At 40.7% G+C, this 144,179-nt stretch overlaps 3 protein-coding genes across 12 annotated transcripts; 1 reads left to right on the top strand and 2 right to left on the bottom strand.

Annotated features, from left to right (window-relative positions):
- Positions 1-7,255: 7,255 nt before the first annotated feature.
- DYNLT3 (dynein light chain Tctex-type 3) lies at positions 7,256-14,550 on the bottom strand. Its single transcript, XM_042035376.1, has 5 exons — positions 14,447-14,550; positions 13,413-13,454; positions 11,469-11,592; positions 10,444-10,521; positions 7,256-9,464 (listed from the first exon to the last, which is right to left on the bottom strand). The coding sequence occupies exons 1-5, from the start codon at positions 14,474-14,476 to the stop codon at positions 9,388-9,390; spliced, it is 351 nt and encodes a 116-aa protein (XP_041891310.1). The 5' UTR covers positions 14,477-14,550; the 3' UTR covers positions 7,256-9,387.
- Positions 14,551-29,452: 14,902 nt separating this feature from the next.
- On the top strand, positions 29,453-113,639 carry SYTL5 (synaptotagmin like 5). Of its 8 annotated transcripts, XM_042035291.1 has the most exons (20): positions 29,985-30,068; positions 30,338-30,459; positions 32,867-32,984; positions 55,990-56,488; positions 65,620-65,835; positions 75,446-75,558; positions 76,826-76,958; positions 78,792-78,917; positions 81,336-81,492; positions 82,813-82,942; positions 84,747-84,853; positions 88,685-88,777; positions 92,582-92,647; positions 93,597-93,775; positions 94,671-94,773; positions 96,921-97,082; positions 100,230-100,338; positions 101,941-102,076; positions 102,964-103,172; positions 103,785-113,639. In XM_042035291.1, exons 4-20 carry the CDS (start codon positions 56,370-56,372, stop codon positions 103,925-103,927), a joined length of 2,301 nt encoding a protein of 766 aa, XP_041891225.1. In that variant the 5' UTR covers positions 29,985-30,068; positions 30,338-30,459; positions 32,867-32,984; positions 55,990-56,369; the 3' UTR covers positions 103,928-113,639. The 8 variants fall into 8 exon arrangements, with proteins under 8 accessions (XP_041891202.1, XP_041891214.1, XP_041891192.1 ...); XM_042035321.1 differs by lacking the exon at positions 65,620-65,835; XM_042035332.1 differs by lacking the exon at positions 92,582-92,647.
- Positions 113,640-114,220: 581 nt separating this feature from the next.
- On the bottom strand, positions 114,221-135,433 carry SRPX (sushi repeat containing protein X-linked). Of its 3 annotated transcripts, XM_042035346.1 has the most exons (10): positions 135,321-135,433; positions 131,905-131,964; positions 126,094-126,285; positions 125,308-125,484; positions 122,180-122,306; positions 120,221-120,342; positions 119,383-119,562; positions 118,824-118,957; positions 117,391-117,512; positions 114,221-115,261 (listed from the first exon to the last, which is right to left on the bottom strand). In XM_042035346.1, the coding sequence occupies exons 1-10, from the start codon at positions 135,388-135,390 to the stop codon at positions 115,081-115,083; spliced, it is 1,365 nt and encodes a 454-aa protein (XP_041891280.1). In that variant the 5' UTR covers positions 135,391-135,433; the 3' UTR covers positions 114,221-115,080. The 3 variants fall into 3 exon arrangements, with proteins under 3 accessions (XP_041891280.1, XP_041891288.1, XP_041891295.1); XM_042035354.1 differs by lacking the exon at positions 131,905-131,964; XM_042035361.1 differs by lacking the exons at positions 131,905-131,964; positions 135,321-135,433 and adding an exon at positions 131,702-131,865.
- Between the last annotated feature and the right edge of the window lie 8,746 nt (positions 135,434-144,179).

The following is a 144,179-nucleotide window of genomic DNA, read 5'->3' as shown; positions in this document are numbered from 1 at the left end:
ATAGCCTGCAAAAAGACAATATCCTATTAAAGCCCTTTATGCACTGCTGCCCTCTGTAAGTGCTTTATGCTCTAAAACCTCCATGGGGTGGGGTGGTTAACTGTGAGCAAGCAGGGTACAGGTAGCAGTGACGGATTAGAGAGGAGATCTTTGTAGCAACATTTGGGGAGAGATCTTGGAGGGAGATTATCACAGAATCATACAGTGGGTTGGGTTGGAGGGGGACCTTGAAGATCATCTCATTCCAGCAACCTGCCATGGACAGGGACACCCTGCCCTAGACCAGTTTGCTCAGAGCCCCATCCAACCTGGCATTGAACACTTCCTGGGATGGGGCAGCCACAACTTCTCTGACAACTTGTCCTGGTGTCTTACCACCCTCACAGTAAAGAGTTTCTTCCTAATATCCAATCTAAACCTACTCTCTGTCAGTTTGAACCCATTCCCCCTTGTTCTGTCACTCCGGGCTCTTGTAAAGGGTCTTGCTGCATCTTTCTTATCAACTCCCCTCAGGTACCGAAAGGCCACAACTAGATTACCCCAAAGCCTTCTCCTCTCCAGCCTGAACAATCCCAATTCTCTCAGCCTTTCCTCATAGCAGAGGTGCTCCATCCCCCTGATCATCTTGGTGGCCTCCTCTAGACCCTCTCCAAGGTCCTTCCCGTGCTGGGACCCCAGAGCTGGACTCAGCACTGCAGGTGGGGTCTCACCTGAGCAGAGCAGAGGGGCTGAATCCCCTCCCTCACCTTCTGCCCACACTGCTGTAGATGCAGCCCAGGGTATGGCTGACATGATGACAGACACTATATGAGTCTTAGCTTGTGAGACTGGGTAAAAAAATCCACCATCCCCCAACTGTTCACACTGCATAAAAAATCTGCATTTCTCAGACTTAGTCAGAGGGTGATAGATATAGGCAACTGACTACCAGGAAAATGTACCAGGCACACTTGCGTTTATGTAAGCAACAGAAACCAGCCCCAAACCCAAGAAAATTATGAAAGCCATCATGTTACTTTCAAGTCATTTGCAAAGACTAATCTGTAACCTACTAAGATGTCACTTCCCCTTCAGAAGTAACAGATGTTCCCTCCTTATTTAGGTAATGTCCACAGCCCTTTAATTTCTTTCAAGCTGTTGAGTCTTCCCCTACCAAATGATGAAAACACTCTTCATTGCCAGCTAACAGGGACAGCTTTTGCTTTTGTAACTACATAAGGAATGGTACAGCAGAGAAAATACTGGCAGGGCAAGCTGGCAACCAGCTGCCTTACATGCCAAATAGGTATTTACTCCTGCCAAGGAAAGTGTCTATGGGAAAGGTCGCCCAGGACTTTGTGTACCTTGTAAATGTCACACAAGCTACAAAGGGAACCTCTCGCCTCATTGTCCTGTTCTCCACCCAACTCAAGAATGCATTCATATTTTAAAAAGCTAATAGAAAAGATTTCTTGTGAATAGAACTACCAAACTTTCTTTTCTTCCATCCATACCTGAAAAAGTATTTTACATTATTGTTGATTCTTCCGTTTTCATCTTAAACTTTCTTCTCTCTGACTTCTACCTCAGTGTGACTCTCAATGCTGCGGGTAAATTTTCTAAGCAGGAAAGTCCCTACCCCTCAGTTGTTGTTGCTCCCAACACTCAGCACCAACATGCTCAGCAATGACCTTCCTCAGAGGCCTTCATCTCTGTCCTCATCTTGAGACAACTGCTGGGCTCAAATTCCTTTCTAGGACTGCTAGGTTTGGAGTGCCTGATATTACTTCTTTGTGTTCCTAGGACTGGCTGTGTCCATCCATTTCAGTTTTCTCTCCACAGTCAAACTGAATGGTTTTGAGACTGTAGTTGGGATTTTCTTTTATGTTTGAATAATATCCAGTGTAGCTGGACATAGTTCCAAACTTAGTGCCTCTGGATGATACAGTAATAATACTATGGGAAGAACAATACTACTGGTACTGCTATTGTGGACAACCAGGAACACACATTCCAGTGGCTACTGTTTGAGCAATGCTTAAGATCAGTTTCCAAGCTAGGCTTATTTGTTTAATCTATTTTCCTAAAGAAATGAGACAGGAGCTGTGGGAACAAACAGATTACTGAAAAAGGGAGAGATGGAGACCAGATTTTGTAAATTCAACTGCATTTCAGGGCTGGCTCTTTGAGTTGGAATCTGGAAAACAGAAAGTAAATTGGAAGGTCAGTTCTTTCTTCAGTTTCTTTTTCAGTTTTTGGTGTTTTCCATGCCCCTTCACACTGCTTCTCTTCTTTGCTTTTCTCACTTTCAGGTTCAGCTTATAAAGAAGAAAACATTGTACAAGTTTTTATGAGACTGTACAGCCCCTTGACCAGCTGCAGCAGGTGGATGAAGGAGGTTGGAAATATGTAACACCAACTTTATATTTAATTCACCAACCTCTCTTCAATATCAATAGATATCATTACTGTTGTGGTCTAATACATGAATGTCAGTCCTGTGTCTCTTCTAAAGGGAAGGCATTTTTAATAGCAGCAACACTGCTATTAAAAGTATGTAATATCTGTAGTTAAGCATGTGTACAAAAGCTTACTTTTACTGGGCCCAACAGGTAATACCAAAACAGTCCAAGTCAGAAGATGGGCAGGTGACTGTTGCACCCAGCTCACAGCTGCAGCTGTGGCCCCGAGTCTTTAAATTCCCAGCAGGGAAGAAAAAAGAGCATCTGTGGGGTATCTGCGAGCCAGCAAAGACAGGCAGTTGGCAGCCTCCTGTTTCCTGGAGGCTGTGAGAATTTCACAGAAAATATGGGTTTCAAGAGGAATGGCACAACCATAACTGCCCCTGGCTGTTGTGTAACAAATTTCTGTTACATGCTATAGCTACGACTCCTAAGCCTGCAGCTGGCTGGGGCATTTCCTCCTTGGCTACCCCCACCCCAGCCCACTGCTCTCCTGCTGTAGCTGTGCCTGGAACCAGCAGCAGCAGAACTGCCAGAGAGGTCTGGGTTTGCTTCATGTGGAGCAACCCATGGAGAGCAAACTGGAAAGCATGCGTTTTCCAGTTGTTATGCAAATGAAACCTAAACTTTGCACAGACACACACGGACGGCCCTAAGGCAACTGCATAAGTTGCTTATGATGTCAAAGCAATGCTACAAAGAGGTGAGCTTGGAAGGTCTCATCTCTGATCCCTAAGCCTCAGCTGATCCAGATATAAACCTTAAATTAAAGCTACTCAATTCCTTCCTTTCCAAAACCAGCTTTTGCAAAGCTTTTCCCTACAAAAAATCATTTCAACTATCATTCAGAGGACCTGCAATGAGTACCATGAAATAGGCAACTATAATTTGCTCACAACATCACCAGTCCACCCAGCTACAACTGTGCCTACTGTTTAAGATTCATTTCCTAAAATATTTAACTCAAGCATGAACACTATACAGCTATTACAGCATTGATCTGTGAGGTTCTTACATAGTCTTGAAGATATTTTAGATGAAAAAATGACCTCACTTGAAACCCTGCAGCAGATTCTTGTGAGATTTGGCCAGACCACTTTCAACAGCTGCTGTAGAAGCTCACACAGCAAGAAAAAAGCCCCCAGAGTTATTGACAGAGGTTGGATAAAGCCATGACAGCTTCAAGCAGAGTGCTGTGAGCACCGGTAGAGGCAGCCACAGCCTTGCTGTTGCCTCACCCTCTCACTTCTGATGGCTAATACCTAAATGCTGAATTTTATTATCTCTGGTCAGGATATTTGTTTGTATGAACGCTGTTGGAGTCCTTGTCTTGATACCTAGACATGGGTGAAGTGGAAATAAGCAACAAGAGATGAAATTCTAAATGAACAAAATTGTCTCAATGACTCCAAATTTTTAGGGAAATGGATAAATAAAAAGAGATGAACATACTTAGATATATATGTGTGTGTGTATGTGAGATCATATTACTTTTTGTCAAATAAGGATTTAATTTCATTCATCACCCTTCCCCCAACCTCTAATTTTACCCAGCTGGTCATGAATAAACACTGAGTAACGGATGCCTCAAAAATTGCAGTAAACTACAAAATCCCAGAGCAGGGCATGTTTAATTTCTTCCTAAGGTGGTTAAGCATATATGGATGTTTTGCAGTTAGCATGATAATGTTTCATACTCTAGGAGGTGCTGTTCAGAAATTATTTTAATTATATGCTATATAGGCCCATGGGAACCTGCTGACTAGAAAGATGTTTGAACATGTTGCATCTGAGCCAGTTAAGTCCATCTCATCACCTCCCCCTCTGGATGAGGGATTTTAATGGCTTTGATTCTGAACTCTATGGTCTCAATGCTGTGAAGCCTCAAAAGCATAGATTACAAACTCTGTCATTAATTTAAAAATATAATAAAAATTAAAATTTTAAAATGCTGGTGCCACTACAAATCTTCCCTTTCCCTTTTGCTTCAAGCACTTGTGCTTTGTGACCCTGACTGCTCCTCTGCATGAGGCTGACTGTAAGTGCCTGACACAAACCATAATAACCAGTGAGGCGTTTCTGTGACTGATTCCCCTTTTCAAATCATTCTAGGTTAGTTGTGGGATGGGAGTTTCAGGGTGTTTGCATGTCCTCTAGCATGCAATGGGGATACTGCACAGCTGCAACACGTGTATCAGACAACGAGGCCGGTGGAAAAGAAATATATATGGATGGATTATTGATAGATGCTTCAGAGATGTTTATTTCTCCAGCTGCATGGCCGGGGCTCTGCTGAGGAACTGCGGCAATCACGGGACCCGAGGGTCCTTGCCCGTGCAGGGGAACACAAAACAACCAACAGGGAACGAGGCTGACCAGGGGCAGGGAAAGCCCGTGCCTCCCCCCAGGGCCCCTCTCCCAGGACCACATGGCAGGGCGGAGGGACCCTGACATTTCACCCGTTTATTTTTAACAAAAAGAGATTTAAAACTTAACATTGAAAACAACTGGATAAACATGAGAGAACAAGGACAGTTTCAAAACAAAACAAGCCACCCTCTTGAGTCTTTTAATGTCCAAATGGATATTTTCTGAGCATGCTTTGTGGGGAACTGAGGCAGGAGAGGGTTTCTTCAATTTGTACCTGTTGGAACTCTAAACAACAATAATTAAATTCTTCCCTCCCTCTCTTCATTCCTCCCTCGACATCAGAGAGGAGTTGTAGGGAAAGGGAATTGTATAGGGAAGCCATGGGATGAAAAACTGGTTAGGGATAAATTGGGGATGGGGTAAACTTAGGAAAGGGTTCATATTGGGTATAGGGTAAAAGGGAAAGGTGGGATTAGGAAAGGGAGGCTGTACGGGGTGCTTATAATGGGGATATTGTCTAACATGACTACGATTTTTAGCATATATACTGCCTTTCACAGAAGCACCACGAGGCCCAGTGACCTCTGCTGCTTGTAACCCTTTCTTTCCTCACACTATCTTAAACTCTACTACTTCTCCATCTCCTAAGCTTGGGATATATTTTTCAGGGTTATTCCTTTTAATGGCAGTTCTATGAACGAATAAATCTTCCCCTGTATCATCTCGTGTTATAAATCCATAGTTGTTTTTGACATTGTACCATTTCACAGTTCCTGTGATTTTCATTGCTAGAACTTCCTCTATCACGTGCTTGCATGTTTGTCGTGACTGCTCATGACCCTGTTTCTTTTTAGAAAACTTTAATGTACAAATAAAGCTGCTGCCACATATGTATCCTGTGTCTGAAAACAGATGCTTGGTGGAACATGTGAGCTAAAACCTCCAGTTACTCAATGGTGATTTAGATTCATTGAAGTATAAAAAAATCTCCTTTTGTTTGGCTGCAGCCGTCTGTGAGGAAGAAACCTTTCCATACACTACCAATGTCCACAGACACTCACCTGGCATAGACCCAGCAGGCAGAGCAGCTCACAGGCAACAGTATCAGGTATAAATGTGACTGCCCAGCTTTGGAGCCACTGTACAACTGGGCTTATTGCTGCATTTACAGGATATTGCATCTGAGCTCAGATACTCCCAGAGAGACAAACTGGTGCTGGTTTTGAGCTGGGAATGTCCTGCAGCACACAGGCAGAGCTTCCTGAGTCAGAATATTCTGATGGGGGTGTAGACTGGCTCTGTACTTGTATCACAGCATGACGGTGCTAAAAAACACCTCTCCAAATTAAATGGGAACAAAATGACCTGGTCAGACTGCACAGGAGGCAGCAAGGCACATCCCAATAATCAGGTAAGAATTGCTCATTACAGGAACTGCTCTCGAATTAGAACAAACCCTGTCTGCCTCTATATGGCAGCCACTGTACTGATGCATACAGGCTACCAGGAGCTAATGTTCTCTTTTATACTGTATTTAAAATATCAGTGTGCTGACATTCACATCCAACCCCACATTGCCTTGCTGTGGGCTGGGATTTCAGTGGCTTCTGTGAAGTGCTTTAGATTGCCTGAATCTGAGTTGAACACATCAGACTTCGTACTGGTGGCACAGATCGAGTGTAATGGTATCACAGCCATCAGAAAGGTAATGAGTCACTGGCAGACACCCGGCAGGCAATGAGAAGGAAAGTAACAAATCTGCTCCCTAACTTTCACACTTCCTCTGTTTACATTACCAAAACCTATGTGGGAAGAACAGCAGGTGTCTTTCATCATGAAATCATACGTGGGAACACACAGCTCCATACACGTGGGCTGCACCTTAATGCAAACCCTTCTGTCCCGTTAAAAAGACCCCCATTGTTAACCATAACTCATATCCCTGATTGCCACAACAAAGAAAACTTGTATTTATAGAAAATACCAGTGAAATGTTGTGGGCTCTCATAGTCTGCAATTCATAATTTTTATCCTTGAAATTAACTATTTGGAAAAGCAGATAATAATGTTCAGCATTTGTTAGGAGAGCTAAAAGTAGCTCTTTGTACCTACAGAGTGGGGGAAAGATGGAAAACTAATTAAGTTTACTAGGATGTGATGCAGAATGAAAATACTTTTCCCAGTTTCATAATAATTTTTCTGTAGTAAAAAAGCTTTAACATGCATCATCAAGACACAGTAGGGGGAAGAAGTCTGAGAAATGAGTAGACCAGAGGTGCAAGAAATTAGGGCAAGCCTGGGAACAAGGTTTTGACAAGATCTTGTCTCTAAAGTGCAGCTTCAATGTATTTCCCAAGTTCTCACTGTTACACACAAGTGAAGGGAAGTAAGAGGAATATTTTTCTCAGTTACTTTTTATATTGATCAAGAACACAAAGCAAAAATACAACTAAGGCAAAACTTTATTTTTTTGGTAGAAAGAAAAATGAAACAGTCATATAATTAAGCAGTATTTTCTAGGGTTCTTCTGCAGGAGGACCTTCACCAAGCCTCATTAAACTGATAGTCTCACTCAGTGCATCTGGCTTTCAAGTAAAGCAAAAATACTAAATGAGATTACAAGTGGCTATGTGGAATATTTCTTCTGATCATTGCACCTCAATACCTATAAAAGGAGCACAACAGCCACCACTGTTTTTACTCACCCACTTCTTTAACCATACTGATCAGACCAAACCTTTTCCAGTTGCTACCCCACATATTTTTTTCACATTGCACAGTCCCAAATATGGTAAAACTAATGTATTTTTGTCAGTTCCACGATTTGGTTCTTGGATGCTCGTACCTAATTCAGAAATTTCTGTTCTAACCCAAACAATGCTTAATTATTAATCTACATTTGAAGGTCAGTACAACATACACATACATCTTAACACTTGCCTTTGGCAAATGCAGTATTACAGTATTCATTTTACTCGCACTTCGGTAAAAGCAGAATTTTATTTGTCTGCAGAGCAAGGTATTTTGAACAGTATTGTAAACTACACATACACAGGGGTCCTTCTGTAGTGTCACGCTAGCTATACATATACACAATTTAAGCAGCAAAATATTCTTTAGCTTGCTCTTTGCACAGGACACTTGTTTCATACCCTAATAGTCAGTTATCTGAAAAACAACCAAAACCAAACAAAACTGCGTAATAGTGCTTCAATATTCATTTCTTAAAATTCAAAACAGCCCTACAGTAGCTGTTAGGTAGTTACCAGCCTCTTTCAAAGACATACAGTATAAACAAAAAACTCTATCCTTAAGCAGCATCTGAGAAAACAACTTAATGCAGCTGCCACTTAGTGGCAGCAATCATTTAGGCATTTTTGGTATTGATACATCTCTTTATCATATAATTTGTGCATTTATCAACAAAAATGTAGGCCCCAATCCAGCAAATACTTGCAGGTGTGCAAATGCTTTTCTTCCACGTGGAATACTTCAAGTTAAGACTCATCAGATGAGCAAAGTTAAGAACTTGCATAAATCTTTAAAGGAGGGGAATTCTTAGTGCTCAAAACTTTACTTCACAGGACTAAAATCCAATTCTAGACCTAGAGAACGTAGGAAAAACTCTTAGAAAGAACAGATATGTTACTTTGATAAATGCTTTCAAAGCTAACAAGAGCCTCTAGAAATGTGTGTGCCTTCTCACTGATCACTTTAATCCTACTTGGAGTGTGGGTGCAGTCATACTGCCCTAGCTCCTGGCTACTGCATAAGGAATCAATAAAGTGCTTGTCACAAATTCTGTAATCATGGAATAAAATCAAATTTAAGTACCTTCAGAATGTTTTCAGGTCTATAAATGATGAATTAAGGGCTGGTGTCAGATCCCCAGCATGTTTCCCTGAATTGCTAACAAATATTACGCTCTTCATTTGAAGACAAATTAGAATTCTGCTAGGACAGGGTATATTTCACCTCTGTCCCAGCAAAGTTCTCCTCTGCCTCCAGGGGAAAAGCTTACCTGGATTTAGTGTCCATGTAAACATCCATGCTTCGCCAAAAAGTGATGCTCATGCAATTTCACAAGCACCAGCATTCAAAGGGAGAGTTTGCTTTGTTTAATGAAGCATGGAGAACCAGTATTGTTTACAGTATATCCACTCTGAATTGTGTTCATAATTTGTTCCCAAAGGCACCATAATCCTGAGAGGTCTTGCTTGCCTTTTGATATTTCCTTTGATTTGATGTGTTTTGTTCCTCTGGAATAAAATATCTTTGATATTAGCTTTGACATAAATTCTACTGATCTTTGTGGCACCTTCTCATTAACATACTTCTAAATATTTAAATTACTAAAACTTTCTCTTTAGATAGATACATATATATATATTAAATTTCTTTTGCTAGCTTTCACATAACTAATCTATGAGAACTGGCTTAGACTGTATGCTCTCTGTAGAGAACTTCTGTATGCTCCTCATACAGAAACAAATAAGAGTTTGAAATATTTAGCCATATGTTACGATGATTTTTTTTTTAAAGGCTTCGGTGTTGCTTCTATTTCTCTTCCAGTCAGCTACAGGATAATAGCAACAGCAAATACATTGACAATGCAGTTCATGGTTCTGTTTTCCCATCTCACTGTGCAGGTTCCTGGAAGAGATTATTACAAAATTAAAATAGAATTCCATTGTCTTTACTACAGTCACGTTATTGCAGTGTAAATTATGCCAGATTAGTATAAATATTTAAATTGTAATTTAAGGGAAATATGTCATCTTGGCTATAAAGAGACTAAACTCCTCCGAACATTTTCATTAACTTATACATTGTTTGCTACCCAACATGAGCCTTGAATGCTTAAGATAGTTAACAGGACAACACCATTCCAGTATCTTTCTTTAAAAGCTGGACTTGCAAAAATCCTTGAAATTCCCATACTGAAATTGTCATGACAGTCAGACAAGAAATCAGACAAGGAAACATGAAGATTAAACTGTGTTTGTTTACTTAACTTCATATCATGATTTTTTTTTAAGCTTGGTTGACTTTTTGAAGCTCTCTGTTTTAAACCTTGCACCCTCCTCTAAAAAGATCATTCTGAATCTGTGACAGACAACAAATTATTGTAATATTGTTTCCCTGTAATATTCTCAACCTGTGAAAAAGTCCATTTAGAACTAATTGTGAAGCAATACAATGCATCCAAAGCCTGGCTGACAGTTAAGCAGCTGAAACACATACTCTAAGTCAAACTATTTCTACTTTTCGCTAAGTTCTTTTTTCCTCCAAAGTAGCTGTCCCCTCACAGCAGGCAGATATGTTTAGGGCTACCCACATGTATTTACTATGAGCAACGTTTTCTGCCGCTTCAGCTGAGAGAATTAAATGTTTTGACTCTTGTTTCAGAGTGAAAGGCTTTCCTATTCCCACTTCTTGCAATTTACAAAGCAACTGCTCTTAATGCAGGCACTGACTGGTAACATTTCTATTGGGATTGTAAACAAGCATCTCATCCTGAAAGATACTGTTTCCACAGCCACTCCTGAAAATGTTCAACCCAACTACTACAGCTGAGCAAGAAGTAATGTTTCTCTTACCACAAATTTTCTGTTCAGACACAGAAACTTACCATCAGTTGTGGTATCCCAGAAGCATGAACTTGCTGTGTGGAGACCAGCTCCACTCCTCTGCATCACTGCACAGGTAACTGCAAGACACAGTCATAAAACCAGGGAATTAATTATTAAAGCAGAAGAGGTGAATCACTCAGCATTTACAAACTCAAGCCAGTATTACATTTTCAAAAGGCTGGCACGTGGCATTCAGGTAAGACAAAACCTTTTTTGACAATCCCTTTGCCCCCAGTATTTTCCTTAAGAACTTGTTACTTATTTCATCATTATTTTCACTCACATGAAGACAACAGCTTCAACAAAACACTTGCTAATAGGATTATGGGTTTTAATCTTTTAAACTACTTAGATATGGCTTGGCCCATCAGAATGGGATTGCAGGTGCTGTCCTCACAGGTACAGCAGAAGTCATACTTGATGAGAGTTGTTTCCCAAAAATACTTATTGACCCCTCTCTGAAATCACACCCCAGTAATGTGCAGCTTTTCTAGATGGACCTGCAATGGTCACAAAAGTACTGACAACCTGAGTCCAAGACTTTCAAAACAGAACAGAGTGTAAACACTTGCCATTACATCAGCACCCCACAAAAGGGCCAAAGTGGCTTAAACTTTTTTATTTACCTTTTTCCTTCCACAGGTATACACATAAATATAACGGGACATGACCTTGCATACAGGACTAAAGTCTTCCAGAGGTTTGTATTTATAGGAGGCTTAATCTGACTGAAAATTTATTTAAGGTAGCAATTTTTTCCTGAACTGACACTAAAAGGTTGACACAATTGTCTTGGGGTTGCTCAACAATCAGGAAAGACCATGTAACATGTAATCTGTGTTAAGTGTTGCCAGGATGCTCACCCCAGGTAAAACTGCCACAGCTTTACCGCAGGTATTACTAAAAATCTGTGTAACAGAAGAGTTCAGGTACCTGCTCTGCTTTGTTTATAGGGTTCCCCTGAACCTTTTGGCAATTATTTATTGTGACTGCCTGTGGTACAAGTACAGCTGCTTGTACTTACCAATGTACTTATAGGTTTTCCCAAGTTTCACCAGATGTGTCAACGACTGTTCTACTATAGCAGCAGTCCATTGGTTGACTTTGTTGTGATTATAATCTGCCTTGCCTAAAACACTTTCTATGCACTAAAACAGAGGAGAAAAGATATTACAGTAAACATACTTCAAAATGTAGAGTCTTAAAATGTTTTGCACAATCTGAGGAATTTTTTTCTGACAATTAGGTTACTTTAAATCACTCAAGCTCATCAAGTATCAGTTGCTGAATGGGAAGTCAAATGACCCTTCTTGAAAATTTATTTTTAGTACATATTTATCACAATATCACAGGAATAAAAATGAGGCTCTGACTAAACATTTCTTGCAGGAAAGGCCTCACCCATATGTTTTGGATACAAGTGAATGGATCTATTTACCAGTGAAAATCCTAACGCTGTTCCTAATGACTGCCTGCTCCAGCTTGGCTTTCAGAAGCTGCTGTAATGGGGATGACACTACTCAAATCACTAATCAGCTTGGGCTGGCCAACCTTTCAGCAAGATTCCAAAACCTTTAGAGCAACAGTGACAGCAGTGAAATGCACATCCCTGCTTAAAAGATGGGAAAGGTATGAGAGATACTCAAGGATCGTATCTTGCAGCACAAGAAACATCTGAGCTGCTTGAAAATTGGATGATCTCTCACAGCTACAGATTGGCCAGTCTTGCTTAAACTTAAAATGATTGAATAAAAATCCTTCTCTCAAACTGTAACTCTTAAATTGCATTCTCTGCTCCTAAGAAATTCAGAATTATGTGCTGATGGATACTTCTTAAAGTTGAGGAATTCGCTTAAGAAACACAACCCTGGAAAAGGTGAGGGAAATAAAACTGTGTTCTCCTCTGATTCAGTGAGATGTATCCCATGCACTAATCCTCCATTAACAGGCTGTGTAAGAGAGCTGTGTCCCAGATTTTGAAAAGCTCAGTTAATTCTGACCACATTGTACAAAGTTGGCCAAAGGAGTCAGCGGAAACAAACATTCACAAAACACAACAGAAGGCAGAAGAGGGACAAGAACTCTCAGGGATTTTGGTCCTTCCAGAAATGTACCCAGTGCTGGAGCTCCTTGGCCCTGGTTAAGCTTCCAATAAGAGGCAGAAACACTTGGCTTTACTCCCAGTGCCTGAAGACTGTGTCACACCGTATTTGGCTTTACAAGGCAGGAACAGTTACATAAAGGGCTGAATTGTTGTTTATCTGACATCCAAGAGCTTGCTGTTGTGTACTGGAGCAGCTTCAAAAGTGCAGGTGGGAGAGGACCTGCAGAGCCCCTCTAGAAACTCCTGTCTCAAAACACCACTTCCCCACAAAACCTCAGAGCATCTGTAAGCCCCAGGCTCCTCATTAGTCACTCTCTAGTAAGTAGGTATTTAATTTAGACTATCAGGCTGCTCATTCCAGCCTGTTCTTTCTCTGTAAAAATGTTTTTTAAAAGCTAGAACAAGGAGCTCATAGAGTGCAACCTCCCACACATGCCAAGGCTAACTCCCAAGTCCGATAACACTGTTCAAAGCCTTGTCCAGTCAAGTTTTAAAGATCTCTAAGGATGGAGACTCCACAAGCTCTCCCTGCAGCCTCTCCAGAGATTGGATTCTGTCTAGCTGGATATAGGGGAAAAGACAAATCAGAGTGAATTTCCCTTGCAGCTTGTGACTGTCACCCAACTCTTTCCACTGTAATGCAAATCTGGCTCTCCTCTCATCTACCTTCTCCTCTTTAGGCAGTTGAAGACAGCAATCAGATGAACCTTAAAGCAGCTCCAAGTTAATCACTGTCTTTATATAAATACTAATTCTATATCATTTTATATTTATCTGGGATGGTCAAGGAAAATAACTGCTTTCACTACAGGGCAAGGTATGGTAAAGAATTTCTTTAAAATATAGCTGTTAGTTAAAACATACCTCTTTAACTATGTTGTGGGCCTCATCAGCATTGAAGATCATCTGCAACAGAAGTTAATTATTGTCATTTTTTGTCAGAAAAGTAAACAAAATAGTTTTACTCTAAGGAACTGATTAGGGTCTGGTTATTTGCATTGTAGTCTGTTAGTATAATTTTTAAATCTTACTTTTTTCCCCCAGTTCCATACATATATTATTTAGTATTGCTTTTCTAGTATGCTTGAGTGGGACCAAAAAGCTCAGACCTCAGTGAACTTCGACACAGGTTCACTTTACATTTTCCGTAAAGATCAAATTCCACCATGTCTATGCTTGTCGTGGGAATATTCTCCAGGAAAAACTAAATAACAAATCTTCTCCTCTGGGTCTTAACCTGCGTTTTTACTGGAGTCACAAACTTGCTAACCCACAGGTTACCTCTTGCTTCCCGAGGGTAAAACACGGTTTTGCAAACCTAATATCAAAAAGACTGGTACGCACAGTTATTACCATACCCAAACACCTTTCTCAAGCACAGAAAAAGCTTGCAGGTTTTAATGCCTCCTATTTTCTACTCTATCCTGCTCATGGGCACTTGGCTTGGCTCCCAAAGGAATCACAGCACGTTCCCTTGTGCCACCCGCCACTTCACAGCCACGAATTCCAAACACTTGGGCAGGGGCAGAAACCTCAAGGGCATTAATGTTTGTTTGGGGTTTTGGTTTATCTTTAAATGAAAACTGGTGGCCAGAGCCCTGAAGCGGCGGCCGGGGAGGGATCGGCTCCTCCGCTCGAACCGGCAGGACCAGCCCGCGGCTCTGACCGGGCCCGGCACTTCTCGGGGCTCTCCCAAGGAAATGGGATTTTTCCCCAGGAAAAATGGCCGCGGTCTGACAGCCCCGCGGCAGCGTCCCGCACCGCGGCTCCTTCCCAGAGGGAACATCCACCCGCAGCCCCGGGCAGGCCGGCGGGCCGCGGGCCCGGCCCCTCCGGCGCGGGGGGCTGGGGCGGGCGGAGGGTCCCGGGCACCGCGCCGGGCAAGGCGGCGGCCCTACCTCGTCGTTGTGGGGGTGAAAATCCTCCATGGCCCCGGCACGGGCGGTGGTGGTTCCGGCAGCGGCGGCAGCGGCGGCGAGTCCTGCGCGGCTCCGCCTCCGCCGGGCGGGCAGGGCCGGGCCGGGCCGGGCCGGGCGGGGCTCCCGCCGGAGGCCGGACCCGCCCGCACCGCGGGGACCGGGAGCGGAACAGGCCCTGCCGAGCCGGGAAGGGAAGGAGTGGAAAGGTCCCCAGCACAGCAAGGACAGGGACATGTTGGAGAGAGGCCAGAGGTGCCACCAAGTTGGTCAGAGGGATGGAGGAAAAGCTGGGAGAATTGGGGCTGTTCAGCCTCCAGAAGAGAAGGCTTTGGGGTGACCTAATTGCGGCCTTCCAGGAGCTGAAGGGAGCCTACAGGACAGATGGGGCAAGGCTATTTACAAGAGCACGTGGTGACAGGCCAAGGGGGAATGGCTTCAAACTGAAAGAGAGTAGGTTTAGGTTAGATATTAGGAAGAAATTCTTAACTGTGAGGCTGGTGAGGCACTGGCACAGGTTGCCCGGAGAAATCGTGGCTGCCCCATCCCTGGCAGTGTCCAAGGCCAGGTTGGACGGGGCTTGAAGCAACCTGGGCTAGTGGAAGGTGTCCCTGCCCATGGCGGGGTGGCTGGAACAAGATGGTGTTTAATGTCCCTTCCAAGCCAAACCATTTTCTGATTCTGTGACTCTCTGAGCGAGTGCTCCTCCCCTGACCCCTCCGCCGGGGGCAAGGGATATCGGGGCTTCCGCTCCTGCGGCTCTCGGCATTGCCGGACAGCCTGGCACAGGCACTGCGGGTGAGAACAGTCCCTGAAAAGAGCGGAGAACTTTTCTCTGTTGTGTTACTGCTGTGGGGAAGCCCTTTGCTGGGCTTCAGAGCTCGCCCAGGAGCGGCTTCTCCAGAGGAGCCCTCACACCCCTCTGCGTTCGTGCGTTCCCCTTCCTCTCCCTCTGCTTGGAATGAATTTGTGTCAGTTTCCGACACAAAGTTACCATTATGCACCAGTAATGTTGCCACCAAAGTTACAAAAATGGCACCGTTTAATTTCAAGTTCTTTAAATTCTCCTTCATTATAAAGAATTGATCTTGAGTTTTATTTCACTCAATACACATACACACACACACACACACATATATAAATATAAATACATCAGATCTTTGCTGTCTCTCTGAAGTTGCCTGGGAAACAGGAAAGGCACCTCGTACAAAACTGCAGAATTTTCAAAGGGCGGGGTTGTTGTTTCTGTGTGGGTTCTTTAAATTATTATTATTATTATTTTTATGGGGGGGGGGGTCTTGCAATATTGTGTAGGTTTCTCTCCTGTGATCCGTCCTGCATTTTCTCCTGATTTCTCCTTTATTTCCAAACCAGATTAAACATGACAGAGAAGACCAAGGCTTCTAGTTTCAGTATCAGTGGAATATGTTTGGACATGCAGACACCTATTTTAGAAAAGAGTCTCTTGTTCAGTCTTAATTGTACATTCTTTGGAAAGAATGTGTTTGAAAAACATGAAAGTACAGGGGGAAGTAAAACTAAGCATTTTTTTATTGTCCTGTTCTCAACATAGCTTTCATGTCCAGTATTTGCTAATGGCCATGGAAGGAGAAAACTGAAGACTAAACCTCTTCAAAAGCATATCTTTATGAACAAGTGCAGATGGATGTGGTCATAGGAAAACACATGAAAGAAAGTCTCCTGCAGTATAAAAGGTTTGGGGTTTTTTTTCTGTGATCTCTGCAGTATTTTTGTGAGCTAAGCTAGGGATGAAACTGCATGCTGGTTTTTAAAGAAATAAAAGCTAGTGGAAACATTTGTTGTATATGCATTGGCATCCTATAGACAAAGCTAACAGTGCTTAAATAACTTATCCTTGCATCCTGTGGCTTTTTTTGTCCTTTATATCTTTCAGAGATCTCACATCTTTACATTTGTATCTTTAGATGCAGTACAGTATCAAATGAAAATAGTTCCTAGGCTGTTTTTCTGTTCTGTTTAGAAATATTCAAAGAAAAATAAATTTTTGAAATATTGTCAATAATTACATCACTGAATTACATGGAAAAGAAAGAGGCTTCCTGAATGACTGATTCAGGTGTGTGTGTAGGTTCTAATGCAAAAAAATTGCTTATCCTTCCTCTCCAGCTACCCTTGGTAGATAAGAGAATAGCAGGAGGTCCAAGGAAATGCTGAGTCCATGAGGCTCAGCTCAGCATCCAGAGAGCCACTAGAAAAATAACAAAATGACAAAACTAAATTAACCCAGGAAGTTTTACAAATAAACACTCAGCATACCCATGAGCATCCAACACAGATGTGTCAAGAGTATATGTCAAATAACCTGATTTTATTCTTTGGTAGGACAGGTGGTTTAAAGGATGAAGAGGAAATGCAGAATAGGTGTGTTATTTTGTAGTAAATTTGTCTTTTTATGCCCCCCCACATAAGAATGTATAATCTGGTGAAAAACTAAACAATCATTCCTAATAAAGGTTTATGAAAGTAGAAGGAATAAATGCAAGAAGATGAGTGGGTTTTTGCTCTAAGGACTAATTAGTATTAGTCACAATAAGTTGAATAATGGAATAAAAAGAGTGCCTATAAAAGTTTGTTATTGACAGCATGTTGAAAGAAGTTGCAAGCACGCTGAATGACAGGATCAAAACTAAAAATACTGAATAGCTTGGAGAAAACAACAACAAGAGATTCCATAAAAATTATAAAGTACTGTCTGTAAAACCTGGACGTCAAATGCACAAGTACAAAATGGGGTCTAATTGTCTAGGCAGCAGTGCTGCAGAGAAAAATATGTAATTACAACAAATAGGAACCCAAGTATGACGTTATAAATAACTAATTAAATTGAAGGGTACCCTGAAAGGCACAGAAAGCAGTCATTTTGTTCTGCTTGGTGTTGATCAGGAATTGAATGTAACTCTCAGCCCAGTGTGATGGTGGGACAGAGAGAAGAGTAATTCTTCCTGAAGGCAGCACCAAAAGGAAGCTTAGAAAATGTGATTAGTGGAGGAACTGCATTTATTTTATCACCCTTGTCCAGACTTCTTTATAGACGTCTCTGACTGCACAGTGATTTACTGGAAAATGTAATTAATGAGCCAATGCATGATGAAAGGTAGGACCAGAAATAATGCCTTTAATTAGAATTCAAGGAGATTTATGTAAAATATTAAGAAAAAAAAATCAAAGGATAAGAATAAGCACTGAAGCACACCTGCTTTTGAAATCACCTTCTCTGGATCAATAACACATTGTTAACATCTGCCAAGCATCTAGGTAACCTTTAGAGAGGAGGAAGTATTAAATAATTCTAGAGCTAATTTTAGACAGATTTATTCAACTTTCACAACTATTGAGTGGTTACTTTCCTTTCTTTCCTAATAAAGTCACTATTTTTATCTAATATCAATAACATAAATCACCATTATTTTCCTTTTTTTTTCTGAGGATGACTAATTCTATGACTGATTTCACAAGAGCAATACTAAATTGTAATAAGAAGCCAGCACACTTCTTTTCAGGAGGCGTTACCTGATAACGTTGCTTAATTCTTTATTACACTACTGCAAATTTCAGACTGGAAAACGTAAATGGGTTGGCAGTATAATCAGTTCTGAGAATTTTGATAGGAGATGTGGAAAGTGCTGAAAGTGATGGCTCAGAAATACAACCCTAAATGTGAAAAAACTGAAGGCTTTCATCTTTCAAATGCAGAACAGGAGCTTTTAACAAGAAAGAGAACAAACAGTGAGGTTGAAATTACTTGTTGATTAAAAAGCAAATATTTGAAGAGGATTTGGTGCTCTGGAGAGGTGGCAGGCTGTGCAGATCCTACACTGCCTGAGCACAGCCAGGAAAAACTGTGAATACTAAAGCAGCTAAAATAGTCTACCTCCTGTCTTGATTTATCCTTTACATTGCTGTAAACATTTTAAACCTCCACATCCACATTAAACTGTGGAATACAGAATCAGTAGAATTCTGTTTAATTTTTCTGACTTAGTTCCTAAGCTACACGTGGCTGGGTGCTGGAGGAAGGATCACAGTGTGCTGCTCTTGTTCTTGCTCTCTTCCCACACACTCACTGCTCAGTACCACAGGGATTGAAACGGGGTCAGATGGACTCTTGGGATAATCACTAAGGCACCTCTTTTGCTGGCCAGATCAGGGATGCTTGACCCCAGCAGAAGTTTTAATTATTTGATTATCTGAGATTTGGGAGTTTTTTTCTGAGAGTTGTTTTAATATTACTGCAGTGACTTGCTAGAAGTTCTTTGAAGAGCTGAATGGCCACTAAACAACGGTTTAAAAAAATTCTTTGTTCTAACACTGCAAGTCAGAAGCATTATTGATCCATAACATGGCTACTCAAACAGGAACCACTGAGCTGGAGGGGGAGCAGAGCATTGCCTCCTTCACTTCCTAAGCTTTGAAACCTGCTTTAGCAAGAAATGGACAGAGCAGTGTCTTGCCTTTGTGTCCAGGAAACTGTACAAACATACAGGGATGTAAAATATGTACAAATCTTGGGAAAAAAACCTGATTAACATTTTAAATTTCTACTTCATGGGAAATGCTGACATTTCAGAGCTTAGAGTTTCAGCAGAAATTTGAATGAAATGACGTTTGTGGGAACTGCTCACCTGCTCACCGAAGGCAAGATGTTTGTTGTGGCTTTCATGACAGGACAAAACAAACCATGATAAAAACAACTTGCACACTTTCACACTGCATGCACACATTCAAGTTAGAGCCACCTGCCAGCAGCAAGCAAATATTGCAATGAAGAACAAAAAGTTTTTGGTGAAGGTAGGACAAGATGTATAAAGAAATTGTCTAAAGAACTGATTGCTACTGTACATGGCAGTGATTAATCAGTGCAATGAACTACCTCAGGAGAGGTTGTTACTTTTCCTTAAGGATGTTCTCAGGATTTTCATGTTCATATAAGCTTCCAGCATCTCCAAAATTAAAGCTGGGGAGAAAAAAAAAGGGAAAGGATATGAAGAAGAGCTGTCCTGGGAACCAGCTCTTCATTATTTACCTTGGCACCAAACAGAAGAAAAGTTAGTGAAGTATCTAATTAATCTTTCCAGTTTTTAAATATAGATGTTAGCTTCAAATAAAGAGATAGAGGGTCTTAGGCTTGTTGATACAATCAGTGGTGGTCCTTGAGGACAGTTCCCTCTGTTGCTTTTATGAAATAGGCGAACTCTTGCCTATGGAGAGAACAAGATACTTACGGCTTAACACAGGGATCTGATTTCCCACTTTGTTTCCTTCTGTGCTGACAGTGAGGTCCCAAATAATGGTACAAACCTTCTGTACTGAGTTTACATGGTGATGTGTTGGCTGTGGCTGGGGGGCTGCAGGGGTGATCTCTGTGACAAGACACCAGGAGCTGTCTCCATGTCAGGCACAGCTGGTTCCAGCTTCCTTAAAAATGGATCCAGCACTGCTCAAGGCTGGGCCCATGAGCCAAGCTCTGCCTCAGCCCAGCACACAGACAGACCACAGCCCCCTCTGCACATCACAGCTGAAAGCAGCACTTTTCTCCAAGCTGCTGGCTGTCAGCATCACTTTATTCAGCAATACTCAGCAATTAGAGACACAAAAAGGCAGCAGGATGGCAGGTATTACTTGAAGGCCTTTGAATATCAACTTTCTTAGAGCAGGAGAGGAAGATGCATTGTTTATTATTTGCTCCACTTCAGTCGTTTTCCTCATTATGTGATAAATACAGAGCAGGAACAGCAGGAACAGCTCAGGAGCAGAATGCTGAAGGAAAAGCCTAACACATATAACAGGACTAGGTATTCTCCATCCTATAGTTTGGGGTTTTTTCAGAAAGACATGTCTTTGTTCCGGGAAGATAAAACCAGTCAAAAGCAAGGGACATTGTATTTTGGATATATCGCTAGCTTTTTACATCTGTGACAAAGGCATTATAGTGTACAACATTTTTTGGACCAATTATAGCTGTTACTTGGAATTCAAAAATTCAATGTATAATTGCATGTGTGAGTGGAAAATACTTAATTTCCCAAGTAGATAAAATGAGCACTATAGAATATATTTTACTTTTCCAAAGCCACTAGCAAAGCAATGTGCAAAGTAATTTAGTGGTAATTTCTAGTGATCCAAATTTAAAAATAAATGCCTTAAAGCAAATAAATTCCATGAATTTATACACTTTTTTTTTTTTTTTTTTTTAACCAGAAATTGGCTGATTTCAACTGAGAATGGCTCCAGATCTATTTGTTCAAAATGTATTGAATTACTTCCTCCTACAAAACAAAATTTACCACAGATGGTTCAGGAACAATGTGTGATCTCTCTATTGCAATATCAATTTATTTGGTTTACTTAAATACAAGGGTAACCTCCCAAGTCAGAGAACCAGAAGTAAGTTAAGTCTTAGATAAGGCTATTTATATGACTACGAAGGCTCAGAAATTTGAGTGATTTCTGAGACAACTGTTTTATTTGTCAAGATTTCTGTAAATAGTCATGTGTGGTAAAGAAAATGACCTTCAATGACCTTATTGCGCAAACATCAAAATGTACCAAGGCTGCCTATTCACATATTTGTAACTCTTCATTTGCTTCTGGAAAATAAGATTAGATAATATGTTAAAATACATGGAAATGGTGTTATTTTAAATGTTATTCAAGCAGACATCATAATGCTGTTGTAAGATTATAAATTTTAAGAGCTTGTGCCCAAATACTCCCCCAACATGTGTTTGAAGATGACAGATTTCATGATGTATAAACATTTAAGCGAAAATAAGAGCTGTTTTTAAAAGGTTTTGTTTAAAAACACCCAGCCTGTGAATGCTGTTATAGTGTGCTGTGCATAAAAACATCTTAATTTCAGTCTTAACCTCAGTCTTTTATAATTTACAAATGCTTCAGTGTCAGCATTAAAAGCAGGCACACTGTTGTCCCTTTCTGGAATGCAAGACCTTAATTGCATGAAAGTTAAATAAAACTTGTGGCTCTTTACTATGACCAGTGCACTTATCTTTCACAGTATTATTTGCTTTACTGAGGTGAAAATAAGTGTTACAGGACTGGGATACACTCCTGATGTTTTCTTGCTGTGACCAATACAAATGCCACACCATTAGATGTTGAATTCTCTTTTTTTTTTTTTTTTTTATTTTGTGGTTTGGAAAAACCCCCAAACACATGTTATTTTTAAGGTGGAGCAAACACCACAAGACAGCTGAGCTGATGGGAAAGCTCAGTGCCAACAGACAGAGTGGTCCAGCCCCCATTCCCTGCCCTGTGCTGCTGGGGAGGGGAGGAGGTAGAGAAATTAGGAGTGAATTTAAGCCTGGCTAAAAGAGATCAATGGGAGGAAGATGTCTTTAAGATCTGATTTTAGTTCTCATTATCCAACTCTGATTTGGTTGGAAATAAATTCATTTCCCCAATTAGAGCCTGTTTTGCTTTTGACAGCAACGGGTGAGTGATCTCCCTCTGTCCTCATCTTGACTCACAAGTCTTTCGTTATATTTTCTCTCCCTGTCCAGCTGAGGAGGGGAGTGACAGAGAGATTTTCATGGGTACCTGGCATCCCCTACAAGTGTTCAAGGCAACACACTTGGACTGTAGTTATAAGTCACTTAACCCATGTTGGAGAAGCACTTGATTCAAGATCATAGAATCAAAGAATTTTAGAATGGTTTTGGTTGGGACGGGACCTTGGAGACCATTCAGTTCCAACCCCCTGTTGGGGACAGAGACACCTTCAGCTAGACCAGGTTGCTCAGAGCCCCTTGTGAGTTTATGGCTTTTCTCTTAGCAATAATCACCTCATAAGAGTGCAACTGTGAACAAGCGCATTTAGCAAAACATCATGCAAATGAAAGAAAAACAAATTAGAGACTTTTTCCATCTCATTGAGCTTTCTAAAGGGTGAAGAATTAGTTTATAAAAGAAATGGAAGTACTTTTTGCTGTGCAGATATAAGTTTGTCACCCTAGTTATTTTTCCAAACCCTGTTTTAAATGCAGAACGCAGCTTCTCAGTTCCCAAGCAGTGTTCCTTGTCAAGGACAAGTTGAACCAATTTGTTTGAGCTAATATATCCTTCCAGTTTCTGACCAGAATGAGAAGCATAAAGAATAAAGCCTGCCTTAAATGTTTCTTGCTGGTGTTAACAAGCACCTTTGCTTGCAGCAGGATAATTCCATAGAAAGACAAATTTGAGGATCAACGAGTTGGTACACCATGTTAATCCAGTAAAACCCTGCAGTTTTATAGACTCATTTTCTGGTTGGCTTATACCAAAGTATTGCAGTGAGTCAGGATGATGCAGTGAATATCTTGGTGAAATATCTTGGCTTTAGAGTAGTTCAGTGACAGCAGAGGAAAAAGAAGAGTTTTGCCTGAAAACCCAGAAATGTTTGCAATCCACATATTATTGACAGGCTCTAAGGGTCTGTGTCTGCGTTTTCAGCAATGTAACTCTTGTAGAATTTTAGGGAGGTTTTATTAGAAGAAATGCCATAACTCTTCACAGGTCCAGCAGAAATGTTGAGTTTAAGTGTAAAAAAGTAATTAAGGAGATAGGAGAAGACTGTTTCTCTTCCTTCTCTATTGTGTGGAATTTTAAGGGTGTTCTGGGGTTCTTTACTCTGCACCTTCTAAAAAGTCCTAAATCTTGTCAACTGACACAAGATAACTAACATTTAGGTGCCTTGAACTATATTCTTGATGAACCTTACAAATTTTATATATAGGAAATCAACTGGTTTCATCAAACATTTCTGAAGTTTGTAGAGGCCATTAAAATTATTTCAATAAAACATTTGTGAAAAATACAATTATTTTACTGATTAATTTGCTAATTAGTAAAATTGTAGCTAGTTATTTTGAAGTAAAATGGTAATTCTAAAAAAGTACTTAGGGTGAAATTATATGTTTGAGTGCCAGTCTGTGCTTTGCAGGAACATCATAAATGTTCAAGTTCATTCAATGGTTCCTTCTGTGTTGCCTGGAGAAATATTTTTCAACATGAAACACCAGGTACCTGGATATTAACTGAACCCTTCTTTATGCAGCATTTCATTCTACAGCTCTGGCTCACTTTGCATAGTTCTTTCTTGTGCAGATAATGGCATAGCTGACACCAAAATAATTGTCTAAATAAATAGTACCCAGAGTAATGGGGTTTGTAAGAGCGTTCCCTTAGCTTGTATGAGTCCATTCTAGGCAGTAGTACAAATATTGGCTTCATACAGCACAGTGAGGCACCAATTAGTGCCTTCTCTTCTTTTTCTTTTAAGTGTACTAAAGAAAAGCAGGAGAAAGCAAATGGATTCCTCATTTTGTGATGTGAGAGAGGGAAGAACAAATATGTTGCTGCATTTGATATTTCTCTGAGTCTGCTTTTAACTTCTTTAAAAGGAACAGGAGATGCTGTAATTACTCTGAAAAGCTTTTTGTAAATACCTGCTTTTCTAAATCTTTTCAGTGTCTGTAACAGAAACGGCCTTGTTTCAGAATAGCTAATGTCATCAGTTCTCTGTTTTTCTTGTCTAAGTCTGTGACGTGATTTTTCTGTTGGTATAGTTACTAACATTAAGAAAAACCTCTTCAAAGTGTTATCCTCTTGTACAAGAGGCTTCATTCTTCTTCTATAACATTTACTGCATCTTGGTTTTGACAATGCTTATTTAGTATGGAGAGGAAGAGAAGGCTGAGGTGACAGTGACTAACTGGGATGAAGCTTGAAAAATATCACTTTCCTCTCAGAGGGAAGCCTGGCTTTGTAATAAGAAAACCTCTTCTTGTCATGTAAGTAAAAACAGTGGATCAAGTAAGCTCAGGGACAAGAACCTCTGACTTTCAGCCCAATGCCATTGTTACAAAGTCCAGGTCCTAAGAAAAGCAGGTGGGTCTTGTTGCAGTGGGGATACTGCAACACGCATATATCAAACCAGGAGTCCCCTGGAAAGGAAATATATATGGACAGACAGATTCTTGATAGCTGTTTCAGAGATGTTTATTTCTCCAGCCGCATGGCCGGGGCTCTGCCCAGGAACTGTTCCAGTCACGGGACCAAGGGTCCTTCTGCCCGCGCAGGGAACACAAACCAACCAATGGGAACGAGGCTGAGCAGGGGCAGGGAAACCCCGTGTCTGTGCCCTCAGGGCCCCTCTCCCAGGGCTACACGGCGGGGGAGGGACCCCAACACCTCACCCGTTTTATTTTAATAAAAGGAGAATGAAAACAACTGGATAAACATAACAAGAACAGTTTCAAAACAAAACAAGCCACCCTCCTGAGTCTTTAAATGTCCAAACAGATTCTCTGGAACATCTTAGGGCTGACAGAAGGGAGACAGAATTCTCTGAGCATGCTTTGTGGGGAAACTGAGGCAGGAGAGGGTTTAACTTCTTCCCTCCCCCTTTTCATCCCCCACTCGGCATTGGAAAGGGATTTTTGGGGAAACAATTGGCAAAAGCATGGTTTTGTGAGGGAAACCATGGATGAAAAAATGGATTGGGAATACACTGGGGGTAATAGGACATAGGGTAAAAGGGAAAGGTGGGATTAGGAAAGGGAGACTGTAGGGGGGACTTACAATGGAGATACTGTCTAACATGACTACGATTTTTTGCATATATACTGCCTTTTACAGGAACACCATCAGGCCCAGTGACCTGCGATGCTTGTAACCCTTTTCTACCTCGTATAATTTTGAATTGCACCACCTCTCCATCTCCCAAGCTTGGGATGTATTTTTCAGGGTTATTCTTTTTAATAGCAGTTCTATGCACGAATATGTCTTGCTGGTTGTCACACCTTGTTATAAAACCATAATTTTGCTTAACATTATACCATTTTACTATCCCTAAGGTCTTAGTTACTATGATCTTTTTCCGAGTGGCTGCTGTTTTCTGTCTCGCTGCGTCTTTGCTCTCTCCTTCGGTCGCTCCCGTGTTGGAATTGTAGGGGCTGCTGGTGCCTGCGCGCTCTTCCCGGGGTCGCGTTCGGGGCTGCGTGGGCCGGGCCGGGCCGCGCCGCTCAGTTCTCCGCGCGTCGCCTCCTCTGGTCGCAGCTTCGCTGCCGCTGCCGGGCGCTGCACCCACGTCTCGGCCGGGCCGCCGGGCGACGACTCCCCTGCGCCCTGCTCCAGCGCGTGTTTCGGTTCGGCGCGGCTCCGTCTCGGTCGGGCATTCCCGGGGCTCGCTCCACCACACGCTGCACGCGGCCGGGCAGGCACCGCCGGGTCCCGCCGCGCCTCGCTCCGCCACCGACACTGCGGCTCGCTTGGCTCCGCCCGCACGCGGGAACTGCCTCGCTGCTGCTCGCAGAGCACTCGGCGCACGTGGCCTGGGCCGCACGGTCCCTGAGCCAGGCTTCCCTTCACCAGGACACAGCTGACATTGCTCAACAGTCTCGGTAACTAAATAATATTCACGAAAATATTCTTCCATCGGCATATATTTTGACTCCAGTATTAACTGTGTCCAAACGGTTTTCCAAAAGCCCTTGGTAAGAATTAAATCCCAAGAAACATAGAAAAAGTTCTTAAACAACCATGCCAGGAAGTGTTTCAGTTCTTTTTGAGCTTGAATCAAGCTAAAATTTACAAATCGTTGTTCAAGAATCATTTTAAGTTTAAGATAAATGTCCATATGCGGCTCGGAGAGCCAAGAGTCTTCCCACTGTTCCTCCATAGTTTAGATACGGAATAGCAAAGCAAAACCAAGAAGAGGAATCCAAAGTTTCCAGGGTTTACTCACACAAATCAGTCGCTTAGGGATCGGGGATCGTTCTGCCCGCATTCCCCACCATTTGTTGCAGTGGGGATACTGCAACACGCATATATCAAACCAGGAGTCCCGTGGAAAGGAAATATATATGGACAGACAGATTCTTGATAGCTGTTTCAGAGATGTTTATTTCTCCAGCCGCATGGCCGGGGCTCTGCCCAGGAACTGTTCCAGTCACGGGACCAAGGGTCCTTCTGCCCGCGCAGGGAACACAAACCAACCAATGGGAACGAGGCTGAGCAGGGGCAGGGAAGCCCCGTGCCTGTGCCCTCAGGGCCCCTCTCCCAGGGCTACACGGCGGGGGAGAGACCCCAACAGGGTCTGGATTCCATGGCTACTTGGTTGCACTGATCTCATGAAAGTTTATGATGTACACTGAAAAAAAGATTGTTGGGGCTATGTCAAATTCCAACAAACCCTGTATGTCACACACTCACCAAGCAGGAATTGTGAAGGAAGAGTCTCAAATGAAATTAAATGCATTTTAAATAAAATTAAAACAGCAGGCATAATAACATTGATTAAATTAAATTGGCTTTTTTCAAGAAGGAACTCTGAGTGAACTGATGAATGGTTTGAAGAAACACGGTGCTATTCCTCCTAAAGCAGTTAGTGTATTTTTCTTGAAATGTTATCTTGCCTTTTTATTCATTTGTGCATCGAACCTGGTATTTTTTCCAAACATAAATTTGATTTTTCCCCTTTTAGCTGGAAGTGGAAAGAAGCACATCAGTATCACAAGCCACATTAAAATTTTAACAGAGAGCCTTTTTACAGAAATGCCAAAAAGTCCTTAATTTAAAATGCAGAATATACAAGATCTCAAATAGCTTAAAAAAAAAAAAAAAAAAAAAAAAAAAACACAGAAAGAGGACACTTTCATTGAAATATCTTCCTTTTTGACTACTGAAAGGTACTTCTGAGGTCTCTATTTTTTATGAATACCTCCAGAAAACGATAGTTCAAAACCTTGAGCACAGAGTTGGCAAAATGTGCACTCCTCTCTCCATGACGACTGCAATTACACTTCTGGAAAATAGCCCAGGGAGTGCTCAACTGGACGATGAGAACTTGCATATCTCAGCTTCCTCAACAAAGGCTTTTTTTTTTTTTTAATTTTGTTTTCAAATTCTGCTCCTAGCACATGGAGAGAAATGTAAATAGCTATGCCAGAGAGCTCTTGCTGTTAACAGCTGCGGGTGTTTATTGAAAATCTCTTTTCTATTTCATGGCATACGATCTCTAACTCAAAACCTTGAAGTTTAGAAAATTGCATTGATAGCCTATTCTTCTGATATTTACTGGTAGATTAGATAAAGGTGAAGAGAAATAAAAGCTTGCAGAGCACTCAATGATACCTGAAATGGAAGCAAACTAGATTTTGTTCGTTAATGTTATTGAACTGTCCTCTGTAATTTGCACAAGTTCTTCACATTTGGGAGAATTTGTTGCTGTGTGAACCAGGATACCAATAAATGGTGAAGTTCCTTGATTTCTGGTGCATGGAATTATAGCAGTTCTGTATCCAGAGAAGAAAACTGACTGCAAAACTGGTGTCCCAGAGGACAAGAGTGTTGTCGCAGCACTCTGGAAAAGGGCCAGGAGCACTGCAATTCGTCCCTAATAAAGCAGCTGGGACCATAGCTGGCTACTTCTTTACAGCAGTGCAAGTGTTACTGATCTCATTGGAGCCACCAAAGATATAACAACAGGAACACTTTACCTTTGTTCTAAATAGGCCACAGATTTCTGTAATCCTGATTTACAAATCCCTTGGTTCATGTGGTCTGTTATGGACCACAAAGGGTGATTAATAAGTATGGGCTGGTGTGGGCAGTACTACCTAATTTATATGGGGCCTCCAGCCTCTGTGAGTGGCTGCTTTCCAGTGCCTGTGGTTCCAGGAGAAACACAAAAGGTCTGTGATGTTTCTCAGAAATTCTCCTTGTACTTGGATATCTGGTTGGTAATGCTGTACCTGAGTTCTTGATGTGCAAATAAGTGTCAGCCCTTCCTTTCACCAGCCCCCCAAACAACATTTATAAGATGAAACTGTAAAGAACCCCATGTAAATCTGGAGCTGTAGTTTTAATACTTTAAATTAAATCATGCATTACAGAATATATTCACTTGGGTATCTTTTTTGATAATGATTCACACTGTTCTAGAGAGCAGTGTGTTATTCTGGTAATTGCAGGCAGAGGATGTACCTGAGCATTTCATTTAGAGCAATAAATTCAATAGCTTTGCCTGAACAAGTCAAAAAACAATTTTGTAAGCATAGCATGTAGCAAACTCAAATTATCCTCCAAAGGTGTTGTATTTATATACTAGCCAAGTAAATATTGTACCTCCCAATAATAAAATTTTTCCAACACATCTATTGTTTGGAATAACACAAACTCATCAATTTTTAAAAAATTATTTGTGGGTAACGAGTAACGTTCCATTGCTATTGTGCATAAACAGCAAATTTTATGCTAAAATTTTTATGTGAAAGCTGAGCAGGAGATTTTGGTTGTATGCATCAGACTTTTTTGGAAGTGATAAAATTTCACAGCTGTGAAAAAGAAAGGCTCAAGTATTTTCATGTGGCCTACCTCTGTTTATTGCTCCAATTTCAAAATGGTATTTTAACAAGTAAGGAAGTGCATGTAAGTGCTAAATGAGTTTCCTTATCTTTCTTAGGTGCCTGCTGTGTGAGCTCTTCAGGTACCTGAGGGTGAATGAATCATTCAATTCATCTGCATGGATTGAGATGCTGTTTTCGCTGTGTTATTTTTGGATTTTGGAATATTTTGTAATAGTTGTACGTGTTTGATAAATCCAGCTCACTTGAACCTTTGGAAGTGATGATCATAAACCTTAAGAAGCGTTGCCTATAGGTGTAAGGAGGACAGCTATGACAAGTGCCTTTTATTACACTCTTAAATACAGTTTTACCTTTTGGACTCTACCCTAATCCGGTGCAGATACAGCTATTATTTATTAAAGGTTGAAAAACCATAAAACTGTAAAGTAAATACCGTGTTTTTTCCCTTTCCAAACCATTTCTGAGAAATCACCGAATCGCCCCCTGAGCTGCCAGTTCCACACCACTGAAACCCCGCTGAAAACTAGGAGATGATACTAACGGGACGCGCACCCTTCCCAACCCCGTCGGAAGGATGGGGTGACTTAACCTGGCGAGTGGGTCCCCACCGGTCCCCCCTGCATGGGACGGCGGTGGCACCCCGGGGCGGGCAGCGAAAGGGGAGCGGGGAGGGCGAGGAGAAGGAAGAGACGGGGAGAGAGAGGAGAGCAGGAGAAGGGAGGAGAGGTGCCGCTGCGGGAGCGCTCCCGGCAGCTCGGGACGGCGGCCCCGGCTCCCGGCCGGCGAGAGGCGCTGCGGGAGCGCGGCCGCGGGGCCGGATCGGCAGCGGGAGAGGTGCGGGGGGCCGCGGTGGGGGCGGCTCCGCTCCCGGAAGGGACGGCTGGGCTGGAGCCACCGCCGGCAGCCCCGGGCTGCGGGAGCAGCGCGGAGGCGCGGGCGGCAGCGGTGCCAGCTCGGCTGTCGGGGGCTGCACCTGCGGAGTCGCTGCGAGCCCGCCCGTGCCCCGTCCGAGCGCGGGGCTGTCCGTGCTCGGTGCGGGCTGTGCGCTCCGTGCCCGAGCCGGCAGCCGAGCCCGCGGGAGCGGGACCTCACCTCCCAGCCCCACCGGGCTGCGGAGTTCGCAGCAGCAGCAGCCCTCGGCGGCGGCAGCGGTGCTGCTGCTGGTACGTGATTTCCCTCTCCTGCCGAGGTTCCTGGTGAGTCCGTCATTCTTAATAGCGACTTGTCTGGGGGATTGTTTTGGTTTTGTTCTCTTTTTTTTCCCTTTTCTTTACCCCCAGAGAAGGACCCGAGGAGGGAGCCTGCGGCACGGTCCCAGTGGAGACCCGCCCGCCGGAGCCCTGCCCGGAGCGGGGGCTGCGCTGGCCCGGCTCCCCCCGCGGAGACCGGGTGCTTTTGGTGTTAATAACCTGATAGGGGATGCCTGCACATTTGGTTCGGTTTTATTTTTTAATGCCTTCTGCAGCGTGTTGCTGTGAAAATTCAGGGTGGTGGATCTCGCCGGTCACTGATGCCGTCTGGGGTTGTTGTGCCGTGAGAGGGATGGTAAAGAACGGGCTCTCAGTTGTTCTCTTCGCCACTGAACAGGTGAGCGGCTCTGTGGCGCCCAGGTGAAGATCGGCTCTTGCCGTGCGATGCCTGGATTTTTCTTCCATGTTTTTGCTCTAAAAATTATAGTTACTTATTCTTAAATACAGTAATGTATAGCTTTTATTTTATGACTGTACAAAGAAAAGAATAAATTATGGAGGCTGAGAACCCCTCACATAGTAGTTTCTGATGCTTGATAGCTACTGAATGCAGCTAACCACCACTCATTTCAGTATTCCAAGTGTGGAATGGGAACAGTCAGGGATTCTGCACCCCAGAGTTAGTGATTCTTGGAAAGCCTTAGCAGAAAAGATTTAACGTGACTGCCAGGGAAAAAGCCCTTTAAGTGAATTTGAGAGGATAGAGGAGCAGGTGGGACAATTACCTGTGAAATGCACGGGTGTTACTGTTTTGCTGTATGCACTTCAGCTGAGAGAGCTGCTCAAGGTGCAGCTCATTAAGCATTTTAAAGCCCCTTGCAGTAAAGACGTCTGGAGCATACATTGTTTTCTGTGGATCCAAAAGAAAGAAGGAATTGGATCCTTGCCTAAAAAAGTTGAGGTGAGGAATGGCCTCTTTACTCAAGAAAGGAAGAGTTTAAGGACAGCCAGTGCTGGAAATTTGAAGTTGGATATCCTGAGGCTAGACAGAGGGTGCAGTTTTATAAATAAAAGCACTCATTAGATTAATAAGGTCTTAGTTTTTCGTCACTGAAAAAACTTTAAACCAGGGACTTTTTTTCTAAAGGCAGGTTTCTTTATAGCAGGACTTAGTATGGGGAAATTTTATGGGCTATATATAGGGGAGGCCAGAACAAGTGATCATAATGAACCCTTATTGCCTCAATTAGGTGCATAATCAGGAAAGCTGCATCATCTCTGAGAGCACATGTCATGCATTCTCTCTTTCCTTTGCTCCCCCAACCTCCTGGATGTAAAAGGGCTCAATAATATTGAGAGCAGCCCGGAGGAGAAGAACTTGGGGGTGTTGATTGATGAGAAGCTCAGCATGACCTGGCCACGTGCCCTTGCATCCCACCAAGCCAAATGTGTCCTGGACTCCATCAACAGCAAGGTGGGCAGCAGGTCTGGGGAGGGGATTCTTCTCTGCTCTGGTGAGACCCCACCTGCAGTGCTGCATCCAGGTCTGGGGCCCCCAGCATGGGAAGGATGTGGACCTGCTGGAGTGAGTTCAGAGGACACCACAAAGATAATCAGGGGGCTGGATCACCTCTGATACAAGGACAGGCCGAGAGGATTGGAGTTGTTCGGCCTGGAGAAGAGAAGGCTCTGGGCAGACTTTGTAGCATCTTCCAGTACTTAAAGGGGGCTAGAAGAAAGCTGGAGAGGGTCTTTTGACAAGGGCATGCAGTGATAGGACAAGGGGTAATGGCTTTAAGCTGAAAGAGGGTAGATTTAGATTGAATATTAGGAAGAAATTCTTCACCATAAGGTTGGTGAGGTACTGGAACAGGTTGCCAGACAAACTGAATGACCCATTCCTGGAAGTGTTGAAGGCCAGGTTGGGTGGGGCTTTGAGCGACCTGATCCAGTGGAAGCTGTCTCTGCCCATGGCAGGAGGGGTGGAAGAAGGGGAAATTTAAGGTTCAACCCAAGCCATTCTGTGTTTCTGTGATACCAATGGTTAGACTTTCACTGTATATTTTTCTGTGTATCTTTAATATAAATTATTTCCCAAGTGCAATTAGATCCACGTGTCTCCCTATTTCTGTTTTCTATCTAAGCAATTACAGGGAAGTTCTGGAAGATGAGAGTTGCTATTCATAAATCTGAGTAAGGTTTGAGGAATGTGGTTTGTAAGGTTCAGGTGTGGGTACAATTCCCAGGCAATATCAAAGTGTTTAAACATTTGAAGTTATTTAACATGCTAACATTTCTAAGCAGCCTTCAGTACTATGTTTACCCTTAAGAAATACTTACTACCCTGTTTGACTTTTATACATTTCATGGTAGTTGAAGTATTAAGTTCTTTAGGGATGGAAAAATGTTTATTGAACCAAAATTCTATGTGAATTTTGGGCTATAGCTGTTGTTCTTACAGTCGAAAGGCAATAAGCATGAAGGATCTTATTAAACAATTTTCAATGTGACGGTGCAGTCACCCAGTTTTTTGCCTGTCTGCAAAACATATTCTTATTACATAATGTTCTAAATCTCTTTATCAAGACAGATAAATTTCATATCTGATGACTAACTACCATCTCTTAATAGGACATTTGGTCTTGTGGGGTGGAGGGAGGAAGGGAATGTGTTTGCTAGAAGAATGGCTGAGGACATCTGCAGTGCAGGACTGTGTTGTGACTGAGCACTGCTTCCCAGTGTTTTATTGCCTTTTGCATTGCCTACATTTACTCTGCCTTCTAATCAAACTTCATTCATACCAGGGATGAGCACACTCATGTGTTTGTTGTCCCAGAGCCTGGAAACATAGGAAAGCAGAATAGGCAAGCAGAGTGGGAAGAGTAGACCTTGAAGACCAGCATGGATTTGGTTCCAAGAGCGGTAGGTAGGGGGTAATTTGTGGTAGGAGCAGGAAGCTCTTACGTGTGTATTTCTTTGGATTTTGGAGCAAGTTTTCTCAATCCTTTATACTGAAGGAACATATAGACATGTACATACAATGTATAAAAATGAGGCTTTCTGCATTCTTTCTGTTCCAAACACCTTGGTTCTGCTGTGGAAAAAAAAAAAAACAACAAAAAACCCCAAACCAAAACTGATATAAGCTCATCTCTTAGTCTGTCCAAGGTGTGATTGAGTGGCCCCATTTTGTGGGGCTTTCCATATGCTGGGGCACAGCTTCAGAACAGAATCAATTGCTTGAGAACTGAATTTGTCTGTTTTGTTTTTTTTTTTAATCTTTCTCTGCCTGAACTGATATTTCTTCATTATTCAATTACTCTAATCTATACCTTTTTATTTTCTTCGTAACTTCTCCCTGGGTATGCTTTTTGTATTGCTTAGAAACAGAAATGGAACCAGAAATGAAAGAAAATTCCATTGTGGTTTAAACTATATTCCACAAATGAGTATTAACGGGAAGCTCCTTAAATGAGCATTTTATTTATTTTGAAGAGAGTTTCCCTGCATCTTCACTTAAAAGCATCTCTGGAATACTTAAATTATCTGTGGCATCCCTCATTGTTGGCATATAGCTTTTTTTCGTGTGAGAGATTACCTTTCACCACAGCCTGTGCTTTTTAGGAGTGGTTGCATTATGTATGGGGATGACTTGTGATCTGCATGCAGCTGGACATAATCTTGTCTGCCCTGGGGGTCCAGTGACTTCTGGATCACTCTGCCACCTTTCACCTGTACCAGCTGTCCCTGGCAAGCTGAATAAGCAGCAGTGCATCCACAGATGAGAGGAAAACATGTTCACAGCATAAAGGTCTCCAAATTTGTATATAATTTATATAATACCTACAGAGATGGAGACAATGTAGGAATTGTATACAGCACCACTGTGTTTCCAGAGCTTGAACAGGAGAGTGGCACTTGAAGGAGATGTCTGGGTTTGGGGTTTTTTATGTGCATGATTCAAAAGTTACAGGTGATATCTGAATAATGTGGAAGCAAATGTCCACAACCACTGGAACTTTGTTTCCAAAGATTCTGCTATTGAGTATCTGGGGAAAAGTGGTGTTTGAAAGCAAGCCATTTGTCACTTGGAGATTATATTTTTCATTTGCAGTTACTGCATGACACAGCTGATGGCTTTTCGAGCAGTTGTATGTGCTTTGAATCTGAACTTGCCTTCTTGCTTCTGCAGCCATTGCAGAGCTCTAGAGAAGGTCAGTGTTGGGAAAAGTTCTACTTATTATTGGTTCTAAAACCTCATTCATTTTCCTGAATCTTTGCACAAAATCCCTGCTGCCTTGTGAATCAGGGAACAGAAAAATGAAGGAAATAAGGATCCAAATTCCCATTCTCACAATATTAAGAAAATAAATAGGTTAATAATGCCAAGATTAACAGGTGCTTAAACACACATGCAAATTTGGAAGGCTTCAGTTAAATAAATATCCAATTAAATAAAGATATGGTCTAGGAATTAGCATCCATTCACTGTAGGCATTAGTGCAGCAGTGGCACCAACTGCATCATGGAGTGTGTTAACATCCACAGCCAAGGACATGAGATTTGTGTGGGGAATGGAGAGTCTTAACCCTGTTTAAAGTAATTCAGAAGACTGAAATATGGGGACAGTCCTTGAAGCCTGTAGGTTTGAAACATATTTGAATTTTGCATTGAAGATTCATAGTAAAAAACAAAAACCCAACACAGCTGCCTGCAGGGAAATATTGCCTTGCAGAAGCCACTTTTTCTAAGTGTTTTCTAAACTAGCTGTTGTTTCTGAAATGTTTTTTCACAGTTGCCAACCATAAAACAGCTTCCTTGACTCTAGTCATGCTCTGGAGTAGAAGTGCAAGTATATTTGTCTCTCAAGGAGCATTTCTAGCCCTTTTTCCTACAGATGCATTTTAAACCTTTTAAATATTTTAAAATTCAGGTGCTACAGTAGTGAAAGTGTCTTTTAACTGTTGGCATCTTTATCCACATTAGAGCTCTCTTTATTGTTACTACCAATATGAAGGTTTAGAGGGGAAAAAGTAGTGGGAATGTAGTTCTTAACTCTGTCTAGCTTTGAAACCCTCACTGTCAGAACAATATGGATGAGTAGGAAGCAGTTAGGAGGAGAATAGCGATTAATGCACTGAAGAATAACGATTTATTAGGTAAGACTGAAAATGAAGAAAGGAGAAGGCTGTACCTCCTTAGTATTTTGTCTTTACTGGGGAATTATGGCAGCAAAGAAAGGCGGAGAAATGTGAGTAACCTGTGCAAACACAAGCGTCACCTGGCTGGTGCTGGGGCAAGTGAGGAGTGCCCTGGAAAGGGGTGGGAATTTTGTGTGTCATGGTGTGTTTGTAAACCCTGTGCTTCCATTAGGGAATGTTTGTCTGGCTTTGGCCTTCCTAGATGCAGATGCAGAACCCAAATGGAGTTTATTCATGCAAATTTAACTGTACATTCTCCCAGTATCTGGGTTGTCAGCATTGGGCACTAGAAATAATATTCCTTTGGATTTCCTGTTTTTCCTGAATGTCTTCAGGCAGTGGTTTGTTTTGGTTATGATTGTGAGACTTTTTAATGGAATTATTTAGATGGTATCATCCATGATAAGGTAGAAGTTCCTCTTGATCAAGTTTTTTTCTTACAAATTTTTTTTGAGACAACCTCTGATTTGATAGGAATTTGCTGTTTGCCATGAAATCATTTTAAACCATAACCTTGCCAATGACGTTTCACTTCTGCTATGGAAGAGAGCAGAAACATGTCAAAATGATTTGTGGTGCAATAGTTTTGAAAGTGCAGTTTCTCGGTGAAGTGTCTAAATAATTAACATCATAGTCTTTATATCTGAATTGAAATTATGAGGTCACTTCTGATTAATTTTGTGAAAACATGTTAATGTTAGTTTGCCACTCCATGTTTCCAAACATGAAAAGGCTGTGTTTGGAAGTAAAAGCAATTAAGAATTCAGCTTCAGGCTTGATACAGTCTTGGACCATTGATACCTGTAAAAGTCCTCTCTCTGAACAATTGCAGTCTGTCTTCTGTCCCATTCCTGTGCCCTCTGAGATCACGAAGGTTCTGGTTTCAGTCAATTGAACCTCTGCACTCTCATCTGCACTCATTCACATCTTGGTTTCTGATGGGGTTGATCTGAGCCAGTTCTTTTACTAAAGTCAGATTAATTTCATTAACTTCATTTTAAACCTACTGCAGATAGAGTCAGAGGCTCACTACATCTCTAATGGGCCACCTTGAAATGCATAGCAATATAACAAATAAAGCTTTTTTCTTCTGACCTTTCTTCCTTTAATTGAAAAAATAATGTTTAAACAGTAGTAACTGTTTCTGAACTTTAAATCTGGGCAATATCATAATTGATTTGATACCAAAACCAGCCATCAGACCATATAGCATGGATGATTCAAGTTTGTTTGGGGTGTGTGCTAATGTGTATCACTAGCACACAAACAGCTGATCTTAACTATGAAAACCCCATGACTTAATGAAAAGTGAGGGCACTTTTGTTGCACAAGTGGGTTATGGTGGAACAGTTTATTGTACATGCTGTGTGTAGAACATGGTTTTTTGTTTGTCCAGGGCTCAAAAATTTAAAAGCAATCCCAGTGTTGTTTGACAGTCTTCTGACTTGATACAATTCTACTGATTCTGCCTGGCATTAGACCACAGCTCATGTACAAACCTACACTTTTTTCAAACTAAGTTTATTTTTGGCATTATCAAAAATGCCCTTTTTTTACTTCTGGCTTTTATTAATGGGGAGGGAATGAGACCAGGTTGAAGGTTTTCACTGTGACATTCAAGGAACAGAGTAATGGCAAGAGAGACAGGATAATGTATCACCATGTGGCAGCCTCACACAGATAGGAATGTAAGACTTTTGTTTTGGGATTTGTTGTTGTTGTTGTTTAATAGGTAATTGTAATGACAAAATAACCAGTAACAAGACAAGGAATAAGCAGGGGGCCAGGGACAATTAGCAAGCTGTGTTTGTGGTTTAGAAAGTTTCTTTGCTCCCAGTGGGTTTCTGTTTAATTGTGAAGGACCTCGTATACCTGAGTAGTTTGTGGGGTTTTTTTTAAAAGCGTAGCCAGAAACCTTCTCTTTTGGAAGAGATCTTAGTATAGCAGTGGAAAATACCTCTAATACTGAAGTGTGTTCCTTGTGGTTTGATGCTTTTTTGTTTACCAGAGACTATGGATAGTGCAGAAGGGAAACAGTTCAACTGCACAGCGCCCTAAAAACGAGAATCTTTCAATTGGTCAGTCTCAAGTCAAGCAAATGTTTTTGAATTAGCCAAATGTAATTTCTTTTTGTACTATAAAATGTTTGTGTGCTTGAATAAAGGGACTATGACTATATTCTTTGACTATTAATACAACTTTTCTGTTGTTATTTAAGGAATTCTACAACAGTGATGCACCCAACTTATTACTGCAGCATCTGCAGTTAATACCTGATGGGATCTGAGAATGTTGATTTGATAAATACACAGTATGGTACAGACTTCCCCCATTATCTTTTGAAACTCTGATGTAAAATGAAATGTAAATAGGAGGTCAGCCTAATCATGATGGTGTCATAATGAAACATTGTGTGGTACTTGAGATGTTTGGATTCTCTAGAAATAAGCAGAAATTCTACAAATTATGCTTTTTGGATGAAAAGGTGTCCAGTGATTCTACCAGAGGGAAGAGTATGCTTTAATGTGCTCAGGGGCTGTGCTGGTTTATTGCAGTTCCCTGGCTACCTGAGACCTTTTGATTTTTCTCTAACAGCTCTAACACAACATTGTATTAAAAGTATTGAGTTTGAGGGAAATGAAAAATGGAGCTGAACCCAACTGAACAATATAATGACAATCCACTTTCTTCAGCAGAGCTGTATCAGTTTGTATTACCAGAGGAGCTGGATCCCTGTATTTAAAGCAGTTCAAACTGGCCTCTTTGATCTCATGGAGAATTCTGTCTGGCATAATGGATGGGGAGAGCCCTTTTAGTGTCCTTCCAGACACAAACTGAAATGGTTCATTCCCTCACTCGTGGACACTCAGTTGTACGTGGGCAGCCCTGCACATCTGGAAATCTGCTGGAGGCTGGGAGCAGAACTGGAGGCTGGTGGTTCTCAATCTTTAATGTAAACTCAAAACTGAGATGTGCATATTCATGGGGGTAGATTTTAATGTCAATCTTGAAAATCAAATTAGGCTTTCCAAGGTTTGTGGCAGTTCTGCATTGGAAAAACATCTAAACTGGATTGATTTGAGTAGGTTTTAGTCTAGAGTGAGTTTGAACAGAAGGATTCCTGCAGTCAGAATGGCTGAAACATGAAGGAAATAATAGCTTTGAGCTCTAGCAAAACCAGATAGTTTTCCACAGGTCTAATTATTTCCCCCTTGGAGTCCCTTTTCGAGCCCCTGGTACAATTGCTCTTCAGTCTTTTATTCCTGTAGAGGACTAAGGACAGAGTGACTACTTTGCCAGAATACTGGTAAACCTTCCCCACGTTAAATAACTTTAATTATTTATGTGTCTAGAGACCTCAAGTAGGGTGGGAATGAGAGAAACTGTGACAAAATGGAAAAAAAAAAAAAGAAAAAAAGGAAGAGCAGTCAGCCAAGTGGAAAACAGCAAAATAGTATTTAAGGCTCACAACTATTAACTGTGATACATTGCAGTGATGTTTCATGACCTGTGCTAGCGCAGTTTTTCTTGCTCTCTGAGGCTAAAGCATGAGAGCATTCACATTATGCCAGAAAGTACAAAAGGAATGGAGAAAATACCAAGGAATACTCTCATTTTCCTCCCCACAATTCTCCATCAATCAAAAATTAAATGGAACTGGTGCCCTTGTGATTCCTTTGTTAAATTTGTGTCTGTTGCAATTAATAGACTTGAGAGTCTAAAACTCAAAGCCAGCTTTCCAAATTCTGTGAAACCTCCCCCATGGAGTTGCTTCTATACTGATGCCCCAGGGTGTTGGTCTTAGCTTTCAGTGCCTTGTTCTCTCAATCTATAGTTTAATTAACTTTTGCACCATTTATAGTATTAGTTTAGATGAGAAAGTCATCAAATGAATTATTTGTTTTGGTGTGTAGTGTTCCTTCTTTAAATTAAGCAAATAGTTTCAGCTGTTCCAGAAGTTTCAATTTCTTTGTTTAAGGGATGACAAAGATGGTTATAGAAGTCTTGAAAGAACCTCCCTTCTGTTGAGAAAAGAAGAACAGATGGAATTAGCTGTTTTGGATGCACTGCAAGTGGCATAACCAGCAATTCTTATAGCAGCTCTGGGCATAGGGCATCGACATGGGATACACATCATAAAGTCACCCCAAGACAATTATATTGCCCAACACATCTTGCACATTGTATATTTTTCATTTTGTATTTATTTTATTTTGTGGTTGTGGTTCATTTTTGTTTATTTGCTGGGGTTTTTTCCTTCACGTTCTTCCAAAATTTCCCAAATTTGACCATTAGGAAATTTCTGTCTTCATGTACTTGGTAGCTTTTGCAAGTATTTATTGAACTTGTATGAGCTATACTTTCCTCCACAAGCTTAAAATATGGTTTTAACCAGACAAATTTTAACAGCATCTGCAAGAAAATATTCCGTGACAGAAAATGTTTCCTATCCTTTTAAGTCTGAAGTCTCTCTCCTACAACTTGTATATGAATTTGTGAAAATGGAATTGGTGTGCACCTAAGACAAAGTAAAGCCATGTGGTGGGGTTCACTTCCATGCTCTTTTCAGAATGTTCATCTAGAATATGTCCTAAACATCAGTGTGAGTATTGCAAAAAACCTCAGTTTTGATAGGTAACATGGCAAAGTTATTAGGAAATTGACCTTTTATAATGGAAAAAAAACCTGTTAGTTTTTAATGGAGAGGCTTCCTGGCCCACCTGCTGTTATATGCAAAGCCAGAAAGGAGGGATCCTATTTGCCACAGAAAATAAAAGGAGAATTTTAGCAATTTGATATAACGTGTGCATTTTAGTGAAATGTCTGGAATACCCATAATGTCAGTGAGCCTCGTGGCCCCTGATGTGTTTTTCCTTGGCATATCCTCTTGCAGCAAGAGATGAGGTTCTCTCTTTGCTGGCTGCAAGCAGAAGCACAGAGAAGCTGAGAGGTTTGCTGTGGTTTCCATGTGTTGGGTGGCAATGGTTTCTTCTTTGTACCAGCCTGCTGCTCCTGTTGGAGGGTTATCCCTTTCCATATTTTTGCATGGTTTTAGGAGTTCTCATGAGCAGTGGTGAACTGATAATTTGCATGACAATATATCACAGAACAAAAGCATTCAAGAGACTTTCCAAGAATCTGGGGATTTTATAATAACTTACATGAAAATTACTTATATAGATGGAACTTTTACTTTAGAAATCTGTGTAATAAATTACTGAGGAGACACAATCCAACTGAAGAGTTGGAGAGAGCCAAGTAATACTAAATCTGTCTTTAAATGCCTTTAAATGAATTGTAGTGAGCTTTGCCTGCTACTACAGCAGAAGTGAATACTTGAAAAGCAGATGAAAATTTCAGAGCTCAATACAAGTAAGATGTCAGAGCAGGTAAATTGGTGCATGGATTTTGAGAATAGTTTAATGTGCTATTATATACAAAAGAACATATAAGATGAAATATCATGTATTCCCCAGAATTCTGCTGAATCTGACAGTCTAAATCCTTCTTACCCAATTCTGTGGCAGCAGGAAAATGAGTAGTCTGAGTAATCTGTGTCAAAGTGGTCAGCTAATCTTCCTTCTCCAGGCTGGAGGGAATGTTCCAGTATCTAAAAGCATTCATATACTTCATGTTCAATCATATGTTCCCTTTGTCTCCACAGCAGGTCATGAGTAATCTTCTTGTCAACTGGTTTGTGACAGCAAAAAGGCTTGCACTTAGTACATCTAGGAGCAATGAATTTGTTCATTAAACCAATTTTAGTCCACACCTAGAGACCTGGAAATCTAATTGTGCCTCTCCTTTTGCCTTCATGGATAGGACTTCCCTGTTCCCAAACATTTGGGCTGTGTATAAATAATTAAGCTTTTTATTACTTTTTTTATTTAAACAGAATAATTTTGACTATCCTGGCTTACTCACTTCACAAACAATTGACAAGAACATCCCACATGTGAGATCATTTTGCATACAGCTCCTCAGTGATTAGACAGAGACAGCCTCTCTTTATCTGCCAAGAATACCAGGGAGATTCTAGTCTGGCCTGGTGAAACAAATCAGATTTTGTTCACGTGTGGGCAAGGTATCCTTGACCCACACAGTCTCCAAACCTCTCGTTTCTCTTCCTCTGATGTACAGGCTTGTACCCCTTGCTGTGTTGTGGGAACCCTTCTGCCCTGAGCTGTGGGCTGGGTGCTTCCCGTGCCCTTCAGGTTGTTTGGAAGGGTTGGATCTGCACAGGGAAACTGCACCTGGGCATTGGGCTCCCTGGTGGGCTATGATCAGGGGAGATGTTAAGGTGTGGTGCCACAAAGCAGATTTTATCCTCCTCTCTTATCTCATCTGCAGATATGTGGTGAGCTGACCAGATGTGTTTGTTCGCAAGTGGGCAAAGGCACTTGGGTTGCTGTGAGGGAGACTGAACAATAAAGGAGCTTAAGGTGGGAGTTGAGTGAACCTTATAGATGAGATTTGACAGCTCTGCATCTCTGATGGTAAAATTCTCCTTGAAAAAGGGAAAATGGAATGTTGAGAAATGAAGCAATTTCTATAAAGTGTCTGTTTATTAGTTTGCCAAATTCTATTGAGTAACTTAGCCAAAATATATCAAAGTTAATCTTGTCTTGGTTGGAAAACTCCATGTTCTAAAGATTGATCTTTTCCATAGAAAAGCACACTTCAACCTGAAACCCTTTCCCCCTGTTATGCACCAAAAAAAACCTGCTCAAGCTCTAATTTAATTCAAGGAAAGCTTAAAATTTTGTTGCTGTTGTTAATGGAGTGGTGCTCCCTGCTTGAACACCACGTTTCCTTATGGCAGGCACCTTAATGAGGATGCTGTGTGCAAACAGCTCAGCATCCTGTGGTCTCTCTGTGGATGTCTGAGTTCATACTGTGTTTGACCTATGGGCTGGCACAGCTGCACTGCAGAATTGTGTCATCAAACAGGCTGCTAAACAATGCTGGGTTCAACCAGAAAGTTCTTCCATCTGCCATTCTGAATTGTTTTGTAATGTGCTGCGCTTCTCTTTTTAAGAGACTATGCAGTAATGCTACAGGTAGTTTATTTATAAATGTAAGAGATGAAGGAGTGGAGGGAGAGGCTGAGAATCTGAATCCATTTGCTAAAACGTGGCTTGGTGTTTCTAGGACTCATTATTTAAGAGATTTCTAAGGGTGATCTAACCTATTATTTCAGAAATATCTTGCCATTTTCTCAGTAATGGATTAAAGTACTGAAAACAATGTTGGCTTCAGATATTATTTTGAACAAGTATTTAACCCTGAGTTACCCCTACATAGAGATTTTAGGTTGATAAAGGGATCAGGTTAGCCTCTGTTGTTTTGGGGTTGGTCTGTAGGCTTTTGAGTTAAGTTTGAAGCAGTAGAGAAACTTCAATGATTTGTTTCCCAGTACAGTTGTCTCACACTGGAGGAGGACATTTCATTCTTTTGATGTGCTTTTAATAGCCTGAGGTGTGTTCTTTACAAGGCTGTGCTTCTCATTCAATAAATCACGTGTGGCAAAGACAAAGCTATGTTGGTTATGTTTAGCTGGTTATACTTTCAACTTTCAAACAGCAGTTTCAAATTGTACTGTAGGCTTTACCTGGGTTTTACTGCTTCTTCTTGTGCATTATACAGCCTTGATAACATTCTCTCTAACTTAACTTCAACTTTTTTGATTGTTTTTTGCTTCTTTTTAAAATTTTATGTATTTCTATAAGCTTTTCTTATGTATCCCATAATGCCTTCTAAGAAGATGCTGTCTCACAGCTGGAAAGGACATTTAGCTTCTGTGACAGACTTCTCAGTGTCCCTTGCTATCCTTCTGTATCAAAATTATTAGCTTTGGAATAGTGCTGATGCTTTTAAACTAATGTTGCACAGAAGAGATTTGGATTTTCTCTTGATTTCAGATGCTCTGTTGAATAGGAATTTAGAAACATAATCTTGTTACTTGTAGCTGGTTTTCCAGTTTAAAAGCTTTCCTTTGTCACTATCACTTTTTGTTAAACACAGTCATTGCTCTACAGTTCTGCACTGGTGTGTGTATGTGTGCATATATAAAAAATATGTAATGGATAAATATGGTGGTTTCCCCCATTAAAAAATCAAGTTTTGTGACTTTTTGGCAGGAGAAGCCTTTAAAAGGAAAAAAGAGGATGAGTGAAGGATTTCTGTTCCCTATAACAAGGTTGAAGAATTTTGTACTTCAGGGCCTGACACTCAAAGTTGCTGGGTGTTCATGAGTTTCTTAAAAATAATATGGGATTATGGATACTCACTAAAGTTGAAAAATCAGGCTGTCTGTAACTGAAGTGTCCAGCCATCAAGATATTTTGATTATCAAAATGTTTCCCTTCCTGTCCTGTCATTAACTTACGGGATTTTGGTTTTCTAACTAAAAATTAATATATCAAAAATGCCATATATAGAGATCAGCATAAGGTACTTGGATATATGTGTACAAGTATGATATAAAAGCTCAAGTTTTCTATTAATTCTGAATTCAGGAGTGAGAAAATGTGCCACTAATAAGACATGGGCTATATGCTAAATGGTGGAACTTGGAAGACATTTTGGGCAGCTGCCTTGCCATTATCTTTCCTGATTGTTGAATGGAACAGAAGTCCTGTGGAAAACAAGATCTGTCGCTGTGTATTTATAAAACCTTTTCATATTGCCAAGTGATCAGAATAAAAATTGACACATTTTTAAGGTGTTGAACAGTTGAAAGTCTGATGTAGTACCAAAAGCTGTGCCTAAGACTTCGTGATTTACAGGTTTTGTTTTGTTTCCTGAAGGATTTCAGAAACATCATTCACAATAAAGCAATAGTTGCTTAGCAGGATTGTGCACACACACACAAGATTAATTGCTGAGGGTTGGAATATTACTGATATTCACAGGTGGTAAAGGCAGGAGTTATTATAAAATATTAACTTGGGATGATCAGAAAAACCACTTTAGTTGTGGTTATTTACTCTGGTTTCTTGACACATTCCTTTGGGGGCTTTAAATTAAAGACAAAAAGTGTGTTTGAGCTTGCTGGTTTGCAGTAATCACAAAGGAAAGAGTAAAGACGTAGATAGAGTCAAAACCATGGGCTTTTTTAAGACTGGGGAGGCTTATTCTTCTGTCATAAAGTAACAGATTTCTAGTCCTGACAGGTTTTTCCCCTGCAGTCTCTGAGGGCACCCAAATGATTGTCTGTCCCCAAAAGGCTGCATGTAGGAACACAGGGCAGTATCCACTGGGGAGTGGTGTTCCAAAACCAACAGACTGGAAACATTACTTGATCTGTTATTGGAATAAATCACCAAAAAATCAGTCTTTTTCTCTTCCTTAGCCATCTCAGTTCATCATGTAAGGATGCAGTTTTTCCAGAGTATCTTGTGATATAAGGTAATCTGCTCCCAACAAGGTGCATTTATGAATCCTTTTGAGAGCACCTGCTAGGCTGAGAGCATGAGCTGTGTGCAACAGCAAGCTGATTTACTGACTGGTGTGGGGAAAACAACAAAACCTACCTAAATCTCTGTGCTCTGAGTGAGCCAGTGATTGAATAGATAAATCTTATTAACCTTTCAATAGTCCCAAGCTAGAACTTGTGTCCTTATTGCTCCTGTGTACTCCCTGAAGGCATTTATTAAACTATAGCTGCTGCACATGATGTGTAAGGAGAAATGCTCAGCTGTGGAACATGGGCATCTAGCATTTGATCACTGGAAAAAATGTAGCTCTATTCACACCGAAAATTATTAACCAGATTTCCATAAATATATCCTTAGCTCTTAAAACCTGTACCGGTAAATGAGGAAGTTGGCTTTATAGTCAGGTTGTGATGGGATGACTGCTGTGGGGTAGCAAGAGGCACCAGTGGCAAGAGACACCACTGTTAGCAGCTCCTGACTGTGTCCCTGCCATCTTGGAGGTGTTCTTTCCAGGTGAGGACATGGGGCCAGCCTTTCTTCTGTGCTGGCAGACTTTGGCTGCCTTCTCTGTGTACACTGACCATCTCAGAGATTACTTGTTCTGTTCTGCAAGATTTTTCATAGATTCCCTACTGGAAGTGTGCATCCACTATGCTTTCTATCTCATACTCTGACCGCTGAGTAGTTTGACCCCCCCATAATGATAAATTTTGGTATAATTTCAAGTGGCATAAGCTGTTTGTATTGCAAATGCAATGAAAAGGCTGGCACACTTACTATGCAGATAGCTGCAGTAAATCTTGGCCAAAAGGAGGCAGAAATATGCTGCAGAAAGGTCAAGTTGTGATTAATATCCTTTAAATGCAGCTCTGTGCAGTCTTTCTCGTGAGTAATTTCTCTTTTGCTATTTCTACTAAAAGCTGGTGTCCCAGTAGAATGCTGCCTTTGTCCAGCAAATTGGAAGCCCAAAGATTTGGAAGAGTAGCCCTAGGATGGCAAACAGTATGGAATTTCACTTCCAGGTTCTTGAACTCTTTTGCTTCTGATGCCACCAGAATTACACATCTAACTGCAAAGAGGGAGAAGTGTATGGGATGTATGGTATGGTAACAAAGGGAACCTGCAGTGAAGAGACATGATTAAGGGTGCATCTGTGCTGGAGTAGGAGCTGCTTCTTGAGAGCTTCTGTACCTTCCTGCTGTTTGTGCAGCACCCACTACTATTATATTATGGAATTACCTTGGCAGATCATGGCCTGACGGGTAGACGAGAAAGCTTGTGACCCTTTTCTCATAGTTTTCAAAAACTATCATAGTATATTAGATGTCATTTATGTTTGCAAAATTCAGATTGCTGACAAGGATAGGTCGAGGCCTAAGGTCTCATAAGATATTTCTGCAATGGACATCTGGTATCTTCTGTCATGTTCTATAAAGTAATCTTTAGCAGTTGCATCCAGTTCCTTCTAGTGTGGAGCACTGCCCACACAGTGACCCCTTGTGCAGCTTTGAACTTCACTGCTCCAGCCCTGTCCCCGGCTGCTGCTCTCTGACCGCTGTTGGAGATTGGGCTGCCAAAGAGCTGCGATAGTAGACAGAAGCCAGACAGTCTGTGCAGCACTGGCAGCTTCAGCTGCATGCCCTTCCCTCAGGAAACATCCCTCTGAGGCACTGGATGGGCTATGCTGCAAGGGCAGAGTTTTAAAATGGCAATGAAAACCATCCCGGATGTTCCTCTGGTTTGATTAACAGTATTTTCAGAGGAATCTGCCAGTTCTCTTTGTCACACAGTGTGTAAAAAAGGATGCTGATCTTGTGCATGCTGCTGGCAGACAGTCCATACAGGCTTTTGCTGAAAGGCCTCATCGCATTCGTTGGGGTCCTAAGGAGATCCAACAGCAGAGCCCAGCTCTTTTCTCACTGATCGAACTCTACTCCTCAGTCATAAAAATGCATGACTGCTCCCCACAGACCATCTCCCGTTACTTTGAGCTGTTCTGCATAGACATTATGTTATAAATCTCACCTTGGGAAGCAGAGAGAAGACTCCCCATATTCCACTACTTCCTCTGCCCCACTGAAGGGGATCCTTAGGGCTCTGATAGCTGATGCACAACCCAGACTTCAGAAAGACAGCTCTGTGACCTGTGAGATTACATTTTCTAACTGGATTTTTGTGGGTTTTTTCCTGCCTGCCACAAGAATTTTGGAAACCGATATTCTTACATATGCAGACTTTCAAACCATGTTCATTTTGAGGCAGATACTCTGGAGCAACACACTGATGCATTTCACGGAAGATTTAACAGACCTGTTAGCTTTATTTGCTGCTTGTAGGAAAAAACATTTTACCATTGTATTTAATGGAAAACAAAACAAGGCAATACTCCAAGCTCATCCCACTCTCTGATTAAGCTGTTTATATCCTCTGGTAGCTTTCTCGTCCTTGTTCACAAGTGTCCTTGTGAACAGCCCGTTTTATGCTGGAAATGAGAAGCAGGACACATTTGCTCACATATTTTGCGTGCCTGCCTTTGAGGTAGTCATGCTTCATCCCCTTCACAGTCAGTGGAGAGAAATGGATGCTACCAGACAAGGGCTCCTCTGACCTTTTTAAAATGTTCCTGTGAAGATGAGGTGAGTCATGCCCTGGAAATGCCTGTTTCTCTCTGTTGCTTATGGAGAGGGACTGGAATGGTTAGGCAGAAGAGAAAAGAGAGGTCATAGAACAAAGCCATGTTTTGAATTAGAAGAGATCTTTAAAGATTACCTAGTCCAAAATCCACAAACCCTCCTGACCTCCACCCCTACCTTGTACAGGTCAATCTCTTAAAGACTTCTCACATCTCCATAAAGAGAAGTCATATAATATATGATTAGATACCTTTGGTATGCATGGAGACCAAACTTAGCTCTTTTCATTATAATGAAAATCCAGTTGCTTTGTTAAATCAAATAGAAAGTCATTATCAAGAACAGTGGAAAATGAGTGTTGCTGCACCACACTGCTGTGGCAGAAAAGCAAACTTGGCATCAAACAAGCTGAAATAATGGAGGACTGCATTTCTCATCTCCTACAGACAGACACCACATGCACCTTTCCTCATTCAGAGCACTCACACACCAGGTCTGTGTTCCTTTCTCCCCAAGCCCAGAGTGGGTTTCACTGGCTTGGTGGATGCCTTCCCAAATGGCTCCTTTTCTAGGTGCTACTTCCCTCTTCTCTGACTGCAGCAGTTCCTCAGCAGTCTTCCTGCAGCCCTCTTGCAGAGCTCAGAGAGAATTTCATTTTGGTTTGTTCATGAAGAAAGCAAAGTCAATGGCAGAATTTTTTCAAGTGGACTAAACCTCAGATGAGTCACAAGTTTTCCTGCAAAATGAAATGTTTGATGAAGTGAAGGCACTTCCTTTGGAGTACTCTTAGTTCAGCAAATTAGTGAAAACATTTGAATTTGAAGATACAAATAGATTTCCATTGTGTGTTTGAAGAACCCTCATCCATTTCTGTGCAACGTATCTGCTGCTGGCTTTTTGGTGAGAAAATTCTGCTGGGAAAAAAAATCAAATAAACCTGCTGATATTTCAGTCAATCACTTGCTGGAGTTAAAAGAAACAGATCCTTTTTTTCCATGAGGGAGTTTTGTTAAGTAATGAAAATAGTCCAGTTGTTCTACCATGCATTTTCTACTTCATGTCAGATGAAGCTTCCTGTAACAGTGCTGCAGTACAGGCCACTGCCCCATGGATCTCGTAACACATGATGGTGGCTGCAGCCTCAAGTCCCAGGGAAGAGGAGACAGGGAACTTAAGGAGCATGAATAAAGGCTGTGACTATATCTGATGAGCCATGGACATCAGAGGGGCTTTTGGGTGTCCTGTGTGAGCTATTTCATTCCTGTGTATCCTGGTGTCAAATACAATCACGTCATAGCACAATATGTGTCAATTTAAATTCTCCTAAACTGTAAATTTGATATTGTAAAGAAATGCTAATGGTTAGAAAGAAGAATTAGGAATCTTGCTGGTATTGTACTTGATTTCAATTTCTAAAAGAATTCAGTGCCAAGAGCTGAATTCTTGCTCCCAAAATGCCATGTCTATTTTAATGTGGGGACACGGTGCTACAAATTTTTAGAAGTAAAGAATTGATAAACTTTCTTCAATTTGTCTTAGTTAAATTTCATAACAGTGACTCACAGTTTATTCATAATTTATGCAGGCATTAAGCAAAACATGTTAGGTGGATACTAAAACTTGTTTTACAACTGTGTATGAATCCATTCTATTCAAGACCTCAGTTCACTGTTTCTCTTTCCATTTCATCACAGAAAGTATAGAGACACAGGGATGAACTTAAAATATATTAAGGTAAAGTTCAGTGCTGAATGAATTGCTGCCTTCATACACACTGTGACTAAGCAATAAGACTGAGATGACTCAAGCCCTAACTCATATTTTCATGGCTGATTTAACATTGCACAGATGCTATTTGCTTAAAAATAGCAGAAATATTTTTCCTTCAGTCATTCTTCGGTTCAGATCTGTTTGGTTTCTTTGATTTGGCAAACTGATGCATTAAATTTTCTTTCCATTCTTGCCCTGGGAAGTGTCTTCTTTTCTGGCTAAATGCTCAGCCAGGAAGGTAAACCATGTTTACCCAGTGATGAGCAAAACAAAAGAAAAAAGGTTGCCACCCTATTGTGTCATTCTTCCCACTCCTTGCCTCCTGTTTGTAAATAAATTAGCTTAAGCATGACAGATTCCCCTGAATCTTCTCTTAGTATAGAAAAGATTGTAGATAATTGTTTATTCTGAAATATCTCTGACAGAGTTAAATTCTTTCATTGTTTTGTAGGATCTCTAGGAAGCATGGGATGGTGTTCACAAGTGAACTGCCTGGTGTTCTCTCCACCTCTGGTCTGTTCTGCACCTAATGCCCTGCCTGAATGGCCGCTGCCTTTTTCCCAGTGTAGTGCACTTGAAAAATAAGCCAAGCTTGTTGGGGTGGCAGCCAGCAGTGTCTCTGTAGGGAGCTTTCTCTGGACAGTGCTGTTCCGTGTTCTTGAGGACTGTAACCTGACTGCACAGCTGCCTGAGCCTAAATTTCTACAGCAAGGAAGCAGAAAATGTAATTTATTTTTTTAAAAGTGCTTTTTTTGATGTTACTTAATCCTTTTTATCAGGGCTGAAGAGCAAGAGGAGGGAGACCTGTAGAAGGAGCAATGTTTATTGAATGCTCAGGTTGTCACTGCTGAGCTTTGTCCTAGCTTTCTTATTTGTACAATCAGGCAAGTTAATTTACTGCTTTCTTACACAGCAAGGTCTGTTTCATAGACTTAATGAGCTCTAACATAATTGCTTTAGTCTTTAAACACTCATGATTTTGGGTTTGAAATATTATTATAGTAATTGTAGAAATTAGATATAGCTCACAGGCATTGACTGTGGTTGGAGAGAGATCTGCAGCCCTGTAGGTAGGTACACGACAGCTCTGCCAAGACTTTTCCAGACAGATGGAATTGTGCCCAGCCTGAAAAATGAATTGCTTCTGAATCCATTGGGTTTGTTTGATTAACAAATCGGAGTTTTTCTAATTACTCTGAAGTCAAACACACTCATGCTACACTAATTAGAAAGAAGTAGACTTAAGGAATCATATTTTCAGCTTTTCTCAGCCTCTATTCACTCCAGTGCACTGATACCAATTTGTATGTGCTTTAAACAACTCTTCAGTGTTGCTGTCACTCATATGTGATCCCTTCTTTGATGCAATACATAACTTCCCAGTCCATAAATCTTCTAGCTCTTACATCTAAAGGTCTTTGAAGGTTGTTCTTAACCAAAGAATCTGCTTATTATTTGCATTGTAATACTGACCAGAGCTCTCACTCAGTCTAATTCATGTGCAGTTAACTGAGATCACATTCAACAAGTGTGGTTTGGTTTTCCTTTTCTGCCACCTGACTTCAGGGTCTTGACTTGTTCCTTCTCACCTTACAAATTTGTTGATTTTGGCAAAAAGCATTTCCTGGTGCTTCAGTGCCTGCTGACACTTGGTTTGCTCACTTGGGCGTGTGCCCTCTGCAAACACATTGCTGGGAAGTGAAGCTGGTTTTTCTTGCTCCTGTTCATGGCATTCTGCAAGCAACATGCTTAAGTGAGAGCAGGAGGAGAAACCAAGCTGGCCACTACAGTCTCAGCATGGTAAGCTTTACATTTGTGCAGTTTTATGTCTTTCTGTCATTTTATTAAAATTGATGTGGGCAGCCCTTCCCCTCCTTCCTCCATCACTGGCTTGCATACTGAGCTGAGCTGTGGGCCTCAGTAAAGAGAAAAATGGCTGTGGATATGAACCATATTTTGGTGGCTATCTGCTGATGCCACCTTAGTTTTCAATTTTACCAAACCCTATGTGAATGAACTCTGCATACATAGGACTTGTGTGCTTTAAACAGCACATATGTGAAATGTGCCTCTTTTCATTTGAATGTCAAAGCTGTGTGCACTGGATTTAGATTCACCATGCTGTGATCTACACTGAGCTGGGAGGTGAAAACTGCAGCTTCCTGAAGCATGGGGAGGAGTCAGTAATGCCATTAATCCTGTTCCTGCAGATTTTCCAACTAGGCTGTTGTGCCTCATGCAGCTTTGGTTCAAGCAGTGGTTGGTGCCTTTTCAGGACATGATGTATCTCAGCTTCTCAAGTGGCAAAATTAATTACAGCCACCACACCATGCTGCATTTGGCTACTCCTATTAGGAATTTCCTTACCAGTATGAAAATACAGTTTATTCCTATCCTAAATACACCCACACTAGTAAATATGTGTAGTGCAAACAACATTCTCTGCTGGCAAAGAAGTAGGTGGAGGCTCTATCACTCAAGCAGTGTGAGGCAATGCTGTGGTTCCTGTACCAGTGCTGTCAGTGCACGTGGAAAATGTTGCCTCTGTTGCTGAGTCACTAAATTGTTCCATGTCCTGTTTCCAGCTAAGTAAACATAATGGTTCAGCTGTGAGAGAAATTTCTTGCATCAGGCAATTTGATGACACAGCCATTGAAGAAAAGAAGATAATTCCTCTCCCTTCATCTTGCTTCCTTTCAGCTTTGTCTCTACAGAGCAGGATGCTTCTCTTCCTACCCAGGAAGATGGGGGAGAGATGAAGCAAAAGTGTCTTGGAGTGCAGATGACTGTGGTCTTGCTGGGCTCAGGAGGATGCCCATGGGGGTCACTGTGCCTGTGACAACTGCAAACGTCACTGATTGCAGAGGATTCACCATAATTCCTGTGGCTCTGAACTAATGTCCCTCAGGGAGGTTCAGTTTTGGGGGTGCTGTAATTGTCACAAGAAGCTGTAGGGCTAGAGTTAGCAAAAATAAATGGCATGTTCTTCCATACCGTAATGCTTTTGGTTTTTGCTGCTTTTTTGTTTTGTTAATGTTGTTTGTTTTTTAGACAATCCTTAATTAATTCTTTTGTCTTGGGAAGGTGAGCAAATGCTCTCTGGGTAGACATGGTACCTGTGTGCAGTAGATGCAGTTATATGCAGGATAAACTGCACCTTTTTATTAATTTTTGTCTAATTTTGCTGTCCTGTGGTGATAAGTGCCTGTTATTTCTAATGTATCTTCCCTCAATAATAGCTTGAGAGAGGAAAACTCCACTCCAGAAATACATTTCTATGGGGGGTAAGAGAAGTGGGAAAAGCAGGGGGGATAGTCCCACTGAGCATTTTTTCTACCCTTCCCATGAGGCAAGGGAAAATAACCACCTACTTGAGAAGCTCACTTACATACAGCCTTGGGATAGTGTCACAGTGGAACAGGAATGAATGAAATGTCTCCTTCCTCCAGAAGGAGTATGATATCAGATCATACTTTACTCTGGCTTAAGAAATTAATGTTCTGTCTATATACTGAAAGTAGATTAGAACAAAGCCCATCCTTTTAGGGGAGGTTTGCATTTTTCCCAGTTTCCTAATTCACATTTTAGTGCTCCTCAAATGCTCTGTTTTGTGAAATCTTCACCCACTTTAGGATGAAAACAACTACATTTCCTAATCAGCCCCAGGGCTGCTTAATAAAACATCAAAAGTCTGTTAAAAGAAGCATTGTCACTTTCTAAAAGCTGGCTGGCTGGTTTTGTTTTTAAACCCTAGGTTGAGTAATGATTCAGCTCTTGTCAGCTAATTTATAATGGACCATTTAGAAACAGAGCAAAAGTACCACAGGAAAGGACAAGAGCAAATTTTCCTATTAAGTCTTAATTTAAAATACAGGTCTCTAATAATGCGTTGTCTAAAGCAGGGAAGTCTTAAGTGGTAGATTATTAAAAACAGTATCTCTTGACGTATTAGTCTCCTTTCCTATGGAGCAACTGTCCCTGCAGGTTGTGCTGTCATTGTTCTCTTGTTTAACAAGTACCTGTACCACAGAAGTGCCCAGCACTTACCACAAAGGGCAGGGGGCCAAACAAGGTGGGGTCCTGCTGTGAGGTGGGGGACGTTTTGGCACATCTTGTACCAGCACAAGGCAGAATGACAGCAGTGTCTTTAAAGTCTCAACACAGATTCTGTCTAGTTGGAGTGATGTAGGATGCAGGACAAAGGATTTTTTTCTAGATCTGCATCCTGTGGGGTAATGATATCTGCAGAATCTTCAGTCCTAAAAGTTAGCCTGGCAAGGATAACATTGTCTAAGAGCTATAAAAGAATTGGGAAAACCTGTTTTATGCAAAGTTAACTGCTGCCACTACTTCAGCTAGCCTGAGAATATCACCTAGGCAGAAATCATGAGTGTAACATGTTTAGAAGGAAGCCCATCTGAGCAAAGAGCAGCTTCTATTTGCTGAAGCTTCAGCAGAGGGGAATGTCTGGTTAGGAAATCTTATTTTTGAGTAGCAGCTTTGGTAGTGCAGAAGAAAGTCTGGAAGGTGAGATGAGTCTGAATCTTAGTCAATTAGCTGGTAGGTGCACGTGTGCTGGACAGGGGGCAGACAGGAAAACTGGGCTGTTTCAGCATCAGGTCTGCTCCTGCAGCCTGGACACAAAGCCTGTACTGCTGCTGTGCTCAGTGTGCTGGAGCTGTTCCCCCACCAAAGCAATAAGATAATTGGAGAATGCTGCTTTTTAGACTCACGTTGGTGGGGTTTACATCTTGCTAATATTGAGTATGAGATCATTAAACAGGCTGCCATCCTGGTTCTTTAGGAGAATACTGCTGCTAATTTACAATGTATTTTAATCTACACAGAGCTGGTTGAACATATAAGCAGGTGAAATTGTATTTCCTGACAGTTGCCAGATCCCTCTGTTAGGTGATAAGGACAGTTAAAATCCACAAGATTTTTGTAATTGATGGGACTGAAGGATAAATTTCGAGGAACGTTCAGTAGAAAATAGAAAGAGCCACACAAACCATTGTGAATAGAATTCAACTTCAGGTAATTATAGTAATTCTACACGAATAGATTCTACTACAAGTATACTTCTGTTAATGTGGGTAACATGAATGTAAGTTACGTCTATCTGTCCATCTGGTAAACTTCATAATGCTCTGCAGTATTCTCTATACTGCAGACTCTGACATAGTTTCTGTTGTCTTTACAAACAAGACTGTAAGAATTTCTAGTCTAGATTCACATAGTTCCCCATAATTCAGTTGTCAGCATGAGATACCAGAATGTTTTTGAATAGACCACTGTGGTTTAGGATTTCTTGCCTGTAAGAAACTAAATGGAACAATTTTTCATCTGATTTATGTCTGCACAGGAGTGTGTAGCACTCTCTGAAATTTTGTCTGACTTATCTGACAGTTTGTGGTCTCATCACTCTTACCAGTGCTTAGTTCTGCTCTGGGGTCTGTGTATTCGACCCTCCAGGTGGCAAATGAAATAACCAGATTCCCAACTGTGGCTTTAGAAATTCTGGATGTCATATGTACCTCCCTGCATTGAGAGGAAAATCTCCCAGGACATTCAAGGATCAGCAACACAGTCAAAGGGAAAATTTGAGGATTTTGTATGTTCTGGTACGAGTACTAATCCCTTTAGAGTTAAAAGAAAAGCTGAGAAGAAATGGCCAGATGTCAAGTTAACCTTAGGAAGCAGTTTTTATCTTCCCTGAAATCCCAGTATCAGGATGTCTCACAAGGTAGAGTATTCTTGACATCCTGCTTGTCATACCACTGCACTGTGGTTCTGCAAGAACCCTGCTTACCTGTACCACATCATCAAGACAATAATGGTGCTGTCAGAGACCATTTTAAACACTTTTGTTTTTCTAAATGTCTAGTTTTTTCATTCAATCTTTCCCCTTTACCTCTTGGCTTTGCATTTCCAATAAAACCTGGTGTTTTTTTCCCGCTAAAAATACGAAATGCATGGGAGAATAATGTATTGTGTCACCTGTGCTACCCCGGCAAGGCAATCTGCAAACAGAAATTTGGAGCACCTTGACCAGAAAAGCAATGACTCTGTGAGATCTGTGCTGATGCCCCATGCTCCCCAGTCTGCTGATGTTAGGATCTGCTTGGGTTGAAAGTACTGTTTTCATCAGGTATTTTTCTAGGCAGTTCAAGGAAGAACTTGACCTTCTTGATAGTAACAAAGAACAGTTCCCGTGTTGGATTTCTTCCTTTTGCTTACTTAACTTAAGTACTTAGCTTACTTAACTTAAGTAACTCGATCTTATGGTATGAATAGAAACACCTTCCTCAAGAACTTAAGAACAAACTTAATGGTCCAGCATTGGGAGGTTTGTTGTTTTTTTTTTTTTTTTTGGGGGGGGGGGGGGGGGGGGGTGGGGTTTTTTTTTTTTTCTATTAAAATAAATGCAGACCACAAAAATATTTTTTTTTCCATGTGTGTTTTTATTACTTTGCTGCTGCATGTCTAAGGTAGGAATCTAACCAAAACCATAGCTGTCTATGGTTTGCTTGTTTTCCAATTTTCAGTGATAAGAAGTTCATAACTGGCAATACTGACTTGTATTTCTGCCTTGAATTGACTTGTGTGCTTCAGTTTGTGTATCACCTTCCTGTCCCATTTCCTGATAAAAGTGACACTGAGAATTGGATCCGTATTGCAGAAACAATGAGATTTTTTACTCTTCTATTAGAAAAAACCACCAAACTTTATGCCAGTTGTGTATAAGTTGCCCCTGAGGTAACCTGGTAAGCCTGCAGGCCATTCTTCAGTGGCTTCCAAACCTTTACTAGATTTAGCCTTTGTCAAAGCAGACTCTGATGGTAATTTCAAAATCACCCAGACTTTTTTTTTTGACTTTCAGGGAGTTTGATATAAATATACCCAGAGATTTTGTGGCTCCAAACTACAATTATTCAGGAAGCTGATTCTGCAGCTGTGATGGATGCCATCTGAAGGCCTGCAGTGAGCATCAGCCAGGACCCAAGGGCATTCAATAACCAGGAAAATGACTGCCTTTCTCGAGGAAGAAACAAAGGACAAATGTTTATTTCTTGTGTAGCTGGAAGGAAAAGCAATACAATCTTGACACACAGTTAATTTAAAGAAGCATTTTTCAAAATACCTCTTGACTGCTTGGATCCTGTAACTCTGACACAAACGTGTCTTTGGACTTGTGCAAATAAATCATTGGAAGAATTGATTGGGTAAAGTGATCACTGGCAGAGTGACTGTTGAAGGATCATGACAAAGCACTTGGAGATCATCAATTTGTCATTTTTGTTGGAACATGAGAGGGAAACAATATTGGGAGTATTGAAGAGAGATGAGTACTTGAAAAAAGTTGAAGATAAAAGAATAAGGTAACTCTTTTTGTTATTGCTTTTAAAAATACAGCTGGTACATATTTTTGTGGTACCCAGTGAGGGTTTTCTATATGCCTCACACGAGGATGAGTGTTGGGAGATAACACAGTTAATCATAAATTCAAGTGAAGTGTATTAAAAAGAAAATTGTTTGCTAGCGTGGCTCTCTGTAAACAAAAATAATGTCCATTGCTTCAAGGCAAAAGCGTAAGGAAGATAACAAATGCAAAAATATGCAGCAGTCACTTTTAAATTTCAGATTCTGTAGATTTAGTCCAGTTTGGCTGAATCTCCCCCTGTGGATGGAAAGCTTTAGTAGGGCTCTTGAACTCTCTTCCTCTGGGAGGAGCTGCACACAGGGTCTGCCTTCAGAGCTGACTACAGGGGAGAAGTTTGGAAGGTGTCAGAGGGAAGGAGATTTGGTATCTGACTCTGTTCAGGACTCCCTACAGCATGGGACAAATGCAAGGTGGTGTCCTTCTTCTTTCTGTTGTGGTGCTTACAGATTAGGGAGGAGGGACTCTTCATTTTTCAAATGACTTAGATTTACTAATAAATAAAATTTAAAATCTCAGGTATTTTTCTCAAAAGTCGCTGTTTGGAGAAGTAGAGTCTCAGGGTATTAATAGAGTCCATGTGTTCTTTTTCTATTCAGAAAAGTAAAAACCAAAGTTCAATGTGTGGAGGCAGGCTGAGTCAGCAGTTTTAGAAGGCTCAGTTTGAGTTAGTTCAGATAAGTATCAGCTCTGCAAAGGTTCCTGTGCTTTTCCAGGATGGTTTTGCTGTTTCCTTTCACTTCCCCCCACTGCCCTTTTAAACTGTCACACAGTTCTGGTTCTGAGAAAGAAGCTTGGTGTGGATGGATGCAGCACTCGGTGTTGGCGAGGCTGCTGAGTATAATGGATGATAGAGGGAAAATTTCCTGTCCTTGCTGGTTTCTGTCCATGAATTCCAATGCCAGACTGCATTGTTCTTCCCTTGGATTTTCTAAAAACATTTTAGACATTGCTCAAAGACATTGTAGACATTGCAAAGATGTATGTTCAGCACCTGCTGAGGCTTCTACTGTGCAAAACTATTATTTGGAAATCTATGCAGAATTAGCCACAGGTTTTGGAAGCTTTTTGCCTTCAAGTGAAGCAAGTCTAAGTGCAATGTTGGTGTGCAGCCCATTTACCTGAGGGAACACAGTGGCTCATCTGAAAGGAGGAGGTGAAAACTGGCTGCTTCTGCTGCTGCCAGACTGGAAGGAAAGGTGTTTCTTTAAGGTGGTGTGGGCAAATGAATCATTTTGCCTTCTTAGTGGTTTGTGAGATGAAGAAGAAAACAGATGGAGCACTGTTTGTTCCAGGCACTCGGCTCTATTTAGTAATAAGATAAAAATTTTTAATTAAGTATTTTGATTTTCTGAGGTGGTGGCCTTGGAAATGTGTGATGTGCCAATAGTCACCTGTCAAAGTCATCAGTATGGAGCGTATCAGACCACTGCCTTCCTAAAGCCCCAGAAGGCTTTCCTTTCTACTATTGTCATTTCTCGGTCTCAAATGCAAAGTTGAAACTCCTGAGGTTTTGTGGGGGTTTGTTTGTGGGGTTTTTTGTTGTTGTTTTTTTGGTTTTTTGGTTTTTGTTTGGTTAGTTTGGGGGTTTTTTTGTTGCTGTTTTTTACTAACATGATGTCTTAACCCCCAAAATTTTCTGCTTTTTATGGCATTGCTGGAATTCACTCTGCCAAACCTGCTGAGTCTGGGAACTTGAGGCACTTCTGGAGGGTACAGTTCAGTGAAGTCACAGGTGGTATTGGCTTATCAGTATTTTGGTAAAAATGTAAGAAGCACCCTAAGAAGATGCTCAAAATCAAGTTAATCTGAAATATAATGCTGACTAGAATAGCTAATTATGAACTATGGTGCTTATGCATACTTCTAGCACCGTGTATGAACCAATTGGCTTCAAATTTATTGTCACTAGACCATACTTTGCCTGATAGCAGTGGAATGAAAGATTTCCAGGATATAAAAAATATAAAGAATTGGATGGTTAACTGCTTCCTAGGAGACTTTTAAATTTTTCTTTCTCAGTACAACTTGTCAAGGATCTGTAATCATGGCTTATAAGCATACTCCAGAGGAACATGTGTTGTCTTCAAAATTCCATTTGGTACAATCTGTTATGTACTTTATTGAAGCACTTTGCAAAAGAGCAAGTCCTTTTGTATTTATTTTCAAGGCATTTTCCACTCTGGGAAGATGTTTACTTGTACATTCTACTGAAGAATTTTTATTATCCTGTTCTACTCTTTCTGAATCTATCTTGGTAATTGTTTTTTTTTCTCTTCCTATTAGTTTTCAAAAGCCATTTTAACTTATAGAGGCCTTTCTGTTCATTGTGAAGGTAATGGTAAATCTAGGAGGATGTTCTAATAACGAAATTGTTAAGGTTGTTTTTAATATCACTGCTCATACTCGTGTTCTGGAGTGCAGGTGGCTCTTCTTGTATTTTTGTTTAACGCACAATTATTTCACCCACGTGAGAGAGAAACAGAGGGCAGCAAGTTCTTTTTCTGGAGTCTGGTTTTGGTAATGCAAACAATCAACCTCCTTCGTAAAGATTGTTGTTTATGTTCTTAACTCTAAGTGTGCATCTAGCATGACTGGAAGTTTCAATTGAATATTGATTTGAAGTTGTTAATAGATTACTTGTGCAAATAACCTACAGTGTTCTAAACATTGCTTTATGACGCTGTTGATGTCAGTTGAATTACCATCAGGATTTATTCAATTTCTAAGAATATTTGAGTGAAATCATTAATTCTTACCTTAACTATTTTCTTAAGTTTAAAAATACAAAGTTCCTTTCCATTCTTTGCAGAGCAAAGCTATGAATGCCATGCTTTTAGAGGAGACACCAGAGTAATAATTGCTGTACTGAGAAAGCACAGAATGAGCTTGCCAGTTTTGTCCAAGGAAAAGGCTTTAATGGGTTGCTTGAACCTCTCCCTCAGCATTTAGGTTGCCAGAAGTTGTGTAAGAATTTCACCAGCCCCAGATCTGTATTGACGAGGAAAGTTAGGATTCCTGTCTTTTCATCTGACTAAAATGGCATCTCCTTACCAGTCCAAAGAGATCCATGGAAGCAATTCAGGGTATTAATACAGGAGAAATTGTTTGCATGGATACCACCATGTGGTAGCTACAGGCAAGTGCTTTAGAAAAAAAGACGGACTTTGAGGACTGGGAATGGGAACTGACTCCTCTGCTGAATATACATTTGGCCAAATTTATAAGCACAATGGTTGTAGGATAACATACATAGTTTGGTGAATGGTCTGTGTTTTTGCAAGACTGCCTATAAATATTTGAAGGAGAGAGCCCTCGTGTTAAAGCGCATTGGCCATCTGTACCTGTATGGGAAGTTGCCAAGTTCCTGTCTGGCAGCTCAGCCATTTGTGAGGTGTATTTAACACAGTTTAACACCTTGTTATTCTTTGAATCAGAGACTATTCCACCAAGAGTAGTTACTGTTGCCAGCACTCTAAGGGTAGAGGTGCCTGTTTTGTTGTCTTGTGTTCTTTGAGAGCCATGATCCTCCGGTGGTGAAAGAACTTCTGATGGTGACTAATTCTCATATGCTGAGTGCAGTCTATTTTATTGAAGACTAGTAAGAAACCAACAGGGGATTTGTTTTGGATTTTTTTTGGTCCCTTTTTTTGTTTGTTTTTTTTAAATCTTAGTAACCATTTTTGAGAGGATGAGTGAATGAGTTACCCAGAAAAAGTTTCATCTATGGAAGTTCATCATCATTATGATATCCAGTATAATTTCAGTTCCCATGCCTCCTTTCCTTTTTTTCACCGGGCTCTATTCTGCTATTCCTTATGCCAGATCTCTTTTTCTTTGCAACTGCATTCTTTGCTTGTTTCCTTGCATTGTCACCAATGTAACTCCATACCTGGCTGTTCTTAACACAGTTTTTATCAGGTTGATCTGTTACATTAACAAAATATGAAAACCCGTGCTTATTAAAAATACTTCAGGTACTTAGATTTTACAATGCAAGGAGATCTCAATGGAAGCTGGTAATTTCCCAATTCTTTTTGTGAATTCTCAACAATATTTACTATTTTTTTCTGCGTACTGCGCCAGACAGTGAAGGCAATCTGTCTGAATTTGGAGAAGGTACTGAGAATCAGTCTGGAAAGGAACTTGCCTTTCTCCTATTCCAGAAGTAAGTTGATACCAGTTCCTGCACAGAAAAAAATCTCTAGTATCTGAGTTAATGGCTGCACAGATTCAGCAGAAGAATGTTTCTATGAATCTCTGCAAGAGTAACTTTTTTTTTTCTGCTAAATTCTTTAATTTTAGTTGATTGAGGGAGTGGGAGGATTGCCCTTTTTTATTTTTAATTCAATTTTTTATGATTCTTTGAACTCTGGCAATTTAGAATGGCAAAATAAAATTAGGTATCCTTGGATTATGCTGCTCTACATCTTCAGAGGAAAACAGGTTTTGAAATGGGGAGGAAGAAGATCCAGGAGAAATTTGAAAATCAAACTCAGGAATTATGTATGCTATTACATTCAACAGTTTTGGGGGTTTTTTTAATGGAGAGAAGATGAGGTAGAAAAAATTTCAAAATAAAAAGTTTTCTAAAATCCTACTGAATTGGAAAAAAACATCCAAACCAGTCAGTTTGGTATTAAAAGAAAAAGTTACCTAAGTTAAAGCAAGTGGATAATGGCTACAGAGTTAAAGGAAATAATGGCATTCATTTAAGTGAATGGCTTGGGTAGTGAATGTCTTGCCTCTTGCAGCAGAATAGCCATTTTACTTTTGGGGAATAAATGTTCTCTGGGGTAAAGTTTACTTTTAATAAAAAATGGATCTTTTAAGGCTTTTCGTTGCTTCCTCCTTGCAGCATTATAGGGGTTTGAGAATATTTCATCTCTGGAGGCTGCATTGTGCAGCACTTTTGCCTCATAGCTCGTCATCTGTAGGGAAGAACCTGACTTTTTTAGGGATTCCTGTGCCTTTGGTAGCTGATGGGCAACTGTGCCAAGAGCTATGAATTCTGGAGTTGGTTTATTTGGTCAGGGGGTTTTGGTTTTTTTCCTGCTGTGATATTTTACATGGGCCTTTTAGGCCACCTTTGGGAGGGCTCAGGTTAATTGGCTCAGTGTTACCTGGAATACTGGTTACAACAGAACTCTTCCCCAATGTGCTTAACATATTTTCTCAGACAGTAGAGGGCTCTCAATATAAATTCATAGTTTAGAAAAATGGCTACGTATTCTATTAGCCTTGGCAGAATCAAATTTATTTTTAATAGCTATCTTTTATCAAACAGCCATTGTAATAGAAGGTTTAGAAACTTCAGAGAATTATAGGATTCTTTTTCTCCAAAAGCCTATTAAATTGGATTCTGCTGAGTTTTATTTTCTCTTTCATATTACTAGGAGAAGATTGATAAAGATTAATTCTTGTTTAATGTTTACGCTTAAGCATATCTAACTCAGTCTTTAAATGTATTGCTTTAAAATTATGGAGAGTGCAAATGTTAGACTTGCAAAAGGATGTTTATAATTGGTATAAGGGTATTTATAATCCAGCTGGTTCCTGCCTTGGGAAATAAATGTAGTGGTAAGTCAGTGCAGCTCCAGGCTGTACCTGTTACCCCTTTTCAGTACAGTGTAACCAGTGCAGCTCAGCTGTGCTTGTTTAGGGACTGCTACAATGATGGATTTTTTCTGATAACTCACCCACCTCCTCCTGATCTTCCTAGCCCTTGAGACACCTAATCTTTTATTTTCTTAAGATATGAATATATTTGTTGCAGTCAATCAGTAGTTCAGCTCAACAAATAATATAGGGGATCTCTAATGAAAGTTCATATCCAGTGTATCTGTCCATGTACTCTTTGCTTGCTTTTTAATTTTTCTCTTTTATTTGTTTAATTGAGTGGATAAACAGTGGGTTGATATATTTTCTCTCGGTTCCCTGGAAGTCATCAAAAGCAATTTGCATTCAAAAATAAGAAAACAAACACTTCTTGGAATTTACACTGTTAGCAGATCAGCTATCACCTGATAAGAATTTTGGATTGTGTATCGCATAAGCAGTGGGAAATGCTGTTGCAATCACCACTACTGGATAGTGGGAATAATGCCTTTTTAATGTCAAAAGAATATTGATAAGCTTTTCAAAATGTGGATCTCTAAGCAAGTTGGTTTTTTTTAAATGTTTCTTGGTTTGGGCTGATAGAGATTTCCTAATTTTAAATTGGAACTATTTAAAACAGATTTTGTGCCCAATAATACTTCTAACTAAGCACAAAATGGCCTAAAAGTTATGGTGGGGATGGGGAGAAGGATGGAGCAGAAGAAGTTCAGTGGAAGTTGTGTTTCACCATTGGACACCTGGATGCAGTCCGCAGGGCACAGTGATAATTGCCAAAAAGATGGCAACTGCCCATCTGCCAATAACTGCCTGTCAAGTTCCTGAAATGCAATGGGTCATGATTGATTTAAATTTTTCAAGTAAAAATAAGCCACTGGAAATAAATTTGTTATGAAAAAATGAGCCTTTGCTAGTGCATAGTATTCTAACCATTGTGAGATTTGAAGTTTAACAATATTCAGCTTCTGAGTTACCCTGACATTTAGGCAAGGATCAGGTGTTTGGTTTGCATGCAGACACTCAAGTGCCAAAAGAAACTGGAAATGAATTATTTGTGCCTCTTTACTTTTTTGGTATGTGATTGACCAAATCTTTTCAAACCTGAGTAAAAAATGAAAGTACAATTGTCTCCCAAATACTCTCTGTTGAACATTCATTGGCAGTTCTGCTGTATAAAAAGTCACAGTTTTGACAGGAGGCCATGAAAAACATGAGGTAGAGAGAGAATGACCAATGATCAAGTAAAGAAGTGGTGGTCCAGTTTGGCCATCAAATTAGGTGAGATTGACAGGAGAACATTGTAATTGGGAAAATGGAGGCTAAAGGAAGGCTAGGAGAGGTGTGGACCTGCTGCTGGATAGAAGAGAGGACCTAGTGACAAAGCATGTGGAAAAGGCCAATGTGCACAACACCTTCTTGGCCTTAGTCCTTACAGGTCAGACAGGTCCTCAGGAATCCCAGCTCCTGAGGTCATTGTGAAAGTGCAGGGCAAGGTGAATCGGACTTTCCTTTTGAAGATTGAAAGTGCTGCAATCCCTCTCACTGTGTGAAAGCACAATCAATCTTAACAAATGTCCCTAATGTCAGCTGGTACTTGAAGTGGCCCTGTAGCACAGCACTTTATCTCTGACAAATTCCCATTGCTGGTGGGGTGACAGTAAATCATCAAGCATTTGTGAGTGTTTAATGTTTGGTGAGATGTGAGTGACCATAAACATGGTGGTAATTAGAGGACCTAAAGGTGTATTTGTTATTCAAGTGGATAGATGTCGTGTCTCTTTTGAAAATTGTGTGAGCTAGACCATTCTGGTGGTGGGGTTGCCTCTAGTTCTCAGTCCAGAAGAAGCAGATGAGTTCTCTTTTAATGTTTGAAGGCAGACTTGCTTGGAAGGGAGATCCAAGGCAAAAATAGAGATCATCTCCCTTCCCTGTGCCCAGTGGCAACACCCAGCACTGCTGGCAGTGTTCACAGCACATTTGGAGCTGGCTGACTCACAGAAGGAAATGGACACGTGCCTGGAACAAAAAGCATCTCTGCAGGAAGCAGGGAGATGTAAGATGCAATAAATAAACTGCAAGAACAGTTAGCAAAATACCAAGAAAGCTTGTGAAGCCTGGACAGACTTTTGAAGGCCCGGGCATGAGAGAAAGGTTTTTTGGATTGGATGTGAGAGAAGGGCCTAAGGCTGGATGAAGCACTCACTTTTGGATAGAGGCCAGCAGAGGAAAACCCTTGACTGGGATTTGAAGATGCTGCCTGGAGGTGTTGGACATGCCCTTTTTCTAAAGCTGTCAGAGGCTGAGCATCCACAGGTCAGGTGGCTGCAGAGCAGCTGCTGTTCATGGCATCCCAGTGGGAAGCAAAGGCTGGCCAACCTTTTAGCAAGGCAGTGTATCCATAAATAACCTAATTCTGTCAGAGCTGACTCCCTGGTGGCCCAAGCAGTGTTTCTGGTCTCCTTTACTGGGCTGCAACCTGCAATCATTTATTTGTTTTATCTTCCATGTGTTATTCTTCTGACACGTTTTTACTGATCTTTAGGTGAAGGTGGCAGCAGGTTTTTTAAATCCACCTTAAAGCATCTATGTGTGTGCAGAGATTATGATTTCAGTGAGCTGGAGTGCTTCATGACTGAGGGACTTTGGGGGCTCCTGGCTGATGGTGGGCATGAAAGACAGCATAGGGAAGGGTGGGTAATGGAGACCCAGGCATGTAAATCTTGAAGAACTTGTAAACATGTAAATCTTGAGCAGCCACTGAGCTTAGTTACATCTCACGGTTATTTTCTTGTTAAGGACCCAACTCATGTGCCATTGAAACTGCAGACTTCAAAATTACGTATTAAACACAAGTATTTTTATTCTGTAGAGTCAGTGGTAGAACTGGTAAGATCTGCAAGTCACACTATTTAAACTGGCATTCTCCTTTTTTACTTTGATTGAGGCATCACAGCATGACACCATTACCTATTTAGATATTTTGGTTTGGGCTCTTTTAAGGCTTTGAATAACTGGTGCAGAATTGCATATGTACTCCTAACTAACTCTGCACTGGCATATTATTAAATGCACACTAATTGCAGGAAAGATTTTCTTCTTTTCCTTCTGTGGATGTGCTGATAGTTCTGAGTTGCTGTTAACCTGGGCTCAGCATGACTAGAATTATTGATGAGGGACAAGCAAAGATTGTTTGTCAATCGTCCAGAACTGCTCAGCATCTGCAGTTTCTTATAGTGATCTACCAGATTTTCCTCTTGACTGCATGTCTGACAGCTGGAGGATAGATTTATTCTGTGTCGTGTGTGTGTAAAGAAATACAGCAAATACAACAACAACAAAAAAAAGTACTCACTCATATCTTGTATTTTTAGCACAAAATCTTAATCTGTTAAAAATTTCTTACAGATCATCGAGTTGAATCTCCAAATTAAAAGACTTTATTTTTTTTACTTCTAGGAAATTGAAAAATGAGCTTCTGGAAGTGAGAAGGAAAGGTGGAAACAGCCACTCTCAACAGGACAACAGCAGGGTCTGTTTTCGCTGCCAGAAAAGCCTGGGCTTGATCTTTGACAGGGGAGACCTGTGCCAGACCTGCAAACTCCGGGTCTGCAGCACGTGTCGCGTGGTGGGCGCTGATGGGCACTGGAGGTGCTCGGTGTGTGCCAAGATTGCGTAAGTTGGGCAGTTTCCACAACCACTTCTGGAGGTTACAGCCGTGTCAGGGATTCTGGGCTGCTGCTACCATTGTACATCCCCTCAGCACAAAAGTGCAGGCATAGAATACACAAGGGGAGAGGCTTGTCTGGGGGTTTTATTTCACAATTCCAAGCCAGTTTCAACTAGCTTGTTTCCCAAAGACTTGGTGTATACTTGGAAAAATAATTCACTTGATTAGTTTGGTAATATGGGATTTTTTTAGCTTGACTTGGTGAGATAACCAGGAAGGAAGGGAGGAATGTGTTGGGCAGCAAAACTCAGTTATGTATCCTGATGCAAGGATTGGATGATACAAGAAAGATGATAAAAATATAATTGAAGGGATATTTTTTTTTACAGACCATCAAACTAATGAGATCAGAAAGGGAAGGCTTTTTGTAAATTGTTTCAGGGAGTGAACCCAAATTGCTAGCTATGTCAAGCCTTTGGCTACCTAGACAGTGAAAAATTAATACAGAAAAAAATTAATACAGCAGGACATAAATTTTAGCGTTTGTGTCTTCTATCTTTACCTTTAGAAGTCTGCATCAATTTTTAAGTAGATGTCTTAACCTCTTCTGCAGGCACATCCAAAGGACAGTGTCTCACCTCTTCAGAGGAAAAATGTTCAAGTGTTTGATTTGTGAAATGATTTTAATTTGGTGAGGGCCTGGCTGAGCTCCTTGTATTTTGCCTCAGGCGGTTCCTGAGATGATGTCAGTGTTGTGCCTTTCAGAAGTGATGGGGTGCAGGTGAGATGACAGCACTGAGAACAGCAAACACAATCCTACACTTTAAAAATGAAGAAAAGAACAAGAGGTTGGTTGACCCTGCCACACTACCTCTAATTTCTCTAAAAACATTGAAACAAATGATAGCTGTGTTGTTTGAAAGCCGAGACAAGGTGACAGGATGATGAGTAAGAGCAGGCTCAAGAACAAATAATGTCAAAACCAATTTAATTTCCATCTTTGATAGGGTGACAGAGGAGGACTTGTTGATGTCTTATAACTTGGCTGAAGATAACCTTTTGATACTTTCTCTTGTTCCATATTAATAGGCTGACAAATCAGGGTAGCTGTGCCCTGGAATAAATTCTGCCAGTGTGATTGCAGACCTGCCTGGAAAATTATAAAGCCCTGTTTTCAGTGAGGTTACAGACATTTCACTGTTGAAAAATCTCAAGAAAAGGAAGCCAAAAAAAACCCCAAACAAACAAACAAACCCAAAAAAGCACCACATGTACAAACAATAAAAAACTTTTAAAAAACCCCAGCGATATAAAGCAGAATATTTCCTGGCTTATTACTGTTAAATATTTTAGTTAAGGGCCTTGATGCAACAGATGAGTTTGCCAGTTACACCTGCAGGAGACAAAAAAACTGAGAGGAGCTCCAGGCATGCTGAAGGACAGGATTAGGTTTCAAAGTGATGATTAGAATTTAGAGAAGTGGTTTAAAGGTAAAGCAAGTGATGGCTCCCTATGGGCATCTGGAAGTACTGCATTTGGGGAAAAAAAGCAGCTGCAGAAACATAAAATGAGGATAAAGCCAGCTTATGCAGCTGTTCCTTAGGAAAGGATCTGGGTATTGTACTGCATAAAAGCTGAACATGAATCAACAGAATTTTCCACTGCAGAAAAACTGAGCATCACACAATGAGGTACAAGCCAAATTATGGCCTGCAAAATACATGCTAAAATCCTATTTTATGTAGAGTACCTGCCCATTTCCGTGTATCACAATTCATATCAGCCACCTGGAGAAAGTTCAGCAGAAAATAATGAAGTTTAGCACACAGGATGTCCAGACCAATGGAAGGAGTCACAAGTGTTTGGCCTAGGCAAGAGAAACTGAAAACACCTGAACTTTAAATCTACAGAAAGCCACTTACAAGCTGTTCTATGACCTCTCTTTGGGTAAGAGAAGTAATGTGATACTTAAATTGCAGTGAAAGGATAGAGGTTAGATAGTATGAACACTGACATAACTTGGAAGGGTTGCAGAATGTTGGTTTAAAACAGGTTGGATCAACCTCTCTTGGGGATGATGACATCAATAAAGATGGTCCTGGGGCTGAAAGATGGGTGAGGCAAATTCTCAAAACATGGTCTCTGCTTCTCCTGATTGTGCTGCAATTCTGTGTGCCAAGCAGTGGTCTTAGCAAACACCTTGACAATTCATTCTGGTTGAAACTCGCCTTTAGGTTGTTACAAACCATGGTGTAATTTGCTTGCAAAGTGCTAAACCTTGCAAGTGCTGAAGTTCTGCCCGTGTTGAGTATCTTTATGAAATTGAAAGCTCTCTCTCTCCTTTCTTTTTGTTCATATGCAATGTTTCTGCAAGACTATATGACAGTTAATGACATGTGAAATGTCTTTCACATTGCTGTGAGTACACCAAGAGATGATCTCCTGTGTGGGCAGTATGAAGATGGAAGTTTGGGAAAGGCATTTCAGTTACATCATTTTGCATAGTTCTCCTTTAAATTATTTCAGTTCAGCTTTTCTCCCAAGTGAGAAATGCAGGGGGAATCAGGATTTTTAGGCTTTTTTGAATTACAGTTGATGGAGGAGCTGATTAAGTTAATGCAAATAGGGCCTTCGACAAGATGAAAAGGCAAAAGGCAAGGAAAAGAAAATAATCCAGTGTTAAGAGATATTTATGCTTTACAAATAGCAAACAAAAGGCAGGAGGAGCGGAAAAATCTTTTAGCTCTGTGGCACTGATCTGCATACAGTGTTTGTGTCTGTCAAATTGGACTGTTTTACCATGATACTGGCTTTCCAAAAAGTGTTGGAAAACTTTAATGTTTGTCCCTCTTTTTGCAGCCTTGATTATGTTGATATCTGTGTAGACTCTAGCCCCTGCTGAGCTGTTCCATTGGCAGGACAGGGTTATACTGTTCTTACGATGTGTATGTCTGTTGTCATACAGACTGTGGCACCCTTAAAAGTCAGGGAGAAGTGTTTATGGCCTTTGTGAACTCTTAATAGTTTTGCTGCTGTACTAGTTCATGGCTGTGCTCCCCAAATTGTACTCAAGAGTGTCTTTTAAGTGCTATTTAAGGTGATGGTCATAGTGTACAAGCCCTCTTACACAGCCAGGAGTTACATCTGCAGGAATATGTCCAGAAGTTCTTCAGGACTGTTGGAAAACCTAATTAGTACATCTGATGTCAGAGAAGAAGATCTGGTACTGGGTGGGGAGTGTGTTCATTCAAAGAGAAAAGTACTGCAGAAATTACTGCAGAAATCCCTTGAATTACACAGATAATCCAAAATGGTTGCTGAAACAACTTGTGTCAATAAAAGGAATTTAGGTAATATCAGTCAGCTTCTGCTTGTTGCTTCATTTAATACATTTTGACCTTTCTTTCCCTCTGAGATTTTGAGTCCTGCCTATCCAGTCCTAACACTGGAGTTTGGGATACCTGTAGTACAGTGAAAGGGCATTTTGTTGCTTTAACATTTACAGTGGATTTATGTCCAGCTACCAAGTTTAAAAAAAAAAAAAGAGACAGCAAACTGCAAGCATGCTGACTTTTGTTTGATAAACAGTAATTTTAAGGTGCTAGTTTTATAAATATATGGTAAAGCACAATATTATTATCTGAATAAATTAAAATAAACCCCAAACACAACATAGTAACATGTAGGGGTGAGATGCCAGTTCATTTAATAATAGAGTCTCTTTGTTCATCTGTCAATCAGAACATCATCTGGCAACAAGAGAATATGACTTCTATAAAATAATAGAGCATTTCATCTGCCATTTCTCCAGAGACAGACTTACCTGAAAAACAGCTTATGATGATGGGGAAGCTCATGACAATACATTAATTACATTCTGAAGGGCTTTCAAAAAATGAGATTTAGTGAAGTTGAGGAAAGACTTTTGAATGTGAAGAGTGAGAGAGGCTCATCAGTATTTTTAAGTGTAACAAACAGGTTTCTATGTAAGTTGTCTTACAATTTACAGTTACTGTCAAGGATATCTCCCTTGAATGTCCCTAAAGAGAAAATTACTCAGTTGGATTTTGCCCTACATGGGTGTTATTACCAGCTGAAATACAAAGTCTTAAGATAAAGCATTTACAGGTCAAGAAGGATTAGAGCTAAGTCTTCAGCCAAATTCTTAGTTCTACAGCTAAGGTCAGAGAACAGGACAGTCCTTATCCATGTGATTGTGTTTGATAGTTGTGTTGTTGCACCATTTAATGAGATAAATCAAGCCTGTATGTAGTGATGCACTCGAAGGAGGAAGCTTTCTGCTCCATTCCCTGCATACAAGGATCAGAGGTCATCAGGAGTTTTCAAACATGGGTGTTAAAAGAGAAACTTTCCATTAAAATCTCTTTTTTTCCTCCTGCATCTTCCTAAATTATGATCAGTTTGTGTTTTAAATTTGGCAGACAAAATGATCAATAGATTGAGGGAAATAAAGTTCTTCCAGCAGTCCTCTGATGGGCATGTTTCACACCTTGATATTGTCTGTATTTCTTATTGCAAGTGTGTCTAGGTATCTGAGAGCACTGCCTTTGATATATCAAGTGCCTAGGTAGCCCAAGCTATTACAGCAGAAAAAAACAGCAATGGGAAATTTGTCTTCATCTTTGAAATAATTATGCTGTCTTAACATGTCATGAAAATTCATCAGTATCTCTTAGTAACATTTATTCCCATTAGGAGCCTAAAAATAGAGGCATTTCCAATGTTTTAGTATGCAAATGCTTTTCAAATTTCTTATAATTTTATTTTAGTAACTTCTAGGCAAGTTTGCCTTCTTTTCACTGGGTCAAAAATTTGTGTTTGATAGCCTCACAGCATGATAAAACTTAGAGTGGAATTAATTTATATTACAGAAACTACTCTGCAGAACTGAATACATACAAAGATGAGGGTATATGCTTTGGTATGTTCAAACATGGGCTGCATTTTAGCCAACCTTTGGTTTTGCCATTTTTTCCCACATTTTCTTCTTGATGATGAAGTAAAATAACTTGATGAAGAGGGGATGGAAAGGAAGGAAGGCTGAATCTCCTGCCTCTGCTGTGGATGTAAGTTAGACAGGATGATCAAATGGAGATGAAACTGTTTTACCAATGTGGGGCTTTGCCCTAAAGAAATAATTGAAAGTGAAAATTGGGACTTTCCATCTTAAATGGATTTTTTTATTATTAATTGAGCATTTAACTGTGAAGTGCCTTGCAAAGGTGAGAGTGGAAAATCTGACTTTTTGCCAGGGGCAGGCCATAGGTTATGTTGTGTTTTTAAACTGAGCAGCAGGTCATTAAAGTTAATTTGTTTAGTAGGAGATCACAGAGGGGGAAGAAGCACAGGACCAAAGCCTGCTCCCTCTCACATGATGGTGTGAGGTGGATCAGTAATTAACGTAGAAGGACTTTAGCAGATACCTAAAGTATTTGGTACTAAACTGCTTGAATGTGAATTTTCCGAGCTGTTCTGAGCATAGGAAAGAGCAATCATGCAAAAATTGCTGTGATAATTTTTAACACTGTTTTCCTTCTTTTTAAAGCTACTGACTTCAGCATCTGTTGAACATCTTGGAAGTCCAGTTTAAATGCTGTTTTGGTAGAAATTATACATATTAACATTATGAACAACATCAAACTGAGAAAGTAAAGAAAATGCATGCATTTATCATGATATGCAGTCAATATGGACCTTGGGCCCATTTTGCAAGCAACAAAACAACAAAAACAAACCTGCAAGCACTGAGTCAGTGTACTGTTGAGTAAAGCCCTTGTTTCTTTTCACCTGAAACAGTTATTTAGACAGAAAGGGTTCATTTAAATCCTGTGTCTGAAATAGTGCATTTTTCTTCTATCTCAGTAGGAAAGAGACTCCCCTTGTCATAATTGCGTGAAAATAACATTATTATTAAAAGGCTGTTTAGGTCTTGCTCTTCATTTTTTGATTCAGAATGTCAAATGCAATTATGAAATTCAAACTTCAAGTCAGAGACTTAGGCAATCATTTGATCTGAAGTAATTTCTATTTATGTGTAGAACAAAAATTATCTTAATAGGTACTCCTGACATGTATGAGTGATTAAGATAACATGAACACTAGTCTTTGTGTGAGTTGTTCAGTATACATGAAAAAAACACCCAATAGTAATGCACTAGAAATTCAAAGCTGCAAATCTTGGGGGTGTTCACCTTATTTCATTAGAAAGTGATATTTTTGTAGAAATGATCTATTCGGTAAGGCCATTTCTGCAAAAAAAAGGTCTGCCAGCTGAAGTCAGGATCTCAAGACAGGCAGTAACACTGAGGAAAATAAGGATGAAGGTCTGAAGTGAGGGTTGAGGCCTCTTGTTTCATGCAGCACTCACAATGGCTGGATGTCAGTGCCTGTTGCTTTTTCCCTTTCACTGTGGACAAACAGAGCTGGCCAGAGAGGTGAAGCACCTGAATAAAGCAAGGCAATACTCCCTCTCTTTGCCATGCTTTGTGCCTCAGTTTAGGGAGTTGTCTGTTTTACCTCAGACCTCATCCTTCTGGTGAAGGCAGAGCAGAATGGGTGTGAGCATCTCCAAAGTAGCCCTGCTGAGGAGTTGGCACCTCATTGATAATGCAGATATTAATAATATTAGTCTAATGAAGAAGGTGGGCAGTTCAGTTTGTCATCATTACCTGAACGGGCACACAGTTCAGCTCTGTCAGTGTAGTGACTGTCACAGTCCTTTGCCTGCCCAGCCCTGAAGAAGGGATTTGCACCCTCCTCTTTCTTTGGGGTCCAATTTGTGTTTGCCAGCAATGTCCTGGAACTTCCTCAGCTGAGCAAGAGGGCACAAGCTGTGTGATTTGGGGCTGTTTGATTGTGGTAGGTTACAGGTGGCAGAGAGAAATTAGTAAGAGAAGTAGATTGCTTAGTTATCCTTTGTCAGAAGATAAAGGGATCAAATGTTTTTGCCCAAATAAACTAATCTATCCCTTCCCTGCACAGCTGATGTGTGAAGAAGATGAGTATCAGGTCAGTACAGGGATGGCAAGAGGAAGGGAAAGAGCTTCTGCACAGCACTCCTTCCTCACTCGCAGCCTGGTGCCAGCCTTTCCCATCTTGTAGGCTGCTTTAGTACCAGAGGGAGGAGTAGCAGAGGTTGTTCAGATGGCATGGGATGGAGTGGGGACACAGAGAGGGAGACTGATGGTGAGCTCTAAGGCTGCAGGTTACCCATACCACAGTGGAATGGGGGAGAGGAAGGCCCTCTCCCAGGGCTGGATGCTGAGGGAGGGCCTCCCTCCACCAACAACACCACTGCTGATCCCTCCTTGCACTGCCCAGAAGTCCTGCATCTGCTTCTTTCCCAGTCTCTTTCCACAGCTGTCCCATCTATCCTTCCCTTGTCTGCAGCTCCTTCAGTCTCTCCAGCCCCCATGACCCTCCCTGACCTCTTGGTCCTGCTATTGCAGGGTCAAATATCCAGATCAGACCATAAAACTTATATATGTTGAAACAAGCAGACACACTGGTCTCAGCCACCCTTCCACCCAGGCTGAAGGCCCCTGGGCGCCTGTGATACAGGAGGCACCAGAGAGGATTTCTCTTCCTCATCACTGTTAACATTCTGTTACCAGAAAATGTAGGGGACGGTTCTCCAGGGGCCCTGTGGCAAAGAGCTGCCCCTCCATGAACCACAGAAACCCATGGGGGTGTCATCATGAGGGCTGTGTGTGGAAATAATTGCAAGGTGTGGTTGTAAAAGCCTGGAGCTTTGTGTGAGACAGCCTTCAGCTCTCCTGAAACCCTGGGTGAAGGTCACACCTCCTTTAGGTTCTCTGAGCTTGGAGAAGGGTGAAGATGCTTCTCTGGATAAGGATGTGGGCAGTGTTCTGTCTGACCTTGATCAAGTTAAGTATTTCTGGTGAGATATCAGGGACGGGTGAAATCTCCATCCAAGGGGAAAACAGCACTTGTGGAGTTTAATGGTCAAACTTGGTAGTGACTGAGGAAAAAAATGAATGAACTATGTAGATAATACTGCAATGTGACATGTCATTCACTTTGCAATGGAATTTGATGGTGTAGTGAAAGGTCTGGAAGGTTTATGGTTTGATATAAAACATTAGATATGCCGTAAATCTTGGTATAAAATAACTGCACAGAGAAGTATGTGCAGCAAGGGAGTTGTGAAAATACACATTCAGAGAAAAAGCATTTTTCACACCAGCCAGGTCAGGCATAGTTTCTAATGAAGTGAATCCTTTTCAGTGTTTGGAATCAACAGAAGTAATTTAAACATTCCTGGTAGAAGCATAAGGATTTTATTTAATACCTTTCATAACGACTGAGTGATCGTGATGATGAATTATGGAGGGTTTTTTCACTAGGAGTCTGCAACAAGAAGATAAGGTAATAATCTGTTTCTGTGCTTGTGGACATGTGTTTGGGATTTGGATTTTTCAAACTTTTTTTTTAGTGAGTCATGCAAAGATGCATGCTTCATTAACAGGTTAGGATGAACTGATAATATTAAGGTCTTTTCACCAGTGTCAGGATGTTATTCTGTAATTTTTAGTATTTTCTCAAGTGAGACTCCTTTCAGGCATGACTCAGAAATAATTTAATAGTGAAGATATTGATCAGTGCTCTAAATCCATCTGTAGTAATTTTCATGCCCAAGAGACTGGATGATTTCTTTTCCAGTAGTGGTTTGAAAGTATGCTTTCTTACTGAACAGTAAGCAGGAACATGTCTGGAGCTAAATCAGTTTTTAATGTTTGGGGTTTATGAGTTAGTTTATTTGCTTTTTATTAGAGTATTCATGATTAGTAGCTTTTTGCCATCCATTGTGCATAGTGAGGCAATAGAAATGGTGATGCTGTGCCATAATGAAACTATTTCAGGAAAAGGTTAACAAACAGCATTAAAATATACCCAGCAAAAATCCAGCAATGCCAGCACAGGTTTTCTTAATTGCTAGCAAAGGTAAAAGAATTTGAAGCCATAAGAAGCAGCACTATCCAGAACAGCAGCAAAGACAGATTTTCATTGCTCTGGACCTCTGACACACAGCTATTTCATAGCAGCACTGCTATGTGGAGAAACTGCACATAGTGTCAGCATATAAAACTAGAAATTGGAAATATATATGGACCGGCAGCAATCTGTCCATAACCACGTAGGGTCCATGAACTGCTGACTCATCAAGGTTTGATGGGGGATTTTCTCCCTTAATCCATTGTTGTTTTTTCTATGTCTCTTGTCATTTTGGAGATATTGAAAACTGTGACACTGAGTAGTTCACAAAAGACTAGGATGACAGTATGTAATGTGTCTTTTACAGAAATCTTGTAAATGTGGTTGAAACACTTTTTTTGCCAAGTAAATTTCCATCTACTAAAAATTCCTTTCCATTCGCAGAGTAAGGTAATATTTTTCTGCTGTGTCCTATTATCCCGAGCTCTACAATCAATCACTTTATACTTTATTTTGAACTGTGCAAATGTTGTCCAGAATTTGTGAGCATGGCAGTTGATTGATGAACTGCAGTAGCTCTGGTTTGCCAAGCTTGTTAATGGGTATGTGTCTCTGGCTTTTTAAACTTTCCTCATACAGAGAGCTACGGATAGTGACAGGAGAATGGTTCTTTGAAGAGAGAGCAAAGCGCTTCAAACAATCGAATCTTGGAACAGATGTTGTCAGACAGTCTATCCTACACAAATTCCCAGGTAGGGACCTCATGAGGAGGATTCTCTTGTGCTTAATATGTTCAAAACCTTGTTTCTTGAGTGTTTGGCTTGTATTTTCTTCCTGACTGTGGAAATTGTAAGTATAATCAGAATTTTAATTCTTTATTTGTGCCTTACTATACAGTGATTTATGAATGATTTATATTCAGGAAAGGTAAGGCCTATATGAAAGAAGTATCTCTGTGGAGATAGGGAGCTGCTGAAAAACTCACTGTCCAAACAGGTAGACAGTGTTATTTAGCTGCAAAGCCCAGCAGCAGATACTCTGAAAGATAATTCTCAGCTCCTGCCAGGAGGTTTGGCTGTATGGAGAGATTTAAAGACAGTCGTTTTTTGCCTTTGGCTCTCTTATTTGTGATAGTGGTGTGTAAAAATCACTCAGATTTTCTTTTTCAACTCTCAAGAAGAAAGGTAAATGGGAGCTCCTGTGCTGTCTGCTGGAGCAGGGGCTACGTGGTATTCAGACCTTCCTTTTGCCCAGGTATCTCCAACAAGCTGCACCTGCACTTTTAGGTGCAGTAAATTGTCTGTCTGTTTTGGCCAAACACAGCACCGTGTGTGAGAGCTGCTCTGGTACCTTGCAGGGTACCACAGGACCACTGGTGTAAGAAACAGGAGGTTTTCCTGAAGGCTGAGGGTCTGTACTCACTTAACTCCTTCACTCTGCACAGAAGCTGTTTGTTAGGTAGTCTATTTTGGGTGTAGCATTTATCCCTAGTTTTATCCCCTCGTTCTTAAGGAGAGGAATTGGTTTACTGCCACTGGAAAAAATACGTGGTGCAAACCCACTCCTTGGAAAATACACACCTGCAATATCCCTGTGCTTCAGAAGCTGTAAAACTGGCAAATGTGTAAGTTCTTGATATCATGTCAGTGGTCAGATTGGGTATTTCATGATTTGTTACTTGATAGATATATTGGAAAATACCTTTAAGCCATTTTTCCCATACCTTAGTCCTAGTCGAACAAATATTTTAATTGAAAACATTCTTTCATTCAAAACAGAAGATACCGTACACCTCAAAATTAAATTGCAGGTCCTTTCATTATTAAATATTGTCACTGATATTTTTGGAAGCGTAGATCAAGACCAGAGCTGATAATGAGGAACATCTCAAGCTAAAATTTTATTTTATTAAGAGGAGCCCCCAAGGCTTTTTCACTATCTGGTTTTGCAGGTTGTTGGACATGTGCTGTGGTTTTTGTGCAAAGTTCACTTTTTAATTTCTTTCCCCATCCACTGCAGACAGAGCTTCCAATGCAGACGAAGAAAGAACATTCAAAGATCAACCCCAAGAAAGTGAAGAAAAAAAGCCAGATCTACCAGTCTCCTCCACAAATGGGCACAAATCTGTCTTTAGCAGACCTAGAAAAATTGGGTAAATCCTTTGGTTTTGTTGTTGTTGGTTTTTGTTTTGGTTTCTGTGTTTTTTTGAAAACTGATTAATCTGCAAACAGCTGTATATGGTTGGATAGATTTTCTTTTGAGTTTTTCCAGTCTTCCACATGAGCCTCAAACTTCCTGGGGTAAGAAACAGCCTTCATTTAAAGGCACACTTACTATAATTAGACTGCTGTTTCCTAGGAAATGCAGCAGTAATTATTCTTCATCTATGAAGGTAGCAGAAATAAGAGTCAATTTTACTCCTGGATTTTTCTTGTTTCTACTCAGAAGTAACAGTGTCCTTAAATGCAGGCTTGCTGAAGAAGCAAATGCAAAAAATAGTATTTGTAGGACCTGGTTTTTATGTATATTGGTCAGTTTGGCTCACAAGACAAGTTTTCCTTTAGCTTCCAGCTGTGCAAGTGCAGCCTAAGAGTGTGTGTGAGACAGTGAATAAACAGAGCTGCTGCTGGTCATTTTGCAGGGTTTAGCACCAGTTTGGCTGTGCCCTTTGAGGTGCACCCACTCTCAGGGGACACAGACAGATTCACTGACTCTGTGGTTACACAAATGGTGTCTGGACCTAACTGGAGGTTTTGGGTAAATGGGAAGAAAACCTGGATGGAAGTTCATATCATGGCTGGAGCCTCCATGGTAGTTGGAAAACTTTGTTTCTGTTGAAAGGAAGAACACATTTTTATTAGGGATCCTAAAGATAGGGCAGGTGGATGCCTTCCACGGGTTTTTTACTGCTGAGAAGAGATGAGTATGGAATTCCCTGCACCAGCCACTCCAGAAATTAACACAAGTGTTTTATCTCTCTTTAATATAAGGGTAAAGAGCATCAGAATGCCTCTGGCCTCTCAAATTATGGTGAGGAAAGAACCACCTTAGGGAATCCTCTATAACAGACCTAGACTTTTTCTCTGAGTCATGCTAAGTGGTATAAGGCATGCCATAGTAGGAGTGCATTAAAGTTTCCTTTTCTAATTCTCCTTCCATTTAAATCCTTTAAGCAAACCAATTAGTCATATTCCCTTACAAGAAACAATTGGTTTTCTCATTGTCATTTATTTTAGCGGTGCTTTTTCCATTTGTGGACAGATGTGTTTCTGGTGGTGACATTCCCCATAACAAAAATTTAATCCTACAAAAACTGGGCTTGCTTTTCCTAGTGGGTATGGCGGCCTCTTTCAGAAATATTTCATTATTGTTCCTCCTCCTTGCTTGCTTCTTCCTGCCTCAGGCTCCACATCCGTGTATCTCGTAAGTGGATTAGTTTTAGCAAAGCTCTTTTGGGGCCAGCTGCTACTGACAGGGTAAAGGGATGACTTATCAGTCTATTGTGGTTTGTAAGGTCATGAGGAATACTATTAATTTTTGAAATTTCACTTCATTAATTTCTTTCCATTCGGCCATGTTTTGCAGGGTAAGTGGGTGATGCCATGTTTTTTAGAAATGGTATGTTTGGGGCATTTGATGCATATAATTCTAGAAATATCTATAAGAGAAAATACATATAGCATAATTTTCTAGGGGAAGATACACATACTTAGTCAAAAATACTTTGTTAACTATAAAGTCCTAAAAACATAGAGATGAATTTTCACAAAAGGCCCATCTGAATAGAAGGAATATTTAATGTTTTGGTGTTTTAAAATGCAATTTGTAGTAAATATGATGTTTCTCCCCCCAGGAACCAGTTCCATAACCAGATTTGGTGCTCTCTTCACCCTTACATCCAGAGCTGTCCATAGGTTAGCCAGATGAAATTAATGGACTGTGCACATCGCAACTTTAAAAATCTTTTATTCCCTGTTTTCAACAGGAAGGTTATCAGGGCAGTTACCAAAGGAGAAATTACATATGGAAAAGATGAAGGTGAAAGGAACACAGGTTCAGAGGCTGAAATCTCAAGTGTGCGTGGTGGCAAGTCAGCACTGTGCTCTGAGAGGTGAGCAGGAATCTGGGACAGCTCCTGCTGGGACCGACCTGGGGGCGTGTGCCAGTGCCCTGGGCTGCTTTGTGTCTTGGGATGCTCAGCATAAATGCTGTCTGAGAATCAGAGTTTATGTTCATAAAACAAAAAACACCCAACAAACCTAAAAATTATCTCCACTAATCTTATTTTACTCTCCTGGTGTTCAGCTGGTGACTGATGTCAGTATGTTGTTTCTTGTTTTCTGGCTTTTAATTGGTGAGTTGTGTTCTTGTTACGGAACTGAAGCTCTTTGTTTTTCTTTAGTAATGGCATGTTTATTGATTATAATTTATGTTTTCTTCTTCAAAGGTTGTTTGTCCTTCTCTTTTCATGATTATTGTCACAGTTATTTCTGGTAGGATTCCATTTATCGTTATTCTGGGCCTAAGAGATCTCTACTATTATAATGCCTCTGATGGCATTATAAAATGTCAACAGCAACATTCCTGTCATGTCCTACCTTCAAAATGAAGCCAAAGAGCAGCTCACTTTTTCCTTGTTCAGTTGGATAATCTACACTGGATAGAGACCCACATTCTTTGCTCAGGTGCACACACCCAGAAATTTTACAATTTGAATTGAAAAAATAATAATAATTTGCTGTAAGTTTCAATAGAAATTTCTATCCCTAAACTATTGTTTCTGGGAGACTTCAAAGAGATATGCAGGAAAAAAAGATAACAGGTAAAAGGAACATCGTAGAGTTTAGTACATCCTCAGATAAACCTTCTTGTTTAAGCAAGAACTTGCTTCTCTTTTTTACCTACAATTCAAATCCATTTGCTAGATGTTCTGCAAGATGTTTAAAGCTGATGGTGACAACCTTCTTGAAAGTTGATAGTCTGATTTTTTTTCACTGGATGCTGCAGAACTTACCAGCCAATTCAGCTTTCGAGCTAGTTTTCTTTTTTAATCCATACAAAGTTCTTTTTTTTTTTTTTTGACTAAGCTTATTAGGCCCTCTGTATCTAACCAGATTCACAACTGACTTCTCTGAGACCAGAAGCAGATTTTTTGCTGGTTTTCTGCATTTGTTTTGCTTTTCACTGAATAAAGTAGAGATGAGTGAAGGATCTAAGAGACAACCTCAGTAATCTGGAGTCTGTGCTGCTTAATACTGAGGTTATGCAATATTGGTAGCTTTCTCTGAGAGTTTACCAGGATAAGGACAAAGGGAATCTTGTGAGAGGTCTATGTGGTTGTTTTTATGTGCCAAACTACAAGAAAGTTATCGTGCAGTTAACCATAAATGAAGCAAAATCATTTTATTTGGGTGCTGGATTTCAGCGGCTGATAAACTCTCTGTACAGACTTAGAAGGAGTGAAGCAGTCTGTAAAGACAGATTTTATGTTTGATTGCCTTGCTTCACTTTACATAAATCATCAATTTTTAGCTGTTTCCCAGAACACAGAATGTTTTAAATTAGGGGTATTGAGTCATTATGGCTTCTCCTCTACTTGTCATCTCATTCTCTCCTGGTGAAACTGCTGTCCCGTGCCAAAGTGCAGAGTAACGTTGTCAAAATTGGTAGTATTTCACCTACTGGCAGGGAAACCAAGAGAGAATTTTTATTCTTTTTAAACATTTCTGTTTAAGAGAAGATGTAATGATGAGCTGGGAACAGGGACACATTTTAAAATAATTTTCTTTGCTTAAAAAGGTTAAAAAAGAGCAACAGATTACCCTTTCTAACCCTCAGTGTTCACATGGGTTTACCAGTATTTTCTAACAAAATGTCCCATGGAAAAACTTGTGCTTGCTGTGATGTTAGACAGCAGCTGGGGTCTGGTGCACTGGTCACAGATGATTTTTTGTCACTTTTGCTGACGTGAAATCTCCAAGAAGACCTGTCCACATTGGTTGAAAGAATCAATCATTTTGGGTCAAGCGACATTACTGCAACATAAACAGGACAGTGAACAAGTTGGTGTTTTTCTGGAGATGCTGTAGACAGACACACAAGGATTTTAGAATTTCTGGAGATAGTGCTGGCATTAAATTGGCTGTAGAAGTGTCCAGAACTGTCATGGTACTGTAGTTTCCCTTTACACCAATGGAGCAGCCTGATAGGAAGGGTTGCACGAGTTGTCCCACCTCCTGCTGGAAGTGACGGCAGTGTGAATCAAACACGGACAATGCAGCTTCTGCAGCCTGGATAAGAGCTGCCCATTTGGGCCATTTGCAGTTCTGGTAGAAGTGCTGACAATATTTGTATGACTTGTATGTGTGATTCATCTTTTTTTTTAATTTCCAGGTGATCCCACAGTCCATCAGGGCACAGTTATTCTCGTAAGCTGTTAGCACAGCACATTTCTTGCTGCAGTTTGCAAAATGAGCTGCCTTGGCTTGCTCAGAGCAATAACCCTTCCCTCCTCCTCTCTCCACCGCAGAGGGAGCACGCTTTCCCTGACCAGCAGCGGTGCAGGGGCTGCTGCAGGACATCCAAGAGGAGCCCTGGGCCCTGCGAGCCGAGGCAGCGCTTCCAAGCCTTCCCTGCCGCGCTCTCCGGCGCTCAGCGCACGCAGCATGACCGCAGATTACAGCGGGGTAAGGGCAGGGCTGGCTCCAGGGACAGCTGGCACCAAAAGAGGTGGCTGGGCTGGCATCTGCCCTGTTAGATGGATCTGCAGCACAGCAAGGACAAGCCTGACAGAGAAAATCGGATTTCTTCCTCAGTTCTGCTGGGGCCTGCGGAGATCTGTGCTGGAGCAGAGTTTGTCATGCTCTTATCAGTGATGTGGTTTTTGGTTTGGCAGGCGTTTCTCTTTTGTCTAAAAATTGCTGTTGATGTCCAGCACTAGATAATGAGTTACAGATTCTGAACTGGGAGGCACAAGGGATGGGAATGAGCATTTCTTGGCACGTTAGAGCCTTGAGTAAGTGCTGTGAAATAAGTATGTGGCTTTCAAGCATGCACAACCCAGCATTCTCCCACTGACTTCTAAGGGAAACTTTGCAAGTCCAGCACTTGCAGAAAATCAGGCCAAACTGATTTTAGTTTCTTCTGGGTTTGGATGCTGGGCTCTGCACAAATTATGCCATAGCACAAAATGTGTGATAAACACATTGTCAGAATAATTCCTTTCACATGCTGTTAGGCTTCTTGGGATGTATGTACCATTAATGTTTGGAAAAAAGGTAGATATGTGTTTAGATCAGAGCCCTATTGAAGGCATCAATTTTCTTTCTAACTTCCAGATACTTGGTCTAATATGTTGTCTTTCCTAATAAAAAATAAGTTAGTGTATATGAAGGGCAGTTTTGGGAGCTGTAAATAAATGAATAGTTGTTTTATTTATATTCTTGTTGGCACAGAGACTGACTTGTTTTCAAGTGCATTAGATTTGTTTGAAAAATCCATTTAATTTAAATGGAGTTATTAGCTTTTCTTTTTCAGGCAGGCAAAAGGTCATAATGATATCAAGCATATTGGCTTTATTTAAGGGATTATACTGGCATAATTTAATTATTTCAAGTGCTTTTGTTTTTGCCCTGGCTGAAATCATGATGCTAGTACAAAACCAATAGGTTTTGTCTTTTCTTTCTTTCTTTTTTTTTTTTTTTTTTGTGATTTCTGAGCTGAGTGGACTTCTAATAGATTTGAGTGTTTCTCTTCCCTGATACTTTGCTGTGATTCTTCAGCTGCAAACTCAGAATCTAAGCAAGAATTGCATCTTTGTGCAATTTTTATGCACAATTAGTGCTAAGCAAAGCAGATTGGACTAGAATCTAAATATATTCAACATAGACTAGATGTTCAAGGAGCTTTGGAGTTCTGGAATCTAATAGAAATAATGATTTTGTAAATTAACAGTGAATAAAATTGGGCTTTGTATTTATGGCATGTGCATTTTTCTTATTGGGCAGGACACTGGCTTGGAAAATGGCATGATTATTCCAGCAAGTGAAAGTGTACCTGAAGATTTAGTAAAGAAGCACTGCAGGAAAGCATCTGGAACACCTTCCATTGCAGTTTCTAGGGTGTCTTTGTCATCAGGCAAGTATTAAATCTTTTCCTTCTTTCTGCCAGCCTTTACTATCAGAGGATTATTCCTAGTCTTGTGACTCTTCTCCTCCTGTTTTTAAAACACATTGAAAGACCAGATGCAAGTTTCATAAATTTGTTCATATTCATTCTGAAAATGCTTTCCTTTCACTAACCAAATTCATACCACTTCACGAGTTCCACATGAAAAAATGGTAATTCTAACCCCAGAAACATTGGTACAATGTTAGTGTTTGGTAAATCACACGTTCTTAGAACTGTTACAAGATTTCATTCACAACTGCATGTTGTTCAATCATCCTCTGTGCGCTCCCCTCTATGAAATGCTACCTGTGTATCATAATACTCTGCTGCTGCCATTACATTTCACACCCACTTTGCCCAGAAGCAAATTTGGGAAACAATGAGTGGTCAGAGAACAAGCCCCTTACAGATTTCTTGTCTTTTCATTTTTATATGTGATTCACTGAACCAGTCAATCCATCTGTAATTTACCTCGTTTCATTGGAGGCTGGTAGGTAAAAAGGGCTCACACAGGAAGGTGCTGTCACAGCCACTTTGCAGTAGTGGATGGAGATCCTTTTTTCCTCTGAAATAGGAGGCAGGAGCATCCTGCACTCTTCTGCTTCTCCCAGGCACTCAGTCAGCTTCCTGCAGGGTTAATGGAGTGGGTTTGGGTTTACAGGCTTCTCTCTGAAGCACAGCAGGACACACTTTATTGTAGCTGGATTTAGCCCAAAGCAGAAACCTAGCAGTGTATCCCACAGAGCTAACCCAAAGAGGGAATGTTTTTTACCTCAGACATTTCAGTCTTGAAAGCATCAGAGTTTCCTTGAGAATATTGTTCAGTGCAAGTCCAGGCAGAGGTGTTACAGATGGCTATTTATTTAGGAAGTAAAAATTCTCCTATTCCAGTTACCTTACAAAAGAAAGGCTTTCCTGGTAGATAAGAACTGGCCTCATGCTACCAAAGCAGACGGATGCTGAGCAAACCTATAGGCTACTTGGGAATGGGCCTCAGACTCTGCATTTTCTCCCAGGCAGATCTCAAAGGGCATTAAGCTCAGAAGAGTGACCTTTCCTGTCCCATCAGCTGTAGACCAGGTAGAAGATGAACAGTTAAAAACCTTTCAGATTGCTATCTGCAGTATCTAAAAGTACTCTTTCCCCCCTCTATTGAAACAGTCACACAAAAGATTTATACAGGGAGGACTAAGATCCCTTGCAGAAAGATTTTCTATGTCTTATGCTATAGAGTGGATGAGAGACCTGTAGGACTGAGAGAAACTCTGGAGCTCTTGAGACTTATTTGTTTCCTCCTAAATTCTGCACAAGGAACACTGTTAAGGACAGAAGTACTTTCTACGTGCATCTGTATCCCCAGCTGCTTAATTCTGATGCAGATGCTGGGGAGAGTTTGGTGGTGGTGGTAGATATGATGATACTGTGAACACTTGGACAGAGAGTTTTACAACATTCCAAGCTGACAGGCATTCCAGGGAAAATCAAAATCTTGATCTATGGTATCATCCACAGAAGACAATCACAGCAGATAAATAAAGAGTATAGGGGTAAAATTATTGCCCACAAGGCTGAACAGCATCAGAACACATATTTCTCCGTTTATCATAATGATGTTCAGTTGCCATAATTTCTGACAGATAACTAAAGTGTTGTTTTGATTTTTTTTTTTTGTTAAAAAACCATTGGGGTTGTGATAATACTTGTATGGAAGATGAAATGGAATATTTCTGTGGAAACTATAGAAAACATTTAAATTGCTTTTGTTTTCCAGACCGTAGCCGATCTGAGATAGATTTGAGTGAATCTTTCTCTGAAGGAAATGAAGATACCCTGAGCATAAAAAGCAAATCTGTACCTAGTGCCTTAGATCAGGAATTGGTGAGTTGTAAATATGTAAATGTTCATCTGGTGGAAATTCTGGTTTTTTGGACCAATGAAATCAGGACTGTATGTGTATCTATATAAAATATGGGTAAGGCAGAAGATTCAGGGATATTTAATGAGTTTTAAAACAACATCATCTTCTGAGTATGTTTGTTTTAGAGTCATTTCAATGAATAGTCATGGTACCAGTTTGTTGTGAATTTGCTGGGTGCTTGAGTTCACAGATGAAAGAAACCTAGCCTGAAAATAAATTTCAGGCACTAAATTACACATGCTCCAAAATTCTGCTAGTTCATATTTTCATAAGTTTTAATTTCAATGCTGAGAAATTCCATACTTGAAAGGCTTTAACCTTTGTCTTGTTTGGTTTTTACCATTATCTGTATTTTTAGAAAAGCAAGACCCAGCTTTCTGTTCTGGCAATGTTGCTTGCCTCTTCTTCCTCTTGATTCTTCCATACATGTCCATGCCTTGTTGTGTATATTCTATGGACTGCTTTTCCTGAAGTGATTCACAACTTTCCTCTCCTCTTACGCACATATCCAAGACAGGCAATTTGCAGATGTGCATCAATTTTATAAAAGAGCATCCAACATTATTAAATATGCATGAGGGGATAAAAAGTTATTTAAATAGTTCTTTATCTAATTAGAGTTTGTACTAAAGTTTCCAAATGTGTGCTTGCAGCTTTTGAATTTTGCCTGTTGTCAGAGTCCTTCCCTTCCATCTGCTCTTCCCAGAAGAGCATTGGCCAGGGCAGATGTCTCCCCTTCTTGTAGTGTAGAAATTTGAGTCTTGGTGGAAAAAAATATGTTGGAATTTCCATCTTTTTCGGTATTAGTAGCAGTCAGATAATGTGCCTGCAGCATTGCTTTGGGTTAATCTTTGACTAATTAACAAAAGGCATTCCTGTGTGTCAGATGTTGGTGGAAGAAAAACTGTTGGTGGAAAATATTGCAGAAGAAAAGCACAAAATAAAAAATGCAGATTTTATATTTCTTTATATCTGTTCTCTGCTCTAATTGACAGTTACAACTTATATATTTCTCTGAGGCAGCTGCCAGAGATGACAAATCCAGGAAGGTTTTTTGTTCTTTCATTTTTGTCTTCTTAATCAGAGTTTTTGTTTTGTATTTCTTTCTTGCTGACTCTGAATGAAATTTCAGATTGCATCTCTGCAACTCTGTAGCTTCTTTGCTAGCACAGGAAACCTCTCTTGTGGCATAACCTTGATTGAGCTGCTCTGGAGTGTGTGACAGTGCTAATTCCCCTTTAAAATTCATTCATAACAGGAGTCACAGATCTCTGATTCTACCCATATCCTCGCTTTTCCTGGCTTATGAAATGAATTGATTGCATCATCAGCTTTTGTGTTACCATATTTATCTAGGGTAGTTTGTCTCACAGGAGTCCTTCAGAGTCTTGTCCCGTGTTCATTATGGATGCAGTGGTTTGAGATAAAAGCTGTATTCCTGCTGGAATTTACTTTATTTGATGCTTGCATGTAAGAGACAAAAAGAAAGGTATCTAATGAAGGTAACAACAGCTCCTGCAGCCTGAGAAAAGCTGGAGTTTTACCTCTGTTTCTTCCAGCTGAGATCCTCCAGGCTCTTACTCCTGCGTGATGGGAGCTGCCAGCAGTGGTATGGGAGATGCCACACATCAATAGGATATGCAGATTGCTGGAATTTATCAGCTGAAAGGATGGGAAAAGGCTTTTAGCTACTTTGCTCCCACCTTTCTGAGGGAAACCCGTTACACATGCAGAGAAATCAGGTGGAAAGTTGAATGGATATTTTGCTTCCCTAATTTAGTATTGCTTTTGATAGTGAAAAGGGACAAGCCCCAAAACCCACATGCTGTGGTACAGATTCATCAAGGAACATGGGGAACCAGCTAAATCCAGTGTTGTGCTCAAGTGTGAGCACCTTATGTAGAGATTTCTGTGTTGAATTCTTGACCAAGTAGTGTTCATTACCTGCTCAGCTGCTTTTTAAGGAGAAATTGGATGATTGGCATTTTATAGACCACACTGGAGACCATGAGATTAATAACCTACTAGCTCTAACTCTAATAAGCTAATAACACCAACCAATTATGTAGCTGCAGTTCTGTAACACCTCCTCAGAAATATAATCATCATGGTGCAAAATAAATTAAGAGCAGAAGTTAAATGTTAACCTTTTTTTTAAGTTTTAGATACCTGCTTGCAGACAAAAATTGGTATTCAGCAGTTGTTAGGACTCTGTGAAGCACTGTTAGCATTTGAGTGTCTAGACCTGAAACACCCCAATCTGAAGATGTTGCCTTACTTTTTTCCCCCCCTGTATTTAATTATTTAGCAGTAAAAATGTAGCATTGTTTATTTCCATGTTCACTGGTATGCAAACAACCGTGTAAAGGAAAGCATGTATTACTAGAATTGCTTCTTCCTGTTCCATGGCAAGTGAGAAAACTGTGTATTCTTGTTCCAAGTTTAAAACCAGACTACATCACCTGACATCTGAACTCAATAAGGGGAGTAGAAATGATGAGTGGAGGTCTTTTTTGGTTTTATTTCAGGTTTTTGGGAGGTTTTACTTTTGAATGATTCAGCTGCCTGTCTCCCTGAAATAGTTTGCTCTGTTGTGCCTAGGTCTCCAAGGATATTTCCTTTTATTTAGTATAAAATATCTATTAGTTCTTCTTTGTTTTTTGGTTTGGTGGGGTGGTAACAGTGCCTTCAATAGATTAGAACCATAAGAGACCAGCAGAGAAAGCTCATGGTTAGAAGATGAAGCTAAGTGTTTTCTTCAGTATGTGAATTTTGGTGATAGCTTATTCTGAATTCCCTTTACTCAATATTAAATACGCAGTTACAGTTGAAAAGCAGTAACAGAAAATCACTTTTAGGTGGTTTCATATCAGTTCAGTCACTGAGCAAAGGAGAAGAGATGTAACAGCCAGTTTTATGTAAACTAAGGCAAATATGCTGCAGATTTCTTTATGTAAACTGTGAATTGAACGCTCCAGCAGCATTTTTTCCCCGCTCTGTTTTTGCTGATTAGCACAGAAGTCTTTGAGACTTCTGAATCTGAATACAGTGTTCCTCTGCTTAGTTTCAAAACAGTGAGAGCAACTAAGCAATAGAGAATGAGGTAGTTCCAAGGGTGAGGTTTTTGTAGCTGCAAAGCAGATATAAGGAAGCTGAACATTTGACTCTCATTAAAACTAAAAGCAAAGTCTTTCAAAATATCCCTGCTATATGGCTTAGGGAAATACTGAGATTTCCACGCTGTACCTAATGTGACTATAATTGTCTGCTGGTGTTTTTTCATGTTATTTTAAGTAAAAGTTAAGAGTCCCATTAGGACCATCAGTCAGATCTAAAGATTCAGTTTAGGTTTTACTTTATTGCTGTGTTTAAACAATGAATTTTTTACTGTATATAGGTTAAAGATGCTAAACTTCAGTCTTGCTTATTAAAACTCAAGCACATATATGAAGTTGTGCAATTACTGATTTTCCACCTTTTTATTATTAATACAATCAGAAATTTAATTTTTTTAATGCTTATAAACTAGCTTGTTAAGACATGAAGTGTATATGTGAAGATTTTCAGTTCTTAAACAATTGATCCTGAAACCACAGCTGTCTCTTCCCCTTATGCTCTGTGTCTGTGTAAAGATGTGGAAAATGGAAATCAGAATTCCTCTACAGAATAGAATTTGAATGCATCCAGCACCATCTTCCTAAAGTGGAACATTCATGAAACAAAATTAAGTGGCAGAGGCTGACCAAATACGTAGCAGAACACGACAACTAAAATACCTGTTTGTCATTTAGGGCTATCTGGATGAAACAGAAGAAGATACTGATGACATAGTGGCCTCTCGTTATCCAAGAAAACATGAACATATGACAAGTGGATTATCAACAGTAAGATCTTGAGTAGAAAACATGCACTGTCCTTCCACAAAAGACTGTATTTCCTCCAGAAAGGAATTTAACTTCATATCACTTATCACATTCATCTTCCATCCTACGCTTGAGAAACATCTTTTAACATTCAGAAAGATTTTCTATTACATTATTAATGCTGTTCAAAGCTAAAATGCTGTTCTCTGCAGGGTATGGAAAGAAAACTATTTTGCATATTCATTAGCAGGTTTCCTCATATGCTTGGGTTATTACCAAGCTCACATGTGGAGAAGGCAAACCAGAGGTGTTTGCAGTGTGTGACTGCTCAGCTTTGCAGAGGAGCACTTGATCTTAACTAAACTGAAACAAAGAGAACAAGGCTGTTGGGGAGATTTTCCTCCTCAAACTGCTTTCTGATATTTTAGGTTCTGGGGACACAAACATTTGTCTGTGTGTTTGCATACATCCCACTTCCATGGAATCATTGTCCATCCCCCAACTCAGCTTCTCTCATTCTTCATGGCATGATTGCTAACCCACCCACATCTGGAAAGTATTTTCCTTTAGTGCAGGACAGATGTACTTGGGAATTTGGGTTGGCAACAACAAAAGGATAGCTGCACCTGATGGTAGCAACCAAATTGGTGTAAGAAGCCTTCTGCTGTTCATTGTGCAGTCTGCTATTCACTGGGAGAGAAAATAGATGATAAAAGCAGCCTTAACTTGTCTAGGTTATTACTATCTGCTGTGTACCTCCTTTTTGGGATCTGTGGGCAACTGATAATATCTTCAGAGAGTCCTCTCTGGCCACTCCTCTTCACAACTTGTGTCTAAGAATAGCTCTGGACTGCACAAAGCTGCAACAAACTCTATGTAGAGTGGGTTAGTGCCAAAGAGGATGAAGGATGATGAGTCTGAATATTAAAAAGGGAGAGAAAATTTGGTCCACGAAAATAACCAAGGAATTGTCCTTTCTAGACTGTACCCCCATTAGTCCTCATGCAAGCAAGGCCATGGGAATCCCCAATGAAGCTCTTTATCCCAAAGAAAAGGAGTTGGCTGAATCAAACTTGGCTTACAAGGGGAGGAGAAAGGGCTGAGAATATTAAGACCACAGAGCATTTTGATGTCTTAGATCTGGCCATGTCAGACGATTTTTCCCTCCGATTTTTGTAGTTCACAGAAACAGACACAGAGAGTGCAGCTCTTCTCACCAAATCACACTTGAGCACCTGCAGCCTGTTGACACTGGACTAATTACATCCACTTAGCCAAGGCTGACAATGACTCACAGCCTCCAATGCTTGCTGGTCCCAGGGATTTTATGCACAGAATAATTTTCATTTCCTCTGAATATTGATAGGAGGGTTGCAGGGGTTTAAGTGCTTTCTCTGTTAGGCCACTATTTAAGGAACTGCATTTAGAGATCCTTCCCTCTGTGCTTAAGGCAGCATTCTGTCCATGTGTTGAGTTCTGTCCTTTGCTGCAGATTTCCCTCTGATCTTTCTCTTAAGCAAAGTGCAGCTTTTCCAGTGCTCACATCTCACATCTCAATGCTCCTGTTTCTCCTTATTCACCATGACATGATTTTTAATGTCACTGCACGCAATGTTAATGGCAAAGTTGTGAATGGCCAGCTGCTTCTCCCTGCAAGAGCAGGTCAATTTTAGAGGTTCATTTCTTTATTCCCCTTAAGTGTGTTGCTAACATTTCCCCATCATATTTTTACCTTCACTTTGATTGTTTTAAGCCTTTGAGCCTTCTTGCACAGTATGTTTTTTTATCATGTGCTATCTTGTCAAACGACTGCTAGCTATTAAGTCACATTGAAATAATATTATTAATGAACAGTAGACTCGATGTTTTTCTCTTTATTTTTTTTTTGAATCTGAGAATTTAAAATAAGTATGGCTAGTCTTACAATGAACATTTGAGGAAAAGAAAGAAACATCACAAAGAGTAAAAGATACTCGAAATCTACCTGCAACATGAGTGAGCAAAAACAGAAGTGGAAATAGGGATTGAAGAGAAACTGTATCTCAGTGTTACTGTTTTATTTTGTTTTCCCAATGCTAATGCATGAATTGTGAATTTAGTTTTCCCTTCATCCTTCATCCTCCACATATTTATGTGGTGCTGTCAAGACCCACCACATCAGTGAAACTAAAATGTTCCAGTGCTCTACTGCAGCGATAAGGTATGATGCAAAACAAACATAATTCTTTGTGAGGTATCAAAATGAGACTCTGCATCCTTCATATGTTTTTTGCTACTTATAAAACAGGAATATGAGTATGTTTCTTTGGGATTTTACATTTAGTGTATACAATGTCCAGTGTAAATGCTACAGAACAGAGTCTGGGGGTGGGGACAAAAAGTGAAGTATATCAAATTCTACTAAATTAGTATGATTTTCTTTGTGGTTTGTAAGAAATTCAGAAATTGTGTTTGCATAAATTTAAGGGTCAGGGGCCATCTATTTGTTTAGGACCTTCTGTCAAGGGTTTTTTTCCCTCTGTCATTTATCCCTCACTGCCTGCTTACATAAAGATTGAGGAAAAAAAGTATTTGGATTAGAGGAAGAAGTGTTTGGAGTAGAAAACCACTCATCTACCTCCTTGTATTGGTATAACCTTGGTGTTTTTTTCTGAAGTGGGCATACAAATTGTTACAGGGATAATTGAGGCATTTTTTAGCACACACTGGACTGGTTAAGTTCCCTAACAATATCCAAGGGTATTTTCACATATTTGAGAGGTGGAAATGTATAAATGGTAAAGGCTGAAATTTAGCTCAAGGCATGTTAGGAACTGGAGGAAATACAACACATTGGTTGGTGTGTGTTGATAATTCTCCAGTAATTTTAATCAGTAAGTTAAAGAAATGTCAGACAATTATAAAAAGGATTAAAAGGACAAGCATTTTTCTTTCTTTTTTTTTTTTTTTCTTAATTAAGGATAAAGAAAGCCAGCAGAAATACTGCTTTTTTTTTTTTTTTCTGTTTATTTTTCCTACATGGGGTATAAAATTAAGTTTATGGATAATAATTGCTTATATAAAAAACACTTTTTCCTGTCTGTTGTTGTTTACCACTTTGACATAGAACTGTTTATCCCTTGAGCCTTCTGTGCTGCAGGGCCCTTGGGAAAGGTGCTTGGAGAGTTGAGTTTTGTCACAAACCAATTCTTTCTGTGTGGTCCTTTCCCTGGACTGTGCTCTTCCCTGCAGCTGGCAAGGAAGGAGATGGATCAAGATACAGATGGTGAGATCCTGCTCTAGCAAGCAGAGGAGGGAAAATGTGTCCCCAAAAATCAACTACTGCATTTTTTTTCCCAGAGAGTGGCATATTTCAACATTTTAGTGCAATTGTCATCTATTCTTGTTAACTCGACAGAGAAACTGCCATTTCTTACAAAGGCACTGATGCTGCAAATAGAGGAATATTTAGCTTTTGACTGGCTTCAGGGAGGATTGAGATGGACATGGACATGTAAATGAGAACAAATCCAAATGTATTCCAATATTAATCCAAACCTGTTGAGCTGCTGTTCTAAAATATAACTTGGTTTTTTTTGATACAGAGGTTATCTCATTTCTATTTAATTACCTTGAACCACTCATCCTTCAGTATTTGAAGTGTATGGAAAACACAGCATTTCTCTGATTTGGTGATACCTTTTTCTTACTTTCTCACTATGGCTTTGCAATACAAACTTCCTTTACCTTTCTATATAGATAAAGATTTCTCACTGCACTTATTCTTTCTTATTGCAGCAATCTAATGCTCTTTTCTCTTGATCTTTTGCACTGCCTTACTTAAAGAACTCCCCAGAAGGCTCTGACAGAAAATGGACATATTTAAATGTGCCTGAAACAGATGGTGATACTGTGAGTTCTCCTGAATTCTCTGCTCTAGTTTACTTTCAAGATTTCTCTCTCCTTTCTCCCTTTTTGTTGACAGCTGTACCTGTGTGTCTTGAAAGATTCCTATGTGTCAGAATTCAGGTGGTGATACATGTTTTTGAGCAACCTTGTTCAAGGACTCAGAAGGAAATATGCACTAGATTTCTAAATGTTTTTTGTTCTGGCAGTGCACATATTTCTCTAGTTTTCTTTAAAAAATATTCAGTTCTTTCCTAATTGTAAACTTTTGGAAGAGGGAATCCTCATAGCAGAACTGTGCATTTTATGAGTGTGAAGGAAAAGGGATTGAGGGGTGATATATTATGTTGTAGTGGAAAAAATTGTTGTATTATTGCTAAAATTTTTGGACTTTACAAAATTTGCAGAAATGGGGTGGGGGTTGCATTTTGCTCCTTCTTTTAGAATTGTTAATGAGAGACAGGTGTCACTTTAAATAAATATGGTTTTATACTATCTCCATTAGGGGAAGCATCCTTGTAAGTTTTCCTAAGGGCTCTGTCAGCAGTTGTCTTATGAGACTCAGTAAAAATTAGGTGACCAGCTGAGCCAGAGAAGTGATTCGTTTTTTGGGTTTTTTTCCTGCTTGGAACTTACATGAGCTTACAATTTATGTAGCCTGTCTGCTCCTCAGTTCATACATTAATTAAAAGGTAATTTAGATTTAGTCACGTTTATAAATAGGTTTGAGTCTTGCATGGAAAAATCATGTCTAGACATTTAAACTACTATTAACTACAGTTCTTATTCTCTTTATATCAAATCATGGCAATTCTATTCTATGATATATCTGTTTCCATAGCAAGTCCTAACAAGTGGGACAATATTGCAAGGCTGTAGCTTTATGAAAAAAAAGCAGATTTTGGAAAAGAGTAATGTGTTTCAGCCTCTGAGCCCTTTTTCTGTTCCTCTCCAGACAAGCATTAACAGCATGATGAGTGTATATAGTGAAACTGGTGACTATGGCAACGTGAAGGTCAGTGGTGAAATCCTCCTCAGTATCAACTACATCTACAAAACAGGTGCCCTCAACATCCTGGTGAAGAGCTGCAGAAACCTGGCCATTGCAGATGAGAGGAAGCAAAGGACCGATCCGTAAGCACAGAGAAGAATTTCCTGCAGCTCTGCTAGGGGTGTCCCCTCCCCACATCCCACCCTGACTGCAACCAGGGGTTGGGATATGAGCCTGGGAATTCACAGGATCAGTTGCTACAAGCAGCATTTTGGTGATGGTTGGGTTTGGGTTCCCTGTGGGAAGAGCATTTTCTGTGTGCTTCTTCGGGCAACATGTGCCTGTTCTGGGAAAACAATAAGATTACTTAAATTACCAACCTGTTTGATAGTAAAAGGGCAAAAAAAAAATGAAGGAATAGGCAGGCAGCATCATGGGTTTTTTTACTTCTATAATCAAAACTGAAGTATATGAGAGGAGTGATATCTTGGAGGCAGGGATTGATGGAGATGACTTTGCTTCCAAGTATCCACAGACTCACTTTGCAAGTACCATGTTTTCTGAGTTTCTCATCATAGTTTTCATTATAACATGTATACTCCCTCATCAGAAAGTACCAATTAGTGTCTCTAATTGTGATTAATCTATGGTACATAAATTATGCAGTTTTTCATTCTCTTGTATTTTTAGTGTATATTTTATCATATGTAACCAGTCAGTAATCATATATAGCAAAAGGGAAATTGTTAGGAAAGCTTGTTGCCTTTCTGAGGATAAGTAAATTAATTTACTTATATATACTTAATATACTTAAAAAGCTCTGCCTTTTGTTACTCTGATCTTATCTGACTAACACCACTATGTTTGTAGGTAAAGGCCATACCTCTCCATGTTCTGTATATTCTCTGTTACATGTTTACACTCTTCATACTGCAAAAATTAATTTCCTTGCATGTGTTGCTGATGCAGCAATGTCAGGTCTTTGCTCAAATTGGTCATTGTCTATTCCTTGCTAATAATTTTCTCTTTGCCCTGCAGATATGTCAAGGCCTACCTTCTGCCTGATAAGTCCCGCCAAAGTAAGCGCAAGACCAAAATTAAAAGTAACAGCACCAACCCGGAATTTAATGAGACACTGAAGGTGAGAACAGTCTCTCTCTCAAGCTGTGATGAATGTTTCACTTGTGCTCACAGGTATTTTCTATGTGTGTTCCAGTACAGGGAGTAGAACTTGGAAGAGATGCCTCAAAAGGGAAGGTGTTTAAGCAAAAGCATCTAGTAAACCTATGAGTTGCAATTTCTGGCTTTCAGCATTAAGGAAGTGGTTTTATTTGGTTCTGCCCTTTACAGTTAAAAATTCTATTAGTTGCCATAGAGCTCTTTTAAAACTGTTGATGTTCCCATCTAGCCTGAGCTTAGAGTTGTTAAAAGCACCTTAAAGATTTTATATGCCTGATGCTGAAGTAAAGCTAGATTAAAACCTCCCGTCAAACTAATTTTGAGGAGAAAGTAATATTTTGCAGTAAGATCTGAATTCTTCTGGAAGGTTTAACTTATTTCTAAAGCAGAAATAACTTTGATAAGAAAATGCCAACAAGTGCTTCTGTATTTGTCTCCTTGAAAAGCTGTGGTTAATTTCATTTTCTGTTGCAATGGACTTGATGCACTTGAGGACACAGTGCCCTTTATCCACCCCCTTGCCCTTTACCCATCCCCAGCAGAGAGACTGAACTCTTCTGAGCTCCTCACAAGCTGCTTATTCATTTCCCTGACTCTGTGGTGCAGGTGGGAATGGTGGAGTTGCTGCCCCTTCATGGCCTCTCTGCCATCTTGACCTCAAGGCTCCTGGTGATTCCCTTTCCTACCAATTGAAGGGAGTTATCCAGCAGGCTGCTAAGAGGCCAGAAACTCTCTAGTTAATCCTGATTTTTTTGTTTGGTTGGATTTTTTTTTAAATTTCAGTTAGGTTTTAAATAAGTTTCCTATAATGGAGGCAAATAGATGTTCCCTGGCCAGTGCATTTGGCTTAGCCTGGCTACAAAACCATTTTGCAGGCACACACACTCGGTCTGGCCAGACTGCTTGCCAAGGGAGAGTCTTTTTATAGCCTCATTTTTAAATGGTATAGAGTAAAATTAAGTCTTTCCTGGAACTGGAAAAAAATAAGGTGTTAGACTTTATTTATCAAGTAAAATAGGACTAAACATGTTTACTGGGTGAGGATAGGACCTAGAAGTTTCTCAAAACCCCAAATTGTAACAAAAGGGGCTTACTTGAAATGTGGGTAGGTAAGGAAGAGTTGTTCACCACAACTGAAAACCCTCTTTAAAAAGAAAAATAATTAAATCTAATTAAATCTGTCTTTTATCTTTCCTCTTTGACTTTTACCCCATTGTTGCAGAATATGAGGTTTCTCACAGTGGAGCAGTTGGCATCTAGGATTAAGCATTGTAGATATATCTGTACATAATTAGCAAACTGACTTGACTGTTTCAGCTTTTGGAGAGTATTTGTCCATGTACAGATATTGTTCCTGATGCAAAAATAAGACATCTGGGTCTCTTCAGCTACCACTAGAAGGGTGAATGTCAGGGAAATAATGGGCTTTTTGCTAAATGTAGAGTGTGCAGAGCCAGAATTCCAGATGTTTATAATTTTATGTGTATTTGCTAGACTACAATGCTAGTTTTTTTAATAGCTTTGATACATTAATAGCTGTAGATGAGTTTTTCAATAGCTTTCAAACCCAACAATGGTTTCTGATTCACTCAGTGCATGCCTTACAAATGCTGTTGTACGTGTTTAAAGAACAAATTTTCGCAGGCTACAAAGACAACATTGGAAATGAGAAGATGCTTTCTGGAAAGCAGTGTTCAGCAGACTTCCTTTAGGGATGAAAGAACCAGTGGGATTCTTCTTTTCATCAACCTAGATGTTGATCTGCTTCTTTTACATAAACTTGTAGGGAATTAACAGAATCATATTTTTAAGCATCATCATTTACTTTATAGCCAAAAATACCCAGTAAATAATACCAAAAAAAAGCCACAATACTGGTAATAACATAAATTATCACTGGTTGCATACAGCACAGGAAGATTTCACGTTAACATTATGAGCTTTCTGGCTAGATCAATCTTTTTTGCAAGGAAAACAAATCTCTCTTTCATGCTTCATTTGTTAGCTGCTGCGGGCTTGGTGAAACTGAGCTACAGCTGTAAAAGGCTCAGTGGAAAATATTATTTCTGCTTATTCTGAGAGTTTCTTTTTCTCCCTTTCTGTTGGTAGTATGTCATCAGTCACTCACAGCTGGAAACCAGGACCCTTCAGCTTTCTGTCTGGCACTATGACAGGTTTGGACGCAACAGCTTCCTTGGGGAAGTGGAAATTCCATTTGATTCCTGGAACTTTGAAAATCAGGGCGATCAGTGGTTTGTGCTCCAGCCCAAGGTAAGGGTTTCCAGGACTGCTGAAAGGGCTGTCAAGCAAATTTAGCAAGACTTAGTTATTTTTTTCCTTTGGAACTTATTTATAAAGCAGGACTTTATAAGTGTCTAATATGACAATCAAAAATAATATTTACTTGTTCTTAATTCAGTAAAAGCTTACTGGTTTTGAATTCTTCATGAAAATTTCACATGTGATTGGGTACTTAAAAACAGTAGCAAAAAAAATGTTTTTAAATAAACCATAAGTTCATCCCGTAATAAAATCCGTAATAAACAATAGAAAAATTACCTAGTAAATATACATTAATTCTTTTAAATAGCACATAAATCAAAGAACTTTCCTACCATTCCGCCTACCCAATCCTTAACAGGTTATTAAAGAAACCAGCTTTTTTTTTTTTCAGTTCAAAGTGGTTTACACCTTTCAGACGTGACAAAATGACTTCTTAATCTCTCATTCACCTTAACTATAAAGGCACAAGAGAGGGCTTCTAAAACAGCAAATTAATTGGTCTGTGAAATTGGTCTGTACAGGGTGTGCCCTGTATCTAGTGAAGGATAGGGTGACTTCTGTGCCCAGGGCACCCCTGCTTTGGCAAAGGTGTTTATTTTTGGAAGAGATTCAAAAAGCTGCTGTAAACTAGAGGATTAAAGGTTTCTGCCTTGTTTGCTCCTGCAGCAGCCATAATCCCCAGGAATTCCAGGGGTTTAGACTGCCATTTAAGAAAGTGTATTTTTCTAGTTGCAAAAAAATATGAGGTGTGCAGCAAACACTGTCAAGATTAACTAGATGAACTTGGTTTTCTATGTTCATTACATTTAAGGAAATTGTATTATATTTGGGGTTTCAGGAGAGTGTGTTTGATTTTTGCCTTTCTAACAGGTGGGAGATGGATCTGATTGCTGTGTAATTAATTCATAGGTAATTTCTTTTAATCCTAACGGGAAAATAACCAAAAAACTCATGAAGCTCTTCTGCTCAGGAAAATAAGTAATGAGGCACTAAGCACTTCAGTCAGTCCAGCTGGAAGGTGTTATCTGATTATTTCCAAACCCATTAAAAGGATTTTTAAATTACTTCTTTTATGTCAAAGAAAGCAAGCACAGAATTGGTCTTGTCTGCCTCCTAAGTTGTTACAAAGAATGTTTCTAAACTTAAAACACTGCTAAGGTTTTTGATCAGCAAGGATAATATTGAAGAAAAAAATCAATTATTGTTGTTTCAATTAACAAAAAAACCTCACTGGTTAATACCCACACAAAATACATGCTATTCTCCTATGTGGACTGCCTGATAGAGACAGGAATGGAGGAATGGCAATCAAACATTTTCTGGGTTTCATTACAGTGGTTGGTTTGTTTTATCATGAATCATTTAGCTGCTTTAGTGAAAAGATTGGAGACTTAAAGACGTGTTTTTTCTATGAGCATTGAGAGATCTGTTTTCAACAGGAGTGTGGCTAAGTCAGAAAAAGTAGAGAAAATAGTTCTGTGGCTGAAGAGGGGACAGAGTATAGAGTCATGTTATATGTGGGTTTGGGGGAGAGGCTGACAAATCTTTTCTGACATTAGAACTTTACACCATTGCTTATCCACTAGTAGAACTAAATAAAAAATAACTTTTGATGCCTTTATGGGAAACTTGATCCTAAACTTGCTTAGTTTAGACCACAATGAGCTGCCTGACTGGCAAAATGTAGATGTGCAAATGATTCCACAGCCGTTTACTACCGGTTTTCTTTAGTCCTTTGTTGTAGCAGCTGGCACTGGACACTGGTGTGAGACAGGACTGTTTTCCTCAGTCAGCACAGCAGTGCCTGTGTTGCTGTAAAAATGCTTCAAAGTCACAAAGGGGCCATGTTGCTATCACTAAAATTGCTTTGTTCTCTGCGCCATCCTTGGGTGCAGACTTAGCCCCAGTGAATGGTCAGTGCCTCAGCCTGGAGTCGGTGAGGTGAAGGCAATGCTGACTCTCTGCATACACCTTATGGATTTCTGGTGGGGGTTTTTTTGCTTGTTTTCTCTTGGTAATAGAATTTTGACCTTTGTGGGGTGTCAGGAAACAAGCTGAATGCATCTCAGAGAAATACATTCACAGGTCAGATCTTCATCTACAAACAGTTCTTCAAAGGCTTATGTGGTGCCTCGGTGTGTGTCTTGCTGTGCTGGAGGATCCTCTCCCTTTATCCATGTCCTTTGTCCCTCCAAAGAGATCAGGAAGATTTGTTCATTTGTACCAAAATCTAAGCACTGAAGCATGTACAGAAATCATATCACAGAACCACAGAATGGTTTGGGTTGGAAGGGACTTCAAAAATCATCAAGTTCCATGGGCAGGGACACCTTTCACTGGACCAGGTTGCTGAGCATCTGAGTAGTGCCACCTCCATCAGTGAAGTTAGATCTCTCTGTGTTACATCCAATGTTTTTAAAACTTAAGTTTCCAATTTCTTGCAATGTGAATGGAAGTTCAGCACCCTGCCAGTGAAGGCCTAATATTATTTTAACAAGATGGTCTGAAGAGCACCGATTGCATTCTTCTGGGTAAGAGTCAAACATTTATAAAAAAATATGTAGAAATGCAGAAATAGTAGCTGTGTGGAAAAGGACACTGGGAATAACAGTTTTTAAGAAGTTTTTCTGTTTCAAAGCTGCACTCTGTTCTCTCTCACCTTCATTCCCCACACATCTATGCAAAGAGTGACTCAGGAGTGACTTCTCTAAAATACAAGAAAATAATTACATTTTAAATCCTAACTGAATTTAAATAAGGGCTATCAGCTTAAATCAATTACAGTTTATATGCTCAGAAATAAGTTGGAAGGGTTTTTTTGTTGTTGATTTGCTTCACTGACTCATGCTAGATAACTCTCTCCTCTGTGTGTTCACTGAACAGTTTAATTCCACTTGGGTTTATTTTTCTGAGAGCTTGCATTCCCTAGCTCAGAAAGTTTTCTAAAATGTGATTGCCTCCAATTTGGAATGTCTAATTATCTGAAAGTGAGCTGGTGAATCTTGATGTGTTTAAGTGTTTAAAACACTTATTGATGTACTGATATATTTCAACAGAATTAAAATCAAAAAGAGAATGTGAATGATTAACCTTGACTGGATTTCTGTTTTGTTTGTTTGTTTGTTTTCTCCTCAGGTGGAGGTTGTGACAGATTTTGGGCTTCAATACAAAGGAGAACTGACAGTGGTTTTACGTTATATTCCCCCAGACAGAAACCTAATGCTTCCTCTGGGGCAGTTTCAAGGTAAAACAAACATTAATGATGGTGATTTAAAAAATCATGTGATGATGATGTATTAAAAATCCTCACTTAGAGTGAAGATTGAAATCACACTTAAATATGCTCGTTCATAGAATCACAGAATGTTAAGGGGTTGGAATGGATCTGAAAGACCATCTAGTGCCAAGCCCCCTGCCATGGGCAAGGACACCTCCCAGTAGACCAAGTTGCTCAAGGCCTTATCCAACCTGGCTTCCGCAGTTGTGTTTATCTGTGAAAATTCTGAACCATGTGTATGTTTCTTTTGCTCCATCCTTTTCTCTTACACTGAACTTAAGGAGAGAGAAAGGAAGAGGAATATGCAGTCAATGGTTGATGCATGACTCTGACTTAATTTAAAAAAAAAATCCAGACATTAGGTAACATGATCAAGGGCAGCCACAGAGAAAAAAACTATCCACATTGTAGGCTGAGAGTTCTTTGTTCGGCTAGTTAGATACAGTGTTTAGCTGATCAAGCAATAGACTTCACTTAGTTCTTCATGCTTAATTTGCCTTAAGCTGCCTCCTCATTTTCACCCTTTTTTTCACACTCCTTTTCCTCTGCTCAGTCTTAGTGTATTACTGCTGCAGTTTAGTCCTGTAAAAGCTTATTTGAGTTCTTTAGGGTGAGCCATGATTTTCATCAGCAATGAACAAGGGAAAAGAGTTACTATCTCTTTGCATTGTAGTAGCATGAGGAACAGCAATCCTTTGAAGTGAGAGCAATCACTGGGTAGCACCTGAGTGCACATGGCTATACCAGACACACATATATCACCATCTTAGTGACAGTATTGCTTGCTAGCATTTGCATTTGATAGATTAGATTTCTTTCTTTTCCTTTCTTTTTTTTTATGACAGATGATATTCCCCCTGCTAGCAGTACCATTCTCTAAAGGTTTGTTCTCTTAAAAGCTAATTGTTATCAGCTCAGTCCAGATACGCTGTCTGCATTTTTTAAAATTAGTACATTTTAACATCACTCCTGATTTTCTTTCCCGGATGTTTTCAGCCTGAATCAGTCTGCACAATCTCTGCTGATAAAAGCTCCTTAGAACCTGCAGCAGCAAGTGCCCATGTCCTTGTGCTGCTGTTTGAATGCAGCAGCATGTCAGGAAGCACCATGCCCTCTGCCATGGTCTCTGGGGAGCAGTGCATCCCACACACAGGATACAGTTGGCTTATTTCTGGACTTTAAGCTTTGGGACAGAGGTTTTATAGCTTCCTTTGTGGCCCAGGGCTGCCTTAACATCAGCACTGGAAGTGGACTCTGAAAAGAGGGCAGGATTTACTGGGCAGGCAATTTTTTGTGTTCAGCACAGCAGTCCACAAATACTTACAATGGAACAGGACTTCAGATAGGGCATGTTGTTGTGTCCTTCAAGGACAAGCTAGTTAGTCCTTGGTCAAGTTCTTTATCAAATATGGAGTGACTTTTCTGCCCCTGCCTTAATAAGGAATGCTTTAGTCCCATTGCAATATATTACTTTTAAAAATCTAGCCAAGACAATTTACATTTTCAAATCAGTCTTACAGTGTATATATAATTTCTGATTGTAATTTTGCAACTTTGTTCTATGCTTAGGAAAGAGAGGCTTCAAAAAAGGAAAAAAAGGAGATTCTCATCTGCCATCTGGAGGCATATTAGAAGTCCTCATCAAAGAAGCAAAGAATTTAACAGCAGTGAAATCAGGAGGCACATCTGATACTTTTGTGAAAGGGTTTGTGGGGGTTTTTTCTCCCCCTTTTTAATGACTGCACTGGATCTAATTTAAGATTTGTGTAACATATCTATAAGCACGTGGGTACACAAAAAATTTACATAGTATGACAATATATGCATGTTTTTAGTAGATAGGCAGCGTTTTATGTTGGACATTCAAAATTCAAATTACACAGAATGCTTGTGTTCGAAAAAAATGAAAATAATCCTGCATGTCTCAGTATAATGGATTTCTCATAAATGTAGGTTATGCATTATAAATGTTACATTTAGGAAGTAATAGATATCTTACAACATTTTTCTTTCCCAGTTTTTGCTCTCAATGCTAGTTTTCAGGCTTGCTGATTTCTAGATATCTTTGAGTTCATAGTAATGGTTTGAATGTTGTTACTAAATGGGGACAACAGGAAACATCCTGTCTTTAATTCCCTGGTGGAGCTTAGAATTTATCTTGATCTTCTGTTGTGCTTAAAACTATCACTCAGCTCATACATTTCAAGTAGAAAAAGTAATTTTCATTTTTTTCTGGACGATCTCTTCTTGTGGTTTGAGATGGACACTGGACAAGATGACTCCAGAGAGGCCCCTTCTAGCTAAAGTTTTTATGACTCTGTCTATATTTAGCCTCGCTGAAACAAGAAGTTTGTGGTTGAGGCTTGGGGCAAGGAGACCTAATTCCAGTTTCTGTTTGTGGTAACTGACACTGTAGCAATGAGAACAAACGGAGCACAAATGCAAAATAAGTAATTCAGGCACACGCTTAACTTCATACCAGTGGGGAGATGGGGTCCTGATCCCATTTGAGTCCCTACATAATTGTCATTTATTGTGACTGTTATGTGACAAACCATTTCCATATTCATTTTCCTTTTCTTTCTCTCCCAGATACCTGCTCCCAGATGACAGCAAAGCTACAAAACACAAAACTCCCATAGTGAAAAAGAGTGTGAACCCCCAGTGGAATCACACCTTTGCTTTCAGTGGCTTGAATTCAAGGGACATACAGAATGTCTGCCTGGAACTGACTGTGTGGGACAAGGAGTCTCTTTCCAGTAATATTTTCCTGGGAGGTGTCCGTTTGAGCACTGGAAATGGTAAGATCCCATCTGACTCACGTTGCTTTTCTTATTCTGCTCTCCTCTTTCTTTACCCACGTGATTCATGTGTATGAAGGACAGAAGTGTTACTGAGTGTTTTGAAAATGTATGGGAAGTTGTGGAATTTGAAAATGGAGAAAAGGCAACATGTACATAATCTGTAGATGATTTAGTTCTTTCCTCCACTGAGTGAGACACAAAAACTTTGTGCCCATCTATACTTCTGCATGGTCTAAAACAACTCTGAATACCTTGGGAAGTATTCCTTAGCATCCCAGTGAGAAGGAGTCAACTACTTCTGTCCAGCAGCAGCCTTTCTGCTGATGATGGTGTGACCTGGAAGAGGTGTGAATCCATTCCTTCTGTGTTGGGAAAAAGTTGCTTGTGGTGCAGCGTGTGGAGGTTTATGAGCCTCTGCCCACGCACCTGAAGGAGTTCAATGACAAACTGGTGCTCTCCAGGAGCTGCCTGTTTTCAGTGTAACTCCCTGTACAGGTGAAGTGTAAAGTGCTTGTCATTTCTCTTGTACACTGTTGTAGTAAACGAGCAGCGATGTTACCCAACTGCTTCCTAAAATGGCAAAATGCCTCATGTTTTTACAATTGTCAGGTGTAAGCAATGGCAAGGAGGTTGACTGGATGGACTCTCAAGGGGAAGAGCAGCACCTCTGGCAGAAGATGATTGACAGTCCGGGAGCTGCAGTGGAAGGGGTGTTAATGCTGAGATCCAGCATGGGGAAACGCAGACTCTGAAAGACTTGAACTGCTGGGGGGTGCCACAAGTAATCCTGGCTTCAGTGGTGTCCAGGCTCGTGTCACTTTGCCCATTTGAATGTGAGAAGGGTTGTACTCTTTGCCTTGGATATTAAGGCTGTGAGTGAGATTTTAATGCATTCTGCACTTTCATGTACATGTTTTTTACCCAAGTTTCTTGTGTGAATTGTTTCTTCTGAAGCCAGTGAGAACTGGACCTTGTACAGAGATCAGACTGGCTTCCTCTGTCCCTTCTGGCAGCTGGTGTGCAGCTGATGAACACTTGGTCTGAGGGCTGCTCAGAGTGAGCAAATTCTCTTGCTGGTCATTTAGTGAGTAATGCCACATTTATGAATCTCCTTCTGGCTCAGAGATGGCCTAGAAGGCAGCAGTGGCACAGTACAAGCAGATTCAGAGCGAGTCTGTGCTTTGGTGTTTGTAGTCAAGAAGCCATAATGTTCTGAAGGATAACAAACAGTGTTTCTTTATCGTGTTTGCTTGTTGGCCTGTGCAGTGGTGCAGCACGACAGGCTTGGGACCAAAACCCCAGTGAAGGAGGGCCAATACTTGGTTCAGTGAAATCAAAAAGCCTCTTATGAAAATAAATCATAACAAATCCTCAAACAGTGTCCAGAACTACGTGATGCTACTGTGGTTTGGATTCAGTTGACAGCTCTAGCCGAGACCTTCTGACGTCATTGAACAGAGGGAATATGTCCACATGCCAGTCCCCATCTGATGTGTTGCTGAGATGAGACACACACCAGGCTTGGACAGAGTTAGCTAAGACTTGATTCAACAGATTGTGTAGAACAGAATGAGATTAAAGCATGTGCCAAAATGATTTGCATAACTGTAAAATGTTCTCTCAGTGGGCTGGGGTCCCATTCAGGCCCATGCACATTAATTATAACCCAAGTAGGACTTTTATTCTCCTAAACATCCCCCAGTAGATTTAACGATGAATGGGTCTTGGCCAAGTCAATCATTAATCTTATTAACCATGACAATTGTTCGACAGTAATTTTGTGATTCCTCAAGGTATAAGACAAAGGAAGATCAGGAAACGGAGTGAACAACATTTCTTCTGAATTTTCCACAATTAGAACACAACTTTCTATTTGCACTGGTAAATTAATCTATAGCCATTCCTTCATATTTTTTTGCCCCCAAAGTTTATTGCAAGAAATCTAGATTGAACAACAGAATATGAACATAGCTAAGCAACTACAGCTGGAGATTTTGATATCAGTAGCTGTCCTACTGTACAATTAAGTACATGTATTTAGAGCTGAATTCAAAACTTTAAGATGTAAATTATTTTCCTTTTAAGGTATTTTATGCTGGTTTTTGTTGGAGTGGCTGGAAACTGCAGAGAAGTTTACAACCAGTCTTCTAAAATCCTAATATTATTGGATAAAAAAGTATTTATTTGTGTTAAAAATAGCAGTTTTAATAAAATTATTTGTTTCATTATGCATAAGTTATTTCAAAATTCTGATATGACTTTCAAAAGTCACTGGAGGTACTTCTTGCCCAGTTGGAGACTCACCATTTTCAGGAATTAGCGAGTCATCTTTGAAAATGAAAATTCTCCTACAGACTCTCACATTGAGAACTGAAAGTCAGTGGTTACTCAAGAAAACTGATTTCATTTTCCTTCTTTATCTTTTCTTCATTTTATTCTGAAGTTCAGCTCAAATTGGGCAGTGAGGGAAGTCTAGTTTGGTTTTAGCTGACTTTTAATTTTTGCAACCTAAATGATTCTGTTGTTCTACAATTCTGTGCCGCAGATGCTGTGAGCTGATAAATTAGAGCACAAATATCAAGCATGTAACATTTTATGACCTTGTTCTTATCACAATAGTCTGTCTTTAAGTATTAGATTATTTTTTATCGCTATCTTCCAAAGTGAAACTAAACCTAACTTTTGACATCTAAACTACCTCTCTCTTTAACAGAACTGTTTTGAATTGTCTTGGTTGTTCGTACTACAAACCTGAATTTATTTTGGGAATAATGATATTACATTGACATGTAGGCACAAACTTGACTTTTTGCTTTTGCTAGAAGTTGTTTCAAACAGCTAAAGCTGTTGAATCTAAAGAAAATGGTTCTTCGAGGTAAAATTCCAGCTGGAGTTTTAGAGGAACATTGTGCTGTTGAATGGTTTGCTTTGATTCATTTTGATGGTGAAAATGCCAAAAATAATAACACAAAACCTCCTCCCAGTTGGACCTTAGAATGGGCATCTTTTCATTTGCCAAACTGAAAAACTTAAAATGATGTTAAGTCGAATTTATTTTTGCATGGAGCACAAGTGTTTGCCTAATTTTTGAATGGCACTTCCTAACCTTCTAAGCATTAGCATTTCAGCTAAATCATGTTTTCCTTTGAAACAAAAAAAGTTTGTATTTTACTGCTTCAACTTCTGCCCATTTTGGTCTTAAGGCAGAGTTTGTGATGAATGGTCTCATCTGGGAAGTGCCACCCAGCACATACACGGGCTTTAAGCTCTGCCTTTCCTTGCAAAGGGTCAAAATGTTGCTCTGAGCCCACACCTGAAATTACAGGCTGGGCTGTGAACAGGCTGAAGTTCAGCATATGGAGGGAACAGTTTCACCTGGAAGTAATTCTGGCCAAGGTGGTGGTGTTTGCCATTGATGGGCTTTGGAGTAGAACAGTGAAATTACCTCCTGCCTTAGCAGGGACAGTGCTGCAGCAGGCTGTCAACATAAAAGGTGTCACACCCACCAGAGCCTCGCGGAGATGACGAGCATCAGATAAACACTGGAGCAACTTGGAAAGTTTTGCTGTTCTCTGATGTTACCAGCTCATTTGTAGGAATCATCTGACTTATGGGAAATGTCACATTTAATTATGTCTCTCACCTCTTTGTTCTCTTCTTCTGTAAAGATGGTTTATGGTTTGGAAAAAGCACAAGATGATTAACTGCAGATTTGATTTCTTGTTTCCCGGATATTTGAATTAATTGCCCATAATTGTGCGTCATCACGTGCTGTGTGTTACCAGGCTGAACAGAAAGACAGAAAGCTAGGAATTAGACCAAAGCCTTCCTTTTCTATGTGTGTTTATGGTATTGAAGGTGCATTAATGGTTTATTCAAAGTTAATTTTTAGGAGGAAATAACCACAATTTTAACACTGATTCATAAACTCCTGCCCTGAGTAGATAAATACAGTAGAGCTGACGTTTCTGAAGTTGTTTTCTACACAGACCTGAACAACTAAAGCTGCATCAGTGGAGAAGAAATCAGCTCTATGGTGGGTTTGGAAAATGTATTACAAACCACATTTTACACTGATACATATTTTTCTAGCAAGGTTTGTGATTAAATTTTGAGGGTTTGACCCATTAAAGAAGAATAAAAGTACAACTTTTGCTGTAAAAAGTCAAGTGGGGCCAGTAAATACACCAATAGACAGTGCCAGTATCTATCAAAAAGAGCTGATGCCATGGGCTTTCCAAGCCCTGCCAACAGACTTTGGTACCCAGCCCTGCACTCTGGTGGTTTTCTCTACCAGCTATATGGGGACTTTAGGCTTCCAAACCTGCTTGCATGTTGAGAAACCTAAAGCAGGATAAAACAGGTTTGAAATGTCCTCCCCATCTCCTCTACCTCCACCACATTACACAAATGAGATGAGAGGAAAGCTGCAAAGATTGAGGGATGATGTTGCCATCTTCCTGTGCTAATCCAAGTGCCACTGCCCTCCTTGGATGCCTTTAAGAAGCCACATTTTTTCATCTTTCTTTCCCAGCTGGAATGGTTTAGGAGAGAAAGCATTGGGATGGCAAGCATGTTTTGATCATTGTGCATTAGACTGGAAGCTTTTCCTTCTGTGCCTCTTCTAATACAGATTATGCTGAGGTAGCATGAATGAAGCATTTTTATACATTAATCTTTGATTTTTCTTTTCCTGACTGGTTAAGCCCTGCTAAATGCAATTATTCTAAGTTGTATTCTGCAAAATATCAACTCAGCTATAACAACAGAGCAGCCTTTGAGCATCCACTGGTCCTAATTGATAAGGAGAAGTAACGGGAGGGTTGCGTTTAGTCTGGCGTAATTTTGACTTCTTGGTGGGTCTGCTCATTTCCCAGCTTCAGGAATGTAAAGTTTGCAGTTTGCTCTGTAGCATCAATGAAGAAAAAGGCTGCTTGGATCTCTTACACCTCTGGAGAAGAGATGAGAGTCCTATTTGCACAGCTGTCTGGTTTGTGGGCTCACACAAGGTAATAAGAGTTGTACCTGAGTCTTTGCAAGGGTCTCTTCCTTCATCCCTCCCTTCAGTTCAGCAGCCCTGACCACAAGGTTCTCCCTGGACACTGATCCCCAGTGTCTGGGAGGCAGCAGCATGCAGAAGTGAAGGGAGAGCCCCACTTATTTTCTTCTCTATGAGGTTAAGACTGGAATTTTCCTTTGCTAACACACAGTATTGATTTTCAGCACTTTGCCACCATGACAGAAATCAGCATCTCCTGAGACCTGGCCCATGCACTTTATAAACTATTTTTTAAAAGTAATTTAAAAAATATGGGTTTTTAAATTTATTTTTTACCCCCAGAAATGTTAACACCTGAGAACCCTAGAGAAATGGTGGTGAATTCCAGAACAGGATGCAGACATCTATTTGCAGTGATGGCCTTTACCACAGCTCAGGAGGAGATGCTGAGAAGCATGCTAGCAGAACCTTACCACTGTGCCCATGAACTTCCTACCCAGTGATTTCATGTTTGCAAATGCTGTTTAATAAGTGATAATAATACAGTGTTACTTATACTGTGTATATTGACACTGGAAACTGAATCTCAGCTTGCTTTTTAGATGGTTTTTTTAGGTTTTCTATTTAGATTATTTATTTCAACAGTTCTACTTTGTGGCAATAACATGTATATGGCTGTGTGCTACTGCTCCTGACAGCTCTGTGTAGATTCCCAAGGATAGTTCTAATTGTTGAGGTTTGCCTAAAGCCAAGCATAGTCATTTGCTGCAGCAATTAGAGAATGTCACATATCCCTCGTGCTGCCTTTGTTCTGCTTAAAATCTGTTGCTAGCAATGTGTTTAATTATTCTTCTGGACATGAATGGTAGTAGCAGTAAATGGCATTGCAGTATGTTAAGTTCTGCCCAAATTAAGACAAAGCAAAGTTTTCTGCTGAGAACATTTTTGTACTGTGCATTGTACATTGTTTTGTGGACAAAGGTGGCTGTTTTCAGCTGTTGTCAAGATTTCTGTTATGTCTTTTAAATTAAAATACTGAAATGTTGCTGTGTCTTTGTCTCTTCTAAAATGAATTACAGCAAACTATGTCTCCTGGGAACATCCTGTATTATCTCATTGAAATGATGACTAATGCAAGAGGCCTACCATGTCTTCAGAGGTGGGACTCCATTGATGGTGCCTGGGTTTTTTTGGTCTTAAAAGCACTTAAAAGTATAGAAATTCAGCTATTTTTTGTTTCAGAAGCATTAGATCTGATTTTTTTTATATATTCTAAGAAATAGGGAAGTGCACTGTTCTCTTCCTTCTTGCTACAAAATTATTTTACACGTGCTTTAACTCTGCCTGTTCACCAGGACCTTCCCTCCATCCCTGAATCTCCTGCTTCTTCCCTAGTTCAAGGTCCTGCCTACCTGAAAATCCAGGTATGTTCAAAATGCATCTTTTCTGTAATTGCTAGTTCTGATTTCTTTTTTATAATTATTATAAGAAAAAACAAGCATTCGACCCCTCAATTTACACTTTCAGCACAGTCATGTTCGTTTCAACTTACCTCAGAGCTGAGGGCTCTCTTGCACCTTGTGGTTCTCTAGTTCCCTGGGCTTTTGTGTCTTGCTGTGGCTTCCCCAGTGAGAAAGGAGGCAAACCCTGCTCCTGGTCTGGGCTTGTGCTGCCTCTGCTCACTTTGGAGCAGTTCCAAAGTCTGGCTCAGTTCTGGTGCCCACGTTACGGGGAGATCACCTCAGCATGGCTCAGGGGTCTCTTGGTGTGGTTTGGGCACAGGCTCTTTTGCCCTCACACCACCCTTGTCTAGCTCGTCCCTGTGCTGGTTCTGGCCTTTATGGGCAGGTCAGACACCCAAAAACTGGAAGCAGCTGCAGGTAGGGAAGAGCCTTCCTGCCATTTCTCTGCCCTTTGTACCTTTGCTCAAGACTGTACTTAAGGACTTGCTTTGGGGTCTGGAAGACCCTCTGACCCCCTCTGTCACTCCTACACAACTGAACTGCAGTCCCTCCTCCCCTTCTCTTGGAGGTGATAGATGACAAATTCTCCTTGTAAATTGGAATTATGGGCCATCCTAATCACTGAAATTCAGGGCTTGGTACTTTCTGGCTGCGTGGGTGGCAGTGGGAGATTATGTTGCTCACTAGATAAGACACCAGCACATTCTGCATGGACACTGGCATTCCCATTTGTTTCCTCTGTGTTTCACAGAGCATGCAGCAGCTGGATCACTGCTTGAAAGTGGCCAGAGAAAACATGCATGAGCTCTCCTCAGCTGCCCATGTCCTCACTGGCTCCTGTAGCCCAGGCAGCCTTGCTGCTACTCTCTGCCTTCCAGCATCTGCAGATGGTTTCCCACTTTTCCCTTCAGCAAGCTGCCATAAAAATCTCTTCCAGACACAAATGGGGAGAGAGAAATGGGCAGCCGCACATGGCCAAGAGGAGCTGGGCCACCTCCTGATGGTGTGGAGAACTCACTCCCTTTTCCCTCTCTGTGGATGTACAGCCAGAGCAGAGACTGGCGAGTGGCTGGAAGTGATCAAGCACTGAGATTGCACAGCCTGAGCTCTATTATTCCCCCACCACAATTTAAAAAGTGGGTTGTGATCGTAAGAGGATTTAAATATACTCCAGGTTACTCTTTAGCCTCTGCATTTTCATTAATTTTGTGATGCAGTCTGACTCATGCTCTTATGTAAGCACTGAGCTGTAATGAAGCCCCATGTTGTGGTTGTTTAGTGCAGAAATGTAAAGGATCATTGGTGTTTTCATTAAAATGCAACACTTGCTGTCCCAGAGGGCTTTGAACTTCAAGAACAGGGATGTGAAACTTCAAATTCTGCCTCTCCTCTGCAGCTGTAGAGGAGGTATGTGACAGCAGGGGTTGTTCTCATCTAATTAGGTAGATTACTGGGTAGAATCTGGGGAAAATCAGGCCATTTACAAAATTGTTTTTTGCTGAGAAATTGCTGCCTCCCACAATTTATCTCAATAGTTTTGTTTGTAAAAGATACTGGATGTCAGGAACAGTAATTCTTTTCTCATCTGAAACAACTGAAGTCTTCTGGTTCTTACTCAGAACTCCAGACTGAAGTAGGAACCTCCAGCCCTTGACTGTATCCATACACTGTGATGTGTCACATCTCCTGCAATGAACAGCCTGGAGGTGGGATGGAAAGGACAAGACTTATGGCAGGTCTAATATTCGTGTTCTAAATCAGATTTGCATTTTGACTGCAGTGGTAGGATTAGAGCTATGGCACGAAGAGCTGTGTTGGTAGCACTAGAGAGACTCCAGCCAGTGTAACTTTGAGGGAGGGGAATTTTCTGCTAAACCTTCAGTAAAAAAAGTGCTCTGGTGTAGATACTGAACCTTGCTTATGCCACGTTATTTTTCTGGAACCAAAAGTGTACAGGATGAATTACTGGAATATATTTGCATATATAAATGTTGGGCTAAAGCCAGAAATACTAAATCCCTTGTTCAAACACTCCTTTCCCAAAAGGCCATTCTACCAAATCCCTGCATACCATACATGCAGGCTGATTTAACTCCAAAAGAGACTGCACATGGTATTTTTCACTGTTCCCCACAAAAATGTACAACAGAAAATGCCAGAAACCTTGTATTACTAATCAAGAACAGCTTTTCTTAATCACAGGATTTTAATAGATGTTCTGTGCAGAATATACCTAGTAATCCAATCACTCATGCACTCTCCTCCACTTAATTCAATTTCCTGTAACAGCCTAGTGATTGCAATCACTTTACTGATTGTAGCAATTGTAAAGCCCTGCTCCTGTTCACCCAGTCGTGAAAGATGACTGGATGCACTGACTCTGTACCTAAATCAAAATGGAACAGCAGCAGACTGGAATTGCAGCAATACAGGAGAAAAATCAGACCCATTTGAGGCTTTTTTTTAATAGGTTTTAAATCACTGGAAATCAGTTGCTCTGCTTTTTCAGTGAGGAAAGTGAGGAGAAAAAAAACCACTAAACCTGTCCACCTGTGATTCATGCTATAAGCATGTGCATGCTGAAGAACCTGAGCCAGAGAACTGGGGCAGCAGCAGTCTGTGTATGGATGTGTCCTTGGGCTCAATCACAGAATCCCAGAATGGTTTGGCTTGGAAGGGACCTTAAAGATCATCTCATTTCAACCTGCCTGCTGTGGGCAGGGGACCTTCCACTAGGCATGCTGCTGAGAGCCCCACCCCACCTGGCCCTGAACACCTCCAGATTCCAGTGCCTCACCACCCTCACAGTGAAGAATTTCTTACTAACATCTAATCTAAACCTGTCCTCCTTCAGCTTAAGGCTTTTTCTGTCACTTCATGTCTTTCTGAAAGTCCCTTTCCAGCTCTCTTGTAGCCCTCTTTAGGCTGCTCTAAGGCATCCCCAGAGCCTTCTCTTCTCCAGGCTGAACAGCCCTGATGCCCTCAGCCTGTCTCGGTAGGAGAGGTGCTCCAGCCCCTGGACCACCTTAGTGGCTCTTCTCTGGGCTCCTCCCAGAGGTCCATGTCCTTGGTGTGCCCAGCCCTGATTTCCTAAACCACTGACTCTCTCAGGCAGCAGAGGGAAGGCAGCTTGGGGTACAGCTGCGTCCACCACCCCACGGGCTCTTACCCTCCTTGCTCCTTTACAGTGGGCTGCAGACTGACTTCATCTTTGGCTTGGCTGGTCTGGAAGAGATATGGTATTTCTGTGATTTTTGTTACCAATCCTGTCCTAAGAGCAACACTTGGAATGGCTCAGGGCTTCTTTGCCCCTCAGTTGCCCATCTGGCAAAGTTGGCACCAGCACCTGCAGAGCTCAGGGTGTATCCTGATCTTGACCTTTGGCATCAGCACTGGATGGCCAAGCCATAGCTGCTCTTGGGTGTTCAGCAACATTCTCCTAACACTGGGAAGCAGATCATCCTGTTCAGAAGAAATGGCTCACCCCCATACACCTCCTCCTTGGTGCTGTCACGCTTCAGGCCACAAATTAGCTTTTGTTAGCTGGTGTCAAGGCTGACTTACCTCTCTTCACATCCACTCCCTCATTGACTCACTTGCAGGACCAATCTTATTAAAAGAATTTTTTTTTTTTTACTTTTTTGTTTTCTTTTTTTGTAATTTCAGAAGATGTGAGAGACCAAATTCTGGTAAGGATTACTTTAAAGATGCTGGTAAAACTGTTCTGCTGACAGCAGTGTAAAATTTAAAACTCTTACCTTATGGTCAAACAAGCATTTGGCTGAAAAAAGACTGTGCTCTTGAGGGGCAGCACAGATGCTGGAGTGCAGCTTTTCAGACATGTCAAATTATGCATCAAACCCTGTGAACAGGCATCCAAAGCTGTAACTCTCAGTTTTCACTCCTCTGATACTTGTATTCTTCTTGCATGATGTGTATTCTTTGCAGTGGATTGTCAAGATTGTGGGCTATAATAAAACAAATGAAAATTTTTTCCTGTTTTGACTGCCTCCTAGTATTTTTTATTAAACAGGGAACTTTTTTGGTAATTTGAAAGTGATGACTTGGAAACAAGTATTTTCACAGCTCTGGAAGTGACATATCCTTGATGAAGTTTCCCTGGAGTAATGTTTCCCTGCCATTGAAGCAAGAGCCTGGTCTGTCTCCAAGATGAAGAGGAGAAAAAAAATCTGCTACTCCAAGACTGTTGGACATTAAGAGCCAGAAGCAGAATCTGTGTCTATTAAGCACTGCAGTACAAGGGCTTTAGTAATTACTGCCCATCCCCTACACTGATCACTGTTCCTTCATCATATTCCCTGTGGCAATGACTTCCACGCTCCTGCTATCACCAATTTTCTCCTTGCTGCTGCTGAAAATCGATGCTTGCATTGCCTTTGGATTATTCTTTTTGTCTGTGATTGACCATATTTTTAGGGGAACTAAAAGGTACCAGTGGGTTGCTTGTACACTTTCAATGTGAGGCTAACGCCCATTATAACGGTTTGCAGAAAGATATTTTGAACCAACTTTTGTATAAATCGACCAACTTTAAACCCCAAGAGGAATTTCAGACAACTCTCTGTTTGCAAAACAATATTTTATTAATAAAAAGAATTATAAACAGTAAGAAAGAACCCCCAACTTTACACTGAATGAAAAATCCATAATAAACTCCCAGAAACGTGCTTCAGTTCTTCACTCTCTGTACAAGAAATTCCATTAGGTAGTAAATCCTATATCCACATTCATCCAGCTGTGGGGTCCCCAGCAGGAGGAAGGACATCCACCTGTCAGAGCAAGTCCAGAGAAGGCCACCAAGGCGATCATAGGGATGGAGCACCTCTCCTGTGAGGAAAGGCTGAGAGAATGGGGGTTGTTCAGCCTGGAAAAGAGAAGGCTTAGGGGTGACCTAATTGTGGCCATTCCAGGTCCTGAACAGAGCCTACAGGAAAGATGGAGAGGGATTTTTTACAAGAGCCTGGAGTGACAGACAAGGGGGAATGGCTTCAACTTGTAAGAGAACAGGTTCAGATTAGATGTTAGGGAAAAATTCTTCACTGGGAGGGTGGTGAGGCACTGGCACAGGTTGCCCAGAGAAGTTGTGGATGCCCCATCCCTGGCAGTGCTCAAGGCCAGGCTGGATGGGGCTCTGAGCAACCTGGTCTAGTGCAAGATGTCCCTGTCCATGGCAGCAAGGTTTGAACTAGATGATCTTTGAGGTCACTTCTAACCCAAGCCATTCTGTGATCTAAAGATGACTGAAAGTACAAAAGAGCATTGTGCACACTTCTATGCAGAGCAGCTACATGGCTGGACACATTTACCAATACACAAAAAATCACATGAGTGATTAAAAAAGCCACGCTTTGTGTAGCACCAAGGGGAGAATTATGAGGATTAAAAACAATTCACTGACAACTGTAGGCCCTGAAATGCTGAATTAGGGACATGACTGACCAATTTCTGCTTGCAGTTTCATCTCATCTTTTCTCAAGGGAAATTTGTCAATAAGGGCAAAGAGCTCAGCTGGTGTTGCTGGGAAAGGGTAGCGTTCCTTGTCCATGCCGTGCTTGTCCATCACCACGATGTTGAAATTGTAATGGGGGATCCTCAGCAGCAGCCTGCAAAGCAAGGAACTGGTTTTGTTAAAGGGCAGCACCAGCCTCTTGAGCCTGAGCAGAGGAAGGTGAGGATGGTCACAGGGGCTACACAGAGTCCACTTGGTTTCAGCATTAACAAGGAGCCAGATAAAGAGCAGGTGCCTGCATGTGCTGCATGTGTCAAGGTAACTGCACCCAGCTCTGTTCTCTGCCATTACCCACTGCTGTCACAAGAATGAAAAAAGGTCAGACAAAAAAGGTAGTATGAACAGTACCTAAAGAAAACCCTTGTGATGAAGCTCGAGTTATAAATAAGACTATTCCCTTTCCTGGCTTCCATTTCTTGGCTTTCCTTGGTATAAAAGCTCACAGTAAGAAAAGCAGGACAAAAATTTTTGGAGTCTGCTTTCATTGCTACCTAATAATAACAATCATGTGTGACTCTAATTTTAGAGGAACAAAAGCCAGCGCTAATCATGGAGGAGTCCTTTTCTTCCAAAGTGGTGGAACTGGTCATTTAAGCTCCTCTGAAGGTACAAAAATAAGAAAAGTTTATCTCTGGTGCTCTTTTCATCTTTTGCATGAAGGACTAATGTACTAGAAGATCCTTAGATACACAGTCAGTCAACATCATTAGTGTGGGGTAAATAAATTCAGGCAGCCTTGAGAGAATGGTGAAAGAATGCCACGAAGAAGAGTCTGGAGGGATGTTGGAAAGGTGTGAAGCACCAAAATTGGCCTTCCACAGCCTCCTACCAAGTCTGAGTGCTCTTGGCATAGTCTTGTTGCCATTAGGGAGCTTGGCCATTAAATTCAAACTAAAATAAAGATTAAAGCTAAGCAACAGGGATAGAAAACTACATTCATCTTGTGCCTTATGTCACCTAGGAAAAAATTCTTCTAAAAATCCAAATGCTAAACTTCTGTGCTTTCCAAAGTTTTAAATGGGGTACCTGTGCTCATCAGCTTACTGAAATGGCAATTCTGGATGACATATTTATTCAAGATGTTTAAGAGTGCATTTCATATTGATTTGAGCACCTTGCAGAACTGAAAAGCTGTAATTCACACACTAAGCAACAACAAAGGAAAAAATCAATGGAAAACTAACTTTCACTGAGTGAAGGGCAGGTCATACCATACCAATTTCTGAAATGTAGCTTCATTAAAGGTTGCATGGGAGCAGGCAATGAGGTGTTAAGAGAGCTTATTATTTTCTCCAGAGCCACAAGAAAATAATTTCAACTTTAGTAGAAGTATCTTTATTCAAAAAAGAAAAAGAGAGTGTTGTGCTCTCCTTTTTCTTTTATTGAGAACAAATTTTTTTAATAATTTGAAAAAAATCCCCTCTCTGCTGTGCCAGCAATTTTCATTGTCTTCAATTAAAACTTACTCCCTTTCCTCAGGCCTATCATAGAATATGTTGCCTAAAATGCTCCTTGACTTTTTTCTAAACAACTCTTCCTGCCAATGAGGCCTTCACTTTTGGCTTTTGTTGTTTTCCTGTCCCTAGGAAATGCTGGCACTTGAATGCTGGCACCCTTTCAAGTGAAAACCAATCCTCTGCCAGTCTAAACCCAAGTCAAAACAGTTTAGGCACCTCAGTAAAACTGCTGATGCTGCAGTCAGGGTGGGGAGGCTGAGATAATTTCCTCTTTGAAATACTGCCCATCTCATTCCTACATGTGGGACTTCAAAGAGTTTCCCCTTTCACTGCCTCCTCCCCTTTGGGCCTGGCCACAACCACCACCAGCCCTGGTGCAGAGGATGAGCTGTCGCTGCCATTTGGGGCTGCCCTGGCAGCTGCTCCAGGGCTGTCCTTGCAAAGGAGCAACTCCAACACAAATACAGACAGACTCTGAAGTGTTTTCAGTGGCAGCACCCAAAAATACAAACTCACATCCCTATGATCATAGGCATATTAAATATGTAATAAATTAAATAAATTTTTGTTATTTTTAGATTTGCTGTAGCTATTACACAGTGAGCAAATTAACCCTAAAGTGTGCTCATCAATATCTACTTTCCAGTGTCTAGCTATGTACATTAGAGTAGAATACATGTATTTGGAGAGTAGGATGCAGGGAATCAAAAGCAATGCAACTTGTAGGATAAGGTGCAAACACAACAGCAGTGAGAGCTTCCTTTACCTGAGCTGCAGGGCAAGTGATGGGGGCAGCAGCTTCACTCCTATTCTTCCTATCTGTGCTGGGAAGACACCAACCAACTCCACCACGGTGACATGTCGGAGGTCTAACCCACACTGTGCCGGCTGCAAGGGTTAAAAGGAGAAAGAGGGGTATTAGTCATCCCTGAGAGAACAGGGGAGTGTTTTGAGTGTGCAGCAAGTGTTCATAGAGTCCCCTCTCCTTAAGTTAGTTAAATGTTTTAAACTGAATTGAGAGCACATTTTGCAAACACTCAAATTCTCACAGCAAAGAACTGGAGCTTCATGACTCCAGGGGAGGTTAAGTAACAGATTCTCAGCTACTCTAAGAAAACCAACACACAGGAATCACCTAGGAGAAATATCAACTTGTCTCTGTAGTCATATGAAAAGGTGCCAGGATATTAAGCATTGTACTAGTAATCTAATTTGGCAATCAAAGGCAATTATGTGAAACAGAAGTTGACTGCAGGAAGTTATCTTCCATGCCAACTCATCTGCCCACTGTCAAGAAGTGGAAAATGTACTATAGCCATTAAATTCAGATTGATCAATATATTGAATTTTCTTGCCAAGTTTATCTAATAGGGAAAAAGCCCTGCTTTGGTTTTTTTTCTTAAATACAACTGTAATTTAAGCCAGCAGCTAAAAGCATCATCACATTCATATCTCAATGATTATTTATACTCCATTTTGTTACAAGTTGTGAGAAGAAAAAAACAAGATAAAAGCACTTGTAGCTGTGAAAGAATACAGGTTCCTTTCCTTCCTTTCCCTGAGGACACAGATACATTTTGGAGACACATCCCTAAGTCTAGCAAGAAGCCAACAAGGGCATCACATTTACAACACACAAGAAGGAAAATTACCAGAAGTTTTGGGTTTTTTGGAACAAAACACCCCACAGTGTTATCTCCAGCACTCTGGATGATTTCTCTCCTGTGTCTCTGGTCCTTTGTTTGCACTTTGTATTTCTGAAGCTGTTCATACTTCCTTGCATTGTAGTTGCAAATTCTGTTAAAGCCTGGTCTGCACGAGCTGTTTAAGTGTTGGAGGTTAGGTTTGGGTTTTTTTTCAATTTCTTTAGCAGCTGAGATAGGGAATTATTACTGAACACAAATTATTATAATTAATTTGGGGAGGATGGAAGGGCCAGAACAGCCTGGGATTCAGTGACTGGTCAGTCAGAAGCAGCACAATCCAGAATGGAGCTGAATTAGAGACTGGGGAGATATTTCAACTCAAACCCCTGTGAAAAGGATCAATCCAGGACCATGACTGTTTCAGCCAGATCTTTCAGTGGCTACAATATAACAGCTGAAGTTTGTATATTTTTATCAAACAGTGGAGCTTGTCCTCTTGTGTCTTTCTTCAAAGAAAAAAAATAGCTGCACATCCCCCTTAAATGTGTTTTACCTGCAGCATTCCCAGCTGCATCCTGTAGAAGAAGTTGGCTGCAGTAGGAGTTGAAATAATTAGCAGTCTCCGCTTCTCATAAAATTGATCCAGAAGTGCAGCTGCAGTCCTCACATTCACATTAATATTCATGGCTAGAATTAAAATTAAAACAAAAGTTATGGAGCATACTGAAAACAGATCTATTTCTAGAGGCAGAGTTAGACAGCAGAACCACAAGAACAAGAAACAATAATAAAGAAGACATGGGCGAAATGCTGGCCTCATTGAAGCCAACAATTTTACTGCAGACTGCTCTAGCTTGCACACTGGATTGACTCCAGAACATCAGATTTTGTAGAAAGTTTTGAGCTAAGACAAACTTGAGGAAAGAGAAGTCAGAGGTGGCAAAGGCTTCAACTGTAAGTGCAAACTGGCAGGGGAGACAAAGATGGTAAGTTTCTTACCTCCGGTACACTGCAGCTGTATTCCACCCCACACCCCCTTCCCGAACTCTCACTGCCCTAAGATTCTCACTGCACCGGATTCCTCCTGGTAAGGTGGTGAAATACTCACTTACGTGCACAGGTTGGCTCCACTCCTGACCACCCCAAATTGTACTGGCAGACTCGAGCTGGGCTTCCTTGCAGCTCATAGCCACCAATGCAGGAGAACTCACAGGTAGCACCATAGTTATTTCCATCACCTGAGCACTTGATGTAGCCATTATCTGGGGCATTTAACTTCACACAGCGCCTGACTTTGAGCAAGAGAAAAAAAAAACCCAACAAATTAAGGCACAACATGAATCACCATTTGTTATTAAGGTAGCATGGGTCAGGGGACTACCAGTACCAAAGACATTTTTCTGTTTGCTTTCTGTAGCATTAGTCATGCACTTAAAAACACCAACCAACCAGCTTGAACTCCCCCACCCTCACTCTCACGTAAAATGAAAAGGTGTGTAGGTGTATGCATGTGACAAAAGGTCATGGAGCACAAAGAGCTGAAGCCAAAACCTACAGGTATCATCTCTGTATATTCAACTCCAGATGTTAAGATCTGGACTTGTGAAAGGGCAGCCCTGCTTGACAGACCTGAGCCTCAGCTGAAAAAATGTCTTCACCTCCTTGTTTCAGCACCTCACAAGCCTTAAGTATCAGGGAGGAGATGGCAGAAGGGAAGGGGCGTGGAGCTGGAGGCAGGGCTGATCAAAGAAGCTCTTCCTGGACATGCAGGAATGCTGCAGACCTGGCCCCAGGGTCTTCAGCAAGACTGTTCTCCCTTTCAGCATCATCACAGGAGTTTATATACACAGAAATATGCAGATAAACACAGAAATGAGGACATTTTCAAATTGCCTACCAAGCCAGATGCAAATCAGTGTCTGTATTTACAGGGTAAAGCACCATTCTTACCTCTGACTTTAACAAGAAATTTGCAAGTGCCTTTGTTTTCAGCTCTGTCATACACAGTATATTGGATTTTGTGGTCTCCTTCTGGAAAATGTGACCCTGGTGGCAGGCCTTTCAAAATAACACTAAAACAGGAAACAAAACAGGACAGATGTTCAGAAATTCACCCGTATTTATTTACTGACAATGCTGTAAAAGCCTGAAGAGGGATGTTTGTGGTATGCTAGGCTGCACTGCAGGACTGAAGACTTGAGAGTAAGCAAAGGAAGAAGTTGGGAAGCAGCAACCAGAGTATTTAAATTAGCTACATACAGCCCACCCTGCTGAGACAAGGAGGTGAGAGTGGGCAAGGTCTGCTCCCTTCCTACAAAACAATCCATAGTGTAGCCAAGCCCATCATGCCCAGAGGAACTCAAGCTTCCTTTTCCTTACATAAGAAAAAACCAACATTAAGAAAGAAAACTTCCAGCCTCTCACAATGGGCATGTACTCCCATCTGGCTGTTCTGAACTGCTCCTGTGACTGTCATTTGTGACTGTTAATATGTACAGAAATGGAACAGAAAGGGAGATTCAGTGTGTCAGCAGAAGGGTGTGGTGATCCACAGCAGCATTTTCACCTGGAATTTGCCCCTGTCCTGCAAACAAGGTGGGAGAATTTAGACATGTTAAACATATCCTCAGTACTGAAGCAGAGGGTAACCAAAGAGCTTTCCATGTAATGGAAAAGCTTTTGTACTCCTGAAACTGAAGGACTCTGTGCATTTAAGAAAAGCACTGCATAGTCCATAAAACAGCACAGTTTAGCAACATTTTATAAAAATAGAGATGTGGTTTCTGGAAAAGCTTTCACTGAATTGAGAGCTTGGCTCTTTTGAGCTGACAACAGTTATTCATATGACAAAGTCTACAAGGGATATTCCCCATTTTTTTTGCCTATCAGACATTCCTTTGTCAAAAAGACTTATGAATTTCTTTATTCTGACATTTTCCAAGTTTTTACTTTACCAGGTGTAACTTTTAATGTTGATAATTGTCACCAAATTGTTACATCAGACCTTAACGGCAATTAAGTTTTTAATTATGCAATGAATTCTTCTTTATGAAATTATTAAATTATAGCAATAAAAGGGCAATATCATTGTGTCTTTCAACAGGTTTTTTTTTTTGTATTCACATGAAATTGTACACATCTTCAAGCTCAACTGTGAGCTTGAAGCTTAAGCTTTACCAGTCCACTAATGTAATGATGTAACTTGTTTACTGAAAAAGCAGATTTTCTAAACTCCTATCATTATAATAACCCAGACAGATTGACCTAAGTCCTGCATGATAAAAATGGGAAAATCAGTGACAGTACACAAGTACACCTTGTTCTTCTGGAAAATGTGTCTGTGAAACCACACAGACTGGCAAAGAAATTTTGAAGTGTAATGTCTAAATCCAGTGTTTAAATCCATCAAGGCTACAAACACGAAATGTTACTTCAAAGGTAACTGCCAAATCCAGGGACATCAGCAGCCAGCACTACTTCAGGAAGAAGCCTAAAGATGACAGCAGATGATTTTGTGACCCACCTTGGTTTTTTTAAGACAGTCACACTTACCTCTTCTGTCACCTCCAATGCACTAGTCTGTTTTCATTGTTATGTACAAAAGGTAACTTGCTGTAAGAAAACTTGTTGACTACGAGACCGTAAAGAAGCTCTGGAAAATGCAGTCAAAATGCTGTTGTTTATTCTACCAGCTCTAAATAACCACAAGTGGCTAACCAGTTTCTGAACGATTCACCTCCAAACTGCCAGCTTTTCCAGTTAAACATGCAATTCTTTACAGGTCAGCGACATGTGACAGCTATAAGAAAGCATCTTGGATGAATTAAGGGAAAAAGGTTCCTGGCCTGCCAAATTGCTAACAAAAGAGTAAGAAGGAGAAAATGCAAACATGAAGAGATGTTCACCTACTCTGTCAGAATCCCATCCGCAGTGTCCCGTCCCTCCGGGGTGTCCCAGAACACTCTGGCTGTCAACTTGTTGGGCTCCGCGGTTTTCTCCTTCACGCTCGGACACTGGATCCTTGGAGGTTCAGTATCTGTTGAAAGAAATGCCACAGAAAAGGGCACTGGAGCATCTGCTAGAGCTGTGCATTTTCTTCACAGCTCCTTGCCTGCTGTCAGGGTAACCCAGGACCACCTCCAGCTGGCCTCCTCGGCACTGGATTCATCCCAGTGAAGGCACATGAGCTGACAATGATCAGCCCTTTACAATGCAAAAAACCCAACTAAAAGTAGTTACTGTAAATTTCTTTACACAGTTCAGCTAAAAAGTAATGTCGACAAATGGATGGCTTTGAACTCCAAGGAGGGATGTCCAAGATCCTACCCAAGGATGTTCTGTTTCTCTGCATTCTTTCCTTTGTCCATCTGTACAGTAGATAATGTGACTAAGAGCATTTTTAAAGCACACTGAAAATCAATCTCTCTCTGCATGGTAACTTTGCATGTTACTCTTAATATGCTGGTTATTTTTCCTGCAATAATGGCAAAATGAGAAACAACAGAAGACTGGCACAATTACCATTTTGTGGAGAATCAATGCTGCATTTGATTTTTTCCTAGTAACTCTTATAATAACATCTTACCTCAGTAGTCAGCACTACTAGGACAAGCATCCTATCAATACAGCCTCAAGATGTGACAAAAGGATGACTTAGCTTGGTGACAGCCATTTACCATAACCTCTGTTATACAACCAGCAGGAAAAGGCAATCTTTCCAGAAGAAAAGACTGACATTTTTCAATCTATTTTAATATATGTCACAGTGCGTTACAGATATAATAGAAATATTATTCAAGTGAGTATTGGCATTTTTAGCTAACTGATAACCAAAACCAGCTGTACATTGATTTTTCTTTCCATCAAAACTATTTCAGGACATGAGGGATATCCTTCCTCTTACAGGGTGGGGACAGGAGACAGTCTGCTTTGTTAGGACAGAATACTCACTAACTATAAGGACTTCTGTAAGTGACTGCTAGAATATACCTAATTTTAAAAATGTGTCTTTTTTACCCCTTTTAATGCATACCTGCTTCACTACTGAAAGGCCTTTTGCCTTTCCTACATGGATCTTCACTGCTGCACTGAGAAGCCCACATAATTTAGTGCAAAAATGCTAAGCAGTGCAACTGCAGTGTAAAGGGGTAGAGGAGCCCCTTGTTTTTAAGAGCACTTTAAGTTCAGGTCTGAAGTAATTTTAGCCATACTCAATGCCCAATGCTGTGGAATACCCAGGCCACTTCCATGACATGAAGTTTACCAGCCCATGCCCTGATCACAAGTAACATCCCTACCTGTGCACAGTGCAACTAATTGTTTGCATATCAAAGGAAGAAATTAGACAGCCTTTTTGCCTTTGTATTTCATTGCTGCCTTCACCTTAATTTCACTCCTCAGCTGAAAGTGAGCTGTTCAGCCAGTCCTCTCCTGGCCACTGTGTAGGCTGCAGTTCTGCAACTTCTGAATTACACTAAGGAACAAGTGTTCAATTGCAAACTTCATTATACTGTTAGAATTATGTCTGGTCACAAAAAACTCTCTATCCTACCTATCAAGATGTCAAAATACATATACCTTATTGAACAGTCAGCTAACAGCAGATCTCACTATGTGCATATAGGAACTATGTGCACACAAGGTTTGAAGGAGCCTTCTCTGAACTATGTGGTATTACCATAACTTAAATCTTAGTATTACTTTTACTGGGTTACTTAGGACTTGTAATCCTAGGCAACAATTGGGACTTGATATCCTATGCAACAATCTGCATTTTTGGAATAAAAAGAAGTGTTACTGCTAACTTAGCCTCTTTTCTTTGCAGCTTAAGGTACTTGCTTACTTTACTCCGCAAGACAGCATCCTCTGTAATAAGCACACCATCTCTGCAAACAGATGAGCTGCTGAAAGTGCCAGGAAATACAGAGGACAGTATTTTATCATTTCCAAACTTAAAAGGTTTGTTTTTCTTCCTCTGCTCACACCACTGAGAAGAACAAAGCTTGTTTTTGCATATAAAAATGAGCGACACCACAAACAGTCTAGACCTAAGCAGCTCATGTCTACATTTGTACAACACCAAATAACAGGAAACCTGAAAAACATTTTATGAACATCAGGCCACTGTGGAGAGGCTCCAAAGCCACTTGCCAACCTAGACTGAGCCACAGGCATTCTGAGGAAAACCAAGTTATCATACACACAAAACACTAAGCACAAACATTCTACCACCCACATGCTTTAAATTACTGGTAGCCATTTCAGATGGCCAAAAAATACTTTCCTTTGTGGGTGGCTGCTGAAGCTTTTATCGGAGGCTTCCCAGAATCAAGGGCAGCAGGCTGAAACTTCACTATGTGCTGAAATTCCATTAGTAGTCAGGAAAGTTAAATGTCAGTATTTGTTTATCTCTCTTTTGGTTTTATGTATATAGAAACACCTCTTCCAGTGAGGTTCCCAAGAGACCACTGACTATGTAATGAAAATTGCTGGCATAACTAGAGCGAACTAGGATGAAATTTAAATTAGCTCACTGCAACCATACTGGTAACTACAATCCATTCGCATTCTCTGGATGTATTTGAAGACCACAATCCCAAGGAAGAAAAACAGTTCAGACAACAGGTTTACTTTTAAACCTGTTTTTAATCACTAAGCAGAAGAGAGTGTGACAGACTCCAGCACACAGAACATGCTGGAAGAGCAGCACAGACTACCAAGGAGTTACTCAGGAGTCAGCAAAGGCTGTTACAAGCTTTGTGAAGTGCTGGCCATTTACACCAGACTCATCTTGAATTAAGTGGTAATGCTTGGAGCTCCTGTGTAAGAAAGATACTCACTTTGGACTGAAAGTACCGAGTAACAGAACATTGCACCCTTGGAAAACTGTTCTCTGCTTCCTTAAGAGGGACAGTTGCTTTTTCACCTTATAAACTGGATAAAAAAGGCCTTTTGGAATTTATCCATGCAGAACTTGGGCACTGGCAGGTACCTCTGGATGTAGACCTCCTGGGATGCAGACCCAACACCCCACTTACCAACGCAGGCCGCTGGCCGGCCACTCCAGACTTTGTTGTCCATGCAGGTGACGATGCGGTCCCCCTTCAGCTGGTAGCCTGGGGAGCAGTAGTACTCACACCTCGAGCCAAAGTAGGCACCATCCAAACACTTGAAGCCCCCATTGGTCGGCATGGACAGGGTAGGGCAACGCTTTTCTGGAAAAGCAAAGACAGACTTCTGGAAACCTGTTAACCTCCCTTTAGAGTAATGTAAATGTGGGGTATTACACAGAAATAAAGACACAGCTGGCAAACAAGTGGGAGGAAGTCTTGTTCCACGTGAGGTTTTTCCACACTGTTCTTATTAGCTGCATTTCAAATTTAACTCTACATAAGCATTAGTGGCCTGATACAATATTTATATGAGAAAAGGGATGACAAGTAGCTATTCCTCTCTTCTCAGAAAATGTTTTACTCCAAGAGCCCATTTAGACACCTGATACAAATTGTGTCAACTTAGAAAGTCTAAGATGGGCGATATTTTAAAACAGCTTTATGGCTCTGTCATGAAACTATTCCCACAAATCAAAATCCCACATTCACAGAATATTCCCTCTCTGCCAAGAGTGTTTGTACCACTCAGAAGCATATCATGACAGGCACCCCTGTGAGATCCTCAACAAACTAATCTACATATCCAAGCATACTGCCAACCTTTAAAACAACAGTAACAATCCAAAGATCAGTTTCAAAGGCAAACAAGAATTTACTGTCTGCTGAACCTGGAGCACAAGTCACACACACAGAGATTTTGTAGCCACTTACGTTTGCACAGCACCTTCCCAGACCAGCGTTTGCTTGACTGACAAATTAGCTGGTGAGGGCCATGCAGTTCGTAGCCTTTTTGACAGCGAATATCACATCTTGTGCCCAATACATTCTTGTAATATTCCCCTTGAGGTGTCCTGCAGTTTGCATAACCATGTTTCACTTTAATGGGGGAGCACCACGGTGTTTCTGGCACAGAGAAGAAAAAAACCCCACACACAGCAATTACAAAAACGTTAAAGTTGATACACAAATATAAAACCACTTTGCTTAATCAAGGTCACACAGAAGAAAAGGAAATAAACCTCTTATTTAAAAAGCTGCCAATCCTCAAAGTGGAGAACACTGCAGAGGTGCACTTACACACGAGGAGGTCAGCCCTTAAAAGACTGGCAGCTCTGGTTTTTTATGACAAGCATTAAAGATTGTAGCCATTAGATTGAAGGGGTTGGGAGGGCAGGTGGGTTTTTACTACGCTTTTTGTCCATGGAATAAGTGTGCCACCATGTGGGCAGTTTGATGACAACTGGGCCGTTTTTCCCTCATTTTTAAGCAGACCCATCGAATTGCTCTTTGGTAAGAGAAGTTTGCATTAGGAACACCTTGGTTTGGCTGCAGTTGTCAACTTTCCACATGAAGCTCTCTTAGTGCCATTAAAAAAATTAATTTCTCCTTCCTTAATAATCTGTGCCTTGCAAAACTCAGTGATGGTTCAAGCTCTCCCACAGTTATAAGGTATCACTTACACAAATCATATTGCCAATATATAAAGTTGAACCTGCTCAAACTGAACCTTTATTAACTGGCCAGGGCTACACTGTAAAATATTCAGGATATGGGTACCCCCACCTTGTGAGAATTTACCACCACAGTGTGGTGCTGCTGGGCACAGCATCAAGTAGAGAGTTCTGTTCCCAGCCAAAGTTTCACGTACTTTGTTCAGCTTTGACCATAGGGTGCACACCAAGAAAACGGGCAGCTTCTCAATAGGAGTTTCCTACACAAGGAGTGACTAAGCCTGCTGCTTTCTCAGCTCCAAGATTTGAAAAGGACATATTGGGAGAAGAGAGAGGGAAAAAGGGAGGGACTGCAAAGTAAAAAGAGAAAGATGACAAGTCCTGAAATGCTTTGTGACAGTGTGTTACGTAAGGGAGGGGCATGAAAAAACTTTTTAATTTTGCAAGAAGGACGGAAAAAAAAACCCTAAACAAACAAAACATGAGTTTTAGCCTTCATACTCACAAAGTCACAAACAACAATAAAAAAAAATTCTAGATCATCTTTGGCAGATGTTCACTTCTAGCTCTTAATGCCCATAGTTATTAAGTACATTTTCCCATACTAGCTGGATCAGCTCCATACATAAATAAACAAAAATCAATACAGCATTTCTCATACATGGGATATTTATATACAGTGTACTGTGTCTCTAGGACATATTTACACTTTTCCAATGGAAACTACACTTTACATCTGTATTTTGCAGTGCTGGTCCTGAGTCAACACAATAGCATCTGCAAACTAAAATCAGACTAATTATCAATCTTTTGCCTAGACCAAGGGCGCATTTCCTCTACACTAGTCCGTTTCTGAAGCAGTAGTACTGTGATATGCTTATTTTTGTCTTCCACCACTACAAGAGAAAACCCTTTACAAAGATGTGTAAGTGACATTATTCCCAGTGTCAGCAAATACACAGTAACTGAGGCACAAGACACAAGCAGGCCAGTCTAACAGCACCCCTCAGGTTAAGGGTAGAGTACAGTTCAGCTTTTTGGCTCAGCCATACAATCATCCCAGCTCTGTTTCTTCCCACCTAAAAGCCTGTTTTCTGAATGTCAAATACATCCTCTGCTACTTACCTTACAATCATGCAAAGTGTTTCGGTGGAAAGTGGGTTTTGGTTTGGGGTTTGATTTTTTTAGAACTATTTCCTGTCCTTCACCCTAATCTCGATCCCACAGCTCTCAAAAGACATTTAAAAAATCTCCACATCCACTGACTTGGGCCATTTTGTTGAGGGGCTGTACCACAGTGGCTCCCATTTTTCATGCTTGCTGTGCACCAAATTAAAACTCAAACAACAGATGAGGAGTGTGAGCTAATGGGAACAGAAGTCAACCAGCTACTGCTGAATTAATGAGTGATTCCAGCAGCCAGCTCTGCCTCCTTAACTGCTACCCCAGGGCTGCTGGTGCAGTCTCAGGCACCACCTCCAACCACTCTCTGGGGGAAGCCACACATCTTGATTCCCAGCCTCTGCCTCATTCACCTCCTGGAGGAATCCTCCTACTCTTGAGCTTTCCCATAATCTCCTCTTCAGTGGTCTCATGCCCAGACTTTCCAGCTTTTCTGTCCCACTTTCTCTTCCCATGCCCTGAGATCTTAAACTTCAATTTATTTACATGCCCAAGCTTATAAGACCTCCTTAACTAAGAATGAGGCCTTGGTTTTTCTGCAGAAGGGCTCAAACCTGAAGTTACTAAGACAACACTGACTGAAAGGGCAGGACTGGGGGGATGAAAACTCATTTGGGCTGAGCTTTCACCCCGGCCAGTTACATAATCCTTCGGCAAATCAGCTCAAGATATTTATGCCTCGGCTTTTCCACATGTATAAACTCCAAATGCACATCGCTGACTTCCTTTGTAAAGGGTGTTAAGACAAACATGCTTTGCAACATGATCAAGAGGCTAATAATAATAAAATAGAGGGCAAAGAAGCTGTTTCAGGTATTGCAAATTGCCTGAGCTTTTGTGCAAATTTTTGTGGTTTTACAATCACACTTAAGATAAGAGCTGCCCATATATTTAAAAAAAAAAAGTGGCTAACAGCTAAGAAATGCAGATTAATGCACAAGCACAATACTGAAAAAGAAAAAGCCTTTCCTGTAGTGTCAATGCAGCTACAGTGGTTTACAGAGAGAAACAAAGCAAGCTCCTAGACAGGGGAAAAATGCATCTTACTGGACCAAATGATTCTGCCAGAAAGAAGAACAAAAGCAAACATGCTTTTGGATGCAGATAACTTGAAGAGCTTTTTGATTTAAATCTTTTTGATTTAAAACATTATAATGCTTACTCGAGAACTGATCATGATTACAAGAAAATGGGTGAAGCAGGGTTTACAAGCTATTTACAAATATCAGGGTTTAAACCAACTGATACTACTGGGAAAAAACCCAGCTAACTTGAAAAGCACATCAAACTATACAAAAAAGATTTAGATCAAAGTTTGTTTATTTTTAAGTGAAGGCACATACTGGTTTTCAAAGGCAAAGCAGCTACATGGAGCACTTGAGGAATATTAGGTTTGTGTGAGGCCTCAAGGGGTTACACAAGCTGTTCCCTACCTCAAGGCCGGATCAGCCATGTTCCTGAAGGCTTTGGGGATTATAAAACCTAGAAGTTTTCTAGACACCTTTTTTGCAACTTCACCATCTATACCAGGCTCTGTTCACCCAAATGAAATTTAAGTTTTAGGTACCCAGACCTATATACTGGTTTTTTTGTTTAATAGAAAGTTTGTACCTCAGCACAAACTTGAAAGAACTGGAAAGTCCCTCAGCAATATAATAGCCTGAATTACCACTTGTGAGTAGAACATTCAAGAGACTCAATCCTGTGTTTGAAACCACGGGAAAACAGGCAGCAAACAGACATGGCTGAAGCCCCAATGTTGCCTTTAGAGCTGAGGCTCCTGTTTGGTCATTACAGTATCTGAGAGAACATATTAGGAATGAGGATCACCAGAGCAGTGTCAATGGAGCTGTGATGAACACAGAACTGCTGTATTCAGGAAACCCTCCTCCATTACATATGATCAGAGATGCCAAGTGGCAGGAAGGAAAGCACTTTCTAGAGCATCATCTCCCCCAGCCCCTAGGTCCTGTTTAAACACCAGCCTCAGCTGAGCCCTTCCTTCACAAGCAGCATGTAAAGTGACCAGCTGTACTGCTGCTTGCTGCTACACCGGCCAACAGAGCTGAAGGTTCACCAGGGAGGAAGGGAAAAACTCCTTAAAAATGTTGTAGGCACAGAAAATCTTGGCAATGTTTCTCTGGAAAGCTAAGCAAGTGGGAAAACATCCAGATGAAGACAGAAGGGTTTAGTAGGAGGTCGATTTTCACCCCTCCCAGTAAACTGCAATTCTTTGTTTGCAGATGTCATAGAGGACGAATCTGTGTGCTCACTTGCACATGTGTGCAAAGAAAAAAACCAATGCTGCTTACATAATGTGAACATCAATTACGAAAATCCTTGTAATTCCTGTTACTGGCAAATTTTATTTGCTAAGCAATGGGCCACACCCAAAATGCTGGACTGCACATCTGAGAAGAAGCTCTGAAGATTGCTACACAGCCCCTTTTTCCTTGCTTTGTCCTTTTCATCCCCTTCCCCTCAAAAACAACATAAAGAAGTATGCTAATGAAGAGTCAGCCTTTTCTGTTCCAATGCTTTATACTCTTAGATTCACATTGTCTGTTCCTCAGCATTTGGCAGTAGTGCTTCCAAAGTTGGGGCAGTTTTTAATATCTGTGTGAACAAGCCATTATGTTTCACTTACCCTGATGACATTTTGGCTGACATGAGTATAATCCATTTTGGATCACCATACAAAAGGAATTTATATAGAACCCATATTTTAACTGCTTGCCTGCCCTGGCATGAATTGGCATTGATTTATCTTCATGATCTCTGAATGCTTTTTCTATGTGTCTGCAGAGGGTCACATGTTAAAAGGCAAAGAAAAATGAGTTAACCTAAATAAAGCTTTAGAGAACTATTTGTGCACGTGTTTGAAAGCAAAATTTTATACTGGAGTATTTTACTGGGATGAAGATGAGACATTTATGAAAACAGCAACATAGCCATAAAAGCTGTGCTTTCCCTTTGGCTGTTCATAAATGTCTGAATTATTTTATGACTTACCTCTCATATGGCCCATTGATTCTTTGCAGAGAATCAATAATGTACAACAAGACACCAATGGCCAGTATTTTCAAGTAATCAAAATGAAGACAACTCTAGCATATCCATAGACTAATTTACTAAAAAGAAACACAGTTACCATTTAATGAAATGACAAATGAAATGCCAGGTCTCTTTAATGTCCAGGTTTCTGAGGATTTGTGGCAGAGGAGAGCGATATTGAAACAGAAGCAGACTTTTTAGAAAATGGACACAGCAAATGGAAGATTTACTGGTAATGGCAAAACACTTCTCACTCTTGCTGAATAGTGAAGTCTTCCAGAATAGGGAAGAAAACCTGAATTTACGTTATAGACGTGCCAGTCCATTCACTCATCCAGCTATGTAATTTGGTTTTGAAATGTACCCATTCATTCATTAAACACACTTCAATTGGCACTTCAGGCAGCAGGTTAACCTGAAACGCAATCAACTTTATGGAAAGAAAAAAGTAATGAAAATCAAGTTCTCTTGCATGTACTTCTATACATTACCATCAGTAAGCGCAGGTTTTGAGGCAGCTTATCATTGATGGTTTTGTTAGCATGTATGGAAAAGAAAGAGAAGCTCTTTCTGATTTTCACAATTCAACAACCTGATCTCCCAGAAGCAAAGGCAGTGCAAAAGTTACTTACTCAGGTGCATGAAAGAGTTGTGATCAGCACTTGGTCTAATTTCCATTGTTAAAAACAGCAGAAATTAAATCTTGATCTAAATATCCATGAGAAAAACCATGGAGCTGGATCACCAAGATTTTATAATCCATAACAAGAAAAAAGAATGAAGCTTTCTGTCAGCAAGCAGTTGATCCTCTTTAGCACATAAGCAAAGCATTCACCTTTGTATCTATTGCGTGCATAAACATCCTCATCATCTTCAAGGGGTGAATATCCCGATCCTACAATAGAAAATAAGAGAAAAAACACTGCAGCAAGAAAGGAAATATAAATTAAAAATAAAAGAAAGCTTTGAGAAAAGACATGCAAGATTAGGATGCAATAATCTATGCAATGTCATCAGCATGGGCTTCTCTGAAGCTTAGTCATAGCAGACCCACTTTATAGTGAATTTGGAAGGGGCAAATTGATTTGACAATCAAGTGAAATAGTAAATTTCTCTCAGTGCTCCTAGAGTAGTGTTGTGCAATGTTAAGTTGCACATGCCAAGTCACAGCTCCTCTGTTATGGAGAGCCCACCTACAATGTAGTTGATCTACTGAGCAGAGAGAGCAGAGCAGGTACAGGTGAAGGGGCACATCAGAGGTTTCACTATAAAGTGGTTCCACAGTGTCAGTGGCTGTTAACAGCCATCAGGCCAAGTAGCAAAAGTAAAATGTAAATAACTCAAGTACAACCCTCCTTAATGACTTGTAACATCCTCACACCAAGAACAAGACATCAAGGTGCATTACCTGCAAACACAAGTTCAAATCAAAAACACAGTTTGGCTTCAAGCATTCTTCTGGAATTGTTCAAATAAAGAGACAGTAAAGCTCTATACTTTTAAACCCCTGAGCAATGGCCAAAGACTTAAAATAAAGGTAAAACATGCTTTCTAAAAACCAGAAACCATTTGGAGCACTGCTACTCAAATAATCCATCAACAAAACAGAGCAGTTGGCAAGAAAGCCTTCAAAATATCCCTAAACAACATTTAGTTAAAATTAGCAACTTCAGAGCATGAAGTCTAGTCTAAATTCTAGATAAACTTTTTCTACAAAGAAGGGCTCATACAAATTCCCCCTTGAAACATTCTTTTAAAAACCTTGCATGCGATAGGCAGATACTCAGGGGCTACAGGAGCTTCTCACATGGGATCTCAAGTTGCAGCATTTGGGGTTATTTCATTTACATTTGTTGACATTTGGGACTATGGTCTGTACAAGCTGCTACTTAAAGTTACGTAAAATTACATAATTCAGCACCTTAATAAACTACTGATTCCATGTGTAAAGCATACAACTGTTCAGCAGAAACTAAACCCAAGAGTTTCATTTCTGTCAACATCTGTCAACAGACTCCATTTCTTATTAAAAAACCCCGTAATAATCTGCCCAGAAAATGGTGAAACTTGATTTCTTACTCTACCAGACTCAAGAAAACCCAGCCCAAGTATCTCCAGCTGCTCCACAGTACCTTCCACAGCACCAGCCCCAGCACTGGATCACTGGGAATCCCTCCACCAGTTTGAGCTGGGACCTGAAGAAGCAAATTTCCAAACAACTTCTCCTCTGAAATGGTAGGTTTTATATACAACAAAGTCTTTTTATTACTTAGAATCATTTCTCTGGATTTTTTACATTTATTGCTGAGGTTCAGTTTTGATGCCTAAACACTGACATCTGAGAGACTTCTGAATATAAAAACAAACTTCAAACTTTCTTGCACTTGAAGTCTGACTGCATAGCAAAAAGAGCAAGCTGTGAACCCCAAGGGCATCAGGAAGACCTTGATATGTAAATGAATACCTCTCTAAGCATCAAAGTATCTAAGTAAGTATCTAAGTATCAGTATTAGCCAGAAATTGGGATACTCTTAGCTAATTACTCACTTTGAGGGTTATAAAACTGTTACCTCAGTGTTATCACTAATAACTGTCCAAATTTTAGTGTGCAGTGACTTTAGCATCTAAAATTAGTAAATCTTAGAACTATGTGAGCTCTTACGTATTTGCCTTTCCTTAGACAAAAAACAATTAAGTGCTTTTGAGAGGTTTCTAAGAAAAACTAGCCTTAAATAGTTATTCCCTACTTTTGTCCTAAAACAAGGCTCTCTTGATGGAGCTCAACATCTCCCTTTACAGCTCATTTTCTAGCTCAAAATGAAAAGCGAGTCAGGTCTCTTTCCTAACAAGCAATGTTTTATTAATAACCACAATGGGCTTGGCTTGGGGAGCCACGGGAGCAGTGTGGCCATTTCATCTCCATTTTCTCAGCCACAAATCAAAGTGTTTCTGCTTCACATGCATTCAAAATTGGCTACCAAGCCATGTAAGGACAAAGCATTGTTCTGTGTCGGAAGCACTAAAAATATCACAGTTCAGAGTATAGCACATTCCTGCAAAAGAACACTTGTGGACTTTGTTCTGGCAGATGTCAATCAAAATGCACAAAATAACACTTTCATTTTAAGATTAACCTATGGACTTATATGATTCTGTTTATGTCAGGAAAAAAGATTTCTTCATTTACAAAATAGAATTCTGTCCCCACTGCATAGGTTCACTTGTGCAGGTCTGATGGCAAGATCAGGGCACAAGAGCATAGTGCCAAGCCAGGCACTGCATACACGGGTGTGTATATGAACAACACTTCACATGCTATTGTGCTATAAATCCTTTATAACTGAGAAAAAGAAGGAATGTGACTCGTAAGACACAGAACAGCTATGCACACATGCTTTCCCAGGACTCACATAAGAATTATTTAATTCTTTGAGTTTGATCAATTTAAAGTAAGCTATAGACAACAACAGTATAGTTCATTAAACCAACCTGAAACTTTTCAGTTTACTGCCCTGAAACAGGACAAGTTCTGGAACACAAGTTCTATAAGGAGTTGCTGAGGGAGCTGGGGTTGTTAAGCCTGGAGAAAAGGAGGCTCATCACTCTCTAAGTCTCTGAGAGGACACTGTATCCAGGTGGGGTTGGTCTGTTCTCCCAGGTAATAATTAATAGGATGAGAGAGAGGAAACAGCGTCAGGCTTAAAATAGCTATTAGGAAAAATTTCTTCACTGAAAGGGCTATCAAAAGCCTTGGAACAGACTGCCCAGAGAATTGGTTGAGTCAGTATCTCTATTTAGAAGATACCAAGATGTGGCACTTAGAGACATGGTTTAGTGGAGTATTAAAAAGAGACATTTTGGAAAATCATTTTACAACAATCATTTTTTTGCGGTATAAGCCCATATCTTCAGCTTCTGTAAACTGACCTTACCCAAAAGAGCACTTGAGAATGTGAAAGATCGCTTTGTCCACCTTAGTGTATTTTTTATGCTGCTAAACTAATGGATAATTTGCCTTCTAATATTCCTGATAAAAGCCTTGAAGGGAGATTCTGAGAAAGTATGACCTAGTGCCACTTCAAAGTTCCGGCAGAGAAAACGGCGGTGAACACGACTCGTGGGGAAAGCAGAGCTCAGTGCTATCACTTGTACACTGCAAATCAGTGCAGCGCTCCCGGCCCGGCCCCGCTCCCCGGCCCGGCTCTGCCCCGGCCCCGCCGCCCTTTCCTCCCCTCCCCTGCCCTGCCCTACCCTCGTACTCCAGGCTGGCCCGGGCGCCCAGGGCGAGCAGCGCGGCGAGGCGCAGCCAGCAGCTCCCCATGCTCCACACGGCGGCTCGGCGCGGCAAAGGGGCAGGAGCAGGAGGGGCAGGAGGAGGAGTGGGACGGGGACATTCTCCGAGCGGCTCCCGGGCGCCGCCGGAGTCTCCTCCTCCCGCTGCCCGGCCCCGCCTCGCCTCCCGGCAAGGCGCTCCGCTGGTTGGGGTCCGCCGGGGCTGCGGTGCCGCCTGTTCCACGCGTTGTCCCCCGAGGGGCTCCTGCCGCCCGCTGCCCTCCGACGCGACCTCCGGGAGTCGCCCGGTGGTGCCCTGGCCCGGAGAGGTGTGTGGGGTCCCCGGACTTGCTGCGCCGGGCCCTCCTCAGCCAGGGCACCGAGCAGGCCAGGTCAGTGTGTCTGTCCAGATGTCTGCTCATAGGATAACACTAGGTTGGAAAAGACCTCTGAGATCATCGAGTCCAACCTGTGACCACCAAGTCACCTTATACCACGGCACCGAGTGCCACGTCCAGTATTTCCTTAAACATCTTCAAGGATAGCAACTTCATTACCTCACTGGGCAGGGCATTCCAACATCTAATCACCCTTTCTTCCTAATGTCCCTGCCCTGGTGCAGCTTAAGACCAGGTCCTTTCATCCTATTGCTTGTTGCCTGGTGGAAGAGACCAACCCTCACTTTGCTACACCCTCCTTTCAGGGAGTTGTAGAGAGCAATAAGGTCCCCACTGAGCCTCCTTTATTCCAAGCTAACCCCAACTCCCTCAGCCACTCCTCACAAGACTTGTGCTCCAGAGCCTTCTCAGCTCAGTCCCTTCTTCTCTGGACTCACTCCAGTCGCTCAATGTCCTTCCTGAACTGAGGGGCTCAGAACTGGACACAGCATCCGAGGTGTGGCCTCACCAGCGCCCAGTACAGGGGGACAGTCACTGCCCTGGTCCTGCTGGCCACACTACTGCTGATACTGGCCAGGTGCCATTGGCCTCCTTGGCTACCTGAGCACACCTGAGCTCATGTTCAGCCGCTGCTGACCAGCACCTCCAGGTGCTTTTCCTCCGGGTACCTTTCCAGCTACTCTGCGACTAGCCTGTAGTGCAAAGATCACCACATTTCCAACTTTTGAACACTGCTGGGAAATGGACAACAGAAAAAAACCTAAAAATACAGCAGTAATAACCAATTTCAACTGCATGGCAGATTTCACAGAATAACAAAAAGAAGAGAACAAAATTAAAAACAAAAAAACAAAACCCACCTCAAAACTACAATGACGCAGTGTCTTGTGCTCACAGAAACAACATGAATTAAAAGAATCTAGGCGGCATCTTCTGTAGCCTGTGGGCACTGGCTACTCGATATTGGGATGAAAGAGAAAGCTCCTTTCACATTTAACCTATCCTTCAAAACAGAGGAAAAGTGCTTGGGAATTCCTCTCATATTCAAAAAGTTCATATTCAAAATTTTAAGCATATGTAAGAAGAGAATAACCAGTTTCCACCAGTAAGTGCAACATCTGGATTTACTTCCTCCAATGTTTTGCCTCCGAGTTTTACATTCCACAGTACCTGAAGACATATCAAATATGTGAATTTAAAACTTTAGCTCTACTGCAGCAAACTGAAGAGCTTCTTGGGAGTATTGCAGGGCTAAGGTCACTCTAAGACCTCAGAAGTCTGGAAGAAGCACATGAGGGGGCAGAAAAGGCACAAAATGGTCATGATGCTCACATTTTGTGCATAAAAATACTTGCACTCATTTTATGATGGTACTAAAAATGGAAAGCTGGGTTTTTCATCTCATTCTTTACTGGCTGAACATTACACCCCAGAAATCTGCAAAGATCATGTTTAAAAACCATTTGCTTTGGTGCAATCTCAGTATTTTTTTTAAAAACTGCATGCATAGTTAGGTGGTTTTTTGCATCTGGTCTGTGAAATTAAAAAAAAATATATATGTACACACATTTTGTTTTGTTATAGAAATCCTACAATCATAGAATGGTTTGGGTTGGAATGGACCTTAAAGTACTGTAACACAACCATTCAGCAAGAGTTATGCTCAACTGAGAAGCAGAGGATATCAAAACAATCATGGCATGTTCCTGAATGCCAACGAAGTTAATAATCCTATGTGCAATTCAGTGACCCAAATTACCAAATTATTAACTTCCAGAGATGTTTAGGAATGTCTCTGCTCATATTTATGGAAATACACAGGTGTATAGCACAGATTTGAGTTTCCATGACAGCCACAAGCTCCAGTCCACTGTTGTTCTTCTATTCCTTGCAGGTGTACAGTCTTTCAGGCACAGAAAGTAATCCTATACCAAGAAGATCCCCTCAGGGCTGTACACAGATTAATTCACTGTGTCTCACCATTGATTAAGATGCAAACACCGTGTTTTAACACACAGGTTTTAACTTGCTTCAAGAGAGATGCCTCATACAAGATCCCATCAAAGAACTGTTCTTTCAAAGTCACAATCAAAGCCCAACTGAAATGCAGAACAGAAAACTTCACAATTATCAAGCTCAAAAGAGGTCAGAGATGCCTGAAGTTTGCATGCCAGCAGTAGCTTATGCTTTGTGAAATAAAACCACCCAATTACACAGAAATCATGAATCTGATTAGGAAAATGCAGGCATGAGTTCTTTTCCCAAAAGATAATCTCCTTCCTCCTCCCTTGCCATCTGTGACCCAGTGTGACTATGAAGAAACACTGCAGCTGACACCAAGCAGTGAAGGTGTTTGCAAACAGATTAATTACATGTTGAGAAAACTATTGCTTTGCACAGAAGGCAGCTAGCAAAATAAAACTCGTTTCACGTGTTGGCAAATATTGTGCAACAAAAAAAGCACTACTCCTGGCTCAAGGAGTTTCCTTCACTTCAATGAGGTCCCATATCCAGAAGCAGGTAGCCATGCCCATGCAGTTTACTCTCAGAAAAATCAGCAGTGGGATGGAAACTGCGTGGATACACAAGTTAGTGCTAGTCCAGAAAAGCTCTGTAAAATACAACTGAACTCTTCTTCCTTTTATGGACACACGTAGCTATCTTAGATACAGCAAAACCTAATCAAAACACTTTCCACCACAGATTTTGGTTTATTTTTCCCACTCCAGACTGGCAATAAAAAGTGGAAGTGGCTCAAGTGGCTCTGACTCGATGCAGGCAGAAGTCCTGTAACACAGCTGCAGTCAAGGGAAAGCTGGCAGACCTAACAAGAAACTACAAACCCCTTTGCCAACACATCCAAATGATCCAGGAACCTTAGTGCAGTCCCAGGCTGCTCCTGGATACCTTGCTCCACTGCAAATGCATTTACTTTTACTATAATCATGTGTTTAGTGATAGAATGAGCAGTATGTTCAAATGCTGCTTGCAGTTTACACACTTAAATGACCAAAGGTCTTGGCCACTTGTTTTTTAAATACTATTCACCTGAAGCTGTAAAAAAAAAAAAAAAATACCCTTCATGAAAATGGTGTCCTTATATTCAATGTAGAATACTAATTACAGAAATTCTAAAGAAGCCTTGAATTGTTCTTGTGATGTGACATTTTGGGTGATTCAATGGAAAGTGAGGATTTAATTTCATTTCAAGTTATCAAATGTACATACATCTACATATTGGGTTTTCAACAGAAAGTTAAAGAAAATCTAGACCAAAAAAAAAAGTGAACTATATGGATGAAAGGCCTCTGCTATTGAAATAAAGTGTTTATTACTGTGGGGAAAAAACAAGAAGCTCAACAGGCCAATAAAGATACACTTGGGAGCTGACACTGGTACAACTTCAAGAGAAGTATCAGTCCTCTGCTGTGTTGTTCCATATTTCCCACATAAGCCATGGTTCCCTTGGTTGCTGAGCAGTATGAGCCACAATGGTGACACAATGATTCATCAGGAAGCTGGGAGCTTGGCTCAAAGGGAAAAAATTTGACCATTACATACATTAATAGGGCCCTCAAGTCATTACTGATTTTCAGCCTGACCATGAGTTGATTTTTGTTTGTTTTGGCTCATTGCCCAATCAAAGTTCTAAATAATGAGGTACAAAGAAAATGGAAGAGGTTAGCTTCCACGATTTTTTTTAAGCTGTCAAGAGAAGGCCGAAAAGCTTCTTTCCTCCCTTTTAAAGGGCTCCACCTGAATAAGGATCTTTCAATAAAGTGAAATACAGCAAAACAAAATAAAAACTCCAAAAAGACAGGCAAACAAAAGAAGTCGCTGATAATTTGCAAAGGCACTTACTTATGCCAGCAGAAAACTAACAGGGAGGAAGCTGGAGAAAAATGTTTCCTTTGTTCAGGCCATGAAGAATTCAAAGTTTGATTTTTGCTTAAGGCACTCCTCAATAAATAATGCTAAAAAAAAAATTAGTGGCAGCATCTCTCTTGATGGTCAGAAACTGTCACAGGCTGTTACTAGAGAAAGGACAAAAAGTGTCGTGAACACTAAAATGCAAATCAATTCAGCTGAACAAAATGTACATCCTTTAATCGACAGATTTAAGGAAGGTGAGCACTGTATTAAATCTACACAAAACACAGCTACAGTGCTGCATACTGCAAAATATATTTGTTATCCTGAACACAGATGTGTCTGTGCTTTCCTGCTCTGCTTGAACTCTGGCTAAGCCTTCAGTAGGTACAGCAACTCAGGGGTTGTCCATGGATATAAAAGAATGTCTTCTATAGAAGACTTTGCACTCCGTGTGTGACAAACTACAAGAGGCTCTGCAAAGGCTGTTTTCTGCAGTGGCCTTGAGGGGACAGAGCCTGGAGTAGTGTGGGCATGTCTCGGTTGTTATTCCATACCACACATGTCATCACTGGGATCAGGAGTAAGGGACTCTCACTTCTGGGAAGAAGGGAGTGCCTTTGGGCAGAAAAAAGATAAATAATTCCTGTGAACACACTTCTATATGGGTTTTTTTCCCTTATATTAAGATAGAGTCTTTAACGTAGGTCTACATTTTAGGAGCACATTGAAAAGACAGAAAACCAGAAAGTCACCTATAGAAGACCAATAAGGGACAGAAAAGAGGTAGAACTACTAGTAACTGTTTAATTAAATAAAGACCATTTAAGCTGACAGTCTCCCTGACAAGTTCCAGTGGACTTTGGGATAACTTTCCAAAGGAGGAGATTGAAAACTAATCCTGATCTATTCTGAACTGGTGGCAGATGGAAGAAATTTTTTTCCTTTTTTTTTAATGCTGACACTGGAAACTGGCACATCTCAGTTTCTAACTTTTAATACTACAGTACCAGATACACTGGGGTTTTTATGCCTGAGACACATGTTATTTCTGAAGCTCTGCCACTTTTAAAAGGTTTTTCAGATTTTATGAGGAGACTAAAAGAAAGGCTCCCTAAGAAAAAAATCCCAGCTTCAAGTGTCAGACACTACACCAACACTTGAAAACTTGCACGAGGAGCTGCCTGTAATCCACAGGAAACTCTCCAACAAGTTCCTAGAAAACAGAAGGGAAGTGGGAAAATGTGATGTTACTGTGATCTCCTCCTGCTCTTTAGCAAATGGAGTCAGAGTGTGTCAGAAGCAACACTGAAATACTACAAACCCTAAGCTGGCAGCGAGCACCCTTCTTTGAAGAAAACAGGGACTTTAAGGACTCTAGGACTACTCTTGCTTTACTACTGCTTTGCATGGGTAGCATAAAGGAGAAAAAGCAGGCATTACACCAGTGAGGAACAGCTGAAGAAACAACTGTGAGGCATGCAGGGCAATAAACAGGTCAAAAACTGAGCAAAGACTACAGAAAAACACATGGAAGCCAAAATCCAAAATAAGATGTAAAGGAACTTCATATTAAATAGTAAACTAATAATTGAAGGAAAAAGTAAGCAACTGCTGTCAAGACTCAGGAGATAGGAATTTAATTTATTTAAAAAGAATAGTATTAAAAACAGCCTCATGGCAAACAATATTTAATATAGCCAAAAGCAGAGAAGTTGTATAAACCAATTTATGAGAAGTGGCTTGCTCGTTTTGTTCAAAATAATCAATGTTAATCATATCCTAAGGTAGAGTCAAAAGTTATTTCATAGAGCCAGCGTGAAATAATGCTGATTAGATTTTAAAGGAACATTTGTGACAGTCCCTCCAAACCCTTGCTCTTTTTTTCATTAATATTCATGTCAGTGGCAAATCCCCATCAGAACAATGTCTTCACTTCCATCAAAATCAATAGGGTAAACAAATTTCCTTCTGAAAGAGCAGTTACCAAGGTCTTTTGAGAGGATATTGGCTTAGAAGATCCAGTTTCACTAATGATACACACTGTTTGGGGCACCACAATATAAAAAAGATATAAAGCTATTACAGAGTGTCCAAAGGAGGCTACGAAGATGGAGAAGGGCCTTGAGGAGAAGCCGTGTGAGGAGAGGCTGAGGGCACTTGGTCTGTTCAGCCTGGAGGAGGCTGAGGGGAGACCTCACTGCAGTCACAAGTTCCTCATGAGGGGCAGAGCAAGGGCAGGTACTGATCTCTGCTCTGTGGTGGCAGTGACAGGACCTGAAGGAACAGCCTGAAGTTGTGTCAGGGGAAGTTTAGGTTGGATATTAGGAAAAGGCTCTTCCCCCAGAGGGTGGTTGGGCACTGGAACAAGCTCCCCAGGGCAGTGGTCACTGCACCAGCCTGATGGAGCTCAGGAAGTGTTTGGTCCATGCTCTCAAGTGTAATTCTTTAGGCTGTCCTGTGCAGAGCCTGGAGTTGAACTTTGATGATCCTAGTGGGTCCTTTCCAATTCAGGATATTCTATGAGTCTTTATATATATATATATATATACACACACACACACAAAGCCATAGTGCCAAAAAAAAATGCTCAGAAACTTCAAATGCCCCAAACTAGAAAGTAAGTAAATAAAAAGAAATCAAAATAATATTCAATTTCCTCCTCCTTTGGAACCCTAACTGCTGGTTGAAGGCAAAAGGAGACCTGGCAATACCAATATAACTTAATGACTTAAGGATGGCCACAGTCTAGGTCCCTTTTGTTAAGGGCAGGCTGATATGTAGGGACTGATGAACAACACCTGGCAGGAACAACCAGCTGCAGCAAGCAAAGCTGGCAGACAGCTTCAAATTATCCAGGGCAGGGTTCACTTAACATATTTAGGATATTATCCTTTAATAGCCTGTTCTATGAATTTTAGTTGTCCACAAAATCAGTTTAGTACTGAAAAAATGCTCAGGTTTCATAAACATCCTGAAGATGATAACTAAAGGCTGTCAGAAAAAACCAAAACAAAACAAGAGAAACTTGTAGCAGAATAGATGTTTTTAAATAACAGATGTATAGACTTGTTGGTATTCTTGTTACACCAGTTTCTTCTGAGTATAAAAATATAACTGAGTGTCAAAGACACTGAAGACATCCACCAAAGATCAGTTGTTTGTCTCATAATGGCAGGATTGGGATGCCATTGTACTTCTCACTGTTTCCTCCTCACAGAAGCATCAAAGTCTGAGAAATTGACTTGTGAGGTTTCAGGGCTTGCCATTAAAAGCAGACTGACAACCTGCAAATCTGCCATGTGGACCAGAGATATGGATGTAAAAAGGGAGCATGTCAAACACACTGGGGGAAAAAAAATCCACAGAAAAGGTACAAAGCTAGTAATAGTTCTCACGGAAAAATGAAACCACTGCCTAAATTGTTACTGAGAGTTAATACACGGTAAATAATGTGGAATTTTACCCAAACATGTGAGACGTATCACTACCCATAACGTTCACACCAGCTCCAGCCCTGACAGGGGCTTGGCCTCGAGGTGCCCCTTTCTGTGCAGCTGGAGCTGATCCCTGCCCTCCTCTGGGTTACTGGGAGAGATCCCTGTCTCACTACCAGCCCTCACAGAACCAGCACAGACCTAACCCTTAACTCTTCTGGGTAGAAATGGGAAATCTGAATTCCAATCCCCCGCTTTTTTTTTTTAATAACTGAAAAATATAAGTTATGCAGTTTCCTACATATCTCAACCAGGTGCCACATTTCATAGAAAAATAACCTCTTCAGCTGAGGAACCTACATAGGTTTTGCAAAAAGCCATAATGATTTGGAGCATGCAGACACAAACATAAAATCAAGTGCTCACGTTCCTGGATATAATGCTCTTAACCTTCCCTTTGCAAATCTGATCCCATGTCATTAAAAATTTTCAAAGATTTGACACGGATTTCCATTGCAGACAGACCAAATAATAACCGAAGGATACACACAGTTCCTACCTAAAAGTGCGCTTCTGAGTTGATTCCTTTCCATGATTTAAAGTTTCCCTTCTTATGGAACTTTACTATAACACATAAAAAAACTAGAAACATACTGTATAGTCAGTTCCACAGTGTGGTGTGTCTTGTGTGCAAAAGACAATCAGCATCACTCCCTTGCTGTTATCACAGACCTGTACTGGCCTCGTTACATCGAGGAAAATGGGATGTTCTGTTGAGCAGGAAGTCCTAGCAGAAGGCCAGGGTCAGAAGGGGTCAGACAAGCTGTACATGGCAGCTCCTCAGTCACTTGCCTCTTGCCACTCTGCCCCTCTGCAGTCACAGGCTCTTATTTGTAAGGATTCAATAGCAACATGAGACAAAATCAACATTTGCCAGTAAGAAAACAGGCCAAGGGCAACCTCCAGCAACACCTGACAGTAACCCAGCTCACTATGGGAACAGGAAACATTTTCTGGGAAAAAGCAGATATAGTAGGGCTTGTTTCAACCATCCCTCGACAATCTGCCAGCTTGGCAAGGAGCTGTCAGCAGGAGCAGTCCATCAGCCAGCTGCCTGATGTGAGCTTGCTCCA

Source organism: Corvus kubaryi, unplaced genomic scaffold, assembly GCF_017639235.1.
Source record: "Corvus kubaryi isolate FWS band 111438036 unplaced genomic scaffold, C.kubaryi_AGA036_p1.0 133, whole genome shotgun sequence".
In the NCBI taxonomy this organism is placed as follows: domain Eukaryota; kingdom Metazoa; phylum Chordata; class Aves; order Passeriformes; family Corvidae; genus Corvus; species Corvus kubaryi.
Note: the sequence above shows the minus strand (reverse complement) of the source record. Positions and strands in the feature narration are given on the sequence as shown.

What these genes read in the sequence shown, in the direction of transcription:
- DYNLT3 (XM_042035376.1), bottom strand. Translation starts at nt 14,476, where the DNA reads ATGGAGGATTTTCACCCCCACAACGACGAG. An exon ending in TTCACCCCCACAACGACGAG is followed by an intron (nt 13,455 to 14,446) that starts GTAGGGCCGCCG and finishes CTTCTGTTGCAG; the next exon opens with ATGATCTTCAATGCTGATGA. An exon ending in CTGGGATACCACAACTGATG is followed by an intron (nt 9,465 to 10,443) that starts GTAAGTTTCTGT and finishes AATCTCTTCCAG; the next exon opens with GAACCTGCACAGTGAGATGG.
- SYTL5 (XM_042035258.1), top strand. Translation starts at nt 29,494, where the DNA reads ATGGGACGGCGGTGGCACCCCGGGGCGGGCAGCGAAAGGGGAGCGGGG. An exon ending in AGGAAGCAAAGGACCGATCC is followed by an intron (nt 93,776 to 94,670) that starts GTAAGCACAGAG and finishes TTTGCCCTGCAG; the next exon opens with ATATGTCAAGGCCTACCTTC. An exon ending in CCGTTTGAGCACTGGAAATG is followed by an intron (nt 103,173 to 103,784) that starts GTAAGATCCCAT and finishes TACAATTGTCAG; the next exon opens with GTGTAAGCAATGGCAAGGAG.
- SRPX (XM_042035346.1), bottom strand. Translation starts at nt 135,390, where the DNA reads ATGGGGAGCTGCTGGCTGCGCCTCGCCGCGCTGCTCGCCCTGGGCGCC. An exon ending in CCGGCCAGCGGCCTGCGTTG is followed by an intron (nt 122,307 to 125,307) that starts GTAAGTGGGGTG and finishes TTCTTTCAACAG; the next exon opens with ATACTGAACCTCCAAGGATC. An exon ending in ATTTCTTGTTAAAGTCAGAG is followed by an intron (nt 119,563 to 120,220) that starts GTAAGAATGGTG and finishes TCTTGCTCAAAG; the next exon opens with TCAGGCGCTGTGTGAAGTTA.